Consider the following 144,179-nt stretch of genomic DNA (forward strand, 5'->3'; position numbering starts at 1 on the left):
ATTCAGCAATAAGCTGGCGCTCACTCTGGCACCTTAAAGTCGTGTTCGGTAAGGTCCTACCTCCACCAGGAATGCTTCCCCCTCCATTCTCCATTTCTCATCAGCGCCCGCACGCAGTCAACTCCAGCGCAGAACTCGCCGAGCAGGGCGGGCGACTCGTGCTCTCTCCGTACCGAGTCTGCCGGGGCGCTCTGGCCCCGCCGCGTGTCTGCGCCGTGCACCCCGGCGCCAGGCGGAGCGTGATGGGGCGCAACAGCTGCGGGCTGCCTGCGGCTCTCCCCGCCCCAGCCCAGCCCCCGCGCTGGTTGGGGGCGGCGCCCCCCGGTCCGGCTCCGGGTCCCGGCCGGGGGCGGGGAGGGGCCGAAGCAGGTAGCTCAGACGCTACCGGGGTGTTGCAGCGGGATGGGGAGCCTCGGGGCCCGCCGCCTCGTCCTGCTCGCCGCCTTCCTGGGGCTCTGCGGGGCGCACAGGGCGCTTGGAGGTAGGCGCCCCCAACTTCGCCACTTCCCCTCCCCGTCCCTTCCCCGGCCGGCCGCGCGCGGAGCCCGCTAGAGGCGGTGGGGAGCGGGGCGGAGGGTGCGGGCGGGAGCCCCCTGTGATCCGAGGGCCCCGGGAGACCCCGCGGCCCGGCCAGTCCCGCAGCGAGCGCGACTTGGACTCTCAGGCGGGGCCTTGGGAGCCGGGCAGCCCCGGGAGGAGACCGCTCGGCCCTGCGCAGTGGCTGCGTCGTCTCCGCGGAAAACTTCCGACTTCCCGCCCCGCGCGGCCCGGCCCCTCCGGTCCCGGCGAGTTCGCGAGCCCCGGGGGCGGGCCCTGCGCCTCGGGTCTGGGCTTTGGGGCCGGACTCTCGGCGGCACTCGGAGGAGTAGACGGAAGGCTTCCTGCTGTCCTGTCTTCTCAGGCTTTCCAGCCCTCCCCTACCCAGGCCCTTCCTTGACTGCTCGTGACCCTCAAGAGGCCTTGAACTGCTCGCCGAGTTTCTTTTGTGGGTGGCTGCCCTCTCGTTCCCTAAGTTCCCGCACATGTCCGCAGACATTTTCTGGACCCCGTTCGCTGGAGGTGCTTTACATTTCCTTGGCGGCTTTCAGAAGTCAAAGATGACTAGTAAAAGCACAGTGACTTTTGACATCATTGAGCTGGACACTGGGGCCTTCCACTGGGGCCTTCCCGCCCTCTCTAGCTCCTTGAAATTTAATTCAGTTTATAACAAAAGACATTCTTCAAGACTTGAGAACGCATTCTCAATCAAAGGCCTTACCAGTCTTTGTAGTCTTCGGATTAAGTTCGGAATGGTTCTTTACTTCACTTTGGGCGATTTCGCAAGGAGCTCTGGAGTGATGTACAGCACCCGGCCCTGTACTGGCGCACGCCTGGCTCTCACCCCTGTGCGGACCTGCTTCAAAGTTCCTCTGACACTGCGCAGTCACTTCTGCTGTTTGGGGCACTTGCGAGCTCCTTCCTCTTCATCTTCCTTCTTCCAGATTCTTTTTTCTGACTGCTTCCCGGCCTCTTCCTGCCTGGTGGGCAGGGAGCAACCGGAGGGTACAGGAGTCCAAGTGTGAGGCCACTGTGGCTATGGCTTTGGTGTATGGTTGAGAGGGAAGGTGCTGGCTGCAGGCCAGGGGGATCTGAGTGGGCAGTGAATGGTGTTGTGGGATAGGTGAGGTGGTGATGGTCACGGCCAGGGATCTGAGTGGTCCCTGTGGGGTGATGAGAAGCCTATGGCTTTGGAATTAGGTGGATTTGAGCTTTAATCTGGGTGTCATCACCTATTCTCAGAGTGACTTGGGGAAAATTACTTGTCTTGGTCTTGATGTTGCTTTTGTAAAACTGGGATGATAAATGCTTCTTCAGAATTCTTTACAAAGAATCCATTTGTAATGCAGGAGACACAGGGGTGGGGGCAGGGTTTTAATCCCTGGGTTGGAAAGATCACCTGGAGGAAGGCAGGGCAACTCACTCCAGTATTCTAGCCTGGAGAATCCCATGAACCTGTTGCAGGAAGGGGGACTCCTTCCAGGGCCGGAAAGTGGGCTCTTGTCTAACACTCGGAAATGAATTGTCTGAGGAGACACATCTGCTGACAAAGCAAGAGATTTTATTGGGAAAGGACACGTGGGTGGAGAGCAGTAGGGCAAGGGAACCCAGGAGAACTGCTCTGCCAGTCAGCAAGACTGTTCTGTGGCTTGCAGTCTTGGGTTTTATGGTGATGGAATTAATTTTCAGGTCGTCTTTAGCCAATCATCTGACTCAGAGTCCTTCCTGGTGGTGCATGCTTTGTTCAGCCAAGATGGATGCCAGAGAGGAGGATTCTGGGAGGTGATCAGACATGTGGTGTCTCCTTTTGACCTTTCCTGAACTCTCCCCATTGGTGGTGGCTTATTAGTTCTGTGTTCCTTACCAGGACCTCCTGTCCTAAAACAACTCATGCAAACGGTTACTATAGTGCCTGGCCAGGGTGGGCGGTTTCAGCCAGAGTGCTTCCCCTAACAGACTGAGGAGCTTGGTGGGCTACGGCCCATAGGGTCACAAAGAGTTGGACATGACTGAAGTGACTGGTCACGCACACAGGCAAGACCACCACACAGGCAAGACATGGCAGCCTGGAAACTACTGGATAAATGCTCATTTCCCTTCTCTCCTAGTAATGACTCTCCTGTCTCTTCATCTGTGCGATTAGCTTGGGCATGAGAAAGACCCAATAGGTTAGATATCCATTGAGAGGTACAGAATATGGATAGAGGAGATTTACTGAATGAAGCCCTGGAGAAGGAAATGGCAACCCACCCCAGTTTTCTTGCCTGGAAAATTCCATGAACAGAGGAGCCTGGCAGGCTACAGTCCACGGGGTCACAAAGAGCTGGACATGACTGAGTGACTGAGCATACATTGAGTGAAGAATTCTATAGCATATAATTTAACATATATACTGTTCTTCACCCTCTACTGTAGTTGTGTGACGAATATCGGATACTGAGGTCTCACCAAAAGCTGCTTTCAGGCACTTTGAAGAATATATTCTTGCTTAGCCAGATGTGTAATGTGAGTTTATCTTTCTTCCTTGGGTGATTCAGGCTGTTGTTTTGAAGAATCTAATTGAAGATGCCAACTGAAAAATGCACAATGTGAGAATTGCAAGTTAAGTTTTATATTTGGGGCAAAATGAGGAGACAGCATGGAGACGGCATTTCAGATAGCTCTGAGAAACTGCTCCAAAGAGGTAGTGGGGAAGGTCAGTATATACGTGATTTTGGTGAAGGTGGAGTGCATGTGTTCAAGCACCTATTTTCTACAGAAGATTTTTGCTAGTCACAAGGAGCAGTCGTCACCATGAAGCATTTTAGTGCTTTTCTAGATGTGAGGAGACTCAAGAAATGGGCTTATAAAATCGTCTCCTGAAAATATCTAACTATCTGAGGACCTTTTTCTCAGAGCACAGAATGCCTCAATTCTACTCTCTACCCTGAACTCCTTGCAGAGGGTGTTTTGTTGAAAATCAGCAGCTGCAGTAGCAACTGATTTAGTCCTTGTAGAGGTAGATGGCAAGTGTCAATTTATGGCTGACAAAGGCTTAGATAAATGCTGCTCTCAGTGTTTATATGACACAGGGTGTTATGTCCTCATGGAGTCTCATCACAGTAGGAAGTCACTTTTGTCTGGTAAGCAGATTGGGGATACTACAGATACTCCTGCTGAGGTAGTCACGTCTTAATTCATTCAACATGGATTATATTATTTTACATAGTGAGAGGGATTTTGCAGATGTTATCAAATTAGGGATTTTGAGGGTGGAGAGATTATCTTGAATTATCTCAACGGGCCCTAAAGGTGATCATAGGGGTGCCATAAGAGGAGGGCAGGAGGGTCAAAATCAAAGAAGGCGATGGTGTGATGGAAGCAGAGGTCAGAGTGGTATGATATCTGGTTGGGGCCACAAGCCAAGACATGTGATGGTCTCTAGAAGTTGGAAAAGGCAATGAGACAGAGTCTCCCCCAGAGCTTCCAGAAAGAATGCAGGCATTCAAACACTTTGACTTAGCTCAGTGAACTCCAGAACTCTTTAAGACAATCAATGTGTGTCATTTTAAGCCGTTAAATTAGTGGCAGTTTGTTAGCAGTTCAGTTGTGTCTGACTCTTTGTGACCCCATGGACTAAACAGTCCATGGAATTCTCCAGGCCAGAATACTGGAGTGGGTAGCCTTTTCCTTCTCCAGGGGATCTTCCCAACCCAGGGATCAAACCCAGGTCTCCCGAATTGCAGGCAGAGTCTTTACCAGCTGAGCCACCAGGGAAGCCCTAACAGCAGCAATAGGAAGTTTATAGAGGTAGTGTCTGAACTAGTAAGAGATCATATAAAGGGCTATTTAATTCTGTTTGTTTTTAAACTTTTTATAGTAGAGTATGCATGAGTGCTAAGTCATTTCAGTCATGTCCAGCTCTGTGACCCCATGGACTAGCCCTCCAGGCTCCTCTGTTCATGGGATTCTCCAGGCAAGACTACTGGAGTGAGTTGCCATGCCCTCCTCCAGGAGATCTTCCCACCCAGGGATCAAACCCATGTCTCTTATGTCTCCTGCATTGGCAGGCAGGTTCTTACCACTAGCCTCACCTGGGAAGCCCTTTATGTTAGAGTATAGCTGATTAACAGTGTTGTGATAGTTTCAGATGGACAGTAAAAGAACTCAGCCATATATATGTATGTATCCATTCTCCCCCAAACTCCCCTCCCATACAGCCTGCCATATATCATTGAGCAGAGTTCCGAGGGCCATTTGATTCTGATTGTCAGGAGAAGGCACGTGCCATCAGAGAGCAAGGGAGCTGGGAGCTTTAGAGAAGGTTCTGTCCATGAGCAGAGCGAGCCTGGCTCCAGCACTCACTGTAGAGCCTGTGGCTGGGCCTAGAGAGCTCCTAGACAGCGGGGGAGCAGACACAGAAATGTCTTCAGTGTCACTCAGGATAGGACATAAGCTCAGCGGTCACTAAGGAGGGAGCTGTCAGCTCAGCCCGAGGTGGCTGGGGCCCAGGATGACCACTACCTCAATTCTAGGGGTTTCTGTAGGAATCTACAACATCTACAGGATTAGCTCCCCCTGCAGTTGTGGGGGACACAATCTTTATGACCATTTTTAGCAGGCCTAGAGAACGCCCCATTGAGAGGGGGTATGGGCAGGGCAAGTGCTGGTTTTCTCTTGCAACCTGAACAGTGGGCATGGGGACCGATGTTTGGGGAATGAATGAAAGTTGAGAGGCTGGTGCGACATGTTCTGCAATAGCCAGGATTCCAGGACTGTGGATTGCTCCAGCTCTTCCTGGAAACCTAAGATTTCCATCCTCACAGTGGCCTTGGGCCTACTACTTGCTTCTCCGCCACCCTCCCAACTGTGTCAGCAACACATTTGGTATACAGATATGGAGCCAGGGGCCCGTCCCACCCTCCCAGCCTAGTGAACACCCGGTCAGCTGCCCTGCCTGCAGCCGTGGAGCAAATATCTATTCACTCATTGATTTTCTTTCTTAACTTAAATGTTAGTGGACCTGACCCTTGTGGGAGAGACTGTTGGAACTTTCCCTATTGGGATTTGCTTTCAGTGAATAAAGGAGGTTGGGCCTTCTAGGGCATGTTAGATATTTGTGCTAATTTTTTTCACATTTGTAAGCTTTCTTCTTTCTTAGAGTGCTGTGGATTAAGTTGTGCGCATGTGAGCTAAATTGCTTCAGTCGTATTAGACTGTGTGACTCTATGGACTGTAGTCTGCCAGACTCCTCTGTCCATGGGATTCTTCAGGCAAGAATACTGAAGTGGGTTGCCATGCCCTCCTCTAGGGGATCTTCCTGACTGATCGAATCAGCGTCTCTTGCATCTCCTGCATTGGCAGGCGGGTTCTTTATCACTAGCGCCACCTGGGGAGCTAGTGCATAAAGTTAGTGATCTCTTGAATAAATACTCGACATCAGTTTGATAAAGTATGGGCCGTCAATACCATGGTGAAACACTGTCAAGGCTCTTACGGATGCATTTGTGGGGTAAAATGTGGCTTTCCTTTCCAAGTGAAGTTATTCCACTCGAATGATACAGCATGAATAAGAGCTGTTTTATAACTTCAGCCCTTCTCTTAGGACTTCATCTTAGGAATCTGTATAATGCAAATATTCTAGCAGAGAAGTTTGCTTTGGTGGTTTTTTATTTTAATTTAAAAAATAAGTTTTTACACTTATGCCGTATCATCTATAGAACATTTTAGAAGAAACACAGTACATAAAAAGTTATGATATAAAGTTACCAAAAATACTGTATTATGAAAAGACAATTCTAATTTCAGTGAAAGCAAACAGTTCTGAAATCTTTCTTTAAAATACTTTCCTGGTTAATTTCCGTCCTATTCTTGTTTTGCCCTTGCATAGTCACCAGACTGATCTTTCTAAAACACAGAACTGATATGTCTTTTTCCAACTGAAAACCATAATGCTTCCTTACTATCTGCAGAATAAGGTTCAACCTTCTTATTATGGCTTGTAAGTCACCCACCCCTGTAAGTCAGGATCCAGGTGATCAGTCAGTTATTTGCTCCCTAAACGTGTATTGAGAATTTCCCGTCATATATACACAACAAAACAAAGGAAAACTAAAGCTCCTGTCTCAGGTTCCCTCACTTAATAACTGGCTACTCAACCAGAAATCTGGATTGCCCCCTTGGCCTCTCCCTTTTCCTCTCCTGACAGTCCTACTTTTTAAATATCTCTTTAACTTGCCTACCTCTCCCCTCTGTTTGCTTCCGCCCACCCTACCGTCCCCTTGAGTCCATTCTCTGCATTTCAGCCCGAGTCCTCTTCTAAATTGCAATCTGGTTATGTCGTGTCCCTATGTAACTCCTTTATGGCCCTCTTCGGATAGTCTAAACTCTTCAGCTTGGCTTCTAAGCCATCATTTACAGAGTGCCTAATGTGCCCTGCACTGCTGTGTACACGGTGGAGCTGTGATCAAGATCAACAAAGTCTCCTGGCCTCAGAGTCTTACCTTCTGTTTGGAGTGGTGTGGTGTTGGGACCGAATAATAACCCAGAAAACAAATAGAGAAGATAATCAGAGATTCAAGTAGGAGTCTTGAAGGGAGTAGTCAGGTACTGGGACTGGGTGTCTCCTTTTGTAAGCATGCATGTGTGTGTGCGTGTGTGTGTGTGTGTGTCGGGGGGGCTGTGCACATGGACTTTGAACTGAAAGTTCAGGGAAGGCCTCAGATGGATGCAGTGGTATTTGCCCCCTAACCCCTTGTGCCTCTGCAGCTTCTATCCTGGCTGCCCACTCCTTATACTGGCTCAGCCACACTGGGCTTCTGGTTCCTTGCAGTCTCCTCTCTTCTCTCTCTCCCCACTTTTCTTCTTTCCTCTTCCTTTCCTCCACCCCTCACCGGCTCTTCCTAGAAGCCAGTGCCTTGCCTGAAACACCTTTCCTCCGTCTACCCTCCTTGACAAGCCCCAGTGCTTCTGTTGTGGTCTGAATTTCCTGCTTAATAATCAGGCAACTGTAAATTGCTTGATATACAGTCTTTCTCAATCGCCATTGAATTCGCAGGACCAAACGGTCTGTGTGGACAGAATATGCACATGGGATGGGATATTTACATCTGCCAGGGAGAGACCTTAATGGATTGTTCCTTCTCTCATATCCCACTGGGCTCAAGCCAAGCTTCTGTTCTAGTACTTTCTACTATCACTTGGATACCCTCTTTTTTCTAAACAGTTTTCTCCTGTGATAGATTGGGAGTTCCTTTGTCTTATTAATTCTCCAACCAACCCCTCATAGTACCTGGCGCACAGGAAACGCCAAAAAACTTGAACGTAAAACCAAAATCAAACAAAAATCCAGGAAGATATAGTTTGAAAGAAGGAATGGAAACCAATTCTAAAGTAGGTAAAATGAATCATATAGTCACCTACCTGGGAGAAATTACAGAAACCTTCCACACAAAGTATTTTACCTCACGGCGAAACTTTACTTTCTATTCAAAACATTTTACCATTTATTTAAGGACACAAAATCAGGAAGATGCTCTGACTTGTTGGTTCAACTTGATTCGCTACCCTCCTGTAAAATACCCACACACACCTTTCCCTTCACTGCAAGTAGAGATTGCCTTTACTTTTCTCACAAGTAAAACCAGTTTTACTTGTGCTTTACTTGCTTTTTATTCTGATTTTGAGGCACTTACTAGGGACCACAAAAGTTAGGGTTGACTTGGAAGTATGTGGCTTCAGGCTGTCAGGCCAGAAGTTTGAAACCTGCTTCCTTATTTTTCCCTTGAGGCAATGGAAATTTCTAGCCACCAGCTGAGACTGGGATTGATTCAGTGCCAGAGGTGAAACATGGGAAAATATAGGGATGTTGTTTATTAAGGTTACTTAGTCATTCTCAGCAGTAGATTTTATGATTTAGAAAACATTTCCTGGTTTTGAAAACTTAACAATACACCCTCTAAGTCTGTCGAAAATTGGAGTGGGGGGTTTCAGTAACGGGAGAGCCAGAAGGATAAGCTTGTGGATTTGTAATTGCTTCTTTCAACTTTATGACTATGTCCCTATATTCTAGTTTTATTGAATTTAATTATTAATGGCTGTTTTTAATGAGGAAAAAAGATGCTTCCGCATATCTGAGAAAGTCTGAAAGAGATTCTGTTCATCTCTGTATCAACTTTGTACCTTGGTGAAAAAAAAAACAAACAAAATGCTGGCTTGGTGGTTGGTTATGCTTAGGTTTTGTCTTAGCTCTGCTTCAAATTAACTTTGACTTTACCTAAGTCCATAAGCTTCTTTAGGCCTGACTTGACTCAACTATAAAATGAAGGTTTATTGTTTAAGTTCAGTTTGGTTCAATAAATGATTGCCTGATACCTACCTAGCTTGGATTGGATTCCCTAGAGAGAGAGGCTTAGGAGAGGATTCTTGTGGGAATGAAGAATTGAGTGGGTGCTACCAGGAGAGAACTTTAAGGAAGTGATGGAAGCAGAGAGGGCAGGAAAAGAAACCAAGCAAAGATGTGGTCTCATCTCAGCTCTGGAATATGAAGAGCAAAACACCTCTTTCAGTCAGTCATTGGCTAGAGGTTGCCCTCCAGGACAGAGGGTATGATTTTACTTAAATTTCTGGATAACAGAGTTCATCAGCTGGGGGATGGATGTACCAACCTGTTAAAAGAGATCTAAATGGGGTACCAAAATTCTGTTATACCACCTGGGTGCCAGGTACTGTGCTAGGTATTGGAGAGAAGAAGGCAAAAGAGATGTAGTCCCTCATCATAGGAAACTCATGGACTGGTGCAGGAGATAGATGAATATCTATCCAGGCAAACACTAGGATAAACAAATGCACAGTGTTGTAGGAGCAAAGAGGAGAAGCAGGCTGGGTTACCTAGGAAGCCCACCTGGCCAGGCTGTTTGCTGCTACCTATCAGTCTTTATTCCAACCTCATGCTGTTCTGGCTCCATATAAACCAAATGATTAGATGTACTGCCCATAGTTTTACCTTGGGGAGAATTTTCCCACACTGGTGGTTTCATGGCCACGCCTAAGAGCAGCTGTAGTGCAGTGGGGATCCGTTTCCGGTCTGCGTGCCCATGATGATGCTGACTCAGCCGTGAACCAAGCTTCGGTGTTTGGTCCTTCCATCAGCTGGCAGTAAGGGGTTTCTCCCTTCTTGGGCAACCAGACTCACAAGCTGAGGAAAAGGTGCTGATGCAAGAAAGGTGATGACATCAAGTTCCAGGCCACCATGTCGTGCAGCTTGCTCAGGACTTCTGGTCCTGTCCATGCTCAATTCTGGATGTACCACTTCTGTCCCTTAAATCTCCGCTTCCACCATCCATCCATCATGGCAGTTCTGTCATGTGCGTCTCAGGCTGGGTCATCGCACTTTCTGTGCTTCTAGGATCTACCTTAGCTGTGAGTCCACATCATTTATAGCCGTCTGTGCCAGCAGGTTACATCCTGCATCCCTGGGGATGTGCCCCCAAAACTGCTATAAACTCTGCCTATTTAACTTTATATTCCTGCCCCCTTGATTAGGTATCCTTGGTCCCACGTGCGTTTCCTGGCTGCTGGCACTAACCTTCTGGATAGGTCCTGCAGCTCCTGTAGGGTCTAGTCATGTCTTCATACTAGAGTTATGTTGTGACTTAGGCTTTGTTTTGGGTCTAGTGGTCAGGATGAGAGATGGGGGTGTGTCTTCAGGGGTTACATGTTATTTGTGGGGAGAGGTCTCTGCATCCTCTTTCAGCAAAGGGAGGATCACTTTAATCGGGGAATGGGTCTTTTCTTCAGGATCAGAGTGTTGAGAGGGATCTAGGGACACAGAGTATTTCAGCATCAATCCAGATGTCCCCATCCCATAAGTCAAGTTTCCATTCTTTCCCAAACAAAGCCTTGGACTTGTCAGAGGCAGCCTGATATGATTGGAACTTGAACTTTGTTTGAAGCTGACAATGCCATTTTCTGGGTGAGAGTCTCAACTTCCCCTGCCCACCTGCTGTAGGAGATGAGAAAGACTTTATATGCTACAAGGGAAGCCCTTTGGCCTTCACACCTGCCTTGTAATTGTCAGCTAATCTCTCCTAGTTTTTCCTTATTTTTTCCAAAGCTTCATTCAAACTTATCAATAGACATCCAACTCCATTGTTCTCATTGCTACTGCTAAGTCTGCTAAGTCTCTTCACTCGTGTCTGACTCTGTGTGACCCCATAGAAGGCAGCCCACCAGGCTCCCCCGTCCCTGGGATTCTCCAGGCAAGAACACTGGAGTGGGTTGCCATTTCCTTCTCCAATGCATGAAAGAACAAAGTGAAAGTGAAGTTGCTCAGTCGTGTCCGACTTGTAGCAACCCCATGGACTGCAGCCTACCAGGCTCCTCCGTCCATGGGATTTTCCAGGCAAGAGTACTGGAGTGGGGTGCCATCGCCTTCTCCGTCTCATTGCTACTGCTTGCCCTATATTTCTCATAGGTTGATATTTCAGAGCTGGCTAGTGTGTTCCCTTTCACTATAACACCAGTTCACCATCAGTGACTTGGGATTAACCCCTTTAGAAGGGAAAGAAGCAGAATTGGGTAGATAGAGGAGCAGATTTGCAATTCAGTTTCAGTAGAAGACTCTGCCCTCTTGAGAGTTCTGAAGAGGGACTGATCTGTCAGAAGTGTCCTGAGTTGGAATAAGAGAACACAGCGTTTATACCCTCACGATAGATCTGTGGGCTACCCCAGGAAGCAGGTGTGGCCTTGGGTACGGCAGCTGTCTTCGGCAGGGTCTCTCCTGCAGGGAGATGGCAATATAAGTGTAACAGTCATTGTGTAATAAGTTTACTGACTTCTTTTTTTCCTACAGCATCTTTTTATGGTGAAAGCTACGTGGGGCTCAATATCATAGAAGTTTCCTCTGAGCTATCTCTTCAATTAAAATTTCAAACCAGCAAACCACAGGGATTACTTTTTCTTGCAGCTGGGGAAAATGACTACTGTATAGTAGAAATTCTATCAGGAAACTTACAGGTAAGATTTTTTTTAATCTTTAAAAATGTACAATGATTCAATTACTGGAGGGAAGAACAGTGAGAGAAAGAGAACAAAACACTTGATTATTGTTATTTCACTAGAATAAAATCAGATGCCACATGTAAGGGTTGAGATCTTCCCCAATTTTACAAGTATGTCGTAAATATTCCAACTCAAAACATTTTAATTTCAATATGTAGTCTGTAAGTGTGGGAAGGGCTTTGCATGTCCAGGTTTCTCTTTCTTTATCTTTGTGAATGGCCATATTTTCTGAATAAAACACTATGAGATGAGATTGCTTAATTATGATTGTTTGTCTTTCAGGTGAGAGTGAATTTGGGGACAGGTGAACTAGTGCGTCTTTCTGAGCAAAGACTTCGTGTGGATGACTTGGCTTGGCATTTAGTGGAACTGTACTATGTTAAGGATCATGTCTCTCTGGTTATTGACAAACATTATGAGATGACTGGCCGGATCACTGGTGGGATGCACAATTTGCACTTTCAGCATGGAATCTACATAGCGGGCCACGGTGGACTTGAAGTCTCATATCTCGATGGACAGCTCCCCAATTTCCGTGGCTGTATGGAGGATGTGGTGTTTAACCAGAGGGAAATCCTTTCCTCTCTTAGATCTTACCCTGGTTTTAAGAAAGTTTATGAGGTGTCACTAGGATGCAGTGATGAATTTTTTGCAGGGGAGGATGAAGCCATCAATTTCTTTAGCTCCAGATCCTATGTCACCTTCCCAGAGTGGAAGGTCCAGCGGGACGGGCTGTTGGAATTTGCTTTGCAGACTGGAACTCAACAAGCCTTGCTTTTATTTCAGTCAGGTAGGGAAGGAGATTTTGTTGCTTTGGAAATAGTTGAAGGTTTTTTGAAGGCTCATGTAGGAAGGGATAGGAGTGATACTCAGCTCTCTTCTTTTAGCTTGGTTAGTGACAACCAGTGGCACGATATTCAACTCAGATTCACTGAAAGATACCTGGGCCTGATGGTGGATGAACAAAGAGTAAGGGCAAACCTGCCATTGCAGAGCAAACTGTTTGTATCTGCAGGCCCTCTCTTCGTGGGAGGTCTTGATAGACACAAGGGAGAAGAAGTTAAGAGGTTAGGACTTGCCTCTGTGCCTGGGAAATCTGCTGGAGGAATCTCTTTTAAAGGGTGCTTGAGAGGCTTGGAAGCCAACTCAGAAAAGAGAGCATTAAAGGATGCCTTTGTTTCCAAAGATATATCTGCTGGGTGTAAAATGAAGGGCAGTGATAATGAAAACCCTTCTGCAACAACCATGGAGAAACTGCTGCTGGCAGAAGTTCCCCTTTCCACTGCTGACTCTGAGGCGGGCAAGCCTAGTCTTCAAGATGTGCGTAGCTATTTCTTGGTCCTGAATAACTTGGAGGTCCAAGAAGGTGGGCAAGCCTTACTGGAACAAAGGCATATGAAGGTGGATATGGAGCTGAAGGATTTGGGTATCCATCAGTCTCAGATACTCTTTAAAATAAAGGAGATGCCTGTTTATGGGTTCCTTCGATTAGATGTTTCCCCCGAGCAAGGACCGGAGAAGGTTTTCACTCTGTTGGATTTGGAGCAAGGGAACGTTTGGTATGTCCATGACGGTTCAGAAGAACCTAGGGATTATTTCACATTTTCAGTCTCTTCCAACAGCAAGAGGGAAGTGCCACTGTATCTGCAAGGACATGTTTCTTATGTGTTTAACATTGTTGTCATTCCAGTAAATGATCCCCCAAACCTTAAGCTCCCTGAAGGAAACTTGCTTCTCGTGTTTGAGAATTCTAAGAAACGACTGACTCCAAATATCATACATGTTTCAGACCCAGACACAGATTCCTTGAGTCTTAGTGTCTCAGTGCTTGGCAACTTCAATTCGGATGCTGGGTTTTTAGAAAACATCAATGATCCCGGGAGAGCCATTAATGGTTTCTCATATGGGGATTTAAGAGATGGCAACATTTTCTGCGTGCACAGGGGCCATCCAAACTCCCGGATCCTTCTGAGAGCAAATGATGGAGAGCTGGTTAGCAGTACGGTGGTGTTGCGGGTCATGGCTATTCCTTGGGACTTGACAGTGGCCAATCGGACCGGTGTGGTCGTACAGCAGGGTGGTTCAGTTCTGATTACTCAGAGCAACTTGTCGGTGGAGGTTAATGGTGAACGCCCTGAGGTGGACACCCGTTATGTTATCACTTATCCGCCTCGCTTTGGCCAAATTCAGCAGCAAGGGCCAGGTGGCGAGTGGAAACAAATCAGTACCTTTTCTCAGCGTTCTGTTGATCGGAGTCAGATCCGGTACTGTACTACATTCAAAGATTTGCAACTAGAAAATGTTATGGATCACTTTAAATTTAAAGTTGACATAGAAGGAAAAAGCAGCGAAGAGCTGGTGTTTCCTATTATGATACAGTGGCTAAAGTTTACCCTTCTGAAAAATGTTGCCCTTGAGATCAGTAAAATAAAGAGGCACGTATTGAATTCTGATCACTTACAGGCCGTGACAGAGGGAGTGGAAGTAGCTGAGCGGGAACTGCATTTTAAGTTACTGACCCCACCTAAGAAAGGAAAATTGCTACTTGGCACAGAAGTTCTACAGACAAACTCAGTCTTCAGCCAACAAAATATTACAGATGGTAAGATAAGTTATGAACCACAGGAGAGGCCCAGGGAACATTCACAAGATAGTTTCAGGTTCTTGATGGTTGCAAAACACACAGAATCAAAAGGTTATACTTTCAGAATCAACTTTAAAGCAGAGAGGAGGCACATTATTGTAACAAACAGAGGATTGCTTGTAAAAGAAGGAGAAGGGAAATTAATCACAAAGTCAGAATTATTTGCTCAAACCTTGGACAATCGGACTTTCCAATATACAGTCACCAAGAGTCCGCAACACGGGAAGCTGAAACTGATTCACTCTTCAGATTCTCCTGGAAATCAGGACAACATTACTGCCTTCATGGATCAAGACATCCTGGGTGAGCGGCTGATATATGAGCACGATGACTCTGAGACCCAGAGTGATGAATTCTTCCTTGTGGCCTCCACCGCAGGACCAGTCCAAGAGGGAGCGTTCAGGGATCTTGACATGGAGCATCTGTCTATGGACATCAAAGTCACCGTTTCTGTGGAGTTAAAGAATGACGAGAAACCAGTGCGCATGGTGGATAAGGTCTTTCACGTTGTGCGGAACGGCCAGCGCTTGTTGACCCTCTCAGATATCTGCTACCATGACCCTGACTCAGATTTTGACGATGGGCAGTTGCTCTACATCCGGCGGGGCATCCCAAATGGGGACTTGGTGCAAGCCAGTGACCCAACTCAGAAACTCTACCAGTTCAGGCAAGAGGACCTGCGGGAAGGACGCGTGCTCTTCAGGCACCGGGGTGCAGACTCAGCCCGCTTTGTGTTGTTCGTGACGGATGGTGTCCACTACACATCATCCTTCCTTGAGGTCAGCGTGTCAGACCCCTACATCCGTGTAGTCAACAACACGGGGCTGCTCGTACAGAGAGGCAAAGACAGCAGCCTGACGACAGCCAACCTCAGTGTCACCACAAACCAAGATGTCAGAACAGACCACGACGTCGAATTCCGTATTGTGCAGCTCCCAAAGCACGGCAGGGTGCTGGTCAGCAGCTCAGCGCCTGGCTCATTTTCCATGCATGACTTGAAGCAAGGGTGTGTGATTTACAGGCATGACGGTAGTGGCAGCTTCGATATGTTCAACCTAACGGTGCGAGTTAAAGATACACATTTATATGTGGGAGTCTACGTGCAGGTGGACTCAGAAAGCCACCAACATCACACGCGAATTCTGCACAGCAAGACTCTTGTGGTTGAAGAAGGAAAACCGGTAAAACTGAGCAGAGGAAGGCTTCAGGTAGGTGGTGGTCCTAGCTCCTAGCATTCTTCCCCTCTGGAACCACAGGGACAAATGATCTCTTTGTTTGCTTCTGAGAGCTATTTTTATGATGATTTCTCTCCTGGTATTTGGATGACTTTTTAAAAATGCAGATGCCATTGAGAAGAAAAGCCAGACGGTTCCATGATTTTGATACTGCTAATTGTTCTATTGGAAATGGAATATAACGAATCCTAAAATCCCTTCATTTTAAAGCTGTGTGCACATGATCACATGAGTATGCATATATGTTTATAATGTAGAATAACCTGAGGAGGAGGGAATGTATATATTATAGTCAATGAAGAGGTCATTACTTTTTTCATTTTTCGTGGCAACACTGCCAATATTTGATTTGATCTGAGTTACATTTGTAATGTGGTGAAGCAGGGCATAAAAGTGTAATTTAACTGACATAAAAAGGATTCCTAAAACAGATGAGGATACTATATTACACAGTTTATTTCTTTAGCTCTGAATGTGGCCTTATGTAGTTTCTTGAAATTGATGGATAAGTTGGCCCAGACCCGGGGAATGCCAGGGGTGAGACTTCACACCAGAAGCCGCCTGGTTTCCTGAGACTCCGACTTGAGAGCCTTTAGCAGCACAGCCCTGCTGATCAGTTAGGGGAGAATGAGTAATCTGTGCAGGGTATGTAAACTGATTTATGACAATTGGCCACAAAGGCAAGCTACTCTGAATCTACCCTCAGGACTGCAAATGAGTTTTCCTGCTTGCTAAATACAGCCAATAACATCAAGTAGAAATGAATTTGGACTTTTCTGGTGGGTGAGTGGTAAAGAATCTGCCTGAAGTATAGGAGACCTGGGTTCAATCCCTGGGTCGGGAAGATCCCCTGAAGGAGGGCATGGCAACCCACTCCAATATTTTTGCCTGGAGAATACCGTGGACAGAGGAGCCTGATGGTTACAGTCCATGGGGTTGCAAAGAGTCGGACACGACTGAGCGACTGAACAGTGGCAGCAGCAGAAATGAATTCAAATTAGAGCAATTTACTGAATAATGAGTTTTGACCAAGAGAATATGGAGCCCACCACCTTTTTTCTCAATTATTTTTCAGGATCTTAGAGAATTTAAGTTTCACCACAAGGGGGTGTACATAGTTCATGGACTATAAATCTGTCAGAAAGTTTTGAGATGAATTTTGCTGAATCAGTAAATTAAATGTATATTTAAAATGCTGAGCTAGTTTAAAAATAGACTTTCCTTTAAAGTCTTGCAATTTTAGTGCTTTAACTGCTACTTCTTCTACTACCTTGTCTAGATACCATTTTATTTCTTTCAGCTCTATTTTCTGAGTCCTAGGTTTCTTGCCACTGTGGACAATGTCTTGATAATACATTAGTAACTGTTCAAATGTTGCTTTGTCTTTGTGATCAGGACTGAAATTCGAAATATTAGCATGGTTACCAGAACAGACCCAGGCTTAAACTGTGTCTTAACCTGGATTATAACTTAAGCCATTTGTGAACATTAATAGAAAAAAATTTGGTTCATCAAGGGTCTTGACTCTTCCATAGATTAATGTTTTTCTTTTTGTATTTCTGTGTTGTTAATGTGCACTCAAGGCTGTGCACGAACACCCTGTTCCTTCAGAGGCAGTGTTCATTGTTAGAACTCCGCCAGTGCATGGATACCTTCGAAGGTCTTTACCGGAGGAGGGTAGCGTGGGTACAGAGGAGAAGTTCCCTTTGATGTTTACGCAGCAGGATGTTGATGATGGTTACATCCATTATGTACAGACAATACCTGACCAACAACAGGACCGTTTTATACTGGATGTTATGAGTGGCTTCCAAGCTGTGAGCAGACTTGAAATCCTGGTGGATATTGTCCCTAAACGTATTCCTCTGGCAGTACAAAATTTCACAGTCCAGGAAGGTGGCTCCAAGGCACTTCCAGAAGACTATTTCAGAATTCCAAGCAAGCATTTTGAGGGACTTGACTGTGAATTTGTTCTACTCAAACCACCGAAACATGGTTATGTTGAAAATTCTCATTTTCCAAGAGTAAAGCTGATGAAATTTACCAGGAAACAGGTAATAACTCTCAATTAATATATTTGGATTTGGATATGTTGGATAAGAAAAAAATTGGCTATTTATCACTTGGATTCACAGACTTTGGGAAGTGATGGGGCCTTACAAGATATCTGGTCCAACCTCCCAGCAGATGGGGAAGCCCTTCCATGATACCTCCATAGAGAGGTCATCTAGTCATTGCTTAAATATCCTCAGTGAGTTATTAGAGTGTTATTACTGTGATAGTTTGCTTCCTTACCATGAATAAAAGAATGATTTCCATATTTTAAAAAAAAATTTCAAAGTATCTTTCAGATCCCCATTATTTCCTTTATAAGCTCCTAGGAACACACTGTCTTCAGGATGGAAACCATGAGCAGTTATCTAGCATCTTTGGATATCTTTGTCCAGTTAGCTAAGAATGCATATTGCTGCTTCATTTTGCTTCTAAGGATTTCACCTCATCAAGTGACTTGAATCCATTTACTAAAAACTTACTCTGTTCAAGTTACTGTGTAAGGTTTCCATGATAAGTAGACATATTTTTTTGCCTTCAGGAATTGCTGTGGGGGAGTTAGGCACATGAACTTTAATATAAGCTGTACTCTTCTTGTCTTTCATGTAGCACTTTAACAATGATACTGTGGGTGTGCAGAATGGTCACATTTGACTCTAATTGAAGGCTTCTCAGAGGGAATAAAGTTTAAACTAGACTTTTAGGATAGAGAGAAGGAGCTGGGAGATAATAGAGATGGAGAGAGAAAGCAAAGAAATGCGAGCAAAAGGGGACTATATGGCAATGATGTGAAGGCATTGAAGTGAATGGTGTTCTAGGGGCCAAGGAATAGTTCACGAGGCTCCCAGATGGACAGAGTGTGCTGGAGGGTGCTTAGGGGCCAACTTTGGAGAGCCCTGAGGCACACGTCAAGAGGGTTAGACTCAATCAGGTGGTATTCAGAGCCATGGGGAGAAGTGGAGAGTGCTGAGGGTGGAAAAACTCGGTGCCTCTCAACTGGGGACCCAGGGGAGGTGATTCTTCACTGACTCCGTGCAACCATGTCTTAATCATAGCTTCCCTCCCAAAGGCTGGGCAAACCACCTAAGATAACCACCTGCTCTCATGTGAATGGAATTTTAATTCTCTTCACCCCATGTACTCCGGGTGAGAGACTGAGCACTAAATTTTGGTTCTGTCTTAACCAGTTCCTTACCGTCTGTGCCTTGTATTATGAGAAGTGTATATTTAAGCGTGGTTGGTTGACGTATGCATCACGTGTGTGTTCCCTACAGCATCCATGTTGCTGCGTAGCCTTGGTCACAGTCAAGATTATATGTTCCTGATCTTCAGGTGACCCTGTTGACTTAAAAAATAGTCACAATCTAAAAGTTGAGAGTTGTGTTTTATTTGGTGGAAGTTTTTGGGACTTCAAGCCCAGGAGACAGCATCTCAAGTGACCCTGAGAGAACTGCTCCAAGGAGGTGGGGGTAGGAATCAGGTTATAGAGACGTTTGCGACAAAGAGCAGGTAGTCTGAACATCAAAAGGTTATTGTTAATGAAGTAAAACCAGATTAACCAAGCTAAAGAATTTAGCACTTTTCTATTTATGGGATGATGAAAGAGCCTGGGCTCACTCGAATCATTCCTTTCACATACACCTCAGCTATCTGGAGCCAGTATCCTGCTTTCATATCCTGAGCTGCTCAGAGCTCACTGTGGGGAGTGGCTACAGCCTAATGGCTGCCAGGTTGTGGGTATTCTTCTCCTTCCTGAGTGCCTGTAAGGCTCAGGAATTCACATTTGGAGAGCCAGAACATCACTGTGACATCCTTTGTTTACTGATGTGACAGGAAATCCTCCATTTCTCAAGACCTTTACATTTTCCCTTCTTTTATGCCTTCTGAGGTCTCCAGGGTTTGCGACATGGTCATTTTCACTTATGGTGACACCTAACAACTCGTGGCTATCACCTTCAGTGACAGAGAAGGAGCGGTCTTGGCCATTTCTGCCCTTCATTCATTCAGTGAATAATTTTTGAGTGTCCATTATATGTCAGGTATGCTGGTTCTAAGCATTGAGTGTAAAGCAGTGAATTAACCCAGCAACAAGCCCTGCCCTTGTGGATCTTTTTTCCTGGTGGGGAAAGAAAGAGGCAGAGAGAGAGAATAAATAAAATAAATAAGTGACTTTATATAAATAAAATAATTGAATGAAATTAGTGCTATGGAGAAAAATAGAACAGGAAAGAGAGATAGGAAGTGCTGGGAACATCAGTGGTGTTTGTGTGTCTGTGTGTGCTGATGCTCAGCTTCAAATACAGTGGTTGGGGGCCTGAGGCAGCCTTGAGCAGACACCTGGAGGACGTGATGGATAGTGAGCTTGGTGGATATGGAGGAAGAGCATTCAGGCAGAGGGAAGAGCAAGTGAACAGCTCTGTGAGGGGAGCAGGAGGAGCTCAGTGTGTGGAGCTTCACACAAGGGTGGGGGGCCGTAGGTGAGATTTAGGGAGGTCCAGTATGGGAGGGCTTTTGACTTTATCTTTGACCCCTAGTGAGGTTCAGAACAATGTGGGAGGGAGAATGTGAACCGTTGTTATTTTTCTGTATGCTCAGTCATGTCCAACTCTTTGTGACCCCATGGACTGTAGCTCGCCAGGCTCCTCTGTCCACAGAACTTTCCAGGCAAGAATACTAGAGTGGGTTACCATTTCCTACTCCAGAGGATCTTCCCAACCCAGGGGTCAAAACAGGGGTCGCGTCTCTTACATCTCCTGCAATGGCAGGTGGATTATTTATCACTGAGCTACCTGGAAAGCCTGCTGTGAAGGGCGGAACTTAATATTACCTGAACATGACTGGTGACAGGGGACCAAATGCTTTTTGATCTTTTAACATTTTCTACGAGTTTATTAAGTACCTGAAAGTCAGCAGATGTTTTTCTAGCATTAGAACTAGGAATAGATACATTCCCACCAAACCCTCCTTGCCTTTAGATTAATACCTACTAACTGGCATTTTGGGCTTCCCAGCTGGCTCAGCTGGTAAAGAACCCACCTGCCAATGCAGGAAATGTAAGAGCTGCGAGTTTGATCTCTGGATTGGGAAGATCCCCTGGAGGAGAGCATGACAACCCACTGCAGTATTCTTGCCTGGAGAATCCCCATGGACAGAGGAACCTTCAGGCTACAGTCCAAGGGGTCGCAAAGAGGTGGACACGACTGAGGTGACAGCACGTGCACGTGCACACTGGCATTTTACGTGGTAATTTGAGAGAGTACCACTCCATTGAGGAAATGATGTATTTCTGCAGGAAGGATACAGAGAAGGTGATGTCTATTTAAATGCTATCTTCCTAAAGCATGTTAGGTTAGAATTTCTCCTGCCTTCTGATCAGTGCCATCTTCCACATTTTTTTTTTTTTTAATAGCTTAAAACAGTATGTTCCAGGAATATGTGGTCAGGCCTACGGTCTGGAATTCTCTTCCCATGGAACTCCAAAGAAACTTTCATGCACCTGTGTTCAAGTGACTACAACTTTCCCTTGAGACGGTTCGTGAACTTTTCAACTCTTGTCAGAGACACCTCTGAGAGATCAAAAGTCTTTGCTCAAAGGAAGTGCGCCATAGAACTGGAAAAAGTTGAACTGTTAAGAATGTTGGCTGTATTTTATCAAAACAAACACAACCCCAGAGACTTTTTGGAAGTTCAACTACTCCTGTTGGGCTTTGGAAGTTCTCTGCTGTTGTATTTTGGGGTCACAGGTTCACTGAAGCCAAGTTCCCATCTAGCTTTAAAATTCTCCTGGTGTCTGGTTTTGATCCATACTTCCATCAGAGTCTTAAAGACATGAAAGGCATTCTGAGTAAATCTGTGGCTATCACAAATCCAAGAGGAATAACTGATTCATTGGACAACCATTTCAGAATGAAAATTAGAAAGATGAAATCAACCAGGGATAAAAGTAAACATTTGCATTTTGGTTATTACAGTGAGAGAAATCTGGCTTGATAAAATAATTTATTTACAATGTATTTCATTATACTTTGTCCTCAGGAGCTTTTTAGTAGCTGTTAAGAGATGCACCAAAAAATGATTGTATTCTGCAGGAGGAGGAGGTAGCAGGTGTAACCTCACATACAAAGAGCAGTTAAGAGAATAATGCATACTTAGCTCAGAAAAGAGCAGTTTGGGGAAACTTAAAGAGTCTGAGCAGGCATGATGCACGCAATAGTTGCACTGGTCCACGTGTCCCCAAAGAGCAGAAATCCAACCAGTGGGTGCAAACTAAGAGCCCAAGCCCAATAATCTGAATTGTCCAACATTCTGAATTGTCTACAACTTCAAAAATTAGTCTGTCTAAATACACAAGCAGAGTCTGAATTTTAATGGGTGATCTGTTGGAAGAAAGGGAAGACTGTGTCACCTACAACACATTTTAGGGTTTGAAATAGCCTTTGAACTCAGGCCTTGTGAGAACCAGTCCAGCATTTTCTTTATTACCCCATGTTGCTCAATCACTCTGTTCATCCTTAAACTTACTTTTGGGATGCTGCAGTGCTTCATCAAAATTATGCCATGCATCAGAATTTGCGCTCTGATTGTCAGAATCACATTTTATGGGATGAACACATGCTTCTGTGTTTTAAAGAGATATAAAATATCAGGATTTCTCTTAGAGCATTTTTGTCATAGTTTTAAATTACATATCCAGTAGTGTGGTGAATTTTTTTGTTGGTTACAGGTAGAAAATGAATTGATTTCCTATGTGCATGATGGTAGCGAAGCACTTCTTGACAGTTTCATCATCTTTGCAAATAGCTCAGAGCTTGGAAAACAGAGTTTGCCCCAAACTCTTTTTGTGACTGTTGAATCAGTAAATGATGAGGCTCCAGTAATAACAGCCAATAAAATCCTCCAGGTAAGTGCTCCATGCTTTTGGATTTATCATAATAATACAGGGCTACCTGCTTGATTTTCTTTTGTATTATTTATGATGTTAATAAGATATATGACTATGTATGTATAGTTGACATATTCCAGCTGGTTTTAAATAAAGGTTAGTCATACCAGGACATTATGTTGATTTTGGCTTGTGCTGTTCTAAACCAGTCATCTAAAATGTTATTTTCTAAGTGACAAAGGATCTAGTCCACCAAGCTACAACTTGGTGCAACATACCCATAATATCTAGCTGGTAGTTGACACAAAGAGAAAAAGGATCTTTGGAGAGTGGTGTCCTGGCAGGTGACAGAGAGGGACAGGAAGAAAGCAAAGAGAACAACAAAGAAATAAGGAACAAGAAGCCTTTGACCTTGATTTATAAGATACTCCAGCACAAGCTGGATGATTATGCCGGCATACCCAGGAACCCACCAGGGGCTAATCGAAATAGAAAATTTTGCATTGTTAAAAATCGCTGGAGTTTTTGTTTTTATTTGCTCACAATAATTGGATCTGGGAATAGGCTTTTTAGTGCTTTTTTTTTTTTTTTAGTGCTTTTAATTCTATTACAGCTTGTTCGTTATGCAGCTTGTTCGTTATGTTCGTTAAGTGAAAAATTGATGATGGCGTTTTTAGACCTTTGGAACCCATTCCTTTATCTTCTAGTTAACTTCCCAGTCATTGCCCAGGTACCTGGGGATAATGTGTTCCAACCGGTCAACTGTGTGGGCCTCCCCCTCTGTTTTCAGCTTCCTTTCTCCCTCTCTCCAGACTTATTTTAGTACCTGTTGACCCACTCTCAGCAAAATGATTTGAGAAGTAGGCTGTGGGCTAGTGTGATGAACTGTAGGAGTCAATCGTTATTAAACACAGTTGTAAAAGTTTGCATTTATTACTGAGTAGAGTACTGTTCATCTTCCATGCTGGTGTCATTTTCACAGCCCTACAAAGGAACTGCTGTGATTAATACCCTTGTTATAGATGGGAGTGCTGAGGCTCTGAGCAGTCTCAAGGGAAGGTGTGGACTTGAAGCCGAGCATGCCCAAGCCTGACTGTCTCACCACTGTGCTCTGCCACTTCCCCTCTTACCCATGACTGACTCAAGCTCTCCCAGTGTGTCTTTGTGATCAAGGGCTGTCTTATTAGTGAAGAAAAATCTCCAGAGCTTTTCTTCCCCTTGTTCCTACTAAAGTGGACTTACAGGAATAAGTCTGAAGCAGGCGTATTGACACCTCCGTGTGCTCAGGAGCCTCGGCAGAGGATCTGAGCACTTTGCTGAGTGATGCTGAACTGCGGGGTGAGAAAGATCCAGGGGAGGGACCGAGGCTCTAGAAAGAGAAGAGCTAGAGTTGCCTGGGAGAGAGGAGGACCAAGGAATTAGGTAGTGAACTCTCAGGCTTCCTTATGGAAAGGAACTGAAGCCCCGCTGTGGGCTTGGCATTCAGTTCTGAGGTACCATCAATTGTAAGAGGCACTATCAACTTAATAATAGCTTTAGTATATTTAAATGTACTTGTCAATTTAAGATGTTCAGAACATTAAATTGTGAGGAGAAAAAAGTGTACCCTAGACTTTGTCTTCTCTTAAAATTAGGAAAATATAGTCTGCTGGGAACCTTGCTTGCTCAAGTGGTTTGCTCAAACCTCTTGCCCCATCCCTGATTCCAGTGTTTTTCTCAAAAAAATAATAATAATAGCTGGGAGCAGGGGGCCATTGCCTTTATTCCTGCCTGTCCCCCTTGATAGCCTGGATCCAGGCCAGGAAAGATGCAACTTCCCAGTTTTGAGTTGTGTAGTCATTTGACACTGGCTCTTTCTGAACTTATTTTTTATTTATCTAGTAAGAAACTCATTTCTGCCATGAAAGTTCTGGATTAAAGTTAGGAGACCAGAGTTGAAAGCTTGTAAACTGCCCAATTTAAGCAAAATTTCCCCGGGCCTCAGCTGAGCTTTCAAAGAATTGATGCTTTCAAAGTGTGGTGCTGGAGAAGACTCTTGAAAGTCCCTTGGACAGCAAGGAGATCAAACCAGTCAATCCTAAAGGAAATCAACCCTGAATATTCATTGGAAGGACTGATGCTGAAATTCCAATACTTTGGCCACCTGATGTGAAGAGCCGACGCATTGGAAAAGACCCTGATTCTGGGAAAGATAGAAGGCAAAAGGAGAAGGGGTCAGCAGAGAATGAGATGGTTAGATAGCATCAGCAACTCAATGGACATGAATTTAAGCAAACTCTGGGAAATAGAAAAGGACAGAGGAGCCTGGTGTGCTATAGTCCATGGTGTTGCAGAGAGTTGGACACAACTTAGCGATTGAACCATCTCTGGGCTTCACCTTCCTCAATAGCAAAACCATAAGCATGTTTCAGGGTGCGGTGTGTGAGTGTTTATGCATGTGTATGTTTTGCTTGATCATCTCGCAGTCCTGCCCAGCTCTAACATCTTGTGGTTTTTATGACTATAAACATTGTTTGACGCTCTCCGGGTGAAGCTGCACTTGGATGGATGAAGGGGCTATTGAGCTTCACATTTTCTGTTGGATGGAATCATTCCAGGCTAGACTGGGGGAACCTTTTCTCTGGGAAACATATGAATAGTTTTGGTTTTAAAGTCAGTGTGTCTAAAATCTGGAGGTGACTAGGTATGACGGTAAGACATATTAACTAGTCATGTACACATGTAGAAATCGTTTTGGTAGGATTTGCTTGATTATTTTAAAATGGAAGAAATTTCAGGAATTTGTTTCTGCAGTTGTAAATGGTGGTCATGGTGCTCTATCAATGAACATCTTTCTATATCAAGGTGTTTAGGCTTATTTGCCAAAAAATGATTTTTTTTGTTGTTGTTTAAATTGTGATGATTGTTAATAGAGGCTTTCTAGATTTCACTGATTACCAGTCATCTGGTGCAAAACATATTAATAGTGCCAGGACTCCTTAAGCATGGGTGTACTGCCTGCTCTGGAAGCCTAGCTGGACCCTGGTCACCCAACCTTCTAGACATGTTCCTCTCATAGATGCTTCCCTGACGACCCAGCCGAAGGAGCAGTGTGCCGTCCTCTGTCTCTTGACCCTGCTGTATTCTCCTTTGTAGTAAACAAATATTGTTTGTCTCCTCCCGTAAACGTAAGCTCCATTGGGAAGGGAATTTGCTGTCCCTTTCCTGTGGTGGCCTCAGTGTCTGGCACAGTCCCTGACAAGTAATAAGGGCAATAAATTTTGACTATCTAAGTGCTCCATGGAGCTTCTGTTGATTGGAGAAGACCTTGACAGTATGTGATAAACAGAGTGATGAACTGTGGTATGTTTTCACAGAGCACTTAAGGGGACAGAGCGCCATGGGGTCAGAGAATGATGAGCTTGCAGAGAGCATGGTGAGGGAAGGTCTTACCAAGGAAGGGACATTTGAGCGGAGCCCTCTGTGTCAGGGGTTCCCAAGCCCTCTACAGGTTTGTTGGTTAGCGGTTAGCAAGGACTCATAGAACTCAGCATAGAGTCAGATCATGGCTAAGATTTATTTCAGTGAGATATATGAAGCAAAATCTGCTCAGGGAAAAGGCACGTGGGGTGAAGTCCAGAGGAAAGGAGGTCAGGCTGTAAGAGTCCTCTCCCAGTGAAGTCACACAGGATGCACTCAGTTCTTCTAGCAGCAAATTGTGATGATGTGCAGGAAGTGCTGTCTGCCAGGGAAGATCATTAGATCCTGAGTACCCAAGATGTTTACTGGGGGCTGGAGCTCAATAAAAGCAGGCGCCCTCTACCTAGTATGTACCAAGTCCCAGATTCCCAGGAGGAAAGCAGGGGTCCAGCGCAAATTACATTGTTTGTGCTGTTTAGATACACACTCTTATTATTTTAGGAAAAGGTTTGTATCAGTACAGGAAACTGTTTAATAACGGAGTTCCCAGATGCCAGCCAAGTACCGATTTGCACACAGGACTTCCTAAGGAAAGGCAGTCTTAAGCCTACTTTTTCTGAATAAAAGCCAGAGTGAGTGGGCTCAGGTGGGGGAGAGAGAAACCATATGAATGTTAGGAGCACAAGCAAAGGATTCAGCTAGAGCAAAAGTTGTGAGTCTGTAGCAGGTCTGGAGTGTTTGAGAACATGAGAAGCTCAGAGTGACCGGAGCAGATGGAGGGAGGAGAGTGGTCAGCCATTAGGTTCCATGGTAAGAGCTGACTGCTGGGCATAAGGACCCTCTGTACTAGACCATTTAATTCCACTAGGCTTCAGAGGAGATGGGGAAGTGGGCCAGCATTTATTGAGCCCCTGCCAGGCTCCATTCTAGACGTATCACATGTGACTTCTCATTCATTGTGCTCACAGTCCTTGATGTACAATGAGGATTGCAGTAGATCTGGGCGCAGAAAGGTTAAGTTACTTGACCAGGGTCATACAGTTAGTAAGAGAGTGAGTTTTAAGCCCAGATGGTCTGAGCAGAGTCCACTCTGCTATCCATGATGTGAATGATCTGGTACAGTGTTTTAAAACTCCAGGTTTCAGACTGTTCAAAGTCTGTGAAATTAATTGAATGGAACAGGACCAACATTTTAAAAACAAATTAAATAGAATCAAATAGAACAGGTAGCATCAGAATGCACTGTGTGTAGCAAGGGCAGGATTGTTATATGAAACTTTTGCTTCATTTTAAACACACACACATACAAATACACATATATGTTCTAGGTTGTTGTGTAAAAAGTATCCCTCTCTTTGGGTGTTAAAGAACATTGTATGCCACTGATCTAGCAAATCTAAATGTTTTGATATAGGCAAATCACTTTTTAAAATTACTCTTCCTGTTCCTAGGAACACCTGACTTTTGACAGGTTGAGTCAAGTCTTAGAAGTTCATTTGTAGAAACTTCTGTCTAGCAGGGACCTGGAAGTGGATACTGGAGGGATGTAACAGAGTTAATTCAGCCTGTAACAACCCCCCACCCCACCCCACTGCCAGATACCCCTTCATCAGGGGTATGACATGCAAGAAGTCTCTGTGTTCAGGGGAGGGGGCATAGAATGTCACTGTAAGCTTTGAAGTCTCCCTGTGAACACTGTCATCATAGGCCTGCCTGCTGGTTCAGCCCTGCCTGCCCATTTGCTGCCCATCTGCCTGTACCGTCCAGCAAGAAAGGAGACAGGAATGGTCAGACTAGGTACATTGTCTGCAAACATGGCTGATTCACTTTAGGTACTGCTCTATAGCCCAGAGTCATGGTGAGGAGGGCATATACAGAAAAGGAAGAACATCATAAATTATAAAATTTTAAATATTAGGGGAAAAAGGGATGTAGACCAGAGTATATAATGGCAACCTTCCTTTTCTGTTATATATAGTATAATGTGAATGAAATTAGTTTAAAGATTTTAGAAGAAGGAAATCTTGAGCCCTAAAATTTTATGATATAATTATAATGTCTGCTATCAATCTCAGTATAATTTAGACCTGATGAAAAAGAGCCAAGAGGCAGCTAATTTTGAGAGCCTGTGTTGGCAGTTTATGACATCTAAGATATCCTTTATTTTTGCCCCTAATATTTTTTTTTATTGAAGTATGATCTCTCTAGCATATCCATGACAATGTGTAATAGCAATGACAAATGAACACAGAAAACTTCCTGGAAAAACTGTGTGTGTTGAACATATTGCAAAGTGTTCTCCAAAATTGACAACTTTTAATAAAATTAAAGAGGTGCCACATGTTAGGCTTGTTCACTTTCTGAAAATTAATATATAAAGTGTATGCATTTCATCAAAATAGTAAAGCTCTGGGAGTACTTTTTCCAACAAAATAATAATTTCCCCAGAGCTATGGTTACTAGTTACTTCTCTCTAGGGAAAATTTCAAATGTAGGGAATTATTTCAGGCAGTGATTTTTCTTTTCCTAGATTTCAGAGCATGGGAAGCAGTAATAATAACTATAATTTACATAATCATAAGAAAGGTAGTACTAAAAAATGTTCTAACCATTAAACAATTGCACTCATCTCCTGTGCTAGTAAGGTCATGCTTAAAATCTTGCATGCTAGGCTTCAGCATTATGCAAACCAAGAACTTCCAGATGTCCAAACTGGGTTTAGAAAAGATAGAGGAACCAGAGATCAAATTGCCAACATTTGCTGGATCATAGAGAAAGCAAGAATATTCCAGAAAAACATCTACCTCTGTTTAATCAACTACACTAAAGCCTATGACTGTGTGGATCATAAACTGTGGAAAGCTCTTAGAGAGATGGGAATACCAGACCATCTTACCTGTCTTCTGAGAAACTTGAATGCAGGTCGAGAAGCAGCAGTTAGGACCCTGAATGGAGCAACCGATTTGTTCAAGATTGAGAAAGGAGTACAACAAGGGCTGTCTGCTGTCACCCTGTTTGTTTAGCCTATACGCTGAGCACATCATGAGAAACGCTGGGCTGGATGAGTTACAAGCTGGAATCAAGATAGGCGGGAGAAACATCAACAACACCAGATACACGGATGATACCACTCTAATGGCAGAAAGCGAAGAACTAAAGAGCCTCTTGATGAGGGTGAAGGAGAGTGAAAGAGTTGGCTGAAAACTAAATACTTAAAAAAAAACTAAGATCTTGGCATCTGGCCCCATTCATGGCAAACAGAAGGGGAAAAGGTGGAAGTAGTGACAGATTTCCTTTTCTTGGGCTCTGAAATCACTGCGGATGTTGACTGCAGCCATGAAATCAGAAGACTATTGCTTCTTGGCAGGAAAGCTATGACACACCTAGACAGTGGGTTGAAAAGCAGAGACATTGCCGATAAATATCCATACAGTCAAGGCTGTGGTCTTCCCAGTAGTCATGTATGGTTGTGAGAGCTGGACCGTAAAGAAGGCAGAGCGCCAAAGAATTGATGCCTTCAAACTGTGGTGCTGGAGAAGACTCCTGAAAATCCTGTGGACAGCAAGGAGATCAAACCAGTCAATCTTAAGGGAAATCAACCCTGAATATTTGTTGGAAGGACTGATGCTGAAGCTGAAGCTCCAGTATTTTGGTCATCTGGTGTGAACAGCTGACTCATTGGAAAATTCCCTGATGCTGGGAAGGATTGATGGCAGAAGGAGAAGAGGCTGTCAGAGGATGAGATGGCTGGATGGCATCACCAATGCAATGGACGTGAACTTGGGCAAACTTTGGGAGATGGTGAGGGACAGGAAGGCCTGGTGTGCTGCAGTCCATGGGGTCGCAAAGAGTCGGACACGACTGAGCGACTGAGCAACAACAGTCCCTGATGCTTACATTGCCCTTATTCTGCTTCTAACGTTGTTCTAAGCATATTGTATTTATTTACTCATCGAATCTTCAACAACTCTATGGGATATGGTTTTTATTTTAAGGATGAGGAATCTGGGGCACAGAGAGACTGAGACATTTGCACATGATCAGAAATGGAAGAGCCCCTGGTAGACAGTAGTGACAGAGGTGAGGATGTAAGTTTTCACTTGTAACCGTGACGCTCTACTGTCTTCCTTCATGGTTATAGTTAAGAAGCCCAAGGACCTGAGAAAGTAGATAAAGTGAGTTTTACTGTTATTTCCATTTTCAAAAAGAGAAAGCTTCAGAAATGAAGTGAGTTGCCCAAAATAATCAAGTTAGACAGTGGCAGAATCTGGGACAAAAACAGTCCTAAATGTGAATTAATAAGGCCTCTGTATTATGAAGCATTCTTCAGAGAAAGAGAACCAATAGGGTGAGTGTGCGTGTGTATTTATTTGTTGGTTTATTATAAGGAATTGACTTACGTGATCATGGAGGCTTCCAAGTCCCAAGATCTATGGGCAAGGGGGCATGCTGCAGATGCAGGAGAGCCAATAGTGTGAAGTGAAGTGAAAGTCGCCGGGCCAGAATATGGGAGTGGGTAGCCTTTCCCTTCTCCAAGGGATCTTCCCAACCCAGGGATCAAACCCAGGTCTCCCACATTGCAGGTGGATTCTTTACCAGCTGAGCCACAAGGGAAGCCCAAGAATACTGGAATGGGTAGCCTATCCCTCCTCCAGCAGGTCTTGCTGACCCAGAAATCAAACTGGGGTCTCCTGCATTGCAGGCGGATTTTTTTACCAACTGAGCTATAAGGGAAGCCCCATGTAAAGGCTTTCCTGGTTCAAAGGCAGTCAGGCAGGAAAGAATACTCTTTACTCAGGGAAGTATCAGCCAGTTTGTCCCACTCAGGCCTTCAGCTGATTGGTGAGGCCCTCTCACCTGAGATGGGGCTTCCCTGGTGGCTCACACAGTAAAGAATCTGCATGCAATGCAGGAGATCTTGGTTCAATCCCTAGGTTGGGAAGATCTCCTGAAGAAGGGAATGGCTACCCACTCCAGTATTCTTGCCTGGAGAATTCCATGGACAGAGGAGCCTGGCAGGCTACAGTCCATGGGGTGACACAGAGTCAGAGGCGACTGAGTGATTAACACACACACACACCCCCCTGAGAGAGGGGAATCTGTGTTATTCAGCTCATTTAAATGTTTACCTCCTCCAAAAACATCCTCATAAAAACACGCGGAGTAGTATTTGACCAAATATCTGAGTACCCTGTGGCCCAGTCAAGTTGACATATAAAATTAACCATCGGAGTCTTCAGATTCTCTTGCTGTCTTTGACTTTATTTATTTATTTATTTATTTTATTGATTGGCTTTCTCCAAACTCCCGAAAACGCCGCAGGGACCGGACTGAGCGCGGGAGGCGGGGAGGGCGACCGGAGGAGGTGCGCCGCCTGTCTTTGACTTTAAGACAGCATTTTCTCAAGACCTTCAGACCATCCCACATGACCCTCTCATCTCACTCTCCTTACATCTCACTCTCCTTACTTATCATCGGAGCTTAGAGGAGGTGGCATGGAGAGTCATCTACAGTCTGTGTGGGAGAAGATAGCGGGCGGACAGGGTAGAACTGCTGAGGGCATCTCAGACTCTGGATGGGAGTTCAGAGGCAGGAATCTGAGCATTCACCACTCAGTCCCAGCATTCCAAGCACACTCCTTTCTCTTGAAATACTTTAAACAACATTGCTTTGAAGCGCATGACCAATCAGTGGTGGTACAGGAGGTCATTTCAGCATGACAAACTGGAGCTGGAATTTGATTAGACTGCGTGGGGTGAATCCTTTGCATTTTCCTCTGACGTATGTTCTCCTGAGTACTTTTGTACTCAGGCATGACCAGTGATTTTCATGCATGCTTGATAAAATGTATTGGTGTCCACAAGGGGGCTTCGTTTTTCTATTTTTCACTTTTTGCTTTCAATGATACTGTACATTTTGTTTTGTTGTTGTTGTTGATACCAAAAATAGAACTATTTGCTTGTTTCTGATAAGCACTTGCCATCACTGTAAAGATCTCTGAGAGCTATGGACAGTGGAGCAATGAAGGCAGCAAAGTCCAAAACGGTGACTTGGAGGCCTGAAGGCCTGGAAGGATCAAAGAGTGGGATAGTCCATTCACAAATATTTCACATCCCTCTTGAAACTCAAAACAAAGGCCTGGGTTTTTAAGTATTTGGATCATAATTTGGATATATTAGATCATTTTTCTAAATCTAACATCCTGTTTAAAAGTGAATTAAAAAAATACATCATTCCAGGTTCAAATGTTAATTTTTTCAGATATTTATTCCTTAAGCCATTGTTTATTGGGCTTTGGATCACACTGCAATCTGAATCAAGTTTGGAGACTTTGTTTTCTTGTCCCCGCCCATTTGAAGTTTCTGTTACCGAAGACTAGGCATTAAATCAGGTCTCATCAAAAGCAATGGGACTTTTAACTGAAGCAAATTTTGTTTGAGTGGAAATGGAGAACTGAGGTTACTAGCTCTTGTTTTGAGTGGCAGATTTTACATTGGTTTTGGAAGATGATATATTCTAGAGGCAAGAGGGGCAACAGTGTTTCACAGAATAGTAACTACAGTGGAAAACATGCTTCCTCCAGCTTTTGTGTGCACCACTGGAAAAAACGAGTATCTACGAGTCACAGGAAGAGAAATGGCAGTATATTTCCAAATCAAGTTCCTGAGGAAATGAAGATAAGATTCATATATGGATTTAAAAATGTAAAAAGTGCAAGACTAGGATGATTGGGCTTAGAATTTTGTTAGGCAGTCCAGCTTGTATATTTTATAGAAACTGTAGCCTTTTCATGGATTAACTGAAAGCCAAAACTTACAATTTGACATTAGGTTGATTAGTATTTCTGGTAGCTGTAAAAATTGATGTTCTTAGAGTTTGGGGCTGAAAAATCCTCTGTGGGCATATTCCAAATGCCAAGACATAGGAGCATCCATTGGCAACACAAACATTAAACAGACAAACTACGATCCCAAATTCTGGAGGAATGCTGTGGGATGAAACAGAATGTGCGGTGCATATTGTAGAATAGCCAATTCAGGTTATCAAAGGGGAAAGAGTGGGGCGGGGTAAATTAGAGTATGGGATTAACAGATACAAACTACTATACATATAATAGATAACGAGGATTTACTGCATAGCACACAGAACTATGTTCAATATCTTATAATAAGCTATAGTGGAAAATAATCTGAAAAAATACATACATATATATAACTGAATCACATTGCTGTATACCAGGAAGTAACACATTATTGTAAATCTCCTAGACTCCAATATTCTTTTTAAATTTGTGTGTGTGTGTGTGGGTGGGGGATTTTCCTTAGTAGTTGTCGCATGCAGACTTAGTTGACCCGTGGCATACGGGATCATGTCTCCAACCAGGGATCAAACCCTGTGTTGGAAGGTGATTAACCACTGGAACACCAGTTAAGTCCCTATACTCCAATTTTTTTTTTAAGTTAAAAAATAAAAAAGAATAGTGTCAAGAGTGATATTATACTCCAGGTGACTTTTAAGTAATATTTAAAAATCACATCCATTCTCAGAGCCAAATCTGATGAAGAAAGATGAGTAACATAAAGCTATTATTTATTGGATGGTTACTCTGTGCCAGGTAAAACTTGTTCTGAGTACTTTACATGCTTTATATCACTCATTATACATAATAATTCTATTATGCCTACTTCACTAATGAGGAAATTGAGGCACAGAGAAATTGAGAAATGTGCCCAAAGTTTCATAGCTAAAGTGGCATATCATTTCTGGTAGAAAAATGTAGAAATCCCGTGTAGTTTCTGATCTCCCTTTCTCAAATTCTGTTTAGTCATAGTTAATTTCACAAACTGCATTTTCTACTGAGGAGAACAGCCTGTTAGACCAGAGCAATTACCTCCTAAATAGTTTAGGATTGAATTTTTAAAGAGTTGGTAACAAGTGTAGAAGAGGATAAGGTTCTTGTCAGAGAGCAGAGAATGACACATAAGCTTAGAAATATGCACAGTATTTTTGTGGGAGGACTTTATAAATACAGAGAGAAATGTGAAAATCTATTTAGTGATAAAGCCGCCGCCTTTAGTGTTGGTGAAATGTCACATGACCATAGGATTAGAGAAACCCCAAGCAGCACGATTCCATGAGATGTAATGTGATGTCTCAGCAAGCACTTTAAACTCAGTGGCCCCAGTGGTAAAGGACCCACCCGCCAGTGCAGGAGACAGAAGAGACACGGGTTCAATCCCTGGGTCGGGAAGATCCCCTGGAGGAGGAAATAGCAACCCATTCCAGTGTTCTTGCCTGGAGAGTCCCATGGACAGAGGAGCCTGGCAGGCCACAGTCCATGGGGTCGCAAAGAGTCGGACACGACTGAAGTGACTTTTGGGGCTTTGGGGATTTCAAAACTGAACGCCTTCTCTTGCTGCCCAGATCTGCGCCTGCCGCAGCTACCCTCATTTCGGTTGATGGTGATTTGGTCCTTCTAGTTGCTGAGACCCAAACCAGGTCCTTTTCACCGTCTTCCTTCTTCTGCACCTTACTACACCTAGCTTGTTAGAAACTGTCGACAGCACCCAGAATTTCCCCGCTTCTTCCCTCCTCTCCAGTGCCCCCCACTCTCTTCTCTCTGCAGGATTATAGCACGCGTCTCCTAACTGTTGTCCTGCTTCTATCCTTGGCCTCCCACACTCTGTCCTTGACACAAGGCCACAGGGGTCTGTTACCACTAAGCTGGCCCAGGTTATGACTTACCGAAAGCCCCATGGTAATTCCTGGTTGCACTCAAGTGAAGCCCAGGTGGCCTTCAAGAGCCTGCAGGATTGACCTTGGCAGCCGTGTCGATGTGCCGCCTCCTACTCTTCAGCTTGCTAGTTCTGGCCCCGCCGCGCTGGCCTCTGCTGCTCCGCAGCCGGCCGAGGCTTGCCCGCAAGCAGGGCTGAGCTCTCTTCCTGGTTGTACTTCCCCACGTGTCCCCATGGATCCTCCCTCACCTCCTTCCAGTTCTCCTCAGATAAGTCTCCTATCTAACCTCTGAGCATCTCATGTTGCTTCATTTAAAATTTGTTTACAGTGCCTGTGACTCTCTAACAGACTGTGTCATTTATTTCTTCATTATTCCTAGCATTTCTTCCCTGTATCCCTTTATCCTCTGCTGTTGGAATGTATCCTCCATGAGGACCGGACTCTTTTGTATACTGATGTATTGCAAGCACCAGAACATTGCCTGGGATATAGCAGATGTTCAAAAAAGGATGATGTGTTGAATAATGTAAACAGATTTTAAATACAAATGGAAAAATAGAGACTGTTACTCAGAAACAACTGCAATAAGCACTCACCTGGGCTTCCCAGATGGCTCAAGTGGGAAAGAACCTGCCTGCCAATGCAGGAGATGCAGGCAGGAGACTTGGGTTTGATCCCTGGGTTGGGAAGATCCCCTGGAGAAGGAAATGGCAACCCACTCCAGTATTCTTGCCTGGAAAATCCTATGAACAGGGGAGCCTGGCAGACTACAGTCCATGGGGTCCTGTAGACTTGGACACAACCAAGCAACGGCACACGCACACAAGCAGAGTAAACATTGCAAGGCCATGGGGACTAGGTATTTGTTTCCCGGCAAGATGGATAGGATAAAGGAGAATTTTTAAAAAATGTATTGTTTGTGTTCTGCCCTCAAATATTTAAAAGTGAATGAAATCATTTGCTTCTTAAAGTAATGAATAGAAATCCTTAAGTCAATCCTATGGGGTAGTTTCTGTGATTATTTGAGATTCCATATGGAATGCTTAGCATATACCAGCCACACAGACAGCACTTAGTAACCATCAACTTTTATTGCTTTTGTACTTTACATAAATGCATATGCAGTTTCAATAATTAGTTTTGAATAATAACAATGAATCCTGTTTTTTTTTATTGAAATCTCATAAATTAAATAAACACTACAACATGCTCTGCATTTCATCTGGCGTTTAATTATATGTCTGTTTTGAATTAAGACTCATCATGGTTTAAAAACGTGAGTGAGTTGCTCTAGTTTTTTTTTCTTTTAAGTCTTTGTGCAAGGGGCCGGTGTCTCATAGCTATTCAGTTTACTGGTGTTATGTGATTGGAATTTGTGCTCACAAGATCTGTGATTCTTTTTAAGGTGTGGGTGAATTCTGTCGCTGAGATTACCCGTGATGAACTCTGTGCAGTGGATGGGGACTCCTCCCCACAGGACCTGGCCTACTTGGTCTCTCCACCCAGCAATGGACATTTGGCTCTCAAGTCCATTCCTGGCCGTAGCATTCAGAACTTCACCCAGGCTCAGATCAATGAGGGCCAGCTAGTGTTTGTACACAACGGTAGGTAACTGAGCAAAGCAATGTGAAACTAAAGTGCGTTTCAGTCAAAGGTTAACATGTAGTCACACCTAATAGCTGCTGACGGAAAACCACAAGCCATCTAAAAACCTTGCAGACTGTATAGTTTTTTTAAAAAGTGACACATTTTAGTAAGGCTAGTACATTTAAGCTTACATTTGAGTAAGGCCAATAATAGCAAACATCAGAGGGTACCTATAACTCATACTTGGCTTACTCACATTCTCATGTGAGGTGAAATATGTACATTTCAGATTCTTTTCCGTTATGGGTTATTGCAATATGGGTTATTGAATATAGTTCCCTATGCCATATAGTAAGTCCTTATTGTTTATCCATTATATATAAAATAGATAAATGTAAGCTTCTCAGAGATCTTTTTCCTGACCGCCCGCTGAAATCACATCTCTTCCATTTATCGCTATCACTTATTCTGGCTACCTTACGTTCTAGTATAGACTGATTCGTTCATTTGTGTGCTGTCTGTCTTCCCCACTAGAGTATAAGGGCTAGAAGAATAGGATCTTTCTTTTGTTTGCTCTTACATTCTCAGCACCTAATAACAGTGACTGGAACGTAGTAGGTGCTTAATAAAAATTTGTTGTAAGAATGAAATCCTATTGATACCTATTATGTGCCGGGTAATGTTCCAAATGCTGGAATACATTGGTGAACACAACAAATGCATTTATTAAATTAATGAATATAAGGATGAATGAATGGATATAACTGTAAATCTAAGAGACCCTGATATTAAAAGGCTTTGTTTTCTTCCCTCTGGTCATCAGTAAATCAATAAGCCACATCACCACTGTACATCTGCAGGAGGGGTGATCTAGCTGGCCTCTGTTTCCTGGCTGCCCTTGACAGTGGTCAGAGAGGGCAAGCTGCCCATTCTCAGCCACAGGAGGAAGTGGGGGGAGGAGGAGTGTGAGCCTGGGGTGCATGATGGTAAAGCTAAAAGCTGTATCTTTCCAGCCACTTTTAATTACCTTCTTTGAAAATAAAGAAAACAAAGATAAAAATCTGCTAAACTCAAAGGTAGTAATTTCCTGATTATCTCTGCAGTTAAGTACAAAGAATTCCCAGATAACCTGAAAAGCATTTACTATGTGACTGCTCTTATCTAGTGGTTCCAAACCTGTAGCCTGGGGACCTGTTGGGGGTTAGTTTTATTGCAATAAAATCGTAAATCTACCCACATGTGTAAAAGCGTTGTTTCTAGACTGAATGATCTTTTCCACATGTGTTTTATTTTTTAATTGTATGCAGTTGTTCTCATTAATATAAAAAAATTCATTTAAAGGGGCATTGAATTGATAGGATGTTTCTGCCAATTATGTGTGGTTTTGGTTACTAGATACTAAAAATCCAGGTATTATTAGGCAAGGGCCTAGAAGTTTTTTATCTCTATGAAAGGATTGTCATATGTTCAAAATAGTGAGACCTGCTTTAGAGACTTGCACAGAGAAAGTTTAGAATTTCTAAGACTAAGCAGTGTGCAGTGGGAAGGAGTTACTGATTGTCTGGCATGTGCTAGGCACTGCAGGAGATACAATGACAGGACCCATTTCATTTAATCAGCAAAAGTTTTCTGAGTGATTGGGAGTAAACGATCTCGTTATAGAGATGAAGAAACTGAGGCCCAGAAAGATATAACTGGTCCGACTCTAAAGCTGGGCTTTCTCTAGTAGCTGCCACCCATAGAAGGGCAGAGTAGTTTGAAGAGCTGAAGTTACTCTTTGCAGTGAAGGATTGAAATATAAATTAGCTCTTTGGATTGATTTGTTTGTCAACTACCAGGTCAATATTTGCTTTTGGCAAATAGAGAAAATAATTTCTCCTAAAAAAGCAGAAAGGAGAGTTAAAGTCAAGCTCTTTGGAGAGTCAATCCATCACATTTTCTAAATGGACCTGGAGGCAGTAATAGCCTTCAAAGTGGCAGGAGCCCAGCTGCAGATGAGCCACTTGCTGAAACCAGCTGGTTCTCCCTGCTACATCTGTCCCTCAGCAGCCCCAAACAAAGGCTTAGGTTTAGTTAGTCTCAGCATTTATATCTGCAAAGTGCTCCGCCATTAATCTAATTCATTATTCCACATAACAACCTAAGTAGGTCGATACAGCCAAGAAGTGGGGGGATAAATGATTTGAGGTTGCCCTTCTGAAAGTACTGTTAGGTCAGGAGAATCTAAGGTTATACAATAAAATCCACAGGTCACTTTCATGTTTCCCTCCCTCTGTCTCTTTGGTCATAATTTGTATGCTAGTCAGTGTACCTAGTACACTATTCTAGTATTCGTTTTGCTATAATTCCTTTGGATTCCATTTACATTTTGTTACCGAATTCATGAAATGTTCAAACTGCCTAATAGCAGAAAACATTTTCTCCATAGTTTCACATTTAATTAAATACAGCTTTCAAAGTGCTATTTCTAGTAAAAAGGAGCAAACAAACAAAAATAATATTTGGCTGTGCGCCTCTGTTCTAAATTAAGCAGACCCAGAATTCTTTTCCTCTGTTTTTTTTTTAAATATGGTGACTCCAGTGTATTGGAAAAAATGTTTAAAGGCTGTAACCTTTTATTTTGAGGAGTCAGAACTCTCTGGGTTTGCTTAAATAACAGAGACTTAAGAGAAGGTTAAGTCATCAACCGGCCTTTTATTAAATCATGTTATTAAGGGAGTACTTGTAGGTAATTGCAGATCCTGATCATGCCTCCTTTGTTCCTTGCCACATGTCCCTGAGGGCAACGAGGAGGGCATTTCTACCCATTACATGATGCAGAGACCTGTGGGCTGCACATTTACTCCTGGATGAACTATTTCAAAAGGCAAGGGGACTGTGATTGTCATGCTCTCTGCGTGATGATCTTGCCTGGTGTTTTGGGAATCAGACCGGTAAAGCACTCGGGGGAACAGGATCAATAGGGGGCCCGGCCCAACTTCTGTTTCACACATAAGTTAATTTATAACTTTGTTGATGTCACTGATCTCTTAACAGAAGTATGAGAGTAGAATTGTCTTCTTGCAGGAATTTAACAAAACTGGGGCTGAGTCTTTCTCCATTTTTTCTCTTTCCCCTCTTAGCAGGAAACAGAGATAGATGAATAATGGGAAAGTATTTGGGGGGAGGGGCTGTGTTATTTAATTCCCTCTAGTTTTGATTTTCATTATCATCAAGTGTTATCAATAGTTCAGAAACTGCTAAGGGATGCATGTGTGTGTGGCATCCTTGTATTACTTTTACTGGTATAAATTGACTCCAAGATAATAAAATACAGGTAATCAACATGTCTGAAATTTTTTTTTTTAATTTCTTGGAGGTGACATCTTTGCTTTCTTTTATTACTTTCAGGAGAGGATGAGGTGGGAATATGCATTTTAGACCTTTATTGGTATTCTTTTCATTTTGTATTTTGGCAGTATTTGATTTGATCTTGGTGACCGTAGTAACTAACTCTCCAATTGATAGGAGTAGCTTTGGAGGGAGATTAGGTGGGAGAGAAGGTGAAAGTGGGTGGCTTTTGCAAAATGACCAGACTGACCAGAGTGTAATTTCTTCTTTTGAAGGAGCAATGTCAGGAGGCTTTAATTTTCAGGTTACTGATGGTTTGAACTTTGCACCACGACAAATTTTTAGCATCACAGCTCGAGCTCTGATCATTAGCTTGGAAGTAAACAGAGGACTGAGCATCTTCCCAGGTAAGATTTTAACTTCATTGAGTGTTTGGGTTTAAGTGTTTTTCAATTAATAAATTGAAATATCATTTAATATAATATCTTTATAAATATAGAAAGTTCTACCTGCATGGTATAAAGTATTATCTTTTACTATAGAATGACTTTAACAACAGTTACAAAGTCCCAAAAAGGATTGTCTCTTTGCAGGAATTTAACAGAAGTAAGGCTGGGTATCCCCCACCCCGTCCCTCCTCTTTCCTGTTCCTCAGAAGAGGGCATGCTGGTGAAGGGCAATGGGGGAAGCAGTTTTTATGGTCCATGTACACTTTTTTCCTGTACTAGCCTTAAGTTCAGTTCAGTTCAGTCGCTCAGTCATGTCCAACTCTTTGCGACCCCATGAATCGCAGCACGCCAGGCCTCCCTGTCCATCACCAACTCCCGGAGTTCACTGAGACTCACGTCCATCGAGTCAGTGATGCCATCCAGCCATCTCATTCTCTGTCGTCCCGTTCTCCTCCTGCCCCCAATCCCTCCCAGCATCAGGGTCTTTTCCAATGAGTCAACTCTTCGCATGAGGTGGCCAAAGTCCTGGAGTTTCAGATTTAGCATCATTCCTTCCAAAGAAATCCCAGGGCTGATCTCCTTCAGAATGGACTGGTTGGATCTCCTTGCAGTCCAAGGGACTCTCAAGAGTCTTCTCCAACACCACAGTTCAAACGCATCAATTCTTCAGTGCTCAGCCTTCTTCACAGTCCAACTCTCACATCCATACATGACCACTGGAAAAACCATAGCCTTGACTAGACGGACCTTTGCTGGCAAAGTAATGTCTCTGCTTTTGAATATGCTATCTAGGTTGGTCATAACTTTCCTTCCAAGGAGTAAGCGTCTTTTAAATTTATGGCTGCAATCACCATCTGTAGTGATTTTGGAGCCTAAAAAAATACAGTCTGACACTGTTTCCACTGTTTCCCCATCTATTTCCCATGAAGTGATGGGACCAGATGCCATGATCTTCGTTTTCTGAATGTTGAGTTTTAAGCCAACTTTTTCACTCTCCTCTTTCACTTTCATCAAGAGGCTTTTTAATTCCTTTTCACTTTCTGCCATAAGGGTGGTGTCATCTGCATATCTGAGGTTATTGATATTTCTCCCAGCAATCTTGATTCCAGCTTGTGCTTCTTCCAGCCCAGCGTTTCTCATGATGTACTTTGCATAGAAGTTAAATAAGCAGGGTGACAATATACAGCCTTGACATACTCCTTTTCCTATTTGGAACCAGTCTGTTGTTCCATGTCCAGTTCTAACTGTTGCTTCCTGATCTGCATACAAATTTCTCAAGAGGCAGGTCAGGTGGTCTGGTATTCCCATCTCTTTCAGAATTTTCCACAGTTTATTGTGATCCACACAGTCAAAGGCTTTGGCATAGTCAATAAAGCAGAAAGAGATGTTTTTCTGGAACTCTCTTGCTTTTTCCATGATCCAGCATATGTTGGCAATTTGGTCTCTGTTCCTCTGCCTTTTCTAAAACCAGCTTGAACATCTGGAAGTTCATGGTTCACATATAGGATCCTTAAAGAAGCAGGAGAGCTTCTGTAATGAGTATCTAGATCTTGGGGTTTTCTTTTTTTTTTTTTTTTTAATATAAAAACCTTGTGTATCAGGGGACCAGCGGTTCTTACTTTGAGGCCCTGCAGCCTTTGAACTGGTTTTTGCCAAAAATTTCAGCTTGGCTGAGATGGAGAGATGTAAGTGAGCATCTCTGACTCAAAACCCTCACTGCAAGGATAGAACAAGGTTTTACCCAATGGCGAGGGTAATAAAAGAGGAGGAAAAAAATTTAAAGCTTGTTATTTCCCTCCAAAAGCGCTGAGGTAGATGGCACAGGAAATAATAACATTTTACATTACAATTTTAAAAAACCCTGTGTATTATAACTTGTTTAACTGATATACATTATCAGTAATGCTGCAGTCCATTGGATTGCAAAGAGTCAGACGTGAATTGGCGACTGAACAACAGCAGCAGTGTTATCAGTAAAATATAAACATTGATCATTTTAATAATATGGTCACTCCATGGTTACTCTAGCCAATTGTTCTCAACCATTGTGAAGCTTTAAAAAATACCAGTGTCTCAGCCTCACCAATTGAATGGGAATCTTTGGACTAGGTCCTGGCCACCATTTTGTTTTAAGTTTCAGGTGGTCCTGAAGTACAACCAGGACTGCGATCATGGGGCTAGTGGTGTACTAGTCTTTTAATCGTTATATCTGTGTGAGATAGGTGATGTATTCACAGCAAGTTGGCAGAATTTGTGGCTTAAAGAGATGATATACCTTGATTGTGCAACCAGGAAATAGATAAAGCTTGCTGCTGCTGGTAAGTCGCTTCAGTCCTGTCCACCTCTGTGCGACCCCATAGACGGCAGCCCACCAGGCTCCCGCAACCCTGGGATTCTCCAGGCAAGAACACTGGAGTGGGTTGCCATTTCCTTCTCCAATGTATGAAAGTGAGAAGTGAAAGTGAAGTCACTCAGTCGTGTCCAGCTCTTCTCGACCCCATGGACTGCAGCCTACCAGGCTCCTCCGTCCATGGGATTTTTCAGGCAAGAGTACTGGAGTGGGTTGCCATTGCCTTCTCCAAGATAAAGCTTACATACCTCTAAATAAACCTAGAGAAAAATCACTGTTCATAACTTTCAAAAAAAATTTTTTTTTTGAAATTTTTAGGTGCCTTAAGCATTTGAGCTCACAAAAAGAATCTTTATCAAAATCTAACTGAAGATATGTTAACCTGGATTCTTCTCTTCTAAAACCTTTTTATATTCCGTAATTTTTCTCTGAAAAGTGCAATGCTTCTATCCTTTTTCAAGGCAATTAGAGTGTCATTTGGTGTTTTAAAAAATAAGCAAACTGCTACACCCTAATATTTTGGAAAAAAAATACAGCCATCTATTAAAAAGAGGGTCTAAACTTAGAGTAAATCTGGTTGCTGCAAAAGATTAAATACCTTTCATCTATTCTCGCTAAACCCTGGTTTGTGACTGAAGACAGTTTTATTAGATTCAAGGGGAGTTATAGCCACTGTAGCTTAGAAAGTTTCAAGTTTCTGGCACCTGTTTTACTGAATATTAATTTAGCAAAAAAAACCATGTTAAAATATCTCTTGTCACCCTTGTGGAACTCTGCAAAACATAGAGTAACCGTGGACACAGCCCTGAGTAACCATCCCCTTTCCCTTTCCGACATGCACTGCATCTGCCCTACTCTGGCCTCCCTGCATCCTGTATCTAAGAACCCTCCGCCAGAACTTTACATTATCCTCAGATGCCAAAGTGAGTTGTTTCCTTTTCCAGCTCCCCCTAGCCTGTTAGGTCTGTTATTCTTGGTTCTCTGTCGTTCTCTATCCCCAGACCATGACTTATATCCAACTCCAGCCCCTGGTCAGTAGGAAGGAAGATGAATTTTCGTGTACGTTTCCATCAGTTGATTCTTAACATTTGATCTGAGCTTGGGTGGGTGTGGAATGAGAATGAGGGAGTCATAGATTTTAGAGATGGGATGGACATTATGGGTCCCTTGGTCCAGTTGTTCTTGGCATTCTTCCTACCCTAATGTCCCCAAGTAGCAGTGGCCCCTCTGTTCTGCATCAGAATTCCTGGATGTGGGCTGTGGTTCTGAAGACCACACGGCCTCATCCTCTCTCCAGAGGCATAGTTGAGTCTTGCTCAGCCTGGCTCTGCTGCAGCCTCCTGAGGATATTGGTCCCTGATGCTGTGTAAAGCTGCAGGGGTGATGATGACAGATGCCTGATGCTGAGAGCAGGCCTTGAGTGACCTCTGCCTCCTCCATCTATTAGCCAGCCCTTTGGCGGGGGAAGGAGTTGGGGGACTCTCTGTGTCCCACCTCTGGTGTGGCTCCAGGTGTCAGCTGTCAGCTACTGTAGCTCTTGTCAGACTCAAGTTGACCTATATGTTTTGAAATATTGGAGACGGTTTATTCCTTTTTATAGAGCTATGGACTTCATAGAACTGTAATAGGAGAAAATCTATTTCTATTATAGGACAGTATCAATAGATACTATTGATACCTGTGTTTTTATAGTGTTTTGTATCTTTTTAATCTACTGAACTGGGTTGTTATAAAGATTTAAGCAAAATAATGTGTTTAAAAGCAAATTTTGATCATCTTTATTTGGCACATAAGTAACTGAGACGTGGGCAGGTTCAAAGTCAGGTAACTGATAGGAATCGTAAGCCTCGAGACGAAGCGCTGACACGACCCCCAAACCTTGTGCTCGGATCACAGTATCTGTTCTTTCTGTGTGTGCCTGTGTTCCAGGACTGCCTCTATATTAGAATATCAGCTCCCTGAGAATAAGACCATCATGGTGGCTGCTTCGTTTGTCCCCTTCTTAATGTTATTGATGGATTGATACACACAACCAGGAAAAGGTGCAGAGCAATTTAATAAGCGGCAGTGCTTATGTGGAAATGTTGTATGTTTTACTCTCTTGGATTATTAAAATATTATAGCCCAGCATTAGTCAATTTTTTTTTTTCAATCACTCCCACTGAGCTCATACCAATTGGCTTTTCATCATCACCCCAGCAGACTTGGGCCATGCTGTTCTGCCTCCTTTGTATACTGCCTTAAAAAGCGGCCCTGGCTTGAGACTTGTGAGAATTTGTAGGGTAAGCCAAAATAGTTATAAAAATACTTACTGAGTGAATGTTTGAAGGTTAGTTATAATTTGTGTTGTTGTTACTGTTTAGTTGTTAAGTCGTATCCGACTATTTTGTGACCCCATGGACTGTAGCCTGCCAGGCTCCTCTGTCCATGAGATTCTCCAGGCAAGAATACTGGAGTGGGTTGCCATTTCCTTCTCCAAGGATCTTCCTGACCCAGGGATCAAACTGGCATCTCCTGCATTGCAGGCAGATTTTTTACCACTGAGTCACCTGGGAAGCCCAGTTATAATTTGTATGCCCTGCCAAATTTGAAAAGTCAATCTTTAACTCAATTATTTTAAAATAGGAAGAGCTGTAGTTCTAAACAGACGTTTTGGTTGTCAACTAAGAAAGTAAACTTAATGTATATTTTCTTTATTATTTTGTATATAAGTATCAGTTCAGTTCAGTTGCTCAGTCATGTCCGACTCTCTGTGACCCCATGAATCTCAGCACGCCAAATACACATACATATATAGGTGTGTGTATACTTATACATGTATTCTATTTCTTTCAGAAAAAATTGTTCCCCAGAAAGGAATTTTGTAACCAGTTTTTCACCTTGAATGCCACCATTGAATGTGTTTATATTTAGTTTTAGCATGTTGGAACATACTGTGGCCTTAGGTTCTAGTCTTTCTGTGTATCTAAGTTAAACCTGGCTCTTTTACAAAGAGTGTAGAGGGGGGTGTTGACCTTGAGAGTTTTGTCAAACTGGTTTGGAATATAAGCTTGCACAGACCTAGAGTTAAGTAACTGAGCAGTGAAGGATATTCATAGCAAACTGTGTGACCTCAGTCCCCTTGGGGTTTGGTTATCTATGGAGGGAATCATGTCTCACCAATGGGCCATCTGTCCTGCATGATGGGAATTGAGGGAGAGAAGAAAGCAGAAGGAAGTCACAGCATGTTGCTAAAGGGTTTGGAGCAGAGATTTATAAAATCTTTTAGTCAGATGGTCTTGAAACACTGAATTGAATATTGTAAGACTTAGTGGGAGATAACCAAGAGCTTTAAGAAAAGACTGTCAGTCCTCAAGGCAAAAATTAAAGACTTAACTCGTTGGGGAAATAAGAGATTTACACTCAGGAGTATAGTAATCATGCAAAATATATTATCCTAAGTGTCCAGTGATGGTGCAGCCTGGTGAACTCCTTGAGTTTGGGGGAGGAAAATTTCCCATAGGCAACAATGGGGAGGGAGGTCTTGTTGGCCAGATGGGTCTTAAGCTGCCTCTGCAGAGTGAGCAGCATTGTGATGGTGGGAACAGAGAGGGGAGAGGTTACCAGTGAGGACAGCATGATGCAGAGGCAAAGCCCAGGGAGGAGGCAGGCTGTGTCTGGAAGGTGGAGAGCTGCATCTATCAGATTTCCTGAATCAGTCATCACATTTCCTAACTCAGGGGTCATTTTAACTGAGCTCAAAGTATTGGATTGGCCAAAAAGTTCATTTCGGTTGTAGCATCTTACAGAAAAACCGAAATGAACATTTTTGCCAACTCAATAGTATGATATAGGCAATATAGTGAGTGCCAACTTTCTAATAATACTGACTTCAGAGTCAGTGAGATCTACATTTAACCATTAGGTAAGGTGCTTAACCTTATCATCCCTTCTTAGCGATGAGGAAAAAAATACATACATCTTAGGAGTTATCATGACATCTACATGAAAAGGCAGGACTGGGTCTGTGCTGTTTCCTGGTATATCTCCGTTCCTTATTAGAGGGCTTGTCGCATACACAACATGTCCGTTGAAGGAATGCACAAGACCTCCTAGCCCAAGGGGCCATGAAACTCTTGCTGTTATGGTGGTGGTTGATTTTCATGAAGCAAACATCATAGGATATGAGTATGTTTGAGAACTGTTATACTTAAAAGAAGGGCAAAAAGAAATCTTTACTCCAAGACTTAGAGTCTTCAACATGCCAACTTGCTTTTGAAATCGCCATGAGGTACATGTAGAGTGGGAGCTTGCCAAACAGATATGGTTACAGTGCCCTTTTATTACCACACTCCTGGTAGGGCAGTTCTTCTATAGAATATAAATTTAGGTGGGACTTTAGTGAAATCTTGCCCAAATTGAGTGCTTGAAGCTAACTGATGAAAATATCAATGCTTGGATGAAAGAAGGTGGGATTGGGGGAAAGTGATGTTTGGCTCTTGGTGAATTGGGCTGCGTGGTCAGAGATGCTCATCAGGCATTTGCAGCAGGGAGCCAGCTAGTCTTGCTGACTGAGCATGCTCTGGGTGACTGCTGACTAGGAACTGGACACCCTCCTGGGTTAGGAAGCTGGACGAGGGAATGAGGGATTAATATATTCTGGCTGAGCAAGAAGTACTCTTGACCTGGGACATCTCTGGTGGGCCCTCTACCCAAAAAGACTTTTTGAAATTGACCTGTCTGGTGATCCAGAGGCTAAGACTCTGCCCTTCCAGTGCAGGAGGCTCAGGTTCAGTCCCTGGTCAGGGAACTAGATCCCACATGCTTCAACTAAAGATAAATAAAACGTTTTTTTTTTTTTTTTTAAAGAGCCCTCCCACCAACACCCCCTTCATCTGCCAAAGATAATCCTTGAGGTGAAGGGATAAATGAAAAGATAAGAGTCTGATTTCATTAAGGAAATAATTAAGAAAGCACAGTGTTAAAAGTTCAAAAGCAAAATTGAAGATGAGAAGAAGTTGGATGTTGGGGTGCCAGAGACTGCACACAAAAGAGATATAATCCACCTGACAAGAGGGGGGACCCTCGCTTGACAGGTAATAGAGAATGGGCCTCAGTTATGACTTCATGTAACATTGACTGAATGTACAGAATAATTCTTCTTGGCCTCCCCAGGATGACCTCATTGCCTGGGTCCCCAGTTCCAGAAGCTAAAAGGTAGCAGTGACTTTCAGCAGCAAGAACTATAGCAATACAGGAGGCAATTAAAGCATACTTGTGTGTGTGTGTACCAAGGCAGTCCTGACTTTGGGGCAGAACTGTGTTCCTGAGGCTTATATTTCCAGGTACTTCTGCCTCCTCTCAGGGGCCCCAGGGCCTAGTGCCTATCCCCAGAAAACTCAGATATTTTATTTTACTTTATTATGTTTATCTTGTCTTGTTTTATTGTATCTTATTTTAGTCTTTTGTTTGGTAGCTTTATAAAGGTATAATTGACAAAAATTGTAAGATATCTGAAATATATAATGTGATGATTTGGTGTATGTGTACACTGTGAAAGGATCCTTCCCAAATCAAGCTAATGAATACATTCATCTCTTCCTATGTTTACTTTTTTCTTTTCACTTTTACTCCCTTAGCAAGTATCGATTGTACAATGAAGTGTTATTTACTATAATCACCATGCTGTACAGTAGATCTTCAGACCTTATTTATCTTATAACTGAAAGTTTGTACCCTTTTACCAAACTCTCCCCCATTTCCTTCACCCCCAGCCCCTGGCAACCACTTTCCAATCTCTGTTTCTGAGTTTGACTTAAAAAAAATTCCACATATAAGTGATACCATTCAGTATTTGTCTTTGTCTGGCTTGTTTCACATTAGCCTAATGCCCTCTGGCTTCATCCATAATGACAGGATTTCCTTCTTTTTTAAGGCTAAATACTATTCCAGAGTGTGTGTGTGTGTGTGTGTGTGTGTGTGTGTTCACTGTGTAGCTCAGTTGGTAAAGAATCCTCCTGCAACGTAAGAGACCCAGGTTTGATTCCTGGGTCAGGAAGATCCCCTGGAGAAGGGATAGGCTACCCACTCCAGTGTTCTTGGGCTTCCTTGGTGACTCAGATAGGTCCTCCTATTTAAGTCCACGCACATATGGACACCTTATCTTTGACAAAGGAGGCAAGAATATACAATGGATTAAAAACAATCTCTTTAACAAGTGGTGCTGGGAAAACTGGTCAACCACTTGTAAAAGAATGAAACTAGAACACTTTCTAACACCATACACAAAAATAAACTCAAAATGGATTAAAGATCTCAATGTAAGACCAGAAACCATAAAACTCCTAGAGGAGAACATAGGCAAAACACTCTCCGACATACATCACAGCAGGATCCTCTATGACCCACCTCCCAGAATATTGGAAATAAAAGCAAAAATAAACAAATGGGACCTAATTAAACTTAAAAGCTTCTGCACAACAAAGGAAACTATTAGCAAGGTGAAAAGGCAGCCTTCAGAATGGGAGAAAATAATAGCAAATGAAGCAACTGACAAACAACTAATCTCAAAAATATACAAGCAACTCCTACAGCTCAACTCCAGAAAAATAAATGACCCAATCAAAAAATGGGCCAAAGAACTAAATAGACATTTCTCCAAAGAAGACATACAGATGGCTAACAAACACATGAAAAGATGCTCAACATCACTCATTATCAGAGAAATGCAAATCAAAACCACTATGAGGTACCATTTCACGCCAGTCAGAATGGCTGCGATCCAAAAGTCTACAAGCAATAAATGCTGGAGAGGGTGTGGAGAAAAGGGAACCCTCTTACACTGTTGGTGGGAATGCAAACTAGTACAGCCACCATGGAGAACAGTGTGGAGATTCCTTAAAAAACTGGAAATAGAACTGCCTTATGATCCAGCAATCCCACTGCTGGGCATACACACTGAGGAAACCAGAAGGGAAAGAGATATGTGTACCCCAATGTTCATCGCAGCACTGTTTATAATAGCCAGGACATGGAAGCAACCTAGATGTCCATCAGCAGATGAATGGATAAGAAAGCCGTGGTACATATACACAATGGAGTATTACTCAGCCATTAAAAAGAATACATTTGAATCAGTTCTAATGAGGTGGATGAAACTGGAGCCTATTATACAGAGTGAAGTAAGCCAGAAAGAAAAACACCAATACAGTATACTAATGTATATATATGGAATTTAGAAAGATGGTAACAATAACCCTGTGTACGAGACAGCAAAAGAGACACTGATGTATAGATCAGTCTTATGGACTCTGTGGGAGAGGGAGAGGGTGGGGAGATTTGGGAGAATGGCATTGAAACATGTATAATATCATGTATGAAACGAGTCGCCAGTCCAGGTTCGATGCACGATACTGGATGCTTGGGGCTGGTGCACTGGGACGACCCAGAGGGAGGGTATGGGGAGGGAGGAGGGAGGAGGGTTCAGGATGGGGAACACAGGTATACCTGTGGCAGATTCATTTCCATATTTGGCAAAACTAATACAATATTGTAAAGTTTAAAAATAAAATAAATAAATAAATAAATAAAATGAGTTAAAGATTGACTTTTCAAATTAGGCAGGGCATACAAATTATAACTGGGCTTCCCTGGTGACTCAGATAATAAAGAATCCACTTGCAATATGGGAGACCTGAGTTGAATCCTTGGGTTGGGAAGATCCCTTGGAGGAAAGCGTGGCAACCTACTCCAGCATTCTTGCCTGGAGAATCCCCATGGACAGAGGAGCCTGGTGGGCTACAGTCCATAAGGTCGCAGAGTCAGACATGACTGAGCAACTAAGAACAGCACAGTGTATGTGTATGTGTGTGTGTGTATATATATACATATATATGTATATATATGTATGTGTGTATATATGTATGTATGTGTATATATATCACATTTTACAACATTTTTTTGATCTATTCATCCACTGATTGACATTTAAGTTGTCTCTATACCTTGACTATTTTGAATGATGCTGCAACAAACATGGGAGTACAGATTTTCCTTTGAGATAATGAATTTGTTTCCTTTGAATGCATACCCAGAGGTGGGATTTCTGGATCATATGGTAGTTCTACTTTTAATTTCTTAAGGAAACTCTGTACTGTTTTCCATGGTGACTGCATCAATTTACATTCCCATCAGCTGTGCACAAGGGTTCTGTTCTCTTTTCTGCACATCCCTCACTAGCATTTGTTACTTCATGTCTTTTTGTTAATGGGCATCCTGACAGGTATGAGGTGATATCTTATTGTGGTTTTGACTTGCATTTCCCTGATGGTTAGCATTGATGAACACCTTTCCGTGTACCTGTTGCCTATTTGTAAGTCTTCTTGGGAAAAATGTCTATTTAAGTCATTTGCCCATTTTAAAATTGGGTTATTTGGGGATTTTCCTACTAAGTTGTATAGATCCTTGTATATTTTGGATATTAACCCTTTATCAGAGATGTGGTTTGCAAGTATTTTCTCCCATTCCACAGGTTGCCTTTTCATCTTGTTGATGGTTTCCTTTGCTGAGTGGAGGAAATTTTGTTTATTTTTTGTTTTGTTGTCTGCTATTTTAAAGGGAACCTTAGTTAATTAAAGGCTCGGAACATTGCTTGCATGTTTGAAAATCTTACTGAAAGCTGGTTTTCCCCATGTATTAGCTATAGTCAAGGTCTTGCCTTTAAGTGCCTAACATGGTTTAAATACTGCAGTTAGTGGCCCTCACTCTCCAGGGCTATAATGGCTGAGTAATGAAAGCACAGTGGATGTCACTTAGGAGGCTTAGTTAAACAATTTATCAAGTGCCTACTCCAAGAGCTAGTGCAAGGCCCCTGTGCAAGACCTGATGCTAAGGCCCTTTAGCGAGGGCTAAAACAGAAGAGAGAAGGTGAAATTCTGGGCCAGGTGGACTGCATAAATCTCTCTCAGATCTGCCATCCTATCAGGTTGGGATTACTCCCTAATCCCGTGCAAAGTGAAGGGATATGTACTTCAGCCCTGTATTCCTCAAGCTGTGGTCCTTCTGGTCTGTAAAGTGATAAGAATGGAAAGTGAAAGGAGGTGTTTAGAAAATTTTATAGCAATTTGACGTTGTTGCAGTGTTTTATTGTGTTTTATAAAATTATTGGCCCACAGTGGATTTAGGGGGAAACACTGATCCTTCAGTATGGAGCATGTGAGAAGCACTGCTCTAACCTGCATGTCCCCCAGTCTCTCTGGCCATTGATTATCAGTGAGGTCACATTGGCACACTGACCTCTCACACTGGTTCTTCTTCCCATGATATCCACACAGGCTCTTCCCTCCCCATGTTATCCATGCAGCATGCATGTCTGGGGGTCCTCTGGGACCTCTCACATTTGTTCCAGAGCCAGCCTCTCCCTCAGGTGTCCACAGATGGACACTCCATGGAGCACCTACAGCCGCCATCAGGCCAGGATGGGCCTATTCTCCCGGGGAGGGGGCTGTCTCCTGTTCTCTCCATGCACAACGTTGACTCCCCCTTCCTGTGCCCAGAGCTGAGCTGGGTGCCACTCACCTGGCCATGCCTTCTTTCTCTTGAGATCAGTTAGACACACAGGACTGTGGGGGCTGAGGGGGTCTTTTCGTGGGATTTTCCTTTCATCTCCAGCCCTAGTAGCAAAGCACATCCACAAACAGATGCCTCATGGATCACTAGCTCCTCATAGCCCAATTTCAAGTTAAAGTTAGCCAGTCTCCTGTACATAACTACGCGTTTTCCAGTTCCCAGGGGTCTTTAAAAGTCATTAACCATAGCCTTCATATGCTCTACATGCATGTTTTCATCTTCACTTAGGTTCCGTGAAGCCCCTTTCATCTCGTGACCTGCGAGCTGTGACCAACGATGTGGACAGTGCAGGAAACAGAACTATAACCTTTACCGTCATACGTTCCCCTAGACTCGGGAGGCTGCTACGTGTCAATTCTGACAACAGCACGGAGGACGTTTCCGTGTTTACGCAGAATCTGGTGAGTCCTGATGTACTTCTGGGCAGCTGGACCAGGCTCGGTGTCTGTGCAAAGCGAGCCCCTCGCTGCTCGTCCTCATCCTGTTAAAGTCAAGCAGAGGTGCCCCTTTGCCCAGGCAGGTACTCATTCCAGCTGTGCTGGTCTTAAAACTGGACACTTTGTGGTGAACACAGGATAAAACACAACTGGCGGAAAACACCAAGCAAATTCAAACCTCGTGTCTAATAAATAAGAGGGGATCCTTTTATCACTAAAGATGAATTTAAAGGGAACCCAAAGCAGAGTTACAAGAGTAAATCCTGCAGGATATGTCTGTGTACATTTATGCTTAATATATGAACTGATATACATAATTTCACATATTACAGTTGTATGTATGCATGTAAATATGTATGTGTATAAAGTGTGTGTGTGTGTTTAATATGCACCCAGAGCCATCTGTTTGCAACTTCTCACCACCAGCATCTACGTACGTGCCTTTTTATTTAAATGTATAAGCCTTCAAGTCATTTGATTTTTTTTTTTTTTTTTTACTTTTGCACCCTAGGAATCTGACTGCTTATGTGTGATTTCATTTTCTAAAAATCTTTGTTTCCAAATTGTCTTCTTGAAAATAACTGTTGCACATCATTCAACTTTCTTTTTCCATTCTTAAACAATGGGAACAGGGATATGGTAGCTGATCTGGCTGTAGCTTTACATGACTAAGGAATAAAAAAGTCTTGTCAAGTTTAGAGGAAATAGCCAGAGTGAACCACAAATCTGCCTTTAACTGTTGAGCCATTTTTCTCCAGTGTGATGTAGCAGAATTGAATTTAGCTTTTGCTTTGCAATTGCCTTTGTCTGGGATGCATTGAAGGGAACAGATCATAAGGTTAGCAGAAGTTCTGAAAGGGACATTGAAAAGAGGAGGTATAAATTCTCTAGTTCACAGTTGTACTCTGGAGGAAGGAAAAAAGAAATTAAGGATGAAAACTACATTGTGAGGGGGAACTTTTAATGCGCCCAAAGGCATAAAAACTTGCCTAGTTTTTTTTTTTTTTTGCTAGTATTTTGAATACTAGCAAGAATGATGACAGTCCTATTAAGATGCCTTGACTCTAGCCCTAGTTCTTTAAAAAATTATTTTTTGATGGTGATCATTTCAAGCTTTAATTTCCACTGCTTTCGTTGCAAATATATAATAATTTAGATTGGAGTGCGTGCATGCTCAGTCATGTCCAACTTTTTTGCAACCGCATGGACTGTAGCCCACCAGGCTCCTCTGTCCATGGAATTTTCCAGGCAAGAATACTGGAGTGGGTTGCCATTCCCTTTTCCTGGGGATCTTCCCGGGGATCAAACCCAGATCTCCTGCATTGAGGAGATTCTTTACTGTCTGAGCCACCAGGGAAGCCCAGAAGGCCAACTAGTAGGGCAGAAAAAGTCTTGATGGATTATTATCATCAGTGGCAGCTATTTGTATCATCAGTGGCAGGTATTTGTCTGTGGGTGATGTGTTACCATGGGGCTCAGGGCTGGAAAGCACCTGCACAGTGGTGTTGGAATGAGGGGTGTTAGACCCAGCTGGTGGTCCTCGTGGAGGCAGGGGCAGGCTGCAGTGTGGAAGCACAGCCTGGGCAACGTCACAAGTCAGGTGTGGTCAGAGAGAAAGGTGTGTTCTCCTTCTTGAATGGACCAGGAGAACATCCCTCTTCTCCACACAGCCCTTTCCTCTGTGCATGCATGGGTGAGCATGCACCCAACATGCCAGTGTGGCCTTGCCCAGTGCTTTGAATCAGAGGACAATGGGGAGACCCTTCTGTTGTGTACCAGGCATCAGGCCTTTATGCAGGTAACTCCCGGTTGGGATGATTCCTATTTCCCCAAAACAGCATCTAAGATACTTTTAGAGTCTGTGGGAATTCAGCACAGCAGCCCATACTCCCTGTCTTTGGTATAAGAGTGTGGACAGAGCATATATGTAAGAATCAGGTACCTTCTTGCTGCTCCTTGAGCCACTACTGACCACTTATGACTGAGGACACAGCCTTGGCCTCTGAAGTGGGAAGACCTGGATTAACTGTGAGTTATAATGTATCTTTTAATCCTTAGTTTCCTCATCTGTAAAATGGGGGGAAATAGTAGTAATGACAGTTGAAACCATTTTGAACATTCCCTATGTCCCAGGATGCCATTAGAATGGCAGCTTTCTCAGCTTTCTGCTGAGTTGTGTTATTGTTCAGTTGCTCAGTCTTGTCTGACTCTGCAACCCCTCTTTGTGGCTGCAGCACACCAGGCCTCCCTAACCTTTACTATCTCCCAGAGTGTGCTTAAATTCATGTCCATTGAGTCAATGATGCTATCTAACCATCTCATTCTCTGTCGCTCCCTTCTCCTTTTGCCTTCAATCTTTCCCAGCATCAGAGTCTTTTCCAGTGAGTTGGCTCTTTGCATCAGGTGCCCAAACAAAGAATTGCAGCTTCAGCTTCAGCAACAATCCTTCCAATGAATATTCAGGGTTGATTTCCTTTAGGATTGACTGGTTTGGTCTCCTTGCTGTCCAAGGGACTCTCAAGAGTCTTCTCCAGCACCACAATTTGAAAGCATCAATTCTTTGGCACTCAGCTTTCTTTATGGTCGAACTCTCACATCTGTATGTGACTACTGGAAAAACCATAGCTTTGACTAGATGGACCTTTGTCTGCAAAGTGAAGTCTCTGCTTTTTAATATGCTATCTTGGTTTGTCATAGCTATTCTTCGGAGGAACAAGCGTCTTTTAATTTCAAGACTGCAGTCGCTGTCCGCAGTGATTTTGGAGCTCAAGAAAATAAAATCTGTCAATGCTTCCCCTTTTCCCCCTTCTATTTGCCATGAAGTAATGGGACTGTCTGCCTTGACTTAGGTCTTTTGAATGTTGAGTTTCAAGCTAGCTTTTTCACTTTCCTCTTTCACCCTCATCAAGAAGCTCTTTAGTTCCTCTTCACTTTCTGCCATAAGAGTGGTATCACCTGCATATCTGAGGTTGTTGATATTTCTCCTGGCAATCTTGATTCCAGCTTATGATTTATCCAGCCTGGCATTTTGTATGATGTACTCTGCATAGAAGTTAAATAATCAGGGTGATAACATAAAGCCTTGACATACTCCTTTTCCAATTTTGAACCAATCCGTTGTTTCATATCCAGTTCTAATTGTTGCTTCTTGACCCACATACAGGTTTCTCAGGAGGCAGGTAAGGTGGTCTGGTACTCTCATCTCTTTTAGAGTTTTCCACAGTCTGTTGTGATCCTCACAGTTAAAGGCTTTAGCATAGTCAATGAAGAAGTAGATGTTTTTCTGGAATTCCCTTGCTTTCTCCATGATCCCACAAGTGTTGGCAATTTGATCCGTGGTTCTTGTGCCTTTTCTAAACCCAGCTTGTATATCTGGATATTCTTGGTTCACATACTGCTGAAGCCTAGCTTGAAGGATTTTGAGCATTACTTCCTAGCATGTGAAATGAGCACAACTGTGTGGTAGTTTGAACATTCTTTGGCATTGTCCTTCTTTGGGATTGGAATGAAAGCTGAACTTTTCTAGTCCTGTGGCCACTGCTGAGTTTTCCAAATTTGCTGACATATTGAGTGCAGCAGTTTCACAGATTTCTTTTATATTACTAATTATATTGCTTTGCAGGCTGGGATCCTAAAGCACAGGGAAGTTAAGCCACTTGCCCGCAGCTACGCAGTTCACAAGTGTCAGAGTCAGGATTGGAACTCAGGGTCTCGATTATAGGTCATGCTCCTATCTGCTAGTCCATACTTTCCTCTTAGAGTTTATAATGAATTAACACAAGAAAGTAAATACAAAATGTTTAGCACACTGCTCCACATGTAGCAGATGCTAAATAAATAGTAGCTAAGGCTGTTGTGATTATCCTTTTGTCCTTGAAAATGCGAGAAGTTCTTTCCTCTGGTAGCCAAAGGACTACTTTCATGGGGCAGGCCATTTTCTGGGACACTGGAGTTGGCTGCTACATCTCCCCTAATGGGCTGTGGTGATTCCATGAATGGAAATGAGGCCGTGAGAGGAAAGTGGCGTTTGCTTCATCCTGTCACCCACTCACTGATTCCCTTTGTGGAAGAGTCCCTGGTGTTCTGGAACACATTTCCCTGAGCGATGACAAGAAGAGGAGGCTGGGGACCATGTCAGGGGCTTCCTGTCTGGATCCAGCAGCACTGCATCCTTGGGCAGAGCACAGGCTGGAGGCAGACTGAGGCCTGAGGGTGGGGCAGCGCCAAGGATCCCACCCCAGAGGGTCAGGGCAAGGAGGACCCGGTGGAAGGCCTCACCAGAGAAGCTGGGAGCGGCTGAACAAACCTGGTGTTTTTTGCAGGATGTGTTTGGCTAAGTTTCTAAGCTTCTGTGAATAAATTTCATCAAAATACCCTGACTCCCCTTCCGCTTCTTTAGTCACAAAGAGCATCAGTACTTATGGGGGAGAGGAGAATGTGCAAAGGAAACTCTGCAAGAATATAAACCCAACTGCTAACTCTGGCTCTTTCAGTGTGTGTGGGTTTTTTGAGTTTTTATATAACACGTGCTTATTGTAAAAATAAAATTAGGAAACATTAGAGCAGAACATTAATATTGAGATATGTATGGCGGAGTCCCTTTGCTGTCCCCCTGAAGCTATCACAACATTGTTAACCAGTTATACTCCAATATAAAATAAAAAGCTAAAAAAATATAAAAATAAAAAAGGTCCTGACATCAAAACAAAGAAAATTAGTACTGAAAAAGAGTAGAGCATCATCAAAAAATCCACTGCAATTGGTGTTTAGGTGAAGGCGTTCCAATTCTGTTTAGCTTGTGTGTTCAAAAATGCACATTTTGATTTGTGACTTGGGAAGAGAAGGAAACTTACTGTTTACCTCCCTGACTTTCTTCTTTTCAGATCCTGTCTTCTTCTTCACATGCAAATAGATTATGAATCCCTTCATAAAATCAATAGTTTTATGGGCTCTGTCATACAGGACCTTGGTCAAATTCTCAGCCATTTTATGATGGTTCAGTTTCCTCCCCAGCAGCTCCAGAAAAAGTAAAAAAGAGGGTGGGATAGGTTTTGGAGGTAGCGACTATGGTTAAAACCTTTTCCCTGAAATTATTGAACAAGGACCTTAACTGAACACTTATTGTGTGCTTTGATTAGTCCTCTTCAATCTGGTTGGTGAGAAGAGATGTTACAGAGGAAACAATTTTCATTATAAAAGGAGCTCAGAGCTGTTCAGCCACGTTCATGTAATATAACGGCTTCAGTTGCCTTTTGACTTTTTAGATTAGTTTTTTCTAATTTCAAGAGTTAGTCTAGCCCATAACCTGCTAAGGGTCCAATGCGGAGAGGGCTTCAGACAGGTGGTGGCTGAGTCTTTTTTCACACCTTTACCTTAAAGGATAAATTCTTTCCAGCTCTCTACCACTCAGCTAGGGGAGGCAGAAACACTGTATCATTTGCATGTAAAACCTATACCCTGTCTGGCTTTTGATAGATAAACAAAAATGACCATTTAAATTAATGGCTCTGGATGGTTACAGCTAATGAAAGAAATCAAGACATTTCTTGCTTAATATCACCCTTTGGAAGAGTAATTGTGGGGAAAACATTTGTTAGTTAATAGCTCAAAATACTTTCTTATCCTGGAATAAATTAATGATTTTCAAACCATACCATATCAACCTACCAAGATAAACAGTAACATTCTTGTTTTTCACCTGCGTAATTTTACAACTGCCCAAGAGCAAATAGCTAAACCACAAAAATTTGTGCTGAAAATCTTACATCCTGAAGAATTAAACATACAAATACACAGAGAAGGTGAATCATCAAATTTTAAAATGAAATAAAACCTTTCTACAAACGTAGAGAAATTATTGTTCATTTCAAAGAATGTACAAAGTAAGAATTGAATTCTCTAAAGAATTCTCTTACTAGTAGAGCACAAGGCTAATTGAGTGATTTTCATTCCAGTGCTTGTTTAGATAATTTGAAATCATTAAAAAGCAAAGTGTTCTGGTTTTGAGGTTTATGACGCCTGGCCTTTTTTCTTTTCCATAAAGCCCAGTAATTGCGTTTCAGCCATTATGCTGTTATGGGTAGATCATCCATCTTCATCTCTGCCTGCTGCTTCAGCACAGATACAGGATTCCAGGTCCACATTTAGAAAATGATACAATCGATTCTGGGTTATGAGTTTTGTCTAATAACCCCTTCTAGACTCTGAAATCAGCGTGTACATTTTAAGACATTGTGAACGCATTTCCCATAGGAGAGAAGCTAATTTATTATAACTTAATGGAGACTGTAATGGGATGGTTAAACTTTGGCTCTTTTATTTTCTGTGCAGGGAAGGATAAGCTTCTTTGTGTTAGTGATCACTCTTGCCCCACCCTGACCCCTGCTTTCTTGGGGTCTGTTCAGTGACAAGCTTAATGGCAACTAGACTCAGTAGACATTTTGAACATTTTCCAGTTTCTTGTTTTAGCAATTTTGATTTGGCCCTTGCAGTTCACTGAATTATGTGCTAGCATATTTTTGCATGCATGGAAATTATTGTATTGCATTGTCATTTAGCCACCTATTCATTGTTCAAACTTGAAGCTGGCTTTGAATAACCAAAAAAGCAGAGAGAACTAATTCCCATTTCAGTGAGCATGGTTGAGCTTTTCTCCTTTTATTAACTTCCTAAAGCTGCTGTAATAAATGACCTCAGACTTGGTGGCTTAAAACAGCAGAAATTTACTGTCTCATAGTTCTGGAGGCCAGAAGTTGGAACTCCATTTCACTGGACTGAAGTCAAGGCAATGGCAGGGCTATGCTCTCTCTGGAGGCACTAGGGGAGAACTTCTTCCACTCCTGTCTTCCTGCTCCTGGTGGCTGCCAGCCTTTCCTGGTATGTGGCCGCATCTCTCTAATTTCTGTCTTCGTGGTCACATTGCCTTCTCCTCTTCTGTCTGTATCTTTTAGCCCTCTGCATCCCTCTTATTCATGTGATTGCAGTTCGAGCCCACCTGAATAATCCAGGATACCCTTCCCGTCTTAGGAAGATTGACTTAGTCACATCTGCAAAGTCTTTGCCATAGAAGGTAACACTCACAGGTTCAAGAGATTTGGCCCTGATATTTTTGGTGGGTGTTTTTAGCCTAGTATGTTCATATAGAATAAAAGCGAGGTGTCCCATACGATCTCACTTGGTAGTTTTATTAAAGGACTCCATGCTTGTAATGGTATAAGGCCCATGAAAATCTACGTCTGTGCGTGTGTGCTGAGTCACTTCAGCCATGTCTGGCTCTGCAGCCCCATGGACCGTAGCCCACCAGGCTCCTCTGTCCATGGGATTTCCCAGGCTGGAGTGGGTTGCCATGCCCTTCTCCAGAGGATCTTCCCAACCCAGGGATCAAACCCAAGTCTCTTACATCTCCTGCATTGGTAGGTGGGTTCTTTACCACAAGTGCCATCTGGGAAGCCCAAATCTGTGTCTGAAAGTGTTAGTCGCTCAGTTGTGTCCAACTATTTGTGACTGCATGGACTGTAGCCCATCAGGCTCCTCTGTCCAAAGAATTCTCCAGGCAAGAATACTGAAGTGGGTAGCCATTCCCTTCTCCAGAAAAAAAGAGTCTGCTTTTTTTTAAAAGAAGCAAGTCTGCTTCCATATAAATGTGGATTTGGACCTCTCTGTCAGGTAGGGCTGTAGATGGATATATTGCTAGGCTCCCATGAAGAGCTTTTTGTTGTAATATTTTTATGTAGAGTATAGAGGAGCATGGATAATTGTTTGGGCCTGGTTTTCAGTTGCCCATTTCTAGCTGGAGATTTCCAGATATCACCATTTAGGAACTTAAGTTTCCTAAAATGCCTCTTCTATCCATTTCCAGTAAGGAGAGTCATGCCTGGGACTTACACATGCCTGATACCTGGGCACCCTCTAAGCTGGTTCATCCTGAGCTGCCCCAGACTTCTGACCTCTTCTGGGAACCTTTGAACAGCTATGCCCAACTAGCTGTTCACTGCAGGCATGTTGGTCCCAGTCCTGGTGGCAACAAGAAAGGGCTCACAAAAAGGAGTCATTTCTCTGAGATCATCCTTCAGGAGCACAGGAGCTTGTTGTTTTCCCAGTCTTAGCCTTTAGGACTTTTTATTAACCTACATGGAACCTTGGAGATTTAATCTTTTTGAACTGTTTGGATTCCTGTAGTCTCCTTTCCTTACAAATATCTGCCCAAGATAGAGATTTTTTGGTGAGATTACTGACTGTGTCCTAGACAGGCCAGACCAAAATGGCACTTGTCTGCCCTAATCATACCTACCAATTCACTTTCAACATTCCTGAATTCCTTAGGGTTAGAGAGCCTAACTTGTGAATTTCTGGCTTACTATAGTGCCACTGAGCTTTCTGGGCTTCCCGAGTGGTACTAGTGGTAAAGAACCCACCTGACAATGCAGGAGAGGAAAGAGATGGGGTTTGATCCCTGAATCAGGAAATCCCCTGGAGGGGGAAATGGCAACCCCCACTCCAGTATTCTTGCCTGGAGACTCCTGTGTACAGAGGAGCCTGCCGGGCTTCAGTCCATGGGATCTCAGAGTCAGACATGACCGAAGTGACTTAGCACACACTGAGCTTTCCACACATAGGTACAATGAACTCTGGAGTCACACAAGACTGAATTAAAAACTGAGTTCTTATACCTGTTGGCTAGTGAATTATTTAAATTTTCTGAGCCTCAGTTTTTTTTTTAATCTGTCAAATGAATATAACAATCCCTCCTAAAACAAAAATAAAATGAGTTACATATGAGCCAAACAGAATGCCTGGCATATATTTAGGGCACAATTAAAGTTAGGTACTGTCAATGTGTTTTTACTAAATAAATGGGTAAGATGTCTTGGATTGCCTTATTTCTACTGCTTCATGATATAAATGTACACTTTATAATTAAAATTTGTAAAACACTTTGTAAGTAGTGTATCTGTTTGTTAAACAAATATTTACTGAATCACCAAGTGTAGAATGGTGCATGCTTGCGTGCCAAGTCTCTTCAGTTGTGTCCGACTCTTAGCAACTCCACGGACTGTAGCCCACCAAGATCCTCTGTCCATGGGATTCTCCAGGCAAGAATACTGGAGTGGCTTGCCATTTCCTCCTCCAGGGGATCTTCCCGACTCAAGGGCTGAACCCATGTCTCCTATGTTTTCTGCATCAGCAGGTTCAATCTTTACCACTACCACCACCTGGGAAGCCCATAGAATGGTGAGCTAATGTTTATTTACAAAGCAACGGAAAGTAAGCTTCCAAAATATGTGCCAGAATTCCAGCCTACAATTTCCTTTGTTTTATGAGAAAATATTTATTTATTTAGGCATATTTTAGAACTTTCTGATTGCTTAATATTCTCATGCCATGATTCACTATAAAAAATGAATATAGCCTTCCATCTGTAAGGAATTGTTTAGTTAGGGCTTAGATCCTTTCTTGAAAGCCCTAGAAATGCCCAAAGCCCGCCATTTTGAACATTGATATGGCAAAAGACCAATTAGGTCAAATGCATATCTGCAAGTCAGATATGATTCTGTATTTTAATGCATAAATGGATGCTCAGTGAGATTAAATGACTTGCATAAAAGACACAGAGCTGGCAGTTGGTAATATTTATATTTGACTTTGGGTCTGATCAATCTGGCTTCCCCGGTGGCTCAGTGTAAAGAATCTTCCTGCCAATGCAGGAGACACAGGAGATTCCTGGGTCAGGAAGATCCCCTGGAGAAGGGAATGGCAACCCACTCCAATATTCTTACCTGGGAAATCCCATGGACAGAGGAGCCTGGTGGGCTATACTCCATGGGGTTGCAGAGTCAGACACAACTGAGTAACTAAGCACCTCACAGCGGCTGATCAATCCAGGGTTCATATTTTACTACATTCCTGTGGTTCCATTTTTATATTAGTGAACATCCTTTTCCTTCTTGGAGGAAGAGAGTTGATGGTTCAAGTAGTTGGGGGCAAAAAGTTGCCAGTAATATGGCTCTAAAGAAAGAGCTCTTATCTATAAGCCTGGACATCTGGGTTCTGGCCCCCGCTCTGCTCCCAGCTAGCCCTGTCACTGCGGGGAGGGAGAGGAGTTACTGAAATTCCAACTTCTTTGAGCATCTCAGGAGCCTCTCAGCTGCAAACTTTAACTCATCACACAAAAACCAATAGAATCCCTAGCCTTCTTACAGCCAAATCTGTCTCTTTGGTCTCTGATAAATGTTTTTCTTTGTGGTTCTGTAGGAATCAAGGCTATGAGATCCAGAATGTTTAGATTTCAGAGATCCAAAGGGTATTATCCTAGTGTCCCTTCTAGTAAAAGCACTACTCTGAGAAGGTCTAGGATTTGGAGCCACATATCCACCCATTCGGAGAGGAATACAACCTCAGTAAAGTCCTAGAGAAATGGACCAGTTTGGAGGTGGGGTGCATGCTGGGATAGTCTACAACCTCTTGTTGATTTCAGAGTGCCAAGGCACATGCCCCATTCTACATAAACGGAGTCATCAGAGAAAAGGCACTGTTGATCCCTTCTTGAAGCTGATATAGTAAAACAGCCCAGGATTTACTTTTTTAAATTGTTATATTAGCTTTTTATTTTGAAATAATTTCAGACTCAGAAAAAATCACAATACAGAATTCTCTTATACTGTTCATCCACATTCACCAAATGTTAGCATTTAACTGCCTTTTAACTGCCTTTATCATTCTCCCTATACACACACACACACACACACACACTTTTGATATTTTGAGAGTTTTGAGAACCAGTTACAGACATGATGCCCCCCTTACCACTATATTTAGTAACATATTTGTATTTATTTACCTCTATATTTAGTACATTTATTTTTAGCTCTGTATAGTTCCTAAAAACAAGAGGCCATTCTCTTATATAACCACAGTTTAATTTTCAACAACATGAAATGAACAGTAATGCTGTTTTATAATCTATAGACCTTACTCAGATTTGACAAGTTGTTTCAGTGAATGTGCTCTATGGCAGAGGGGAAAACCCACAGCACAAAACATAGCAAATAGGTGTCAGGAGCCTTTAGTCGCCTTTAATCTGGATCCATTCCACAGTCATGCTGACTTTTGTGACCTTGCTGTTTTCTGTGGCCAACAGGCCAGTTATTTGTAGGAAGTCCCTCAGTTTGGTTTTATCTGATGTTTCCTCTTGTCTGGGGCAAGAGCGCCACAAGAGAAGCCGGGTTCTTCCCAGAGTGTCCTGCCCGGCGCCCGCTTTGCCCTGTCCCTGACGATATTTTCTTTCATCACTTGGTCAGGTGCTGTTTTTCAGGTTTCTCAACTGTGAAGGGAAAATTAGTAAGTGTCTATGAGGAGATGCTTTGGAACCATCTAAATATCCTGTTTCTCATCATAATTTAGCTCACTAGTTTCAGCAGTCATTTTAGGATTCTTACCTGAAGCGTTTATTACTAGTTGGTTGCCAGATGGTGAGTTTTCTTTTCTCTTTTAAAATAACGGTGCCTGTAATTTATTTTTGGCTGTGTTGGGGCTTCATTGCTGTGTGGGCTTTCTCTAGTTGCGGCAGGCGGGGCTGCTCTCTAGTTGTGGAGCACGGGCTTCTCACTGCGGTGGCTTCCCTTGCTGCAGCGCATGGGCTCTAAGGTGCGCAGGCTTCAGTAGCTGGGACGCTTGGGCTTCGTAGTTGGGCTCAAGGGCTCTAGAGCACAGGCTCAGTAGTTGTGGCGCATGGGCTTAGTTGTTCCGTAGCATGTGGAATGTTCCGGGATCAGGGACGGAACCTGTGTCTCCTGCATTGGCAGGCGGATTCTTTACTAATGAGCCACCAGGGAAACCCTGACTTTTCTGATTTTCTATTTTTCTTTCTATATTGAAATTATACACCATTCAGTTTCTAATGACATACCAGAAAGATTGTAAAAGAGAAAATATCTGGGCTAATCTAAATCCATAGGGAACAAAAACACCCCTTTCCCCTCCCCTTAATCCCAGAGCCCAGGTACTTTGCTAAGTGGCTTATCTGTCTATATTTAACACAGTGGAAATATGCAGAGCTGTTGGAAGTTGTTCCTAAGGCTGCTTTCTATTTGAGATAACAAGTAATTCCTAATCTTCTCTGAGAACCTTCTCTCCTCAGGTTGACCCTGCACTTTTTCTCATAAGGTCTTGATCTTATTCTTCCTTTCCTGGCCCTCTCTCAGCATGCACACACACACAGGCACTCTCACAAATACACCAACTCACACACACACACCCCTTAGAACCTGACTTTTAAAGCTGGTGAAGCCAAAGTTGTTTTCTAAACATCACCTCAACCCTCTTATCCTCTTTCAAGGCATGACTGGCAAGTTGACATTCCACAGGTGCCCTCACTTCCTTTGACTTCTAGCTCAGCCCTTTCAGTTACCTGTTCTCGGGTCTTGGAAGCTCACACACTCAAGATGAATCTAATTCCATTCTCTCTCTCTCTCCAGTGTAAAATGTCACTTTTTTATCTACAATTTCTTACTCTTAAAATGCCTTTCAAAAACAGAACTCAGAACAGACCTCTCCTACATTAGGCACCTGAAATACGGAACTATGTTTAAGACTCTTTGCCAGTTACTTCTTTCAGAAGATTTCTGACCTTCATGTCTATTCTTCCCATCTATGAAAACCATTCTTTCCTTGGGAAAATCATTTTCCTTACAATAGACATCAAAAGATCTTAGATTATTCTAACAATTTGTTATATGTTTTTTAGGGAAGCTGACTTTCACTCATACCAAAGAAACAGTGGCCATGAATGACCCATATCCACAAAAACCTTCCTCCTGGTTAATAGTCTGTTAATTTTCATATTAAGAAACTGGATCTTGTTTGCCTTATAATATTATACTTCTCAAGCAGAATGGAAACATTTCAGAAACCATCCTCTGGTCTAAAATCCATGGCACAGTCACCTACTTCTAGGAGGAGGAATATATTGATAACTAACCTTTTGTCATAAATCTTAAACTAGGAATAGAAATGGTAGATCTACTAAATAAAACTGACTTATTCCCCAGGAACTAATAGGGTATTCAGTTACTAGTTAGTAGCAGAAATTACTATCTTTGGAGAAAGTCCAATTTCTCATGAGTCACCTTGTTTTTTTAATTAGGAAATGTTGAGAGATGATATTTTCTTCTCCCTACTTAAAATCCCCAAGTGACAGCACTTACTTGCTTTATCCTTGAATAGGATGAGAAACAAAAAAATCCTCATCAGCAGTTTTGGCCACTCTGGGAACACAGATCTTTTATTCCATGAAATTCACTAGCCAAAAGCCTTTCTGGTTCTAGATACACCCACTGTCATGAGCAGAGAGTCAAAGCAATGCATTACCACACCTCTGTTAATTAATACATTACAGTCATTCTTACACATCTGTAGGATTTTAGTTCCAGGACCATCCCTCCCTATATCCCCCACCACTGCTGCTAAGTCACTTCAGTCGTATCCGACTCTGTGCGACCCCATAAATGGCAGCCTACCAGGCTCCCCCGTCCCTGGGATTCTCCAGGCAAGAACACTGGAGTGGGTTGCCATTTCCTTCTCCAATGCAGGAAAGTGAAAAGTCAAAGTGAAGTCGCTCAGTTGTATGCAACTCTTAGCGACCCCATGGACTGCAGCCTACCAGGCTCCTCCACCCATGGGATTTTCCAGGCAAGAGTACTGGAGTGGGGTGCCATTGCCTTCTCCGATCCCCCACCACTGCAGATACTAAAATCTAAGAATGCTCAAGTGCCATATATAAAATGGAATTGTATTTGCATATAACCTGCACATATTCTTCTATATACTTTAAATCATTTCTAGATTACTTACAATACTTAATACAATATAAATGCCTTATAAATCATGGCCAGTATGTAACACATAACAATTTTGACTTTTGGAACTCTATGGAATTTTTTTTCCAAATGTTTTTGATCCATGGTTGGTTGAATCTTTGGGTGTGGAACCCACGGATATGGAAGACCATATTTCCAAATACTGACTGTTGAAAATTTCTCTGTAAATTATATGATAGTTTATCCTCAGAACTTTTGACATGGACAGTCAAGTACTTTGGCAGAACCTACCTGTAAGTTCAGATATTGTAATAGATAGCAGGTCAGAAAAAGATGTGACCTCTAGGAATTCAGGGTTGAATATTTTATCTCTAGCCTTCCCTTCTTGGTTATAGTCACTGTTGTTGGAGGAAGGGCTGCTCGCATGGTATTTTCATGGTAAACCCATGAAAATAATGAGTTTAGGCAGTTGTATCAACAAGATACTGGGTTGGGACCATCTCCATCAATTGATATAAAAAGGACCTTGATAGTGTTATGTGACAGCCTGGATGGGAGGGGAGTTTGGAAGAGAATGGATACGTGTATATGTATGATTGAGTTTGCTGTCCACCGGAAACTATCACAACATTGATAATTGGCTGTACTCCAATATAAAATAAAAAGCTTTTCAAAAAAAGGACAGTGATAGGTCACAGACATTAAGGACTTCAGTTAAATCTTGAAAACTGTCTCAAGCAAGATGGGAAAACTTAAAAATCAGTAGGAGTTATACTTGCAAGAGAATGATATACACCATATATTAAAATTCATGAATTAATGATGATTCTCAAGCAAATAAAACAAAACCAGTGGTCAGTGTTTGGAGATTGGAGCCAAGGGACTCATTCTTCTGAAAATGATATTACAAGGAAAAGAATAAAACACTTATCCTGTTTGTCTTGCCTGTACTGTATATCAGTGCAGCCAACTAGCTGATAAGAGAAAGTTTTTTATAGAAGAATTCCAAATAAGAATGAAGAAGGAATGATGAATAATATCAGTGTTTTGTCACTGTGAAAATAATGTGCTTAGTTTCTCAGTTGTGTCTGACTCTTTTTGACCCCATGGATTGTGTAGCCTGCCAGGCTCCTCTGTCCATGGGATTCCCCATACAAGAATACTGGAGTGGGTAGCCATTCCCTTCGCCTGAGGTTCTTCCTGACCTAGGGATCGAACCTGAGTCTCCTGCATTGCGGGTGGATTCTTTACAGTCTGAGCCACTGGGGAAACCCATGAAAATAATGAGTTTAGGCAGGTGCATCAATGAGCACGTAAAACTGTTAGTTGATAGACTTATGGGGAGCTTAAAGATAGTTGGATCAGTCTGGCAACACTTGAAGCCACCTATCAATTTTAACATATCCAAAAGAGAAGAAGCCCGACATTATTTTGCCTTGTGATGCAATGCAAGAGGAAATATACATGTAAAACATTCTTACTGCAAAATTGAACCTGATTCTTATTAAAGCTCTAGATATAACTGCAAATACGTAAGAACTATAGGTACCAGAGGACCATATTAAATGATGCCATATGGGTGGTAACTGAATATTTGAAAAAAAAAATCTTTTACTAATACTTACTAGAGCATTTACAGATGAAATTACTTGATGTCTGTGTTTTGCTTCAAAATAATCTGTTGGGCAGAAAAGTAGGAATACATATGAAGCAAGATTGGTTGGGAGTTGGTAGTTATGATGCTGACATGGAAGTAAAGGTTCATTATAAACTTGCTATAATATAGATAGCACAGGCATCAGTCATCTCAAAATCAATGTGCTTTTCTTTCTCTTTTGGTAATAGAATCACCTAGGTTTGACAAATATGTTACCACACTTTTAACGTTCCTAAATTTGCATGGAAATGTGTAATACTCTGAGGATGAATAAACCCTGAAAAAACATATATCTCTTCCAATTGGGATATATGTTTATTCTCATATGATCCCTGAAATCAGGGGCTGATTTTTCTTAATGTCTGGCCAGGTGAGTGAACAGCTGATATTATACCAGCATATGGACTGGGAAAACATGGGCTGGACCGCGGAAGACTCTTTCACGTTCACAGTGTCCTCCCCGCCAGCAGCTCTAGGCCCTGAGGAGTTTCATATAACTATTTCGTATGAAATTAACGAACCCGGTCGGCAGAGTCGTCTGCTTGCAAATACAGGTAATTCCACCTTATCCTACTGATAAAGTCAATACCTTATCTCCACTTATTAGAACAGGGACATTTGGGGAATAAATCTTTCCCTTTTTAATCATCAATGCCATGATATCAATCTTTGAAATAAAACTTTTATGTCTATGAAATGTGTTATTTCTTTATGTATGCTTTTTCTCTGGGCCTCTGCTTTTTCCTCTCCTGAGCCTTAATAGTTTCAGTGGGGAAAGAATGGAAAATTAGCTTTCAAGAATTCCTATTTGTACTTCCAAATGGGGACTTCACCATGCCCACGACTGAAAACTGTTGATGGAAAATGAACATAACAAAAAGGGTAAATTCTTGAAAAGAAAGAGATACTGAAAGCTATACCTGTTTCTATGGTAAGAGAAAGTCCGGTAGTGGGAAAGTTAGGAGATGGACTTGTTATAAATGAATCTCAAGGTTTAAAACTCTCTTACTTGAAATACTGACTTCATAGTGTGGGCGTGTGTATTTAAAATTAATTTTTTTAGTATGCCTTGGGTAGCAATGCTAATTCAGATACTAAGGTGTTTTGGATCATCCACTGGGACAGGCAAATGTGAGATCATTTGAAAGTTCTAATGAAATGCCACTTTGTTCTTTACATGTGTTTTTAACAGGAGCTGTTGTCAAGGAGGGAGACAAAGTTCTCATTGACCAATCTAAGTTAGATGCGTCCAATCTCTTACTTAAATTGCCCAAATCTCAGCGTTCTTTATACGAAATTTGGTTCCAAGTTACATCTCTTCCTCACCATGGAACTCTTATGGTTGGAGAGAGAAATATTACCAAGAGAAAACCCAATTTCTCTCAATATATAATTAATACATTTGGAGTCACATACCTTCACGATGACTCTGAATCACTGGCTGATAACTTTACCTTTGCTGTTTGGCCCAATGAAAAGAGCAAGTCCACCATGAAGCCAGAGGCCGACTTTCATGAAGAGATGTTTAACATCACCATCACTCCTATAAATGACCAAGCACCGGAATTAAAGACAAAAGGGCTTCGACTGCAAGTTCTGCAGGGCAATAGGTTCGTTTTAGGACCTGAAAACCTAAAAGTGGAAGATCTAGATAGTCCTCCAGAAGAGATCAGGTATGTGGTCATCCATGATCCTAATAATGGCTTTTTGGCAATGGCGCACCATCCGCGTATACCCGTTCACCACTTCACACAAGCCGACATTGATAACTCTCAGGTGTGGTTCATACACGATGGAAGCCCATCCTCTGGGGCGTTTTACTTCAGTGTCAGCGATGGCCAACACCGCCCACTCTATAAGCTCTTCCACCTGGATGTCATCCCCGTCTCCATCACCCTTGTGAACCTCACTGACCTTCTTCTTCCACAAGGCCAGACAAGTGTCACCATCACTGGCACTCACCTGTCAGCAGTGACCAATGGGAGGAGCCCCCACGTCACTTACAAGGTTATGCGGCCCCTCCAGCATGGTCATCTGTTCATTGAAGACCAGGAGGTCGTCAGTTTTGGACAGGAAGATCTGAATTTAGGAAAGCTCTCTTACCACATGACAAACCTCACTGCCTCAGAGGACCAGCTACAGTTCTCACTGTTTACCTCAGAAAGCAACCTGACAGGACAAACACTGGGCATCAGAGTGCAGCCGTTACTGCGGGTGTCGTCAGGCCTGACAGTTGCCAACAGAGTGGCCCATCAGCTGACAAGAAAGGACCTTGATGCTACTGAGCTTGCTAACAGGACTAACAGTGATCCCACATTTGAAGTGACAGAACCCCCTGTCCACAGCAGACTTGTACGAAGAGCAGGCTGGGACACTGCCTTGGAAGATGCTACTCTGTTCACTCAGAGGGATATTGACCAAGGACTGCTGATTCTTGAGCCTCATGCCAATCTAACGGGCCCCAACAGCCTCAGTGACTCTTTCACGTTTCTGCTCAGGGCAGACCACGTCCAACCAGCGACAGGGTGTCTCCCCTTCACCATAGTGCCACCTGACCCCTTTTTTTCGCAGACTTTTACCCCCAATGTTTCCTTCTTAGTCACTGATAACCTTGTGACTATCGGTGTCTCTCAGGAAAAGCCTGTGGTTTCCTCAGAACCCACAACACAGACAGGAACTCTGGGGAAGCTGACCCAGACCAGATGGCCGGAAGCAGCTCCCTGGGGACGACACAGTGGTGAAGAGCCCACTCTGGATGTCATGGCTTCTCCCACCAGAGTCACTTGGTCACCAGATGCCACCAGAGCCAGCCCTGGGGCCCCCACCCAGACCAGGGAGAGCAGTCACCCTCTGATGGTCATCATGCCACTGTCAGTGGTGCTCTTCCTGCTAATAGTAACCGTGGTGGCCTCATGTGTCTGGCTGCTGGGCCGGAAGGCAGAGAAGGCAACACCTCTTATTAAGCCCCAGATCAACCTAGAACCCACAACCGCAGGTCCTAGGCCAGAGAGGAGCCCAACGGTTCCCACCGTCACAGTGACGCCTCTCCCAAGAAGCTCTGGCAGTGCTCCAGTCAGTCTTTTCAGGGCCCCACCATGTGAACGCATGGAGAAGTCTCCAGCTTCCGAGCCAGCAGAAAGATGTGCTCCATGGGAGACATGGATGAATTTGGATCCTGACATGGTCAAGCTCTGCAGACAAACCAACCCAGCACTAAAGCACAAGCAGTACTGGGTGTAGACTCAGGGCGCTCGTTCCTCACTGACCGCCTGCTGTGTGCCAGGTCCTGGGATACCAAGGCAGAGAAATGCTGGTTGGATCAACCGAGAAAAGCCTGGCTCTGCCACCCCTTGGTGCTCAGTTTCAGCTCCATGGTTAGATGCTGGCAGGTGCTCACTGTAACTTTTGTGCAACACTCACCTTAGGGGGTGTCCACAAGTTTTGTTTGCCTTCTTCTAGACCCAGTGCTCTGAGTGTGCTTAAGATTTTGTCACTGTTTACATGACAGAACGTGCTGACCTGACTGCAGATTAACACAGAAGCTATAGTTAGTGGAGGAAGGCTTTGAATGTTTTTCCTTGAAGATTCACTCTCTGAGTGAGTCAGTGAGGAAGTGAAGGAACTGTGTCAGCAAGTAGAAGAGGGAATTGATCGTATCTGTGAGTTTGTTTCTGGTGTTTTTCTGTAATGACTTTTCCTCCTTGGAGTCTCCAGCTTTGATTTCCTAATGCAGGAAATGCCTTGGTGCTCTAGATAGTGGGACAGTCTGGCCCCTTTTGAAGGTATTCATTGAACACATTATGTTTAATCAAGAGGCCTTGTCTATTCTGATTTGTAACATCAAACCTGTTGTACAAACATTATTTGAAGCCCTAAGGAATAGGTCTAATGCTTTTGTGATGCCTCAATTTGGCTTAACTTTACAATGAATTGAAATAATGGCAAATTTGTATTTGACTTGCCTAGTTGAGCCTACAATTGGCCAACCCAGCTTCAGTTTCCACAGCTATAAAATGGATACATCAATACTTCTATTAGTTAGAAATGCTTTGGGTAGCAAATCATCAGACATCTGCTATGAGTGGGATTTAGGTTGGGGACTGGCGAACTTGTTCTGTGCAGGGCCATATTGTAAAAATATTTTGGTTTTGTGGATCACATATGGGTGTTTATTTTTATTTTTTAACAACCTTTTAAAACTGTAAGAACAATTCTTAGTTCTTGGATGTGACCCACAGACTGTAGTGTGCCGATTGTTGGTTTAGCTAAGCAATAAAAATTTTGAATTATTTCAACTAACAGGCAGCCTAAGGTGGATATTCCAAGGCCAGTTCAGCAGTCCAAAGACAACATCGAGGACTGAAGCTCTTTTGTTCTTTCTACTTTACCTTCCTCAAGCTATTGGCATTTCAGCCTTTTATTTAGTTCCTTGTGGCTGTGAGATAGCTGCTGAAGCTCCAAGTAATATAGCCCCACTCAAAGGCAAAAATCCTAGTGGGTGAAAAGGAGAGATGGCCGAAAGACTTTTTCTAGAGAGGATCTTATTTATTGTTATTTATTGATATTTTTTAAAATCTTGAGGCCTTCCCAAGCATTTCCCCCACTTTTATCTCTTATTGTCTAGAACCGAGCTACATGTTTCCCATCCCTTGACCAACCACTGGCAAAGGGAAAGGGGATTTGCATGATTGGCGTCTCTTCCGGAGCTGGGACAGGATTCTGCCAGCTCAGAGATCAGTGAATCCAGGAGTTCTCTGGTAGTCTAGTGGTAAGGATTCAGTGCGTTCACTGCAATGGCCCTAGTTCAGTCCCTGGTTGGGGTAACTGAGATTCCACAAGCCATTCAGCAGGGCCGAAAAAATTTTAAGAAAAGATCAATGAATCAGCCCACCATGTAATTACAGAGGGCTGGGAAATGGCCATAAGACAGGCAATGAATAAAATCTACTAAAAAAGTTTTCAAGTATTGAAATATTGAAATACTTGGGAAATGAAGATTTTGAGTTTTCAAATTGGTATCTAATATCTCCTTTTCATATTTTAATGATTTTCTTAAAGCCAGTGTTTCTAGGGTGGGGGGAGGAATTTCTTCCTAAGAGACATTTGGCAATATCAGGAAACATTTTTGGATTTTACAGCTGGTGCTGATGGCATCTAGCGAGCATAGGCCAAGGATGCTGCTAAATATCCAACGTTGTACAAGAATTTTCTGGCCTCAAAAGTCAGTAATGCCAAGTTGAGAACCCTGGTTAAAGTCATAAATGTGGAGTTCTCCTTTATATCCAGTGAAGGATTAATAGATCCATTACCAAGTCTAGGCAAAAACTGTATTCTAAAAATGGAATGGAAGGGTAAAAATTCCATAGTGTGTTTGAAATTGTGATAGGCTAAAGGCAAACATGAACATTTTTAAAGAGAATATTAAAAACCAAACAAAACTTGACCAGACTCATTTCTTTATAATCTTTTGTCTAAGGAAAAAAGCTTCCTTGTACTAACAGGTGGAACACATCAGGAGAAAAAGAGAAAAGGGGGGAGGGGGGAGGATATTTACAAAGGTAAAGATGAGGTCAGAGTGTCCCCAAAAGTCTGATGCCCCTAAAGTGTTCCGTATAGAAAAGGCTTTTTCCTTACCTTCTCCCTTTTCTGCTCTTCTAGGTTGCTTTTCTCTCCCAACCCAATTTTAACTGTTCTTGTGGAAGCAGATTTCACAAACTACAGAATAAATGGAAGTATAGCATATGTAGGGGCTTCCCTTGTAGCTCAGTTGGTGAAGAATCTGCCTGCAATGCAGGAGACCTGGGTTCGATTCCTGGGTTGGGAAGATTCCCTGGAGAAGGAAATGGCAACCCACTCCAGTATTCTTGCCTGGAGAATCCCATGGACAGAGGAGCCTGGCTGGCTATGGTCCATGGGGTCTCAAGAGTTGGACACAACTTAGCAACTAAACCACCACCACCATAGCATATGTAGGCCTAGAGACAACTACCCTGTCTTAGATCCTTAGATGTATGCCACAGACAGCTTTTGCCACCATCCCTGGCCATGGACAACTGCTGCTGAACTAGGCTTCTCTTTGTTGTTGTTGTTCAGACACTAAGTCATGTCCACCTCTTTGTGACCCCATGTACTGCAGCACACCAGGCTCCTCTTTCCTCCACTGTCTCCCAGAGTTTGTTCATATTCATGTCCACTGAGTCAGAGATGCTATCTAATCATTTCATCCTCTACTAGATTTCTCTGCTCTTCTCCCAAAAGTGATTCTCTCCTGCAGTTTCTGGATTCCTGAATTTTATATTTGTACTTGATCCCTTTAGAAAAAAGGAGGAATGAGAGTCATAATCCAAGGTTGGTTTGATCACTGTACAACATAGGATTGTTCTTAGGTCTGTTCTAAGTAGTCAGACACTCAGCAGAAGCAGAATGGCAATGTGTGCTTGAGTTTGTACATAGAAAGAGAAGGCCAAGGAGCATCTTTGCATACAGTAAGTGAGCCTTTGCTCTCCTTTGACTGGGAAGGAGAATACCTGTTCTTTGTGGAAGAGCTGGACATACTTGGCTCTATGACTATGTTGGCCTTTTCCTTGCTTCAGCCATAAAGTCTCTGGAGCTAGGACTACCAGCCAAACCAAACAAAAAAGCCTGATTTCCCTCCTCTTTTTCCTGTTAACTCTGCAACTCCAAACAAACTTGGTGTCCATTTTGGAATAAGACACACACAACTGCTTTAAAATGATAATTCATATTGTTTGTGAGTGTGCCTGCTAGAATACGAACATCCGTGTGAGATCCAGATGTCAAGACTCAGTCATAAATCAAGTAATTCAAATAGAGCTTGGAAAGATTTCTTCCAGAGGATCTGGAGTATTCTACCGATTTGCATATGGGTTCAATTAAAAGGAAACAATGTCTATCATTTGGTGCTGGCTCAAATCAAACATGAAATGAAACATTTTGGCAAAGCCTTGTTTAGTATTAAATCAGTCCGAAAAGGTTTCTCCCATATGCAGTACTATAACTGCATAGTCTCAATTCTGTCATGATGAATTCAATGCTTCTTAACAAGTGACTGGGCTTCCCTGGTGGCTCAGATGGTAAATAATCCGCCTGCAATGCAGGAGACCTAAGTTTGATCCCTGGGTTGGGAGATCCCCTGGAGAAAGGAATGGCTACCCACTCCAGTGTTCTGGCCTGGAGAAGTCCATGGGCAAAGGAGCCTGGCAGGCTACAGTCCTTGGGATTGCAAAGAGTCGGAAGCGACTGAGCAACTTTCACTTTCATTTTAACAAGTGACTGGTGATTTAATAAGTGGATACTAAGGGTTAGTATCAGAAGAGTGGCTAATTTTGCTTAAGAGAAGGTATATTTTCTCTGAGGTGGACTGGGAGTGGAGGGTCTAATATTTTTCCTTACCTGGAGGCTTTGGCAGATTCTAACCTTTCAGAAAAGTGAAAGTGTTAGTCACTCAATCGCGTCCAACTTTTTGCAACCCCATTGTCTGTAGCCCACCAGGCTCCTCTGTCCATGGAATCTTCCAGGCAAAAATACTGAAATGGGTTCCATTTCTTCTTCCAGGGAGTCTTCCTGACCCAGGGATTGAACCCACATCTCCTGCATAGTAGGCAGATTCGTTACCATCTGAGTCACCAGGGAAGCCAGTCGTGCTCAAACAGCATCAAGAGATGCTGTTCAAACACTTGGGAGTACTTCCTTAGAGTCATGCATTAATTAAGTGGAGATGACACTGTTTGTTTAGATTTCTGAAGCTGAAGTAGACACATTTGGAGGGTGGATGGTAGGTAATGGGAGGAAATGGACCATATCAGATGACATGCCCTGAATTTGGGAATGGGGCATGCACTACACACCTCCTGCATCTTTCAGAGGCATTGTAATTAATAATGAGGTTTGCTTTTGAGAGGGTAACAAGCAGGAAGGCCAGGGGTCTCCAAGCAGAGGAAATAGGCTGCAAGTGTCAGACTTTTTTTTTTTTCTCTCTCTCTTACGCAGCAGGAGGAAACAAACAAGTGTTAGATTTTTTCCCCTTCTCTATACAAATTTAAAAAGAGGTTTCTCTTAAAATTCTGTGTTGCCATGACGACACCTGGCTCCACCTGAACTTAACTTTTCTCAAGCCTTGAGGAGCTAACCAAAGCATTTTTCTTATGGAAAAGTTTGTCTTAAGCTATGTTAATGTACTATGCATTTACCCTAGACTTGGGCTTCAAATCAGTTCTGCCTAAAACTCAGAACTGGCTTGACAAACCAGTATGTTTAACTCATGCATTGTTCTAATCTATGTTAATGAAACTATATATTTGCTTGGAAATCTGCCTTTCTTCAAGATTCACGTCAATCGTTTTATGGCCAGGATGACTTACCTGGTGCCAATGTTATCTCAAAATGCATGTTGTGGGTGAAGGGCCTGGTGCCATTCTCTGAGTTTTGAGACATTTCCTTTCTCTAATTTGCAGACTGCTAGTAGCTATATAACATCCGGCTAAAAACTAGCGGGGGCGGAGGACACTCTTTCTGCCCTCTTCTGATGTCTATGTCAGAAGCTTTCTTTAACTCTTTAATACTTTAATAAAACTTTATTACACAAAAGCTCTGAGCCATCAAGCCTTGTCACTGGCCCTGTGTTGAATTGTTCTCCTCTGGAGGCCAAGAATCCCGGTGTCTTTGTGGTTCAGCAACAACCTTTCATTTTGGAGACTTGTGGGAATAAAAGTGGGCATGGAGCCCACTGTGTGGCATGTTGGATGACAGGGACTTTGCCAGGCTGCTCAAGAACACCACTGGATATTTCATTGGGACCTGGAAGAGGCTGCCTTCTCAGAGTGATCTGCAAACATTTATTAGGCACCTACTGTATGTGAGATGCTAAATGCTAGATACTGCTTCTAGATATTGAAGATGAAAAGATTTTGTCCTAAAAGGAAATTTTTGGTCTGTTTCCTCTATTGGCTCTGCCAGAATCACACAAGGAATGCTAGGAGAAAAAAGGGTACAGAAAAGAAGGGCAAAGAGAAACAAGAGGTGAGGACAGGATCTTATGCTTTCATTTGAAGCCCTCTTAGGCAATTCATGGGGTCGCAAAGACTCGGACATGACTGAGCAGCTGAACTGAACTGAACTAGGTAAGTGCTGCACACCCAGTGGGGCAGCAAGAATTATGGAGCTTGCTGGCACCAACCTCCACACTTCTCATTGTGGTTGGCATCAGCCTCCAACCTTGCATCACTGCCCCTCAGGGTGCCCCACTCATGTTCTCACAGGACTAGTGACATAGCAAGGGGGTTTAACAATAGACTTTGGATTTGTTTTGGATCCTGGCCCTCTGCTCCCAAGCAGTGTGGCTTTGAGTAACTTATTCAGTCTCTCTGAACTTCAGTTTCCTCAGCCAAAAAATGGGGATGATATTAGCACCTATTTCTCTGGGTTTTGTTAGGATTTAATGATATAATCACCTGATGTTAATATCCTCATCATCATATGTGAGCAGTATCTTCAATGCATCAGGCACTATACTAAGTGCTACTGAATCTTCTTGCCTAGGGTTTTAATGCATATTTAAAGAATTAACACATTAAGCCACTTGAGTAAACCAGAGGCTCATATTCTACCCAAAGCAGTGCAGTACTGGCAGTGGAATTCCAGGTGGGTGATCTAAGGATAGATGAGGTGTTTTTAAGAGCTTCCAAATGCTCATACTCTACCTGACAGTTCAGTTCAGTTCAGTGGTTCAGTCATGTCCAACTCTTTGCGACTCCATGGACTGCAGCACGCCAGGCCTCCCTGTCCATCACTAACTCCTGGAGTTTACTCAAACTCATGTCCATTGAGTCGGTGATGTCATCCAACCATCTCATCCTCTGTCATCCCCTTCTCCTCTCAACCTTCAATCTTTCCCAGCATCAGGGTCTTTTCAAATGAGTCAGTTCTTTGCATCAGGTGGCCAAAGTATTGGACTTTCAGTTTCAGCATCAGTCCTTCCAATGAATATTCAGGATTGATTTCCTTTAGGATGGACTGGGTGGATCTCCTTGCAGTCCAAGGGACTGACAGACAGGGCTTTTTCCTTCATCCTTACACAGAGCCTTGGCAAGAAAAATGGATGAAGGAAAAGCACATCAAGAACACTCACAAGGGGCAGACTTGAGTTTGGAGGTATTGATGTTTCTCTCTCTTGTAAGGGATGGTGGGTTGCTGATAAAATACCCTGCACTGTTCTCTGTCTATCCAAGTAGCATCAAATCCTTACATCAACCAACCTCTTGATTTTGAACACCTATCTTCTCTTCTTCCTCCCAACCCAGTATTTCCAGGTATTCATGAGCCAGTAATTTTCTTAAGTCCAAAACTGCAAAGGACTGACACTCAAAAAAACTAATATCCTTTTATAGCCAAAAAAAAAAAAAGTGCTGTTTACTATCACCATAATTTCATTTCTCAAGTAAGGAAGAAATCTTATATTAAAGAATCTTATGGAAAAAAAATAAGCAGCTTCATGAAAAATTCTCTCCTTTGTCCAGATTTGACCTGGGCCTGGAAACATCTTAGCACACACCAGGGTCAGGAACCCCCTTGCAGAGGCCTTGCTTATGGGTGTGTGGTCAGAGCTGAGGGAGAGGCAGGGACAGGGGAATTCAGTTCCTTGATGTCGGTGTTTCTTATGGGGATGTCAGGAGTACCTGGTTGTGTGTGTGTGTGTGTGTCTGTGTGTGTCTCTGTGTGTGTGTGTGTATTGCCAGGGTGGGAGTTGGGGTGAGGGTAGTTTGCTACTTTAGAGTCCAGACAAGGCCAGCTTCCTGGCCATGGGCAGCCAGTGCAGTCACACAACGTCCACTCTCAGAAGAACCCTGGGTTTGGCTTAATGCTCTGCTGTCACCATCTGGAAATTCTAATAATTTTTGAATAAAGACTCCACATTTTCATGTTTCACTGGACCTTAAAAGTTCTGTAGCTGATTCTGAGACGTCACAGAACTTAGTTGATGGTTGCATCAGACATCTCGTAAGCACTGTTCTCAACTTGTTTACAGCTAAAAATGAGCGTATGGTGTGCCCGGTACCTTCTACCCTCGGTCTCCACAGCATGCCTGTGGGAACTTAGGCTTGCACAACCCAGAAGGAGGGAGAGTTACTTCTCCACAGAATGGCCCTTGGCCATTGGCCAAGTGGAGCTGACAAAAAAGCACTTCCTCCATTCATCTCAGGGGTAAACAGCTATAAAATGCATTGTGAGGCTTCTCAGAATGTCCTGAAGGTTTTACACTGACATGGATACTTCTGGTCCTGTTTATTAGCCCTGTCCGTCTCACAGAGGACCCTTTGCTTTGGAGGAATCCTAGGCTAAGATGATAGTTCACATTGTCCTTGTACTGTGTGCCCCAGGACCGTGGACTCTCAGGGTCTTGGCTCTTGCACAACCCTTAGGCACACAGTTATGCTCTGGGTTACTTGCCTCCAGGATCTGTTTCCCAAAGGACCCGGGTCTGCTGGGACACTGCTGTGTGCCTGCAAGCGGGAGCCAGGAGGCCTTGTGCTGTTGGGAGACTTGGCTATTTTGGCCTCATGCTGAGAAGCTAGGCTTTCCCCAAACCACCTTCTAGTTGAAAATCCCCTCACTCTAGACTACAGTTTCTCTGCTGGTTGTATTAGATCTCAGAAACAATAAATTATCCACCACAACTTTTAGCAAGACCAAGATTTAGTGCATTTTTTAATATTTGAAAAAAACTCCTCTGCATTTCATTTCAGCATTGCAGGTCTTCACATAGCACAGACTACACTGGCACTTTTTAAAAAATTAAAGCTTTATTGAGATATTATTTACATACCATACAATTCACTCAAATTATACAATTCAGTAGTTCCTAGTATATTCACAGAGCTATGCAGCCATTAGTACAATCAACTTTAGAATATTTTCATCACTTGAAAAAGAAACCCTGTGCCCATTAGCAATCACTTTTCACTTATCCCCAAATCCCCCAGCCCTAATATATTTTCTGTCTATATGGATTTGCCTGTTCTAGACATTTCATTTAAATAGAATCATACAGTATTTGAGCCTTTGAGATTGGCATCTTTCACTTAGCATAATATTTTCAAGGTGCATCATGTTGTAGCATGTATCAGTTCCTTTCTATGGCTGTCTATGTTTCGGTGTATGAATGTGTGTGTGTGTTAGTTGCTCAATCGTGTCTGACTCTACTGACTGTAGCCTGCCAGGCTTCTCTGTTCATGGGATTCTCCAGCAAGAATACTGGAGTGGTTTGCTGTTTCCCTTCTCCAGAGGATCTTCCCCACCCAGGGATCAAACCCTGGTCTGTATTGCAGGCAAATTCTTCACCATTTGAGCTATTTATCCATGCATCAGTTAATGGACATTTGGGTTGTTCCCACCTCTTTTTTGGCTATTGTAAAAAATAATGCTTTGAATATTTATGAATCTGTTTGTGTTGATATGTTTTCATTTCTCTTGAAATGAAAGTAGAATTGCTAGGTAACATGGTAATTCGATGTTTAATCTTCTGAGAAACTGCTATACTTTTCCAAAGTGGCTACTACATTTTACATTCCTGCTAGCAATGTGTGAGAGTTCAAATTTTTCTACATCCTCACCAATACTTATTATTTCCCTTTATGATTTTAGCCATCACACTGGGTGCGAAGTGGTTATCTCATTGTCGTTTTGATTTGCATTTCCCTAATGACTAATGATACTGAACATCTTTTCATTTACTCATTGGCCATTTGTCTGTCTTCTTTAGAGAAATATCTACTCAGATCCTTTGTTAATGGCATTTTATTTTTATTCTTGTGTTGTAAGAGATATTTATATATTATGGTAGTAATCCTTATCAGACATGTGATATACAAAATTTTTCTCCCTTTCTGTGGACTGTCTTTTCACTTTTTTGGTGGTGTCCTATGAAACAAAATGTTTTAATTTTGATGATATCTAAAAAATTTATTATTTCTTCTGTTGCTTGTACTTATGGTGCAGAATCTAAGTAGACATTTCCTAGTTCAAAGTCATGAGGATTTATGCTTGTGCTTTCTTGTAAGAGTTTTATAGTTTTAGGTCTTAAAATTAGATCTTTGACTCATTTTGAGTTCGTTTTTATACATAGTATATATGGTGTGAAGTGTAGGTCCAACTTCATTCTACACTGAATGTATACTTATCTTAGCACCACGTGTTGAAGAGACTTTTAGCTCCCCATTTAATTGTCTATACTCCATTTTCAAAAGTGAGTTGATTGTAAGAGATTATTTCTGTCTTTTCAATACTATTCTATTGATTTTTATATCTACCATTATGCCAGTTCCACCCTGTCTTGATTACTATAGCTTTATAGTAAGTTTTGAAATTAGGAAGTGAGGTCTCAAACTTTATTCTTTTTCAAGACTGGTTTGCCTATTTTGAGCTCCTTAATTTTCATATGAACTTTAAAATCAGTTTTTTAATTTCTTCAAAGAAGGCAGAAAAGATTTTGATACATGTCTCATTGAATCTGTAGATAAATTTGACAGTACCAGGTAAGTAGAAACTTTTCTTCTCCCCTGACCTATTCACTCTGAGTGTACTTCAGCTCTGCAGGGATTGAAACCATAAAAGCCAGAGGAAGCACAGATAAGAGAGCAGACAGACCCTTTACTTCCTTGACTTCAGACCCACAGCATCAGAGGGGGAGAAGCCACAATTTAAAGGCAAATTTGAAATTTCAACTATTATGTAAGACTAGACACATTTGGAAGCAAATCTGAAATTATGATTTATGACTTGAAGTGACCCTAGAATTGTGTGTATTACTCAAGAGTGACCAGAGAATTCTTAAGGACTTTCCATGCTCTGGCATAAAAATCAGCAGACATGGCCCCACAGAGCTGATTGAAGGGGACAGTGAAAGACAAAAATGAAATTGTTTTCTGCTGACACTCTGTGTACTGCTTGTTCAATACAGTGTTTGCCTGAGAAGCATGCATTTTTATTTGTTAGAATCACGCCTTGACCACAGGGCTGAGTGCCAGAAGCTGCTGAGTTTTATTTCAAATTCAGTTTCACTCTAATAATGCCCTATCTATATACTATTTCTTCCCAGGGGCCTTGTCTGACCACTCCATTTTTATGGACTCAGTCACCACAGTGGACCTATGTCCTTCTTTCTGGCCACTGGGCATTGGAACCTCCTTCCTATGTCTGGGAAACCTCTGATGTTAGGAAGTAGAACCCCACCGAGGGATAGAAGCCAAAATGTCAGGTGCTGAAGTCCCCCCCTGTGGTGGTTGTGCAAGTGTAGCCCAGCAATGGGAGGAGTTGGGTTGCCTGGACTTCATTGTGGTGACAGATGGTGGTAGCGGAAGCCACATCTGTTTCTAGAGGCGGCAGTGAGCGAGGAAAGGGCCTGGTGTTATAGTGTGGGTGGTAGAGCCTGCAGAGCCTGTGCCCTGAGGGGGCCGTGGAGTCTGTTGGCCAGTTCTGCTATGTGGGCTTGGCAGCAGATCCTGGCTCTGTAGCTATGCCTGGTTCTCTGGTGCTCCTGGGCATCCACTGAGCTTCTCAGTCATCTTTTTTCTTTTCTATTTTTTTGGAAGTAATTATAGATTTACAAAAAGCTCCAGACATAGTAGAGAGTGTCCTCAGGTACTCTCACCCAGCTTCTCCTAAGGTTAATATCTTTATATAACTACGATACTTCTGTCAAAACTAAGGAACTACCATTGGTATAACACTATTATCCAAATGACAGACTTTATTTCACCAGCTTTCCCACTAAGGTTCCTTTTTTCTTACAGGATCCAGTTCAGGAGACCACTTTCCTTTTGGTTGTCATGTCTCCTGGGTCTCCTTTCATCTGTGACAATTTCTTAATAGTCTTTCCTTGTTTTCTAAGAGAACCTGTCAGTTGTTTTGTAAAATGTTTCTCAAGTTGAATTTATCTGATGTTTTCTCGCTATTTGATTGGAATTATGGATTTGGGGGAAGAACTGCATGGAGGTGAAGTGTCTCTTCCCTTCAAGTGTTGAATATTAGGGCGTACTTGATATCCACATGACTTACCACTGGTATATTAACTTTGATCAGCTAGTTAAAGTGCTGATAGATTTCTCCACTGTGAAGCTACTATTTTTCCTTTTTCATACTTTTTTTTAGAAGGGAGTCCCTAAGTCCAGCTCACACTTAGAGATAGGGAAGTTGAGTTCCATCTGCTAGAGAAGGCTCGTGTTCATATATTATTTGCAATTCTTCTGTAAGAAAGGTTTGTCCTTTCTCCTCTATGTATGTATGTATATATGCCTATAGACATTTATCTATCTATCCAATTCTCATTCTAGCACAAGAAAAGGGCATTTGTTAGTAAAAATTCAGAGAGAAAGTTTAGAACCCAATGGCAGGAAAAATAACCAGCATCAAAGGTCTAGAGAAATATAAACTGAGACAAGAGACCACATGGAGGAAACAAGAGAGATGATCTCTATGAACCTGCTCTATTTCCTTGGCAGTGGACTGGTGCCTGCTACAAGGGTCTTAGTTTTCATTTCCTCATGGCTTCAACTAGCCAGAGCCTCCATATAGCCTGAGCCTCTCCTGTATCCCCAGACTACATGACTGTTGCATCAGGTCATAATGTCATCTGACTACAATCCAGGGCCACCTGGCTCAAATTCTCAAGAGAAAGGAGCTTTCTCAGTCTAACTTATACAGTCATTCTTCCTAAGTCAGGTATCCACTAGAATTCAGTTAGCTGTGACTAGCAGTAGGGTAGAATTACTTGCAAAGAGTCAGACACGACTGAGTGACTGAACTGAACTGAACTGAGAATTACTTGGCAAAAAAAAAATGCCAGTATGATGAGCTGGCATTGCAAAATACTCCTACTGCACTTTCTTTGGCTCTTATTGGAGTAAGCATTCTACTACTAAAATAACATATTAAAAAGCAGAGACATTACTTTGCCAACAAAGGTCCGTATAGACAAAGTTATGGTTTTTCCAATAGTCATGTATGGATGCGAGAGTTGGATCATAAAGAAGGCTGAGCACTGAAGAATTGATGCTTTCAAATTGTAGTGCTGAAGAAGACGTTTGAGAGCCTCTTGGACAGCAAGGAGATCAAACCAATCAATCCTAACAGAATTCAACCCTGAATATTCATTGGAAGGACTGATGCTGAAGCTGAAGCTCCAGTACTTTGGCCACATGATGTGAAGAGCTGAAGGTCTTTTCAATGGAAAAGACCCTGATGCTGGGAAAGACTGAAGACAAAAGAAGGAGGGGGTGATAGAGGAAGAGATGGTTGGATGGCATCATCAACTCAATGGACATGAGTTTTGAGCAAACTCCAGGAGATAGTAAAGGACAGGGAAGCCTGGCGTGCTGCAGTCCGTGGTGTAGCAAAGAGTCAGGCACGACTTAGTGACTGAACAACAACAACTAAAATAACATCCAGAGTTGCATTCATTTCAAAGTCTACATGTGGGCTCTTCTGCTTACCAAACAGTGCTCTTCAATGATAATATTTATTCTCGAATATTTTGGAATATCCACCTAAAATTTTCTTGAACAGATAACATTTAGCTGCTCTGGAAGCCTTGGTGGGGGCTTTCATGTCACCTTCTCAGCCTCTCCATCCTCTCCCCAGTAGCTGCCAAGATCCCCTTCAGAATATGGCTTAAGGGATGTAGACCAGATAAATGACTTACTTCTCTGGGACTCAGTTTTCATGTTGAAGAATGAAAAGTCACCGCTTTCATATATCATTCTCCTCTATGAAACTATACTGAGGGGCCCTGGGAAATTCAGAGTTCCTGCCTTGAAAAACATCATAACGATGAATTTAGTAATAAAACCTTCAAGGTCCCAGAAGGCACACCCAAACTGGGTCACTGAGAAGCAGTTAACAACGGACTCTACAGAGATGTGAACAGGGTTCTGAAAAAAGAAGTATGGCTCCGTACGCCCAGGACCTGCCACCACAGGTAGCCATCGCAACCCCTCAGGCCGGAAGGACAAAGGAAAGAGTGGTTCCTAGAGTTGGAGAGAGAGGTTCCCTGGCTGTGAGAAGCAGCCAACCTCAGAGAATGGAAGGGAGAAACCTGGGGGGTGGTGGAGGGGGCGGTGCGGACACACACTTATCCCTGCCTCCTCCCTTCTGACCTCCTGCCAGTTGACTGCCATCCACTGAACCCAATAGGAAACCAGAGGGCCAGGTTGCCTTTGATTTAGTCCATAGACAGCAACCTTCCCGGACAGACAGCAGGGTGGAGAGGGTGGGGAAATGGCTCTACAGAAACACAAGGAAGGTACAAGACAGATGGCATGTAGCCCAACCAGGCCTAGAACCCCAGTACCAGACTTGTATCATCAAGCTCTTAAAACACTCTGATTTCTCATTTTCTCCTGTTACCCTAGGTTGGCTGCTCCAAGGTTTGTTTCGTGTTACAGATGAAGGAGCAGCTTAGCTTTGCAAACTGTGAGGGCCCCACTTTGGCCTGCATTTTACAGTCCAGTCATGAAAGACCTTGGCCTTCATGCCTGCTTTTCTTGCATTTCCTCCAGCTCCAGAGGCCAGAAAACTATCTTATGGCCCCTCCATCCTGTTCTCTGATGGACTTGCTTCTAGATGAAGTGCTTTGCTGAGAAACCCTTCCTTATGAGAACACCGGAAAGCCCCCAATAATTGTGTGTGTGTGTGTGTGTGTGTGTGTGCAATGGAAAAACAAGCCTCAAATTGCTTTCTGAGTAAGTGAGGTCTGCATTCTTCCTGGAAAGAGTTTTCTTCTCTGAGGCTGCTATTGCCACGGTCAATTGAGAACTAGGAAGCTGCTTGCAGAAACCTTCGCCTGTGCTTTGGAATGTAATTGAAAACAACTGTTCTGTTTCTACTGAAATGTGTAGGGAGTTGGAACCAACACTGGCAGCTAGTCCAGGAGTGGGTGGGGGAAGAATGGTTTGGAGGAGGGGAAGGGAAAATAGTGGTTGGGTTGGGGTAGGGAAAAAAAAATTTTTTTTATTGGTGAAAAGAAGGGAAAATAATTGGAGGTTTCCATGTAGAACAAATTTCCGTCTGACCCGCCCTGATGGCAAAGTAGGCTATGGATGAGAGAAGCTGGTTGAACTTTTTAGACTAACAGTCTCAGAGGCAGGCAGTAAGAAAGCGAATCCAGCACAGAAACCTTCCTTTCTTTATTTCCATCCACATTTTAAAAAAAGAGAAGTGGAGGCTAGTTCACACTGCCATGGGGATATTAATAGTTTATAGAAGATAAGGAGAGACCCTCCCAGCCTTAGAAGGAAAATTCCCATTACCTTTCCAGGTATCTGTCTGACTTCAACGAGGAAGGTTGAACACTCATCCCATCATGCCCTTTGCCTTTTGTTTCCTGCAGACTCCATATTCTCTGGCCTTAGCTTTTTTTTCCCCACAAGTCAGAATTTTATTCCTAAACAAATGGCCCATACCAAATGCAGATGAGGGCGGAATCTTTGCCGGCTAGGTCCCCACATGGACAGTTCCTCCCTGAGCAGTGTCTCCTCCAGCCCTGAAAGAGTGGAGGCTGGGATTCCTTCAGGAGATCTGACACATTCTTCCATTACTTGAAGAATCCAGAGAATCTGGGGGCTAAGCTCAAAAGGCAGAGCTCTTACATGCCTTCCTTAGGAGAGAGAGAACATTTTCTCTGTGGTACTGAGTGAGGTGAGAGTTGTTCACATTCAGAAGCATTAAAAAGGACCTTTGAGGTGAAGTTACTTCCTTGAGCTTTTATGTTTGTAAGCCTAGGAATGAATGAGAACTGATCTGAAGTCTTTCATGCTAACCATTTTGGCTGAGAGCCTGGGCCTCTGAGGAATCAACAATGGGCTGGGTCACAGATAGATTTTTGTGGGGACGTCTCCCCTTTTTCTCATCTCCCATAAGATTCCACAGTTCCAATTAATCCCCAAATGTTAACATTCTTGTTATTGTGCAGTTTTATGACAGGCATGTGATAACTAACATTTGCAACAGTGCTGGGCACATAGCAAGTACTTCATGAATGTCTTACATGTCTTAACTTGTTTAATTATCATACTCTATGAAGTTTGTGCTTCCCAGGAGGCTCAGTGGTAAAGAATCTGCCTGCCAATGCAGGAGACTCAGGAGACATGGGTTCGATCCCCAGATCAGGAAGGTCCCCTGGAGAAGGAATTGGCAACCCACTCTAGTATTCTTGCCTGGAAAATCCCGTGAACAGAGGAGCCTGGCAGGCTACAGTCCATAGAGTCACAAACAGTCAGACATGACCGAGCACTAGCATAATGAACTACATATTCCAATAGTATCTCATTTTTCTCCTTTGTAAAGTATAAAGAGACTAATTTGCTCAAGGTCATGTAACTAATGAGTACTTATAAGGATGTTGAGATGTACTGCTCAGCTCCCTCTTCAGAGGTGAAGGACTCGCACCTCCAGCTGCTGAGAGTGTGGCTGCAGACAGCCCTTAGCTGTCAGCCCTTTTTGGGAAAGGCCTTTGCTGAAGAGAACCATCAAGCCTGGGGCCATACTTGCTTCTTCGGGCAGCCTGTATCCAGTGATTGATTAACAGAGGAAGACAAAGGTAATCCCCACCCCCAGTTCATCTCAGGATAATGCTGAAGGTCCATCTCAGTTTCAGAAGCCTGAAAGGTTGACTCAGGCCTTCACTGAGATTACACTGCAGCTTAACTTCTCCCTTAACCCAGTCCTACTTATTTCCTTTTCCTTCCATAGTGGTTGATTCCAGGAACACTCCCTAATAACTCTCTAGCATTCTAAAACCCTTGACTCAGAGTCTGCTTCCTGGAGAACCCACACCATGACAGTATGAGAGCCACAATTTGAACTTGGGCCATCTAGCTCCATTGGCCATGTTCTTAGCTAATGCATTCCCCCATCCCTGCACATGTTTTAATGATATGAATAGAGATCTGTTGCCCACCTTGTTAGAAATAAGGGCCTCTACTGTTTTTCAATGAGCTTCTAAAAGTTTGAGTTCAATGACTCTTGGGCCCTTGAGAACTGAGCCTTGTAAATGACAGCAAGCAGGGCAGGCCCTGGAAGAAGGTTAGAAGCCACCACAGCTTTCTCCCTCAGGGCTTTCTCTGTGTGGAATCTTTGGTGAAAATCTCAGTGATCATCCATGTACCATCCTCACAAGCTTTGTGGAATTATGTCTTTGGATGTAGGCATAGCTCTGGACATGCAACCCCACTTCATCTTCTATAGATGAGGATGCTGAAGTGTAGAAGAGCAGAGGGTTCCCTCCGCTAACCAGTGGCAGAAATGGCTCTGGAACACTGCGCCTGGAGTGTCACTCAAGGGCTCTTTCTACCGCTCTGCTCTTCCACTTTGAGATTTCGTAAAGCATTTCCAACATGATGAATGTGGCAGAGACAGTTGATGCACAGTGCGTATTCCCTGTGTCCCTCTAACACTTTCCAGCTTCCTCTGTAGTTAGGTTGGAATCACGAGACCATTTGGCTTGAACTGTGAGTAGAAGTGGAGGAGGAGCCTCATCCAAGCTAGTGAGTTCAGGTCAGTGTCCCTTTTCCATTCTTCATGTGCTCACAAAGGAGAACTCAGAGATCAGCTGGAACATATGGCAAAGCTGCAAGGCAGAGGACGGCCTTCCAACTTACATGAGACTTCATCTGAGCATGAAATAAGCCACAGCTCTCTGAAGCCACTGAGATTTCAAAAGTTTGCCTTTGAGATGCAAGTATCCACTACCAACTCAACAGGCTTCTATTTCTGGACCAGCTTGCTGGAACAAGACATAAGGAGCAAGATTTGGAAACAGCAGGCCTCCATGTGGGAGAAGTCAATAGGAATGCGATACTCATCACTTGGACACCTCTTTCTTAACTCAGAGGCAGAGGCTTGAGAGAAGGCAGGAATTTCAAAGTTGAGGAAAGAAGACCAGTTGCTACTTGAGTGTACCTTCCTACTCTAGGAAATCAAGTTTCCAAGGATATAGCGAAGGCTGTTAGGTAGCTCTGGTGTGTTCTTTCTTGATTCTCTTTCTACAACCAGGGTGGGGTTGTGGCCACATTGCCTTTTCAAGCCTGAGCCCAGCTGCATCCCCTCTCACAAGTGACCTCGGAACTAGGAGGAGGAACTGAGCCAATGAGACTTCCCTATGAAACCTCTTCTTCAGACCCCAGTTCATGCCCCACCTGCAGTGGGCCTCTCAGGACCCAGCTCTGAACTGAGAATTCACATCCCTTTCCCTTGGTGGGCACAACTGTGATTCCAAACAAACCCCTCTCTGCCAGGCAGTTGGTTCTGCAGCAATAACTGGGTGGCCATTGGCTCTAGGACCTCAAATTGAAACATGGATTGCTGGCCCCAGTGTTGAATTCTGGCCAGCTGGCCTTGGTGGTTTTGGGTGTCCTGCCACTGAGCCCGTACACCCACGGTGGTGAAGTTCACTGATGGAGAGCTGCGTTGCCTGTGCCTTTCTCCCTCCAGAGATGGCATTTTATTTCAGAGTGACTGCCCCATAGATGATCACAGTCACACATTCCAGTGTCAGCAGGTGCAAGACCAGACTTTCATATCCTCACCTCATGTAGCTTTTGATAAGATTTACTATTTAAAGTCACAGTTAGTGGTTTCATTGCATGCAGACTCTTCTCAGAGAACAGGATGTGATACAGCTGGACGGTGATTGTGTGGTTGTTGATCATACAGATTAAGTGAGAAATCCCTGTAACTGGGTTGACCTCTTCCATTTTCATTAATAATGACAGTCTTCACTAGGTTCTAGTAGATATAATAATTAGCAAATAAAGAATTAGAAGATCCAGCAAATGCCCAACATTTTATGCATAAAACCAAGGAGTTATTGTCACAAATACTTTATTTTCCTGATGTTTATCTTTTTGAAAAATCTGTTTCAACTGTAAAGATTAAAGTAATACAACAGAAAGAAATGGTCATTTTCTAGTCCTAAATCTCTAACAGGTAAGTGAACAATTTGACATATATTCTTCCATGTTTTTATGCTAACATATCCACAGGGCATGGCAATCCATTCCAATATTCTTGCCTAGAGAAACCCATGGACTGAGGAGCCTGGCGGGCTGCAGTTCATAGGATCACAGAGAATCAGATAGAGGACTGAAATGACTTAGCATGCATGCATGCACACAAATCCACATATTTAAGAAAATGTAAATGGGATCATGCATGCACACATGCTAAGTTGCTTCAGTTGTGTCTGATTCTTTGCAACCCTATGCACTGTAGCCCACCTGCAGGGCTCCTCTGTCCATGGAATTCTGGCAAGAATACTGGAGTGGGTTGCCATGCCCCCCTCTAGGGGATCTTCCTGACCCAGGGATCAAACCTTTGTCTCTTATGTCTCCTGCATTGGCAGGAGGGTTCTTTACAACTAGTGCCATCTGGGAAGCCCAAATGGGATCATACTATACATATATATTACTCTGTAACTTTAATTTTTATTTCATTTTAAGGTATTGGGACATTTTTCCATGTCAGTGGGATCTACCTCATTAAAAAAAAAAAAATTGCAGTGTATAAATATGTGGGTGGACAATGACATACTTAACTCTCCATTGATAGGACTCAGTTCAGTTCAGTCGCTAGGTCGTGTCTGACTCTTTGTGACCCCATGAATCGCAGCACGCCAGGTCTCCCTGTCCATCACCAACTCCTGGAGTTCACTGAGACTCACGTCCATCGAGTCAGTGATGCCATCCAGCCATCTCATCTTCTGTCCTCCCCTTTTCATCCTGCCCTCATTCGCTCCCAGCATCAGAGTCTTTTCCAATGAGTCAACTCTTCACATGAGGTGGCCAAAGTACTGGAGTTTCAGTTTTAGCATCATTCCTTCCAAAGAAATCCCAGGACTGATCTCCTTCAGAATGGACTGATTGGATCTCCTTGCAGTCCAAGGGACTCCCAAGAGGCTTCTCCAAAACCACAGTTCAAAAGCATCAATTCTTTGGCACTCAGCCTTCTTCACAGTCCAACTCTCAACATCCATACATGACCACAGGAAAAACCATAGCCTTGACTAGATGAACCTTTGTTGGCAAAGTAATGTCTGCTTTTGAATATGCTATCTAGGTTGGTCATAACTTTCCTGCCAAGGAGTAAGCGTCTTTTAATTTCATGGCTGCAGTCACCATCTGCAGTGATTTTGGAGCCCAAAAAAATAAAGTCTGACACTGTTTCCACTGTTTCCCCATCTATTTGCCATGAAGTGATGGGACCGGATGCCATGATCTTCCTTTTCGGAATGTTGAGCTTTAAGCCAACTTTTTCACTCTCCACTTTCACTTTCATCAAGAGGCTTTTGAGTTCCTCTTCACTTTCTGCCATACGGGTGGTGTCATCTGCATATCTGAGGTTATTGATATTTCTCCCGGAAATCTTGATTCCAGCTTGTGTTTCTTCCAGTCCAGCGTTTCTCATGATGTACTCTGCATAGAAGTTAAATAAGCAGGGTGACAATATACAGCCTTGACGTACTCCTTTTCCTATTTGGAACCAATCTGTTGTTCCATGTCCAGTTCTAACTGTTGCTTCCTGACCTGCATACAAATTTCTCAAGAAGCAGATCAGGTGTTTTGGTATTCCCATCTCTTTCAGAATTTTCCACAGTTTATTGTGATCCACACAGTCAAAGGCTATGGCATAGTCAAGAAAGCAGAAATAGATGTTTTTCTGGAACTCTCTTGCTTTTTCCATGATCCAGCGGATGTTGGCAATTTGATCTCTGGTTCCTCTGCCTTTTCTAAAACCAGCTTGAACATCAGGAAGTTCACGGTTCAGATATTGCTAAAGCCTGGCTTGGAGAATTTTGAGCATTACTTTACTAGCGTGTGAGATGAGTGCAATTGTGCGGTAGTTTGAGCATTCTTTGGCATTGCCTTTCTTTGGGATTGGGATGAAAACTGACCTTTTCCAGTCCTGTGGCCACTGCTGAGTTTTCCAAATTTGCTGGCATATTGAGTGCAGCACTTTCACAGCATCATCTTTTAGGATTTGAAACAGCTCAGCTGGAATTCCATCACCTCCAGTAGCTTTGTTCGTAGTGATGCTTTCTAAGGCCCACTTGATTCCAGGATGTCTGACTCTAGGTCAGTGATCACACCATCGTGATTATCTGGGTCATGAAGATCTTTTTTGTACAGTTCTTCTGTGTATTCTTGCCATCGCTTCTTAATATCTTCTGCTTCTGTTAGGTCCATACCATTTCTGTCCTTTATCGAGCCCATCTTTGCATGAAATGTTCCCTTGGTATCTCTCATTTTCTTGAAGAGATCTCTAGTCTTTCCCATTCTGTTGTTTTCCTCTATTTCTTTGCATTGATCGCTGAAGAAGGCTTTCTTATCTCTCCTTGCTATTCTTTGGAACTCTGCATTCAGATGTTTATATCTTTCCTTTGCTCCTTTGCTTTTTGCTTCTCTTGTTTTCACAGCTATTTGTAAAACCTCCGCAGACAGCCATTTTGCCTTTTTGCATTTGTTTTCCATGGGGATGATCTTGATTCCTGTCTCCTGTACAATGTCACGAACCTCATTCCATAGTTCATCAGGCGCTCTATCTATCAGATCTAGGCCCTTAAATCTATTTCTCACTTCCACTGTATAATCATAAGGGATTTGATTTAGGTCATACCTGAATGGTCTAGTGGTTTTCCCTACTTTCTTCAATTTCAGTCTGAATTTGGCAATAAGGAGTTCATGATCTGAGCTACAGTCAGCTCCTGGTCTTGTTTTTGCTGACTGTATAGAGCTTCTCCACCTTTGGCTGCAAAGAATATAATCAATCTGATTTTGGTGTTGACCATCTGGTGATGTCCATGTGTAGAGTCTTCTCTTGTGTTGTTGGAAGAGGGTGTTTGTTATGATCAGTACATTTACTTATAGCCATTCATCTTTTATTATGACCAATACTACAATAAGCATCTTTATACAGTATATCTTTGTACATCTGTCCTATAATTTCTTTAGGATAAACCACTAGAATTAGAAATATTAGCTCAAAGGCATGTACAAGAAATCTTTCAAATTGTTAATAGATTATTTTCTAGAAATGTTGCAGCAGTTTATACTACTAGAAAGTAGAATGAGAGTACCCATTTTTGCCATACCTTTGGACGCTGAATATTACCACTCCAATTGCTCTGAAAGGTTTAAATAAATCTTCAATCTTGCTTTAAAAAATTTGCATTTCTCTGTTTATTATTGAATTTAAGCAGTTTCTTTTCAGATAGTGGTAATCATTTGTATTTTATCTAACTGAGTGCTTAATTTTTGCCCATTTTTCTTTTGCTTATGTTTTATAACATAGATAAAAGTTCTATATATTTTATAGATCTTAAACCTTTGTGATATACATTGAAAATATTTTATAATACATTTTATTAGTTTCTCATATTGAAAGACTTGATTTAAAATTTTATGTACTTCTGTAAAAGCAAAAGTCACAAAATTAATTTTCTGCTTTAATGTTTCTGGCTCTGTGACATGCTTACAAAAGCCCTTTCTACCTCAAAAGTATAAAAGTTTTCTACATTTCCTTCAAGTACTTCTAAATGTAAAAACAAAAGAACTTATGAATATTCTCTCATCATATAAAAAATATTTCTCCAAAATGGAGTTAACATATTTCTTTACCCAGTATATAACCATCATTTCAATGCTACATAATGAAATGTGAAACATTGAAATACTCCAGTTATTTTAAAATTCATCTGTAGGTTTTAAATATAAAAACAAATTATATGTGTGTGGATTTTAACTTAGACCCTATATTCTGTTTCATTGGTCTCTTTTTCCATACTTAATTCAAACCCAGAGTGTTTTCATTGCTGTGGCTTTAAAGTATGTCTTGATATTTAGAAGGACAGATTTCCACTCATTAATTTTTTTTGTGTATTTATTCTTTCAAATGAAAGTTAGAATCAATGTAACTGATTTTAACTTTTTGATTCTTTCAAACTGCTATTAGAACTTTATTAGAATTGTGTAAATTTATAAATTAATTTAAAAGGAATTGAAATTTATATGAGATTGAATCTTCCTAAACAGAAATGCAATATTCAGTTCAGTTCAGTTCAGTCACTCAGTTGTGTCCAACTCTTTGCAACCCCATGAACCGCAGCACGCCAGGCCTCCCTGTCCATCACCAACTCCTGGAGTCCACCCAAACCCATGTCCATTACAATATAGAAATCCATTTATTTAAATCCTTCCTGTTTTTCAGTAAAGTTTTTTCTTATGGACATCTTAGGAAAATATAAATATTTAGTAATTCCTAAATTATTTCTGCTATATTAATAATTGTTTGATATTTAAATATTATCTTGCTATATGATTGTCTTACTAAACTCTCTGTTATTAGTTCTAGTTGTTTTTGAGGTATAATTGTATTACAAACAATGACCACTTGTCTCTTCTTTCCTTATATTTCAACTTGTCTTATTGAATTTGTTAGAACCTTCACAAAAATGTATAATATAAATGATCATATTTACCTTATTTCTGATGGAATGTACAACACTAAAAGTAGTTCCTGTTAAGTATGTGTTATCTGTTGACAAAATGTTGTCAAATAAGGAAACTTCCTTCTATATCTGGTTTTAAAAATTCATTATATTTATGTATATGCAACTGCTCAGTCAGTAAAGAGTCTGCCTGCAATACAGGAGATCCGGGTTGATTCCTGGGTCAGAAAGATCCCCTGGAGAAGGAAATGGCAACCATGCCAGTATTCTTGTCTGGAGAATCCCATGGACAGAGGAGCAGTCTGTGGGATCACAAGAGTCGGACACGACTTAGCAACTAAATACCAATTAAGTACACAGCCCACACATGTATATTTTACCAAGAATAGATGTTTAATTTCACTGACTGTCTTTTGACATTTATCCAGATAATTATATAGTTTTTTCATTCAATATAAAATACAATGAATTCTATTAATTGATTTTCCAAAATTCCTGGGATGAGTTAATTGATTAAGATGTATTTTTAAAATATATTACTGTATTCCATTTCTCATATAATATTTAGAATATTTGCCTGTACATTTTTAAGTGAGACTTAATCTATACTTTTCTTTATCGTGTGCCATTTTTGTCAGATTTTGAATATGTGTTATTCTGCCTTCATAGATGGCTTTGCAAATGACTTTTTCCTTTTAAAATGAATTTTAAAGATTACTCTGGGTCACATCCCAGAAACAAAGTGAGAATACTTTTTATTGAGCATGTAGCCCCTCTATATTAACAAATTAGTGCTTCCCAGGCGGCACTAGTGGTAAAGAACCCGCCTGCCAATGCAGGAGACATAAGAGACTCGGTTCAGTCTCTGGGTCAGGAAGATCCCCTGAAGGAGGGTGTGGCGACCCATTCCAGTATTCTTGCTTGGAGGATCCCATGGACAGTGGAGCCTGGCAAGCTGCAGTCCATAGGGTGGCAAAGAGTCAGACACAACTGAAGTGACTTAGCATGCATGCATATAACATATTACCCCCAAACTTTAGTGGCTTAAGACAACAAACATTTATTTCCTCACAACTGTTATGAGTCAGGAACTCAGGAGCGGCTTAGCTAGATGGTTCTGGATCATGATCCCTCATGACATTATAATTAAGATGCTGACTTGACTGGAGCTGGAGAGTAAGACTGTTAGCTGGAGCCTCAGTTCCTTGCCATGAGCTTCTCCACAGAAGCCACTTGAGTATCCTCATGACATAGCAGTTGGCTTTTCCCGAGGTAAGTGATCTAAGAGAGACAGAAGCAATATCTTTTATGACCTAGCTTGATAAATTATACACTACCACTTCTGACATATTCTACTGGTCACATAGACAAATCCTGATAATTACACAAGGATGTAATTACAAAAAGACAGGACTCATTGGGAAACTATTTGGAGTCCAGATACCATATTCCATCTCTTGTCTATGTTTTGGTCATCCTTTTTGATACCCAGTGGTGTTAAAATTGTACCACTGTGGATACTAATTGTAACTAAAACTTTGTAAGTAAGATCAGATCTCATCTTTAGTAACAGGGGTAAATATGATACCACTCTAATGGCAGAAAGCAAAGAGGAACTAAAGAGCCTCTTGATGAGGGTGAAAGAGGAGAGTGAAAAAGCTAGCTTAAAGCTCAACATTAAAAAAACTAGGATCAGGGTACTCTTTCTACCCCCTTCTGATGCCTATGTCAGAAGCTTTCTCTATCTCCTTTATACTTTAATAAAACTTTATTACACAAAAGCTCCGAGCGATCAAGCCTCGTCTCTGGCCCCGGATTGAATTCTTCTCCTCCGGGGGCCAAGAATCCCGGTGTATTTGCGTGATTCAACAACAACCTTTCATCTTGGGGGCTCGTCCGGGATCCTTCAGGACAAGGTAAGGAAGCTTGGAGCTTTAGTTCTTTGTTCTCTTAGCGAACACGTTTTCTGCCATGCTTTACTAACTCTACCGTGTGCTTGTGTCAATGAATGGCATGCCCTGCGTGAAGCAAGTAAGGGGCCCTGCTCTGCGGTTCCACGGTGATCTCATACAGCTTATGGCAGAAACCTGTCGGGGCGTTATACCGACCTGCCAATGCCAAGAGGCACCCAATGTCTCCTTCGGGAACCGACCAGAAATGGGCAAAGCGTGTGGACCGAACTCTCCTTTCTCGGTCAAACTTTTCGGTCTCTTTGACCATTTCATAACTCCTTGGGAATTATAAGTACTAACCTAATCTATCAGATCATAGACTTTCAAGGGACTTGTGATCTATACTGTTACTGTGTACTGTGGCTTAGGTCCCAAACTTGGATTGGTAGTCAAGAAAGTGTCTAGCCTCGCTAGGAATCGAAAGTTCGTAAGCTAGATGGAGCTCTAGCTCCCAGAACATCTCTGAGGTTAAAGATTACTCAGATTGGGACTGCGATGGTTTTTTTTCTTTGGTAACACCGGCTCTTAGTGGATCAGAGGAGGCTGTTATACTGGTGTGGTGATGCTTGGAAAGACCATCTCAGTTTTATGTTCATGTCGGTCTTATTGTAGTCAGGAAATACTCAGGGTCGTGCACAGGCACTCAGGTGACGAATGTTTCCTACAGCGGTCTTAGCTTGGGAGGCATTCCGGAAGGTTACTCTGATTCACCCCGGGTGACATCAGAGGCAAACAAGGTTAAGGGTGAAGAGCTGGACGTCAAGTAGGGATGCTATCAAGTCTACCCCTGGTACATCCCCACCCCATCTCGGTGGTAGAACCGGGAGGGACGAGTACGGGGCCTGCGTCGGTAAGGGACAGACTAAGTCCGACCAGGAAGGAAAAGCTTTTGGTGTACCGTCTGTCTACACCCCCCATCTAGAGCAGGGAGGGACGCCTCCGGTAGAAAAATGGCCTTGGTCGCTTTTTTTCTCTCGTACAGATGGGAGCTAACAATTCCAGCCTCACTCCTTTGAACTGTATCCTGAAAAACTGGGATAGATTTGATCCCCAGGGCTTAAAAAAGACACACCTGGTCTTCCTATGTGATACTGCATGGCCACGGTATCCATTGGAGGATGGCGAACGGTGGCCAGTTGGAGGGTCTCTTAAGTATAATACTGTTCTACAATTAGACCGGTTCTGTAAGGAACAAGGGAAATGGGTAGAAGTAGCATATGTGTTGCCCTTTTTCTCTCTGCGAAATATGCCAGACTTAATGTCCTAAGGGTATAGATTTGGGCGTGAAATCTTCAGCTCCCTCCTGTCCTCTTACTTTGCTCCCGTACCGGGGACTCCAAAATGGGATTCAAACTGCCCACATGGAGGTCCAAATAACTCCTGTCTCAGTACGACCTCAGACTACTCTGGTTTCAGTAGAAACTCAGACCATCGAAGTAAGAGATGAGATGGAGGACAGGAGACAAAGAGAAGAGGAAAAACAGGTTTCTCCACAATCTATCCCTGGGATCATATGCGCAGAGCAGCCAGAGAGACTGAGGAACAGCCACACAAGCTGTTGCCTCTTTATGAAACACCCACCGAGAGAAATAGTCTGTGAGTTAATAAGCCTTTCTCTTATTAAGAAATACAAAGAATCAAGGAGGATCTGGGAGACTATTTAGAGGACCCAGAAAAATATATTAGAGCCTTTAAAGGTGTTACTCTGCTTTATGACCTCACTTGGAAGGATGTGATGTATATCTTGGGACAAACGCTGACTCCTGAGTCAAAGACTCGAGTTTTGGGAAAAGCGGTTGCTTATGGAGATGAGTGGCTTGGTAATGAATCAGTAGGGAAGAGGGAGAACGAGATAGCGGCCCTCCCCACTGAGAATCAGGCGGTCCCAACTATAGAACCAGACTGGGACTACAACACAGCTAAAGGAAGATGGGATCAGAGTCATTTTGTTAGATGTATTCTTGAGGGACTTAGGCAGGCGCGTTCTAAGCCTTTAAACTATGGCAAATTGGCAGATATAGAACAGGAGGAGAAAGAAGCTCCTGGTAAATTCCTAGATAGACTGAGAGAAGGCCTTTGCAGATTCACTGAGATTGATCCCGAAAGTGAAGAGGGAAAAGTGATCTTAAAGGATAGATTTCTCACTCAGTCGGCTCCAGATATCCACCGTAAGCTATTAAAACAGGCGTATGGACCAAATCAGTCTTTAGATACTCTGTTACAACTGGCTCAGACAGTCTATTATGGTAGGGAATATGAGGAAAAGAAAGAAAGGCAAAAAAAGACAAAGGAAAAGGCGGAAGCCTTCGACATGGCTATGAAAAACGTTCTTAAACAGCCTGAGAAAAATGCCCAGAGGGGCCCAGGTGAAAAGGGATGGGCTTGCTACTGCTGTGGAAAGGAGGGGCACCTCAAGCGAGATTGCCCTCAGGCATCTAAGCCGCCCCCGGCTCCATGTCCAGTCTGCAAAGGACCACACTGGAAGAGAGACTGCCCCCAGAGGCGTAGGTCTCCGGGGTCGGACTCTCAAGACAATCAGGACTGAAGGTGCCCGGGGGTCCCCACACAAGCTCCCATCCTAATTACACCTGAGGAACCCCGGGTATTAATAGTTGTGGGGGGCCAATCCGTCGATTTCCTTTTAGATACTGGGGCAACTTTTTCTGTGCTTACTGAAGCCCCTGGCCCACTTTCTTCCTGATCTGCTTCCATAATGGGACTGTCTGGACGAGCCAAAAGGTATTATTTCAGTTATTCTTTATCTTGCAACTGGGATTCTGTGCTGTTTTAACATGAGTTTCTGATCGTGCCAGAATCTCCCTCACCCCTTTTGGGAAGGGATATACTGAGCAAGGTCCTGTGGGCTGATGGAAAATCTGTGGGTCGAGCACAAAATGCTATTCCTGTAGTTGTTAAGCTCAAAGACCCACACATATTTCCACATAAGAAGCAGTATCTACTGAAACCTGAAGTTAAGGAAGGGTTAAAACCCATCATCGAAAATTTAAAGGAGCAGGGACTATTAATTCCCTGTAACAGTCCTTGCAACACTCCTATTTTGGGTATAAAGAAATCGAATGGTAAATGGAGACTAGTTCAAGATTTACGAATAATAAATGAGGCTGTAGTTCCTTTACACCCCGTGGTGCCTAATCCTTATACTCTATTGTCTGAAATTCCTGAACCGGCCAAATATTTCTCAGTAATTGATTTAAAGGATGCCTTCTATTCAGGGCCTTTGGCGGAAGAAAGTCAATTCCTATTTGCCTTTGAAGACCCTACGCAGCCAGCTTCTCAGTTAACCTGGACAGTTTTGCCCCAGGGACTTCGTGACAGTCCTCACTTATTCGGACAAAGTTTGTCACGGGATCTACAAAATTTTAATAGCTCTGAAGCAGTGGTGTTACAATATGTAGATGATATTTTGCTCTGTGCTGAGACAGAGGAAGCTTGTTCGCGAGCCTCAGAAGATTTCTTAAACTTTCTGGCAGGCTGTGGTTACAAGGCATCAAGAGAAAAGGCTCAGCTTTGTCAACAATCCGTTAGATAACTGGGCCTAATTATATCAGAAAGGACTAGGGCCATAGGCCCTGAGAGAATTAAACCTATACTAAATCACCCCCTACCTATGACTTTAAGACATTGAGAGGATTTTTGGGAATCACAGGTTACTGTCACATTTGGATTCCGGGTTACGGGGAACTTGCTCGGCCTCTATACAAACTTATAGCTGAAACTCAGCAGGCCCAAACCGACAAACTGGTTTGGTCTCCAGAAACTCAAAAGGCTTTTAAGGTTCTTCAGACTGCTCTCCTGCAAGCTCCAGCTCTGAGCTTGCCCACAGGGTCAGAATTTAATTTGTTTGTCACTGAAAGAAAAGGTGTGGCATTGCGAGTTTTGACACAACCCCGAGGGCCTCACCAGCAACCTATTGCTTATCTAAGCAGAGAATTAGATGTAGTTTCACGTGGGTGGCCCCACTGCCTAAGAGTAATTGGGGCAGCGGCTTTATTAGCACCTGAAGCTTTAAAAATAATTAATGGATGAAACCTTACTGTACTGACTTCTCATGATGTGAGTGGAATCTTAAATTCTAAGGTTAATATTTGGATGACAGACAGTAGGCTTCTTAAGTATCAGTCATTGTTGTTAGAAGGACCAGAAGCTAAGCTTAAAGTTTGTGGAAATTTAAATCCTGGCACTTTCCTTCCTGAGAAGGAAAATGAAACACCTGATCACGATTGTTCTCAATTCCTAACTTTGAACTATGCAGCTTGGGAGGATCTAAAGGATACCCCATTAGACAATCCTGACATGGAAATATTTACAGATGGCAGTTCTTTTGTTCAGGATGGAAACCGTAAAGCAGGTTACGCCATGGTGACTGCTGAACAGGTTTTGGAAGCAAAATCTCTCCCCCAGGGAACCAGTGCTCAGTTAGCGGAGCTTGTGGCCCTGACCCGAGCTCTAGAATTAAGCAAAGGGCAGCAGATGGGCCTGATAATCTATGTAAGTCTACTTCTGCTGACTCCAAATATCCTGAGTCTGCCGTTGGATCCTCAAGACAATGTCCTCCTGTCCTGGGCTCACTCTTATGCTGCATTCCACAATTGGTCTAACTGCTGGGTCTGCGGAGAGCTCCCCTCTTCATCAGTGGAAGGCTTCCTGTGGTGGACATCCCCACTTCAAGAAAAAGACTTTCTCCAAGTCTGTGAATATACCTTCGACAACAATCACATGCGATGCCTCTTCTTCATCTGATGACATCTACCAACCCTAAAATGGACTGGTGCAACTTTGTACTTTAACTATGGACATAATGTGACTTTTAATTTTGATTTCGATTGTTTTGTTTTTGCTGTTTGCTCCCTGCATCTGTAATTGTATAACTGGGTTTGTTTCTAGCCGCATGAAAGCTTTTAAGTTACAAATGGTTGCTCAAACTCCTGCTACTGCTGTAGCTTCCTCCAGCTACTATTTGGGGCCCCTGGATCAGATATCCTCAATATGAGGATTAGGAGAATATGTTGCCTCACCAATTTAGGGACAATGCCCCTTGTCAGCTCGGAAGCAGTTATGGAACGAGAACGATGCCCCTTTTCCCTAGGCAACATAATTCTCCTAAAAGAAAAGGGGGGAATGAGAGTCATTTCCTAGGCAGGTTGATAGGAAATCTAGGGGTCCCCAAGGAGAGAGGGGTCTGGAATTCTCAAAGAGGAAGAAAGGACAAACTTTTTTTCTTTCTCCACATTCCTTAGGATTATATAACAATAATGTATCCTGCCTGAGGACAGTCTCTGTATTAAGGACAGTCTTTGGATTAAACCTTCTGGCTAATTCTGTTATCTTAAAATGTAAATTATGGGAGTAGGTCTGATGAGGTCTTTACAACCTCCAGACATTCTTTGGATTCATTAGAGAGTATATAACTTCATTGTCAACACTAGCAAGCGGGTACTCTTTCTACCCCCTTCTGATGCCTATGTCAGAAGCTTTCTCTATCTCCTTTATACTTTAGTAAAACTTTATTACAAAAAAAAAAAAAAAAAACTAGGATCATAACATCCAGTCCCATACCTTCAAGGCAAATGGGGGAAAAGTGGAAGCAGTGACAGATTGTCTCTTTTTGGGCTCCAAAATCACTGCAGATATGACTGTAGCCGTGAAATTAGAAGACACTTGCTCCTCAGAAGAAAAGCTATGACAGACCTAGGTAGCATATTAAAAAGCAGAGACAGTACTTTGCCAACAAATGTCTGTATAGTGAAAGCTATGGTCGTTCCAGTAGTCATGTACAGATGTGAGAATAGGACCATAAAGAAGGCTGAGCACCAAAGAATTGATGTCAAACCATGGTGCTGGAGAAGACCCTTGAGAGTCTCTTGGACAGCAAGGAAATCAAACCAGTCAATCCTAAAGGAAATCAACCCTGAATATTCACTGGAAGGACTGATGATGAAGCTGAAGCTGAAGCTCCAATAGTTTGGCCACCTGATGTGAAGAGCTGACTCATTGTAACAGACCTTGATGCTGGGAAATAGTGAAGGCAAAAGGAGAAGAAGGTGGCAGAGGATGAGATGGTTGGATAACATCACCGATTTAACGGACATGAAGTTGGGCAAAATCTGGGAGATAGTGAGGGACAGGAAGGCCTGGTGTACTGCAGTCCATGGGGTTGCAAAGAGTCAACACAACTTCAATTCAGTTCAGTTCAGTCACTCAGTCGTGTCTGACTCTTTGAGACCCCATGAACCACAGCACACCAGGCCTCCCTGTCTATCACCAACTCCCGGAGTCCACCCAAACCCATGTCCATTGAGTCAGTGATGCCATCCAACCATCTCATCCTCTGTTGTCCCCTTCTCCTCCCACCCTCAATCTTTCCCAGCATTAGGGTCTTTTCAAATGAGTCAGCTCTTTGCATCAGGTGGCCAAAGTATTGGAGTTTCAGCTTCAACATCAGTCCTTCCAATGAACACCCAGGACTGATCTCCTTTAGAATGGACTGGTTGGATCTCCTTGCAGTCCAAGAGACTCTCAAGAGTCTTCTCCAACACCACAGTTCAAAAGCATCAATTCTTCAGTGCTCAGCTTTCTTTATAGTCCAACTCTCACATCCATACAAGACTACTAGAAAAACCATAGCCTTGACTAGACGGACCTTTGTGGACAAAGTAATGTCTCTGCTTTTGAATATGCTATCTAGGTTGGTCATAACTTTCCTGCCAAGGAGTAAGTGTCTTTTAATTTCATGGCTGCAGTCACCATCTGCAGTGATTTTGGAGCCCAGAAAAATAAAGTCAGCCACTGTTTCCACTGTTTCCCCTGTTTCCCCATCTATTTCCCATGAAGTGATGGGACCAGATGCCATGATCTTCATTTTCTGAATGTTGAGCTTTAAGCCAACTTTTTCACTCTCCTCTTTCACTTTCATCAAGAGGCTGTTTAGTTCTTCCTCACTTTCTGCCATAAGGGTGGTGTCATCTGCATATCTGAGGTTATTGATATTTCTCCCAGCAATCTTGATTCCAGCTTGTGCTTCCTCCAGCCCAGCGTTTCTCATGATGTACTCTGCATAGAAGTTAAATAAGCAGGGTGACAATACACAGCCTTGACGTACTCCTTTTCCTATTTGGAACCAGTCTGTTGTTCCATGTTAAGTTCTAACTGTTGCTTCCTGACCTGCATACAGGTTTTTCAAGAGCCAGGTCAGCTGGTCTGGTATTCCCATCTCTTTCAGAATTTCCCACAGTTTATTGTGATCCACACAGTCAAAGGCTTTGGCAGAAACAGATGTTTTTCTGGAACTCTCTTGCGTTTTCAATGATCCAGCAGATGTTGGCAATTTGGTCTCTGGTTCCTCTGCCTTTTCTAAAATCAGCTTGAACATCTGGAAGTTTATGGTTCATGTATTGCTGAAGCCTTGCTTGGAGAATTTTGAGCATTACTTTACTAGCGTGTGAGATGAGTGCAATTGTGCAGTAGTTTGAGCATTCTTTGGCATTGTCTTTCTTTGGGATTGGAATGAAAATTGACCTTTTCCAGTCCTGTGTCCACTGCTGAGTTTTCCAAATTTGCTGGCATATTGAGTGCAGCACTTTCACAGCATCATCTTTTAGGATTTGAAATAGCTCAACTGGAATTCCATCACCTCCACTAGCTTTGTTCTTAGCTTACTGAATAACAGCAACAATATGCATGTGTTCAATCCTGGTGATGAGAGACAAATTTCTACTTGACAAATATGGATTGCTGGTTGTGAATATGACAATTCTAGTACTTTTTAATGACCCTCATCTTCTGTCCAGAAGTTACTTGAAAATATTGTTTGGAAAGGGTGATGTGTCTGTTAAGAATTTCCCCCAGATTCTTCTCTACTACCACATTTTGCTTTAAAAAGAATAAAGAGTTAAATATAAAACTGGGTACTTCAGGGGTGGGACAGCTAAGGTTAGATATATATAAAACTTGTCCATTTTGGAAAAATTGCCTTGTGTACATCCTCATTCAGAACACAGAAAGAAAAGAAGCATTTACTCTAATGGCATGACTTCTGAGGCCAAGTCATAAAAGGCATTGTTACTTCTCTGTCTTGGATCACTGGAGAAGGCAACTGCTATATCACTAGTCTGTGTGTGTGTGTGTGTGTGTGTGGTTGGGAGGAAATTTCTTCAGGGTGAGGGGAAAGTGTCATGCTATTTTAGTTGAACTTGGCATTTAGTCCCATCTTCTTTCCTCTCTCCACTAAAAATATCACAGAATTAGAAAAACATTGTTTATTTTATTTTTTCAATAGTAAAAGATGCTTATCAGTTTTCACAATCAATAGTCAGACAAAAAATAAAAGATAATTGCACTTGCAAGCCATATGGAAACATGATCAACTTAACAATATAAAATAATTACATACAATTTTGGGGGTTAAGTAGAGTGATGCATTAAGTGGAAGTGCATACATGCACATGTTCTCATCTGCCCAGCCAGTTGATGCTTTTTGGTTGGTGCTTGTAATCCTTTTATAGTTAAGGTAATTATTGATATGTATGATCCTATTACCATTTTCTTAATTGTTGTGGGTGTATTTTGTGTAGGTCTTTTCCTTCTCTTGTGTTTTCTGCCTAGGGAAGTTCCTTTAGATTTGTTGTAAAGCTGGTTTGGTGGTGCTGAATTCTCTTTTGCTTGTCTAGAAAGCTTTTACGATTTCTCCATCAAATCTGAAGAAGGGTCTTGGTGGGTAGAGCATTCTTGGTTGTGGGTTCTTCCCTTTCATCACTTTAAATATATCATGCCATTCTCTTCTGGCTTGTAGAGTTTCTGTTGAAAAATCAACTGAAAACCTTATGGGAGTCCTCTTGTGATTTGTCATTTTTTCTCTTGTTGATTTTAATATTTTATCTTTGTCTTTAATCTTCATCATTTTGATTAGTATGTGTCTTGGTGTGTTCCTCCTTGGGTTTATCCTATCTGGGACTTTCTGTGCTTCCTGGAGTTGGTTGACTATTTCCTTTCCCATGTTAGAGAAGTTTTCAGCTATTATTTCTTCAAATATATTCTTGGGTCCCTTCTCTCTCTCTTCTTTGGGGCCCTCTGTAATGTGAATGCTGGTGCATTCAATGTTGTCCCAGATGTCTCTTAGGCTGTCTTCATTTTTTTCATTTTACCCCCCTACATTCTGTTTTGCAGCAGTGATTTCCACCATTCTGTCCTCCAGGTCACTTTTTTGTCCTTCTGCATCAATTATTCTGCTTTTGATTCCTTCTAGTGTATTGTTCATCTCTGTTTGTTTCTTCTTTAGTTCCTCTAGATCTTTGGTAAACATTTATTGCATATTTTCAATCATTGCCTCCATTCTTTTTCTGAGATCTTGGATTATCTTTGCTATCATTATTCTAAATTTTTTTTCTAGAATGTTGCCTATCTCCATCCACTTCATTTTGGTTGTTTTTCCAGAGTTTTATCTTGTCCCTTCATCTGGGACAAAACCCTCTGCTTTTTCATCCTGATAAACTTTCTGTGATGTGGTTTTGGTTTTAGCCACTGCAGGATTGTGGTTCTCCTTCTTCCCATTTTCCATAGATAGATAGATAGAGATATAGCTATATTCCACTTACAAATAACCTCTCTAAGTCTGTGTCTATATAGATCCCTGTATTAGCTTGTTTGCCTGAACTGACATAAAAGATAGTTTTTAAATTAAGTTTTTATTCATTTATTTTTAATGGTACAGAGAAACTTTATCTTCTTCAAATTCTTTGGTCAAATACCTTATTCCTCCAACCATCCTATTCAGTTATTAGTCCAATAATGCAGGAATTTTTCCCACTTTGTCTACATTCTGAGAAGCATCTCTGAATTATTCTTGCATTGTGGAATGTATCCTATTTTATCTTTTTTTATCTCATCTGGAAGCTACTTTTTTTCTCTCATTTCCCTACTTTACCAATTTTGTTTTTACATCTACGTTTTCAACCTTTTTTAAAACACTATATTTGAACATTAAATCAGGAATGGAAGAAAGGTGGAAATTTGTGAAAGGGAGGCTTCAAAGAAGATCTACTGGGTAAGAAGAACTGAGATACAAGTGAAGTTTTCCTATTTTACTAAAATGTCTCCAGTCATGACAAAGGTCCTTTTCAGCTCAATTACTTTTATTCTATAATCTATGTCTGCCTTTGATGCAAAACCATTTTTTCTTGTAAAAGCTTATAAGTAGAGCAGATTAAGAAATATATGTCACTTTAATTGACAAACAATATAGAGTTTAGATTCTCACATACTGTTCTTACCCCAACTCCACACTGCCTTTCACTGTGACGCCTGGAGTTGGAAGAGGGAACTATTCCCCACAACTCCCAACAATCTGCAGAACATAGTTTAAAAATCATTGGACTAAATAGGCTCTGAGCCCTTGCTCTGAAGTTCTGTGTGTCCATAATTCTCCTTACCTTTCTTCTCCCACTATTTAAATCATACTCAAAGCCCAGTCTACATCTCTGACCTCACCTAAATATATTTGTATCACCCTCTGTGTTCTTGCCCATGTTGTTCCTGCTTTGTCAACTTCCCTCCCCACCTTTTTTGGTCGTGAAGAAGTGTAGAATTTTAAGGCAATAAACTGTATTCTAGTTTGACTGGAGCATGGGACTTCTGAAGGAAAACAGTAAGAAAACTGGGTACGGATCATAGAAATAGTAACTGTCTGAGGTATTGTAGGTGTCTAGCCACTTAGGTCTAGAATAAGAGAATTACACAATATCAACCGACTTATATGACCTCACAGCTCCTTTCCCGTCTAGCATTCCTGACTTCTATGATCAGAGTTGTTTCTGGTCTGGCAGCAGGGGATGGAGTGAACTGGAGCAGGCAGGACCACAGGCACGGACATCATGTTCCATTCCCTGGTCTGTTAGTTCCGTAAATTAAAAGCCATAAAAAAGCAATATCCACCGAAGCATCTTTCTTTTGCCCCTCCTGTGACATGTCTAAGTGGGTCTTCCATTTCTCCACAGGATTGGGAAATCTGAAATCACCTTCAGTCAGCACTTCAATTGGCAGATGGTGTTTTGAACTCCTGGCTTCTCTTGGAATTTCCCTCACAATCTCCATTTCTCTATCCCTGTTTTTTGTTTAAACATTCATGTAGCATTCTGAACTCATTAAAAACATTCCACATCCACAATTTCATTTTATAACAACTTAGTAATGGAAGAAATTATCTTCATTTTACAAATGAGGAAACTCAGTGCCTGGCAGGTTAAATAACTTGGTAAGATCACTAATATTAGTGGCAGAACCATAACAGAAAAGTGATGAACTGGGAGCTAAGAGACCAGTATGACAAGTGTATGCTCATACTGTTAACACGATTTAGTGGGAACAGCTCCCTTCTTGCCACCATGCCCACTGCCAAGTTAGACCTAATCATCTCCGTGATGTCATGAACATCATTGACAATCTAGTCAATGTGAAAATCTCCACACAAAAGAAAATGCTTTAGACTAATCATCTTTGCTTTTCAAGATGTGGATTTGTGGGACACTCAACATTGTGGATGGCTTAAGAGTTGGCACAATTAGGACAAAGTAGGTTTTCAAAGTTGGTTGGAGGCAAATAGGCCCATGGAATATGGTAACCAGATTTTGCACATCTAAAATACATTCCTATTTAAGAAAGAGAAACTTTCTAAATCAGCTCATAGCAGTACAAGATGGAAATAAAAGTCTTATGCCAAAACTCCAGCCACCACAAAATCTGTTCAGTTCTCTCAGAGTCAGATTGGCAATGTGTCAGAACATGCCTCTCATCCCTGCCCAAAGGCTGGAATCCACCATTTCACAGGCAGAACTCTGGCACCTTTCAGAAGCTCAGTGTTTAGAGGGGAGAAGATACAGTGGGCTGGGGGGCTCCATGAGTACTGGGAGAGGGCGTGGGACCTGGTTACTATGTTCAGAGGCACCGCTGATGTCAAACCCTCACCTCCCTCCTGCTCAGACTGGAGCAAGCACACAGAAAACTCCCTTTTGCAGCTGTGCAAACTGTTCCTGTTGAACTGCAACACACCCACTGCCCCCTACAGTCATTCCAAATCCACAGTTTCATTGGCCATATTCAGAGGGAAATTAAAAAAACCTGTCTATTTACCAGTTGGCCCTTTTTCAATCAGATGAAATTAAAATGAAGCCTGAAGTGTTTTAAATGAAATGCTCTTCCAGTTTATGCTCTGGAGTTTCCATGCTTCTTCCTCCTCTGCCTGATTAGGGCAAGCTGGCCAGCTGAGGGCTTTTCTTCCAGTGTCTCCTAAGGAACATTCTGAAAAGTTGGCTATAGGGCTGCATTTCTGTCTAATATGCATCTGCTTCAGGCTTCATTCTACCTTCCCTGGTGGAATGTGGGACGTTAGGATTGGATTCTAAAGGCTGGCCCTGTAGAGGGAAGAGGGGCGGGGACAAAATTACTCAGATTTGCCACAGATCTTATGAGAGCCCATTGTCCCCACTGGTCCTGCAATACACAGTCTTCCCAGCTCCGTGTCCTACCCCAGTCTGTGGGGAAGAAGGTTACTTTCCTTTGTGGAAATAAATGATGAGATCTGCCCCTTTCAATGGAAGCTCAGGTGGGAAGGGGTAAAACATCTCTTCCAAATCCCTGTAAACTGTACTTCTAAGAGTTTGACATCAAAAGTGGTGTTAGAATTAAGAGGTACAAACAACTGCGTAAATATGAATAAGCTACAAGCATATGTTATACAGCACAGGGATTATAGTTAATATTTTATAATAACTATCAAAGGACTGTAGGCTTTCCTGGTGGCTCAGAGGGTAAAGAATCTGCCTGCAATGCGGGAGACCTGCATTTGATCCCCAGGTTGGGAAGATCCCCTGGAGGAGCGAATGGTAACCCAGTCCAGTATTCTTGCCTGGAGAATCCCCATGGACAGAGGTGCCTGGTGGGCTACAGTCCATGGGGTCACAAAGAGTTGGACACAGCTGAGCAACTAAGCACAGCACAGCATAAATGGAGTGTAAACTTTAAAAATTATGAGTCACTATGTTGTACACCTGAAACTTACATAATGTACTTCAGTAAACAAACTCATAGAGAAAGATAGAAATTTATATTACTACAGGGAGGTGGGGGTTGGATAATTGCATGAAGGTGGTCGAAATGTACAAAATGCCAGATATAAGATAAAGAAGCATTAGGGATGTAATGTACAACACGATAAATACAATTAACACGGCTGCATATTATATATTGAAAGTTATTATGAGAGTAAATCATTAGAATTCTCACCACAAGAAATGTTTTTCTGTTTTTTAAATTTTATATCTGTATGAGTGATGGATGTTTGTTAATCTTATTGTCATCATTTTATGATGCACGTAAGTCAAATCATTATGCTATACACCTCAAACTTATACAGTGCTGTAGGTCAGTTATATCTCAAAACCAGAAGAAAAAAAGTGAAAATAAAATACTACTAAATGAAGATAAATGAGTAAATACATAAATAGATGGTCAAATTTTTTAAAAGTTGTTTTAGAGGTTTGGGGACAGAGGGAACATGGACCTCTTTTGTTACCTCTATCCCAAGTGCAATGCAAATCCCAGTGGTTCTTGGATATGTATTGGAGTCATCTCTGGAGCTTTCTAGAAATATAATTGTCATGCAATGAGCCCAAATATTCTAATTCAGTAGCGAGGGCACTGCAGCATCTCAGCCCTTATGTAGTTTATAAGGTTTTACAGTGATTCTCCTGCAGATGGTTTCATATATTTGCCAGTTTTCTCATCTGAAATGTGTATCAAAACCACCCTAAGGGTGGAATTCTAAAATCACTGGGAAAAAATTCTAAGTGGAAATCCGTAGCACACGGGTAAGGAGACAGCCAGTTTAAAATGACTGGAGGATATAAAAGTAGGAAGATTTATAGGATACAGCAATAAATGCCCCATTTGTAGACAAATGGAGTAAGGCTGTTTTTTCTAGAAAGACTACCTTGGCCAGCAGCAATAGTCACTAAAATTAATTGTGCTCTAGCTGCAGAGGTAGTACCTAGCTGAGGGTGGAAAGAATAGAAAGTCTCATCCTTGGAGGTTGGCTTGTTTGTAGTTGTTTAATCACTGAGTCATGTCTGACTCTTTGCGACCCCATGGACTATACCCACTCAGCTCTTCTGTCCATGGGATTTCCCAGGCAAGAATACTGGAGTGGGTTGACATTTCTTTTTCCAACATATCTTCCCAAACCAGGGATCGAAACTACATCTCCTGCATTGGCAGGTGGATTCTTTATCACTGAACCACCAGAGAAGTCCCAGAGGTTGGGTAATATTAGACTCATCCATCCTCAAGGAGAAGGGATACATGTGGATAATCACCACATGCCTCAGGGAAAAAACATAGGTCAGTTATCTTCAAAATTTTGAGCTCCCATTTCTAGTGGTTTTAGATATCTTGAATATGTTCTGTTTATCAAGACTTCTTTTTTTTTTTTTTTAACAAGTAATGCTGAGGTGTTTTTTTTTTTTTTTTAATTTTATTGATTTACAATGTTGTTAGTCTCAAATGTACAATAAAGTGATTCAGGTAAACATATACATATATTCATGCTTTTTCAGATTCTTTTCTCATATAGATTTTTACACAATATTGAGTAGAGTTCCCTACACTATACAGTAAGTCCTTGTTGATTGCCTATTATATAACAGTAATGTGTGTATGTTAATTCCAAACTCCTAATTTATCCCGCACTCCACATTTCCCCTTTGGTAACCATGAGTTGGTTTTCAAAATCTGTGAGTCTGTCTCCATTTTGTAAAAGTTCATTTATCAGTATCAGTTCAGTTCAGTCTCTCAGTCATGTCCGACTCTTTGCAACCCCATGAACCTCAGCACACCAGGCTTCCCTGTCCATCACCAACTCCGGGAGTCCACCCAAACCCATGTCCATTGAGTCAGTGATGCCATCCAACCATCTCATCCTCTGTTGTCCCCTTCTTTTCCCACCCTCAATCTTTCCCAGCATCAGGGTCTTTTCAAATGAGTTAGCTCTTCACATCAGGTGGCCAAAGTATTAGAGTTTCAGCTTCAGCATCAGTCCTTCCAATGAATATTCAAGACTGATCTCCTTTAGGATGGACTGGTTGGATCTCCTTGCAGTCCAAGGGACTCTCAAGAGGCTTCTCAACACCACAGTTCAAAAGCATCAATTCTTCGGTGCTCAGCTTTCTTTATAGTCCAACTCTCACATCCATACATGACCACTGGAAAAACCATAGCCTTGACTAGGTGGACCTTTGTTGACAAAGTAATGTCTCTGCTTTTCAATATGCTGTCTAGGTTGATCATAACTTTCCTTCCAAGGAGAAAGCGTCTTTTAATTTCATGGCTGCAATTACCATCTGCAGTGATTTTGGAGCCCAGAAAAATAAAGTCAGCCACTGTTTCCACTGTTTTCCCATTTGTTTGCCGTGAAGTGATGGGACCGGATGCCATGATCTTCGTTTTCTGAATGTTTGAGCTTTAAGCCAGCTCTTCCTCTCTCCTCTTTCACTTTCATCAAGAGGCTCTTTAGTTCTTTTTCGCTTTCTGCCATAAGGGTGGTGTCATCTGCATATCTGAGGTTATTGATATTTCTCTTGGCAATCTTAATTCCAGCTTGTGCTTCTTCCAGCCCAGCGTTTCTCATGATGTACTCTGCATAGAAGTTAAATAAGCAGGGTGACAATATACAGCCTTGAAGTACTCCTTTTCCTATTTGGAACCAGTCTGTTGTTCCATGTGCAGTTCTAACTGTTGCTTCCTGACCTGCATACAGGTTTCTCAAGAGGCATCTGTTTTAAAATGAGATTCCACAAATGAATGGAAATATCATATGGCGTTTGTCTTTCTCTGTCCGACTTACTTCACTTAGTATGATACTCTCTAGGTCCATCCATGTTGCTGCAAATGGCATTATTTTGTTCTTTTTCATGGCTAATAGTTCATTATTAAGACTTTCATTTTATTCTTTCACTAAATATTATTGACCACACCGATATGCCAGTCATTCACTCAGTGCTAGATTCTGGAGGGCAATGATATTGCCGTCAGAACTTTTTTTCTCTGATCCTTTCTCTTCTTGCCTTATTGTTACTTGATCTTAGCTTTTCATTTAGACTTTTTCTACATGGTAGAGAAGTTGACTTCTGCTGCCCTTGATTTACACCCTTCTGCTTAGAAACTCCAAGAAAAGGGAGCTTCTTTCTTTCAGCATCTGTCACTCTTAGGGAAATATTTGGAATGGCTCTGCTCGTGTCACATACCCAACCATGGCAGATGATGTTTTCATTGGAGAGATGATGATCACATCAATACATTCATTCTTCATTCTAGATAAGCATCTTACAACATAGTTGATACTCCTTCTACCAAGTGAGAGAAGGGGACAGGGATTGGTGGGGGTTCCTATATTTCCCTTTCTTCTATTTGGGTGGGGACTGTCATGGTTCCAACCAACAGAGTACTTTAGAAATGGTGACATGGAACTCTTGAGGACAGGACATCAAAAGAATATCAAAAAGACGTCAGAAACACTTTATGGTTGGCATCCACGCTCTCTCTCTTGGGATACTCATCTTTTGATCCCAGCCTCCATGTTGTGAGGAAGCCCAGGTCACATGGAGATGCAACATCAGCATCAACATGCAGAGATGTTTGTGAGTCTGCACCTGATTTCAGCCCTAGACTTCAGTTCTTCCGGCTGTGACCCCAAAGACTGTGTAACAGAGATGAGCCATCCTGCTCTGCCCTGTCTAAATTCCTGACCCACAGCACCCATGAGCTATAATAGATCATTACTTATGTTTTAAGTCACAAAGTCTTGAAAATTTGTTGTGCAGCAAAAGGTGCTTCCCTGGTAGTTCAGTTGGTAAAGAATCTGCCTGCAATGCAGGAGACCTGGGTTTCATCCCGGGGTCAGGAAAATCCCCTGGAGAAGGAAATGACTACCCACTCCGGTATTCTCACCTGGAGAATTTCGTGGACAGAGGAACCTGGTGGGCTATGGTCCATGGGGCTGCAAAAGTTGGACATGACTTAGTGACTAAATCACCACCACCATACGACTGATAAGTAAATAGTTGTCCATTGAGCTGATCTCTGTTGCCTGGCGATTGGAACATTATGATTAGGGGAGCAGATGTGTTACTAAAGAGGAAGAGATGTGAAAGGTTGCTGGGTAGACAAGATGAATAGATACCACCACTCAGTATGATCATTCTAGGATAAGTTAATTTCCCATGAGTGTATAAGTATACATGTATATAAACAATTGAAGCCAGAGTCATTATTATAAACAGCAAATGGAAAAGGATCCTGATTTTACTAATTCTATTTGCTACACCATGAGCAGTCTAGTATTATCCAGGTAACATATGTCTGTTTTCTCTGATTTATTACTTAGGCAATGATTCTCAATTCAGTAAAGCTTAAGACCAAAATTTCAGAAGTGTTACAAAGAAGATTTTGGGTACAAGTTAAAGTTCCACCTTGTAAGTTGGGAGACTGAGTTTGAAAGCTGGTTTAAGAAACAGGTTCTACAGTGGCGTTTAAGAAGAGACCACACTCTGGGTGGGATGGGGGATCACTTTCAAGAAAGAACGCTTGTTTTCCAGCACAGCTTCCCTCTACCTGCTTTGCTCTGAGCAATTCAGGAGTTTGTCCATTTGTCTTCTCAGTTCAGTTTAGTTCAGTCGCTCAGTCGTGTTTGACTCTTCGCGACACCATGAATCGCAGCACGCCAGGCCTCCCTGTCCATCACCAACTCCCGGAATTCACTCAGACGAATGTCCACTGAGTCAATGATGCCATCCAGCCATCTCATCCTCTGTCGTCCCCTTCTCCTCCTGCCCTCAATCCCTCCCAGCATCAGAGTCTTTTCCAATGAGTCAACTCTTCGCATGAGGTGGCCAAAGTACTGGAGTTTCAGCTTCAGCATCATTCCCTCCAAAGAAATCCCAGGGCTGATCTCCTTCAGAATGGACTGGTTGGATCTCTTTGCAGTCCAAGGGACTCTCAAGAGGCTTCTCCAACACCACAGTGCAAAAGCATCAATTCTTCGGTGCTCAGCCTTCTTCACAGTCCAACTCTCACATCCATACATGACCACAGGAAAAACCATAGCCTTGACTAACGACCCTTTGTTGTCAAAGTAATGTCTCTGCCTTTGAATATGCTATCTAGGTTGGTCATAACTTTCCTGCCAAGGAGTAAGCGTCTTTTAATTTCATGGCTGCAGTCACCATCTGCAGTCATTTTGGAGCCCCAAAAAATAAAGTCTGACACTGTTTCCATGTTTCCCCATCTATTTCCCATGAAGTGATGGGACCAGATGCCATGATCTTCATTTTCTGAATGTTGAGCTTTAAGCCAACTTTTTCACTCTCCTCTTTCACTTTCATCAAGAGGCTTTTTAGTTCCTCTTCACTTTCTGTCATAAGGGTGGTATCATCTGCATATCTGAGGTTGTTGATATTTCTCCCGGAAATCTTGATTCCAGCTTGTGTTTCTTCCAGTCCAGCATTTCTCATGATGTACTCTGCATATAAATTAAATAAACAGGGTGACAATATACAGCCTTGACGTACTCCTTTTCCTATTTGGAACCAGTCTGTTGTTCCATGTCCAGTTCTAACTGTTGCTTCCTGACCTGCATACAGATTTCTCAAGAGGCAGGTCTGGTGGTCTGGTATTCTCATCTCTTTCAGAATTTCCCACAGTTTATTGTGATCCACACAGTCAAAGGCTTTGGCATAGTCAAGAAAGCAGAAAGAGATGTTTTTCTGGAACTCTCTTGCTTTTTCCATGATCCAGCGGAAGTCGGCAATTTGATCTCTGGTTCCTCTGCCTTTTCTAAAACCAGCTTGAACATCTGGAAGTTCAGCGTTCACATATTGCTAAAGCCTGGCTTGGAGAATTTTGAGCATTACTTTACTAGCATGTGAGATGAGTGCAATTGTGTGGTAGTTTGAGCATTCTTTGGCATTGCCTTTCTTTGGGATTGGAATGAAAACTGACCTTTTCCAGTCCTGTGGCCACTGCTGAGTTTTCCAAATTTGCTGGCATATTGAGTGCAACACTTTCACAGCATCATCTTTCAGGATTTGGAATAGCTCAACTGGAATTCCATCACCTCCACTAGCTTTCTTCGTAGTGATGCTTTCTAAGGCCCACTTGACTTCACATTCCAGGATGTCTGGCTCAAGGTCAGTGATCACACCATCATGATTATCTGGGTCATGAAGATCTTTTTTGTACAGTTCTTCTGTGTATTCTTGCCATCTCTTCTTAATATCTTCTGCTTCTGTTAGGTCCATACTATTTCTGTCCTTTATCGAGCCCATCTTTGCATGAAATATTCCCTTGGTATCTCTAATATTCTTGAAGAGATCTCTAGTCTTTCCCATTCTGTTGTTTTCCTCTATTTCTTTGCATTGATCACCGAAGAAGGCTTTCTTATGTCTTCTTGCTATTCTTTGGAACTCTGCATTCAGATGCTTATATCTTTCCTTTGCTCCTTGGCTTTTTGCTTCTCTTCTTTTCATAGCTATTTGTAAGGCCTCCTCAGACAGCCATTTTGCTTTTTTGCATTTCTTTTCCATGGGGATGGTCTTGATCCCTGTCTCCTGTACAGTGTCACAAACCTCATTCCGTAGTTCATCAAGCACTCTATCTATCAGATCTAGGCCCTTAAATCTATTTCTCACTGCCATTGTATAATCATAAGGGATTTGATTTAGGTCATACCTGAATGGTCTAGTGGTTTTCCCTACTTTCTTCAATTTCAGTCTGAATTTGGCAATAAGGAGTTCATGGTTTGAGCCACAGTCAGCTCCTGGTCTTGTTTTTGCTGACTGTATAGAGCTTCTCCATCTTTGGCTGCAAAGAATATAATCAATCTGATTTTGGTGTTGACCATCTGGTGATGTCCATGTATAGAGTTTTCTGTTGTGTTGTTGGAAGAGGGTGTTTGCTATGACCAGTACATTTTCTTGGCAAAACTCTATTAGTCTTTGCCCTGCTTCATTCCATATTCCAAGGCCAAATTTGCCTGTTACTCCAGGTGTTTCTTGACTTCCTACTTTTGCATTCCAGTCTTCTCAAGGTCATGGTTAATTTGTATAACTGAAAACAGAACCTTAATTCCTCACTAGCAAAAGAAAGTATACTCTCTGGAAGCTAGAAGATTGTTTTTTTCAGTTTTACTTTTTTTTTTTTTTTTACAGTGAGTTAGCCAGAGTATATTCTCAAGGTTTATTGTGTGTAATTATTTTTTATAGACTTTTGATTTTAAAAAAACTTTTTTCCTTAATATATTTATTTTATTGAAGTATAGTTAACTTACAATGTTCCAGGTACACAGCAAGGTGATTCAGTTAAACAAATGGGCTTCACTGGTAGATCAGCTGGTAAAGAATCCACCTACAATAGAGGAGACCGTAGTTCGATTCGTGGGTCAGGAAGATCCCCTGGAGGAGGGCATAGCAACCCCCTCCAGTATTCTTGCCTAGAGAATTCCATGGACAGAGGAGCTCAGCAGGCTATAGTCCATGGGGTTGCAAAAAGAATAGTTGACTTATTAATGTTTCAGGTGCACAGCAAGGTGATTCAGTTATACATATACACACATATTACTTTTCCGATTATTTTCCATTATAGGTTATTACAAGATATTGACTATAGTTCTCTGGGCTGTTCAGTAAACTTTTATTGCTTGTTGCTTATTTTTTTCAAATTAGAAATTGTATAGACTTCTGATTAAAAAAAAAACAAACTCCAGTTTTGAAAACTCAAAACACAGAGGGGAAATCATAAATAAAGCAATATCTAAAATACGCTCTTTCTCACAGAAAGAGAAAAAATTTTACTCTGCAGTGAGTTTAAATGAGAGCCAGAGGCCAAGAGACTGGGTTCAGGATTAGGGACTAAGATATGACATTAAAACACCTGCATCAAGGCTCATCTTTAAAGGAAAAACAAAACAACAGACATTTTGATGTTATGTCTCTGAGAAAGGCAGGCTTTGGGGAAGAAGAAAAAGGTGAAGTTCGTTGGCCCCCAGCTCTCTATCATGGGGCTCACAGAATGAAATGCATGCTCAGGCTCTACTACCTTTCAGAGAGTGACTGCCAGTGAAGGAGGGCACATTTTGCCCTGTCCCTCCCCGAAGTAAAGTTTTTTCATCTAAATCCACATGGTAACTGATGAGATTCAGTCCATCTCAGAATTCAGCAGGACTGGATCTGCTTTCTGAACTTATGAGTGTTGAATTATGTGAATATTGGGGAAGATTTTGTTTAAATTCTAGATTTAAAAAAAATGATGGTAATGTCATGTGAGTGTATGTTCCTCGGTTCTTTGTCTCGTCACAACAAAGATTTGGAGCGACGGACATTAAAGCCCTCGGTGCGTCACAGCTCTTGGGTCTTGGACAAACCGTGCTACAGCTCTTAGGCAAATCAGTGTTACAGCTCTATTTTATTTAGAAGATAGCAGGAGAGAGAGAGAGAGAGAGAAAGGGAGAAAGAGAGAGAGGGAGAGAGAGAGAGTGCGCGGGTGCACGCATGCACGTGGGGCAGAGAGTCGGAGAGAAAGCGCTTCGGCTCCTCCTTTTATATGTTTTTTCCTCCACCTGGGCCTGCCCTATGCAAATTGGGCTTAGCCAGGAGTGCTGTTTGTTCTGCCTGAAGTCTTCACTCTGGTCCTCGGACCTTCCTTGTCTTTTAGCCACCGCCATTTTGAACTCCTTTTCCCTATTCTACCTACCTAACAGTAACATTTACATAACAAAAAAATCTACCATTTTAACCATCTTAAGTATACATTTTAATGACATTAATGCTGAACATTCACACTATCATGTAACCATCACTGCCATCCTTCTCCAGAAATTTCTCACCTTTTCAAATGGAAATTCTATACTCATTAAACAAAAATTGCCCACCCCCCTCCCCCAAGGCCTTGGTAATTAGCAGTCCACTTCCTGTCTCTTGGAATTTGACTATTTCAGGCATCCTGTATAAGTGGAATACAATATTTGTCCTTTTGACAGACTTATTTCACTTCGCATATACAAGTTAAAGCATATGTCAGAATTTCCTTCTTTTTAAAGGCTGAATAATATCCATGGGATGTATAAACCACATTTGGTGAGTTTTTTTAAGGGGAGGGATTATTTTCTCTACTGATAATCTTCAGGATAGCCTTCCTGGTCTATCTTTTCAACATTAAACATTAGTTTAAACATGAGTTTTTTTCTTCTATGTTTTATCATCATATCCGGTGTAGAGGAAGAAAATTTGCTGCCCTCAAATATGTCTTATTTCCATGAGGATTAATTTAGCCTGATTATTTTTTGGACTCAAAAGCCTCAGGAAAAACCTTTGACTTTCCCCCTAACTGCCTAAAAAATGTAGATAGAAGACCTGTTCCTGGGAGGGAACTATCACCATAGATAACTATAGTATGAACTAGGCGTGCAGACAGGGAGGAACCTAGCAAAGTCTGTTTGTAAAAGCTCCTTTCTGTATCCCATTGTCTCTGCCTGGCTTGACAAACATTTGTTTTGTAAACGTTTGCTTTTTCATCTCCACATAAATTGTCTTGCTCCCCTTTGAAGTCCCAAATGCCTACCCTTAGCATGCTCTTTTGCCCTGAGCTGAAGATTGAATTTAAGGTGAGGGCTTCAGCCATTTTGGTAAACGACTCAGTTTTTCTGGGTTTCTGCCGTGTCTGTGTTATTAAATTTTTGTTTGATGTTCTCTTTTCAATCTGGTTGTGTCAATTTAATTCTTAGGCCTGTCAGAAGAACCTAGAAGGATGGAGGGTAATTTCTTTCTCCTCCATAATGATATCCGTTTACTCCTTACCTCACTTTTTTCCTTTGTCCCTTCCTCCCTCCCTTCCTTTCTTCCTTTCTCCCTGCCTTCTCTCTCTTCTTTGCAGTAGCTGCTGCTACTGCTGCTAAGTCACTTCAGTTGTGTCCGACTCAGTGCGACCCCATAGACGGAAGCCCACCAGGCTCCTCCATCCCTGGGATTCTCCAGGCAAGAACACTGGAGTGAATTGCCATTTCCTTCCCCAATGCAGGAAAGTGAAAAGTGAAAGTGAAGTCGCTCAGTTGTGCCCGACTTGTAGCGACCCCATGGACCGCAGCCCACCAGGCTCCTCCGTCCATGGGATTTTCCAGGCAAGAGTACTGGAGCAGGTGATACATATTGCTTGTATCATAACACTTATATAATGTTGGTGGTGGTACTGTGCTCAGTCGTGTCTCTTTGTGACCCCATGACCTGTAGCCCACTAAGCTCTTCTGTCCATGGAATTTCCCAGGCAAGAATACTGGAATGGGTTGGAATGGTTTGCCATTTCCTACTGGGAACCTAAAAATTTTACTGATGTGGCCCTCCCTAGAATCTGCAAAGGATTTATCTCACATTCTCTAGAGTGTGTGTGTCTCACCAAGGCCTCCAATGAACTAAGCAGCCACTGTGCTCCTCTAGTCTGATTAATATGATTCCATCAACAGAGTAGACCAAATGGAGTTCAGTGGGACATCCAGGTTTTTCCAGACTGTATTTTTATGAGAGAGTGAGAGAGTTCACACAGACCTAGGGAAAGACAGTAGACACATACTATTGTATATTCCACATAAATGTGAAGCATCTAACCTTTTCTGATCAAAAAGAATGTCTAACTCCATCCCATGAGCCTGAAAACACACTCATCTGCTCTAACTGTAGATGTCACAGTAGCTGCAGCTGGGGCTACTACTTAGTTGAGTTTGCACTAGGCCACCGCCTGCTTCAGTGTCTGTCTGGTTTCTGCAGGGGAAGACTCGTGCATTACCTGGAGATATGATGACCATTATTGCTGCAAAGGGTGAAATACAAAGGTGATAAGAGAAAGTTTATTGATTTGGGAGCACTTCTCCAGGATACACCCAAAATAAACCAGAGAAGGTCCTGGAAATTGTTGACCTAATGAAGTGAAGTAAAAAGGTCAGAGATTGCTGTGGGAAGCAGAGGAAGGGGAAGCAAAACTTTCAGAGAAGGAAGTTTGTGGATATGCTATGTAAAGCTGGAAAGCCCAATTATGTTATGACTTAATTCTATCTATTGGTTTGGTGGCAGGAAGGGAGTAGAGGCAGATTCAGGGGTAAGGGAATTGCATAATGTCTTATGAGAGAAAAACATCTGAGTTTTCTTGTCTATCATAAGTAAATACTTCAAAACAGAGCACCTTGATCTAACTTCAGGAACAGCTTATTTCAGGAAAAATCCTTCCCCAGAAGCCTCTTCTGAAATAAATGTCGATCCTTGACCTTCATCTTGTTGTAGCCAAGCATTCAGGCAAACAAACTCACTCAGAAGGACAATACAGATAGTGGAGTGCAGTTTATTACATTGGCGGGCCCAAGGCAGAGTCTCCTCTTAGCCAAGGACCCCGACCAATTTTTGAAAACCTTATATACCCTAAGTGTACGTGCCCAAACCCACCTCCCCAAGTCCCCTGAAACTAGTCTCAACAAAGGAAAAGAAACATACAAAGTTAACCCGTGATTCATATGACAATTATCAATAGGCCTGTGGTCATACCCCAATAAGCATAATAGAATTTATGATTCTATTCGGTTACACAGATAATTAGGGTATCGTTTTAGGCAACGGAGAGTCTAGGTACAAGCCATGGGGTCTTCCATCTGGGGGGTCTGGTTTTCCAGTTGGTATGTTATTTCCATAGATCCTGGGCATATAGCTCAAAGCCCACAGTCCGGCCCAAGATGGAGTCCTGCTTTCAATGGAGCCTGTTCTGTCTGTTTCCTCCTTCAGTCTCACTGGGGAAGCAGAACCCTTTGGTAGGCAAGTCATCATTGAATGATGTTTGTTAGATTCCTACCGTGTTCTCAGTCATTCCACTCAGCATAAAAAGAGAAAAAAGAAAATCTTACAGATTTCTAAATACATCTTCAAAGAAACATAAATAACTTTTGTCACAATTGCTAATATTTAGACTGAGCTTTGAAGTAGTAATCCCACTGCTATTAGAAGGTCAAAGAATTTGTTTTGTTCATGAAGGGCATTGCTTAGCCTTAGCAAAATTTTCAAATAATCTGAGGTTTCTACTAGTAGGTACTCTTGAGCAGGCCAAAGACTTTGATCAAATATACACTGGCCAGCATTGGGCCCTGGGAGAAAGTCTGGAATACCAGTCTCAATTCCTCTAGCTTCTTGCAAAACTAGGGAGTGAGTGTAGAACTGTTTCCTAGGGACTTTCAAGGAGCCAGATGTCAAGTCCAGGAATTCCTTCCTCTCCTTGCACTAATTTTATTGTTCTCTGATGCAGCCTATTGCTACACCATCCCTCACTCTGAAGCACAGTGGCCCGCCTGGCAACTTGGGATGGGGAAGGAGACAGTGTCCTCTGGGGTACCTGCTGGTACCTCGGCCATTCCAGGAGACAGTGACCACACCAAGGAGACCTGGGAGTGCCTCTTTCTTCTAAGCATATCACAGTTCTTTACCTGGTGGATTTGTTCCAAGTGGGGAAAGAGTTCTGGAGTCATGAATATTCATTTTCTACAAAACTGTCATTTGACCATATTGTTGTGCCTGCTTTTGACCGAATGAAGTTTGACCCATTGCTTTTAGCTGGATATGTTTCTCCTAATAACTTGGACCCCTTTCCCTTTGGCCTTCCCACTGTCTAATTATATGAAAACATAGAAGAAATAACTATTCAAGTCATCCAAAAATATTAAGACAAAGATCTCTCTATCTCTACTCCTGTCCTCACCCACCTCATTTCCAGTACTGTTACTCAGAACATTCTTGATGCCTAGTAGGTAAGGTACTTTATGAAAATATCCAAAGTCTAGCCCTAAAGTCATTGCAAGTAAAGGAATTGAGAAGAGAATGAAGAAGAAAATAACCACATCGGCTATTTCAGTATTTGTAAGAATCTTTGAATAAAATGAGTAAATACATGTAAAGCATTTAAATAGTATTTATTGCATGCCTACTATATACTAGAAACTGTTCTACTTATTATTTTACATATTGCTACTATGGCAACTGCCATGTTATCATTTCCTCTATAAGCATATTAAAATCTACCAGGTAATGGGCTGTGCTTGTTATTCAGTTAATTATAGCATAACTGATTTCACATACTTGGATGCCAACTTGATAGGTTGTTGCTGCCTATTGTGTAAAAAATAAACTAGAAAGTTGCTTATGACTTATTTACGTGTGTTTAGAAAGTATGTGAATGGTTAGCTACAGTACTCATTTCTTAGAATTTTATAATTTTGTGAAAGGAATGCATTACTTACTGTCTCAGAGGTATTTGGGGCCTGAGGCTAGCACCCATCTCCCAGAGGGCTTAAATTATAAGATAAAGCCACTTTTGTCAGAGCAACTGTGTGGGAGGGTCTGAAGGTAGAACCAAGAAACTGGATAGACCTGCCTGAGATCTACCACCTATAAGCCATGGGATCGTGGCCATGTTTCTTGAACTCTGAGATTTCATTTATTCATCTATGAAAGGGACTTGGAAATACTTACTGCAGTATTACTATGAGGATAGAGTATGAAAACTGTATGTAAAATATACAATAAATAGAAGATATCTTTACTGTTATTTATGTTATTATTAGCTGAGATTCCCTGAAGTACTTGCAGGAAAGAATTATTTTCTAGTAAACTAGTCCTTTTCTGCATCTCTAATTCCTCGTCCATAAAATGTGAATAATTATGGTATCTAGTCCAATGGCTTTTGTGAGGATTAAAAGAATTAATACGTGTAAACCCCTTAGAATAGTGTTTGGCATATGGTAAGCCTTATTAAGTTCATGCAATTTCAATTTACACTTTAACCAAATATAAAGATATAAACTACTTTTCCTCCAAAGGGATGTTTGATTTAGTCAAAAATATTATATCATTTCCCCCTCATTAACTGCAGACTTCTCTCTGTAAAAGGCCTTTTCTTATTAACTGGAAGAGACAAAGTAAGCTGGTTTTGTTAAAAAAAAAAAAAAAAAAAGAAGTGCCAGGCTTGGCTAGTAAGTAGTGGAGGGTGGTTCCAATGTGGCCTTGGAGAAGCCATGCTCAGACTTTCAGTTTTCTCATCTGAAAGATGGAAATAACATCCTCTCCAAACTACCTGAACACCTCCTCCGGTGATTTAAAGATCATATGAGATGAAAGAGATTCTTGCCCCCTTGCCTCTTGTGATATTGCTAGTGTTAATGAATAACGCTTGGCTTCTCCCAGTCCACATGATTGACTGCTAGACTTCTTCCTTGGCTATTGGGTTGGATGTAAATGAGGTAGCTATCTGACGGTGCTCCTGGGATTCACTAAGGATGCTAACTCTGAGGAACAGTGTTCCAGCCACCGAAATTTAACATTTAAAATACTTCAGCAAATACCACTGAAGAAGACTTAATCACTTCATACAGAAACACTGGACACTGAAGGTTAATGATGTGAAGGATTTTAGAAATAGTGTCTATTATGGGCAGAATTATGTCTCTCTAAATTCATATGTTTAAAAAAATAAATAAATAAATTCATATGTTGATGTGTTAACCCCTAATGCTTCAAATGAAGTCATTAGATCAGATCAGATCAGTCGCTCAGTTGTGTCCAACTCTTTGAGACCCCGTGAATCGCAGCACGCCAGGCCTCCCTGTCCATCACCAACTCCTAGAGGTTACTCAAACTCATGTCCATCGAGTCACTGATGCCATCCAGCCATCTCATCCTCTGTCATCCCTTTCTCCTCTTGCCCCCAATCCCTCTCACATCAGAGTCTTTTCCAATGAGTCAACTCTTCACATGAGGTGGCCAGAGTACTGGAATTTCAGCTTTAGCATCATTCCTTCCAAATAACACCCAGGGCTGATCTCCTTCAGAATGGACGGTTGGATCTCCTTGCAGTCCAAGGGACTCTCAAGAGGCTTCTCCAACACCACAGTTCAAAAGCATCAATTCTTTGGCACTCAGCCTTCTTCACAGTCCAACTCTCACATCCATACATGACCACAGGAAAAACCATAGCCTTGACTAGCGGACCTTTGTTGGCAAAGTAATGTCTCTGCTTTTCAATATGCTATCTAGGTTGGTCATAACTTTCCTGCCAAGGAGTAAGCATCTTTTAATTTCATGGCTGCAGTCACCATCTGCAGTGATTGTGGAGCCCCAAAAAATAAAGTCTGACACTGTTTCCACTGTTTCCCCATCTATTTCCCATGAAGTGATGGGACCGGATGCCATGATCTTCCTTTTCGGAATGTTAAGCTTTAAGCCAACTTTTTCACTCTCCACTTTCACTTTCATCAAGAGGCTTTTTAGTTCCTCTTCACTTTCTGTCATAAGGGTGGTGTCATCTGCATATCTGAGGTTATTGATATTTCTCCCGGCAATCTTGATTCCAGCTTGTGTTTCTTCCAGTCCAGCGTTTCTCATGATGTACTCTGCATAGACGTTAAATAAGCAGGGTGACAATATACAGCCTTGATGTACTCCTTTTCCTATTTGGAACCAGTCTGTTGTTCCATGTCCAGTTCTAACTGTTGCTTCCTGACCTGCATACAAATTTCTCAAGAAGCAGATCAGGTGGTCTGGTATTCCCATCTATTTCAGAATTTCCCACAGTTTATTGTGATCCACACAGTCAAAGGCTTTGGCATAGTCAAGAAAGCAGAAATAGATGTTTTTCTGGAACTCTCTTGCTTTTCCCATGATCCAGCGGATGTTGGCAATTTGATCTCTGGTTCCTCTGCCTTTTCTAAAACTAGCTTGAACATCAGGAAGTTCACGGTTCACATATTGCTGAAGCTTGGCTTGGAGAATTTTGAGCATTACTTTACTAGCATGTGAGATGAGTGCAATTGTGTGGTAGTTTGAGCATTCTTTGTTATTGCCTTTCTTTGGGATTGGAATGAAAACTGACCTTTCCCAGTCCTGTGGCCACTGCTGAGTTTTCCAAATTTGCTGGCATATTGAGTGCAGCACTTTCACAGCATCATCTTTCAGGATTTGGAATAGCTCAACTGGAATTCCATCACCTCCACTAGCTTTGTTCGTAGTGATGCTTTCTAAGGCCCACTTGACTTCACATTCCAGGATGTCTGGCTCTAGGTTAGTGATCACACCATTGTGATTATCTTGGTTGTGAAGATCTTTTTTGTACAGTTCTTCTGTGTATTCTTTCCATCTCTTCTTAATATCTTCTGCTTCTGTTAGGTCCATACCATTTCTGTCCTTTATCGAGCCCATCTTTGCATGCAATGTTCCCGTGGTATCTCTAATATTCTTGAAGAGATCTCTAGTCTTTCCCATTCTGTTGTTTTCCTCTATTTCTTTGCACTGATTGCTGAAGAAGGCTTTCTTATCTCTTCTTGCTATTCTTTGGAACTCTACATTCAGATGCTTATATCTTTCCTTTGCTCCTTTGCTTTTTGCTTCTCTTCTTTTCACAGCTATTTGTGAATAAGGCCTCCCCAGACAGCCATTTTGCTTTTTTGCATTTCTTTTCCATGGGGATGATCTTGATCCCTGTCTCCTGTACAATGTCACGAACCTCATTCCATAGTTCATCAGGCACTCTATCTATCAGATCTAGACCCTTAAATCTATTTCTCACTTCTACTGTATAATCATAAGGGATTTGATTTAGGTCACACCTGAATGGTCTAGTGGTTTTCCCTACTTTCTTCAATTTCAGTCTGAATTTGGCAATAATGAGTTCATGGTCTGAGCCACAGTCAGCTCCCAGTCTTGTTTTTGCTGACTGTATAGAGCTTCTCCATCTTTGGCTGCAAAGAATATAATCAATCTGATTTCAATGTTGACCATCTGGTGATGTCCATGTATAGAGTCTTCTCTTGTGTTGTTGGAAGAGGATGTTTGTTATGACCAGTGTGTTTTCTTGGCAAAACTCTTTTAGTCTTTGCCCTGCTTCATTCCGTAATCCAAGGCCAAATTTGCCTGTTACTCCAGGTGTTTCTTGACTTCCTACTTTTGCATTCCAGTCCCCTATAATGAAAAGGACATATTTTTGGGGTGTTAGTTCTAAAAGGTCTTGTAGGTCTTCATAGAACCGTTCAACTTCAGCTTCTTCAGTGTTACTGGTCGGGGCATAGACTTGGATTACTGTGATAGTGAATGGTTTGCCTTGGAAATGAACAGAGATCATTCTGTCGTTTTTGAGATTGTATCCAAGTACTGCATTTTGGACTCTTTTGTTGACCATGATGGCTACTCCATTTCTTCTGAGGGATTCCTGCCTGCAGTAGTAGATATAATGGTCGTCTGAGTAAAATTCACCCATTCTAGTCCATTTCAGTTCGCTGATTCCTAGAATGTCAACATTCACTCTTGACATCTCTTGTTTGACCACTTCCAATTTGCCTTGATTCATGGACCTGACATTCCAGGTTCCTATGCAATATTGCTCTTTACAGCATCGGACCTTGCTTCTATCACCAGTCACATCCACAGCTGGGTATTCTTTTTGCTTTGGCTCCATCCCTTCATTCTTTCTGGAGTTATTTCTCCACTGATCTCCAGTAGCATATTGGGCACCTACTGATCTGGGGAGTTTCTCTTTCAGTATCCTATCATTTTGCCTTTTCATACTGTTCATGGGGTTCTCAAGGCAAGAATACTGAAGTGGTTTGCCATTCCCTTCTCCAGTGGACCACATTCTGTCAGATCTCTCCACCATGACCCGCCCATCTTGTGTTGCCCCACGGGCATGGCTTAGTTTCATTGAGTTAGACAAGGCTGTGGTCCTAGTGTGATTAGATTGACTAGTTTTCTGTGAGTATGGTTTCAGTGTGTTTGCCCTCTGATGCCCTCTTGCATCGGCCCTAATCCAGCATGTCCTTCTAAGAAGAGGACTTCCTTGGTGGCTCGGATGGTTAAGCATCTGTCTACAATGTGGGAGACCCGGGTTCAATCCCTGGGTCAGGAAGATCCCCTGGAGAAGGAAATGGCAATCCACTCCAGTACTATTGCCTGGAAAATCCCATGGACAGAGGAGAAGAGGAAACGAGCACACAGATGTGCACAAGGAAGACAATGTGAAGACACAGCTGTTTAGACATCGGGGTGTGCCCAGGATTGCTGGCAACACCAGAAGCTAGAGAGAGGCAAGGAAGGTGCTTCCTTTTAGGGCCTTCAGAGAAAGACTGATCCTGTTGACACCTTGATTTTGGATTTTTAGCATCTAGAACACTGAGCGATTGCATTTATATTGTTTTGTTGTTCTTCAGTTGCTGAGTTGTGTCCAACTCTTTGCAACCCCATGGACTGCAGCATGCCAGCCCTCCCTGTCCATCACCATCTCCCAGAGCCTGCTCAAACTCATGTCCATTGAGTCGGTGATGCTGTTCAACTATCTTGTCCTTGGTCATCCCCTTCTCCTCCTGCCTTCAATCTTTCCCAGCATCTGGATCTTTTCTAATGAGTTGGCGCTTCATATCCGGTGATCAAAGTATCGGAGCTTCAGTTCAGCATATTGTTTAACCTACCCATTTTGTGATGCTTTGTTCTGGTAGCCCTAGGCAGATGATCACAGCCTTCTAGGCAGCTCTAAGTCTGTGGAGCCTGGAGCCTGAGGGAGGGAGTGAGGATTAAGGAGGAGACAGGGTCCACTCTCCTTTTCTTCAACCATTGCAACTCTTTGTTTATCAATATTAGTTACTGAACTTCCAAGAAGAGTTTTGTTTCTACTAAAAAATTGTAGTAAAAAAGAAGTTTGGAAATTACTGCTCTAGTGTAAGAGGCCCTGTCAGTATTCCAGCCCATGAGTCCTTCACTGTTCTTCTCTGCCAGGCTCTCTGGGTGCTTTCATCCCAACAGCCTGAAACTGGACCATTGGTTGAAGGCAGCCCTCAAGCTGATGCCAGGGTTTTCTTCACCTGCACATAGAAAATTGGAACAAGGGAGGCCTGTAACCAGTGACTGAGCTACGGGGGTATAAATACTGCAGCTCCCTCATGCCTGATCAGGACAACTCTGAGGTGGGACCTACACTGTCTCCAGAGCTTCCCTGTGGGACTTGGCCTGCACCTTACCCTTCTAGGCCTTCTACCTTTTTATCTGCTTCTTTCCCTTCTTTCCTAGAGGAAAAGGAAAGGTGGCCAAAGTATTAGAGCTTCAGCTTCAGCATCAGTCCTTCCAATGAATATTCAGGAATGATTTCCTTTAGGACTGACTGGTTGGATCTCCTTGCTGTCCAAGGGACTCTCAAGAGTCTTCTCCAGCACCCACAGTTCAAAAGCATCAATTCTTCAGCACACAGCCTTTTTTATTGTCCAGCTCTCACATCCATACATGACTACTGGAAAAACCATAGCTTTGACTAGACGGACCTTTGTCGGCAAAGTAACGTCTTTGCTTTTTAATATGCTGTCTAGGTTTGTCATTGCTTTTCTCCTAAGGAGCAACCATCTTTTAATTTCATGGCTGTATTCATGGTCCCCAGTAATTTTGGAACCCAAGAAAATAAAGTCTGTCATTGTTTCCATTGTTTCCCCATCTATTTGCCATGAAGTGATGGGACAGGATGCCATGATCTTAACTTTTTGAATGTTGAATTTTAAGCCCAGCTTTTTCACTCTTCTCTTTCACCTTCTTCAGAAGCTCTCTAATTCCTCTTCACTTTCTGTCATAAGGGTGGTGTCATCTGCATATCTGAGGTTATTGATATTTCTCCCAGCAATCTTGATTCCAGCTTGTGCTCATCCAGCTTGACATTTTGCATGATACACTCTTCATATAAGTTAAATAAACAGGATGACAGTGTATAGCCTTGACCCACTCCTTTCCCAATTTTGAACCATCCATTGTTCCATGTCTGATTCTAATTGTTGTTTCTTGACCTGCATAGAGGTTTCTCAGGAGGCAGGGATGTGGTCTGGTATTCCCATCTCTTGAAGAATTTTCCACAGTTTGTTGTGATCTACACAGTCAAATTCTTTTTATAATTTTGAAATGTAGTTTTGTGGTTTTTGAGTCTAGTAATAAAAATAGGGACTAATTTAAATTGTTCTTTTAATTTAACTTTTCAGCAATTTATTTCTTATTGTATTTTGTAAAAAAACTGACTTTCTCTTCTGCTATTGTTTAGTCACCAAATTGTGTCTGACTCTTTGCGACCCCATAAACTGCAGCACACCAGGTTTCCCTGTCCTTAACTATCTCCGTGAGCTTGCTCAAACTCATATCCATTGAATCAGTGATGCCATCCAACCATCTCATTCTCTATCGCCTCCTTCTTCTCTTGCCCTCAATCTTTCCCAGCATCAGGGTCTTTTCCAATGAGTCAGTTCTTTGTTCTTCACATCAGTTGGCAAAATGTTGGAGCTTCAGCTTCAACATCTGTCCTACCAATGAATATTCAGAGTTGACAGGTTTGATCTCCTTGCAGTCCATGGGACTCTTAATAGTCTGCTCAAATACCACAGTTCAAAAGCATCAATTCTTGTGCGCTCAGTCTTCTTTACAGTCCAGCTCTCACATTAGTACACGACTACTGGAAAAACCATAGCTTTGACTATATGAACCTTTGTTGGCAAAGTAATGTCTCTGCTTTTTAATATGCTATCCAGGTTGCTCATAGCTTTTCTTCTAAGGAGCAAGCATCTTTTAATTTCGTGCCTGCAGTCACAGTCCACAGCAATTTTGGAGTCCAAGAAAGTGAAATCCATCACTGTTTCCCTTTTTTCCCATCTATTTGCCATGAAATGATGGAACTGGGTGCCGTGATCTTAGTTTTTTGAATGTTGAGTTTTAAGCCAGCTTTTTTACTCCCCTCTTTCACCTTCATCAAGAGGCTTTTTAGTTCCTCTTCACTTTCTGCCATTAATGTGCTATCATCTAGATATCTGAGGTTGTTGATATTTCTCCTAGCAATCTTTATTCCAGCTTGAGTTTCATCCAGCCCAGCATTTTACATGATGTATTCTGCATATAAGTTAAATAAGCAGGGTGACAATATACAGCTTTGACATTCTTCTTTACCAATTTGGAACCAGTCCATTATTCCACGTCCGGTTCTAATTGTTGCTTCTTGTTCTGCATACAGGTTTCTCAGGAGCCAGGTAAGGTCGTCTGGTATTTGCATCTCTTTAAGAATATTCCACAATTTGTTGTGATCCATACAGTCAAAGGCTTTAGCGTAATCAATGAAGCAGAAGTAGATCTCTTTTTGAATTGCCTTGCTTTTTCTATGGAGAAGGCAATGCAAACCCACTCCAGGACTCTTGCCTGGAAAATCCCATGGACGGAGGAGCCTGGTAGGCTGCAGTCCATGGGGTCACAAAGAGTCACACATGACTGAGTGACTTAACTTTCACTTTTCACTTGCATGCATTGGAGAAGGAAATGGCAACCCACTCCAGTGTTCTTGCCTGGAGAATCCCAGGGATGGGGGAGCCTGGTGGGCTGGTGTCTATGGGGTCACACAGAGTCGGACATGACTGAAGCGACTTAGCAGCAGCAGCAGCTTTTTCTGTAATCCAACAGATGTTGGCAATTTGATCTCTGGTTCCTCTGCCTTTTCTAAATCCAGCTTGTACATCTGGAATTTCTCAATTCACATACTGCTGAAGCCTAGCTTGAAGAATTTTTAGTATAATCTTGCTAGCATGTGAAATGAGTACAATTGTAGGGTAATTTGAACATTCTTTGGCATTGCCTTTCTATGGGATTGGAATGAAAACTGACTTTTTTGACTCCTGTGGCCACTGCTGAGTTTTCCAAGTTTGCTGGTATATTGAGTGCAGCACTTTAACAGCATCATCTTTTAGGATTTGAAATAGCTCAGCTGGAATTCCATCACCTCCATTAGCTTTATTTGTGGTAATGCTTCCTAAGGCCCATTTGATTTCACACTCAGGATGTCTGGCTCTAGGTGAGTGACCACACCTAAAATCATCCCCAGTATGGAGGCCTTAAAAATAACTGAGAAAAGAAGAGACGTGAAAGGCAGAGGAGGAAGGGAAAGATATACCCAACTGAATGCACTGTTCCAGAGAATAGCAAGGAGAGATAAGAAAGCCTTCTTAAGTGAACGATGAAAAGAAATAGAGCAAAACAATAGGATGGGAAAGACTAGAGATCTCTTCAAGAAAATGAGAGATACCAAGGGAATATTTCATGCAAAGATGGCAAGGACAGAAATGGCAAGGACCTAACAGAAGCAGAAGAGGTGGCAAGAATACATTGAAGAACTGTACAAAAAATGTCTTAATGACCTGGATAGCCATGATGGTGTGATCACTCACCTAGAGTCAGACTTACTCTGGATTGGAGGCAAAAAAAAAAAAAAAAAAAAGCTGGTTCCAAATCCTAGATGCTTTGAAAAGTACTATGCTGATCACAATGCTAATATTTGGGGTTGTTATGGGCCCTCCACTCTGGCTTTTCTAGTCTCCCCTAAGTGATGAGAGTGGGGAGCTTGGCCTACAGCTGCTCAGGACCTTCCTGGGGTGTATGGGGGAGAGTTGAGGGGTAGGGGGAGTCGGGTCCTCAGACATGTCATCTTCCCCAAGGGCAAATCTTCACCATTCCTCTTTCCAGTCATACCCCAATGCCTTACCATTTCCACCTTCTCTCTTTCCCTTCACTAAAGGATTTTCAAAGTTTATTTTAACTTTTTGTTCTCTTTCTTTGGTCGGTTTTTTTGAGAGTGCATGCCCCCCACATATTTCACATGGCCTGCATTTTTATGAATCCAAGAATAAATGCATTTTTGGCCAACTACTAAGAAATATTTTTAGACACATAGGGCTATATTTTTGTCTTTTGCAGAGTATAATTTGAAGCAGATTCAGTTGCATGCAGATCTCTTAATTCTGAACCCCATTTCAGATGTCCTATTGACATTCTACATCCCTTGAGAAATATGTTAATGCTTTAATGAAAACTCATCTGTTATGAGGAGAAGGAAATGGCAACCCACTCCAGTGTTCTTGCCTGGAGAATCCCATGGATGGAGAAGCCTGGTAGGCTGCAGTCCATGGGGTCGCACAGAGTCGGACACGACTGAAGCAACTTAGCAGCAGCATCTGTTATGAAGTATCTTAGTTTAGAGGGATGAGCCATTCAAAGAATAAGGAGATGGGGTTTTGCTTGTACCTTCAAACTGTTTTGGCTCAGCTGCCATTTGACTTTTGCTTTGCTGAGAAGAAGGGATTTTGCTATGGAGATGTTTAGCAAGCAAGTAGAAGAGATGATGGAGGGTGGTCAGTTCAGTCAGTTCAGTTCAGTCACTCAGTTGTGTCCAACTCTTTGTGGCCCTGTGGACAGCAGCACGCCAGGCTTCCCTATCCATAACCAACTCCTAGAGCTTACTCAAATTCATGTCCATAGAATTGGTGATGCCATCCAACAATCTCATCCTCTGTCATCCCCTTCTCCTCCCGCCATCAATCTTTCCCAGCATCAGGGTCTTTTCCAGTGAGTCAGTTCTTCGCATCAGGTGGCCAAAGTATTGGAGTTTCAGCTTCAGCATCAGTCCTTCCAATGAACACCCAGGACTGATCTCCTTTAGAACGGACTGGTTGGATCTCCTTGCAGTCCAAGAGACTCTCAAGAGTCTTCTCCAACACCACAGTTCAAAAGCATCAATTCTTCATTGCTCAGCTTTCTTTATAGTCCAACTCTCACATCCATACACGACTACTAGAAAAACCATAGCCTTGACTAGACAGAACTTTGTTAGCAAAATAATGTCTCTGCTTTTTAATATGCTGTCTAGGTTGGTCATAGCTTTTCTTCCAAGGAGGGTGGTCAGAGTCGTGCTAAGTTTCAAAGCCCAGAGAGACCAGGGGGGTGGGAATCGGGAGGCAGATGAAACCTTGTGCAAACTAATCACTGTTGTTCCCCACCCGCCCCCCACCCCCACCACTCAGAGTGCCATGATGGAGCAAGAACAGGTCCAGGAGAATTTGTGTGATAGAAAGACAGAAACCTACCAATCTGTCTCAATAATGGAATCTCCCACTTGTCAACAGATCTGGAAATAGCCTCTGTCATCATCTTGTAGCCTCTGTCATCATCTTGTACAAACTATATAGCTGTGCTCAAAGGCTCCATTTGGTTCTAACCTGGCTTTCTATAATTATCATCTAATTAGATGTCAAAAAGTTCTTTGAACAAGTGATTGAATGAATGGAATTGAGACCAAGCAAAGGTTAAGTACCTTGTCCAAGATGACAGAGTTCAAAATATATCAGACTTATCTCTATACAGTCCAGCAGGCCTGCTGTCGGTACCAACAAAGAATAAGCATGCTCTTGTTGTGAACCAGACTTGGCACTGGTTTTCTCCTGGCTAGCTAAGGGTTAAACAAAATGTCCCAGCTGGATTTGACTGGCTTTAGAAGCAGGAATTCTATGCATTTTAAATCAAGAGGTCCTGGGTCCCAACAGCTGGAAAGTTTCTTGCGGCTGGAAGGGCCAAATCTGAGTGAACATTCTGTATTATCTTATTTCACCTTAGAAAGTAGAAGCTAGGTTATGGAGGGTTGGCCATGGTTGAAATTTTTTTTCATTTCTACTATGATCAGAGCCAAGTGGGCATATTTACCATTTTCCCAGTAAAATAAAGAGCAAAGTTTGCCGCCCCCCCCCCCCCCCGCCACCAACAATCTTCCAAGTGTTCCAGATTTAAGCATCTATTAGAATCAAAATCAAGGAAATATCAACAGCATTCTGTGGCTAAAAACCCATCTTACTTTTTCTGAAAACATCATTCAGAGTTTGGGAATAACTCCAGAGAGAATAAAAGACATGTAACTAGGATGCTCGTCTGTCAGTATCTGACTGGCAAAAGACTAGCCTGGAAAAGAGACCATGAGCTTCGCCTCACAGATGGGCAGTGCGAACAATGAACAAAAGCTGTGATGCAGCACAACAAGCCCGGCTGCTGTCAGAAGACTTGGGGCAGGTGATGTGCCTGCTCGAGCTTTGTTTTCTTCATATGAAAATGATCGTAACAATACTTCTCACAGAACTGCTGTGATGAGGGTGATTAGGAGAAGGCATTTGGGCAGGCTAAGTCGCTTTAGTCGTGTCTGATTCTGTGTGATCCTGGGGACTGTAACCTGCCAGGCTCCTCTGTCCGTGGGATTCTCCAGGAAAGAATACTGGAGTGAGTTGCCATGCCTTCCTCCAGGGAATCTTCCAGACTCAGGGATCAAGTCTGTTATGTCTCCTGCATTGGCAGATGGGTTCTTTAACTTGGAACCACCTGAGAAGACCTATTAGGAGAATAGTTTTATGTTAATAATAACAGCTCAAATTTTTCTGTGTATGTGCTCAATTGTGTGTGACTCTTTGCAACCCCATAGACTATAGCCACCAGGCTCCTCTGTCCATGGGATTCTCCAGGCAAGAATACTGGAATGGGTTGCCATGCCCTCCGCCAGAGGATCTTCCTGACCCAGGGATTGAACGTCTGTCTCCTGTGTCTCTTACATTGCAGGTGGATTCTTTACCCACTGAACCATCAGAGAAGTCCACTAGCACTTACTATATGCTAAGGCATTTTTCTGAGTATTTTTTCTTCAATACTGACTTATCTCAGAAGCAACTTGGGCAAATTTTTATTCTTTCTTAAGAATAAACCTCTGAAAATTAATTTTACTTACCTCAGAATTGTTGCAAAGATTAAATAAGTCAATCTAGGAACATACTTACTCAGGTATACAACCCATGGTAAGTCCTCAAAGAGTGTTAGCTATTCGGATCCATTATGTTATACGGCCTAGTGGTAATTAACAATATAATATTGAGTCCCCATGAATATTGCCTGCATGAGGAGGGAGAAGAAGTGGACAATTAGGATTTTGGTGGCTGTGAGAAGTTTCCATTTTGTACCTCCATATAGACTCTCCTCCTTGCTCTGTTCCCAGGGAGGATAAGATATATGGGCTACATCAAGAGCCCATATATCTCACCCTCTGACTTCTGGTTAGCTCAGCTGATGCAGAGCCTGAGCAAAGAAGGAGGAGGGTGGGAGGAGAGTGAGGTCAAGGCATTCATTCCCTGCTTCTTCCCTGTAGGGTTCCTGTGGGCCATCTGGCTGCAGTCCTTGCTATGACCCTCTTCACACAGCTTTTGCTCTGGGGCTCTACATGGGACTTCCTCCCTTAGCCCCTTCAGGCCAAAGGATAGTAAGTGCCCTTTGTAGCTAGCTGACAGCACTTCGCTATCACTTGTGGTTTCCCTGTATTCTGCTCAACTTTGGAAACAGTCCCCTTATCACACTCTTCTTGAATTGCCCAAGCAAGGCCCATATCGTCTTCCTGGGTACTGTCTCTTGTGTTCACGCCTTTCCTGGGCTAACATCCAATACAGGTAGCAAACACTTTCTTCAGAGGAACAAGTTCAATCATTTCCAAATTGGTCCCCCTGGTGTGTTTCTTTTACACATCTGTACTTATTCTACTCCTTTCCCATCTCACTCACATGGGAGGATTGTGACCCTGTTCAGATTTTCTACACAAGGCAGTGGAAGGACAGGGCTTGAGGACTCTGGAGTGTGGGTAAAAGGGTGCTGGATGAATTGGGGTTAAACAGTTTAAGAATGAGGCCAGGAAGGTGCTAGTAGACTGGAAGAAGATTAAAGAGATCCAGAGACTAATGATCTGCACGAGGCTGACGTTCAGGTGATCAGGGAGTGAAGAGAAGAGATAGCTGAAAATATAAGAAGTTCTGTCTGAGGGTGAGATAGTAGGTTAACAGGGTTAAAACAATTATAAGAAATGACAAGAGCCACAGTGTGTGGTGGGATTATGTGGACTAAGTGGAACAAATGTGTCAGCCACCGTATTTGAGGAGTTCCAGGAAATGGACGGCAAGGTGAAGGATGAGTTGCCCATGTGGTCACTTGAAATCAACAAGGATGAGGTCACTAACACCAGACTGGTGCTGGAAGGACAATGAGCTACGTGCTGAAGATGTCAGTGAAACCTGGGAGGGAACCAGGGGGTTAATCAGTTCAGTTCAGTTCAGTCGCTCAGTCGTGTCCGACTCTTTGTGACCCCAATAGATGACAGCAATAGAAGGGACAGCTATGTGGCACAACGTCTCGAAGGAGTAACTCCAGGGCAGTTATTCCCATTTGTGAATGTCAATGCCTCTAGACCCTAAGGAAGATTTATGGGAGAATAAACAACCCCCTGTATAATTTGACTCATAGCAGAAAATAGATGGCACACTTACTAATATTTTGGGTAAAACATTTTAGGACAGTGGGAAATTAGAGTAAGAGATGAAGGATTCCCACTTGGAGAGGAAAGAGATCATGACAAACATGTTTATTTAAATGCTGACCTAAATCTCTAAAAATCTCAAACATTCTTTCCCATAATTTTACCTTCCCAATAGAAATGTTTTCATACTCATTTTTTAGCATTTGTGTAATATGTTCTTCCTTTAAATACTGTAGTTTTGCAAGAATTTCCTGGTTTAACAATAAATAAGTCCCGCAAAGTTACACAATCCATTTCTCATAGTTTGCTTGAAAAATGAGAAGAAAAAGAACAAAAGGTCTAGGATATGAAATTAGTTTCCACTTGATTTACTGTAAAATACAATTTTCCATTTCATTTGGTGTTTTATCTCTAGAATCAATTTTAAACTTTTTGCAAAGGAAAGACTGAAAATAAGAGGAATATTTAAACAATACAAATACATTTCTTGAGGCCAACAGAATTCTTCATGGTCACTTTTGGTCTCTAGCTGTTCAACTTTTGCTTCTCTTTTTAGAGAGAAGCCGAAGTTTACTTTAGTTTTGCACTTAGAGAGGGCAGGATCCTATTTCAGGCTATATGGCACGTTGCCTATTTCCCCCGCCATCCACTTTCTCTTCTTTTTCATTTCCCTGGATTTATCACCAGACTACGACCACCCAGAATAGAGGTAGTATTTCCCAGCCTTGGTTGGCTTGACCACATACCTGTTTCAGCCCATTTGATGTATTTGAATCCGTTGATGAATAAAGTTCACTGTTCAGGTTGCTATGAGTTCCACAGAATTTGCCTTGATGGATAGGAGCATAGAAATTAGCATCTTTTTCTGCACACATCAGGTGTATCATGTGGGAGCATTGCCTAACCTCTTGCTGTTGTTGTTGTTTAGTTGCTAGGTCATATCCAACTCTTTTGCAACCCCATGGACTGTGGCCACCAGGCTCCTCTGTTCATGGGGTTTCCCAGGCAAGAATACTGGAGTAGGTTTCCATTTCTATCTTCAGGGGATCTTCCCCGTCTGGGGAATCAAACCCACATCTCCTGCATTGCAGGTAAATTCTTTACTGCTGAGCCACCAGGCATGTCCTAACTTTGCTGCAATCTGTAAAATGAGAATAATATATCCACCTCATGGGGTGATTGTGAAGATAGGGGGAAAAATGATACTAAAAAACAGTATTTAACTGGGCACTTCCCATGTGTCAGGATCTAGGTACATGAATTCTGTATCACACATTTAATAAACGCCAGCACAAGGCTCCCAGCCTCCTACCCACACTGTGCTGCCCTAGACTCCCAAACAAGTCTACATGCATCGCGGCCCCAGGGCTCTTCCCCGCAGCACACGGGTCAGAATTCACAGGGACTTTAGTCTCATGGGACAATCTGAGTGAAAACAACACTTCTGTGTTCAAAATAGTTCCTTTCCTACCCTTGACCCTGATATATTGTAGTTAAGCCAAATAACATGAGTCACCCCAAATTGTTCTTGTCTCTCATGCAAAGGAAGGAGGGAAGAAAATGTGCCAGATATTCCTTGCAATTTTGTTTAAGTTCCCTGGATATGTCTAGGCATGTCTGAACCCTAGGGTGAACAGTTTCCAGTTGAGACCTATTCACCCTCTCCCCACCCCACCCCTGCAGCAAACACTGTGCAAATCACTCCCCAAAATGCAGGGTTGGGATACTAATATCTCTTGACATGTTACTGCGGTACAGTTGTCACCTTTTGGGGCAAGAGGGTCTCTGAGCTCAGGAGATTGTTTCCCCCCAACATGTGGGCTGGAATTCAAAGACAGACAGTCAAGAATCACATCAAAAGACTAAGAGCTGCTACCCTCAGCAATGTGGGCCCAGGTCATTTCACCCTGTGGGTCAGATCCAGATCCAACATTATTATTGAGAAGCTGATAAAACCAGCGGGATGTGTCAGTAATCATTACATAACAGCTTTCCTAGTGGCTGAGTGGTAAAGAATTCACCTGCCAGTGCAGGAGATGAAAGTTTAACCCCTGGGTGGGGAAGGTCCCCTGGAGAAGGAAATGGCAACCCACTCCTGTGTTCTTGCCTGGAGAATCCCCATGGACAGAGGAGCCTGGTGAGCTACAGTCCAAGTGGTTGCAAATAGTTGGACATGACTTAGCAACTTAAACAAAAACTGCCAAAGAGCAGATGACTTACATTCTGATCTGTCTTGGTGGTGACTGGAGACAGCTCAGCTTTTATGGGATGGTTTTGTCCCCACAAGATGCCCTGGGCCTACTAGCTTGAATACCAAATCCTGGCCCAGAGACCCACAAAACCCAAAGCAGGGGGAGAGGTGCGGCTGTACTGCTGGCCTTTTCCTGCAGTGCTGCTGCGGAGGGCTGCCAGTGGGACGGTGGGCATGCAAACTGGCCCTGGCCGCTCAGTCTGCCAGGGATCATCGGCCAAGTCTAGGTTTTCAGAAGGAAGCCTGGGGTACTTGGCGGCACACAGGGTCACTTGGGGTGTCAGGAGAAAGGGCTAAAGAGAGATTTAACAATTTTGTGAGGAAGCAAATGAAGCTTCTATTAGAAGACATTCTTTGATCAGTATTTTAGTTTTCTGCCAGTTTAAAATGTGCGACTATATGGTGTTTTGTGTAAGTGTGCTGTATGTGTGTGTAGTGTAGAGTGTGTATGTGTGTGTGTGTGTGTGTGACTATATGTGTCTGGGAGCCTGTATACAGAACAGTGCATTTCCACCCTCTACCCCTGGGGAAAGCTTCTATGAAAGCTTTTTTCATAAAAAAGCTTTTTTTTTTTTTTTCACAGCTTCTATGAAACTAACCTTACAGGGACCTTTTGCAATGGGTGTTCTGAGACAACCACTATTTCAAATATTTGGGTCAGAACACACTTTCTGAATCAGATAACAGGACATGCGTTCTTGGTGTTTAATGTCATGTGTTATTAAGATGTTTCATCAACTACCCAGTTTTCTCTAAAATACTCATCAGTGCCCCGTCCCCAGTCTCCAAAAGCATCATTTAAAGTTTATCAGAAAACACATTTTTACCCTCCTCAAAATGTTTTTATTGAAGTTTCCTCATGCTTTCAACTTTGATTCTGGAAACACTGTCCTTTTCTCTGTTTGCCACAAATGTCGTGAAATGATATATTTTTTTTAAAAAAGTGGGATTAGGGTTGGGGAGGTTGGAACACCAAGAAAAAATGGAGAGGAGGACTAGACTTCAAAAATATATTAAACATATACACTACCATATGTAATATAGGCAGTCAGTGGGAACTTGCTGTGTGACTCAGGGAACTCAAACTGGGCTCTGTGACAACCTAGAGGGGTGGGATGGGGATGGATGGGACATATATACCTATGGCTAATACATGTTGATGTGTGGTGGAAACCAACACAATATTGTAAATTATCCTTCAATTAAAAATAAATTTCTTAAAAAAGAAAAAAACATATATATATATATAAATATATATATATAAACATTTCTGCTTTGCAACTGTTAGATATGGAGTTTAACTAAAAAGCCACCTCTAACTCTGTAGTGCTGATCCTCAGCATAAGGCAATTAGGTGGTTGTTCTCACCAGATAGTTTGTAACCATAAAATAGCAGCCTTAGAATTGTCCATATTCATTTGCTACTCAAAGTGAAGTTCAAGACCTGGAAGCCCTGTCAACAATTGGGGGCTTCTTAGGAATGCATCTAGAATCAACATAGCTGGGAGAAATGTCAATAACCTCATATATGTAGATGACACCACCCTTATGGCAGAAAGTGAAGATGAACTAAAGAGCCTCTTGATGAAAGTGAAAGAAGAGAGTGAAAAAGCTGCCTTAAAACTTAACATTCAAAAAACTAAGGTTATGACATCTGGTCCCATCACTTCATGGCAAAGAGATGGAGAAATGATGGAAACAGTGAGAAGCTTTATTTTGGGGGGCTCCGAAGTCACTGCAGATGGTGACTTGCAGCCATGAAATTAGAAGATGCTTGCTCCTTGGAAGAAAAGCTATGACAAACCTAGACAGCATATTAAAGAGCAGAGTCATTACTTTACAATACTCATGAAACTATGAGCCATGCCATGTAGGGCCATCCAAGACAGACGGGTCATGGTGGAGAGTTCTGACAAAACATGCTCCACTGGAGAAGGGAATGGCAAGTCATTTCAATATTCTTGCCTTGAGAACCCCGTGAACAGCATGAAAAGGCAAAAAAGACATGATACTGAAAGATGAACTCCCCAGGTCGGTAGGTGCCCAATATTCTATTGGAGAAAAGTAGAGAAATAACACCAGAAGGAACGAAGAGATGGAGCCAAAGTGAAAACAACACCCAGTTGTGGATGTGACTGTGATGGAAGTAAAGTTTGATGCTATAAAGAAAAATATTGCATAGGAATTTGGAATGTTAGGTCCATGAATCAAGGTAAATTAGAAGTGGTCAAACAGGAGATGGTAAGTGGTCAAACAGGAGATGGCAAGTGGTCAAACAGAAGACAGCAAAAGTGAACATTGATATTTTAGGAATCAGTGAACTAAAATGGACCGGAATGGGTGAATTTAACTCAGATGACCATTATATCTACTGCTGTGGGCAAGAATCCCTGAGAAGAAATGGAGTAGCAATCATAATCAACAAAAGAGTCTGAAATGAAGTACTTGGATGCAATCTCAAAAATGACAGGATGATCTCTGTTCATTTCCAAGGCAAACCATTTAATATCACAGTAATCCAAGTCTATGCCCCAACCAGTAATGCTGAAGAGGCTGAAGTTGAACAGTTCTATGAGGACCCATAAGACCTTCTAGAACTAACACCTAAAAAAGATGTCCTTTTCATTATAGGGGACTGGAATGCAAAATTAGGAAGTAAAGAGATACCTGGAGTAACAGGCAAATTTGGCCTTGGAGTACAAAATGAAGCAAAGCAAAGGCTAACAGAGTTTTGCGAACAGAATGCACTGATCATAGCAAACACCCTCTTCCAACAACACAAGAGAAGACTCTACACATGGACATCACCAGATGGTCAATACCAAAATCAGATTGATTATATTCTTTGCAGTCAAAGATGGAAAAGCTCTATACAGTCAGCAAAAACAAAACCGGGAGTTGACTGTAGCTCAGATCATGAACCCCTTATTGCAAAATTCAGATTTAAATTAAAGAAAGTAGGGAAAACTAACAGACCATTCAGGTATGACCAAATCAAATCTCTTACGATTATACAGTGAAAGTGAAAAGTAGATTCAAGGGATTAGATCTGATAGAGTGCCTGAAGAACTACGGACGGTGGTTAATGACATTGTACAGGAGGCAGTGATCAAGATCATCCCCAAGAGAAAGAAATGCAAAGAGGTGAAAGGGATGTCTGAGGAGGCCTTGCAAATAGTTGAGAAAAGAAGAAAAGTGAAAGGCAAAGGAGAAAAGGAAAGCTATATCCATTTGAATGCAAAGTTCCAAAGAATAGCCAGGAGAGATAAGAAAGCCTTCCTTAGTGATCAATGCAAAGAAATACAGGAAAACAATAGAATGGGAAAGATCTCTTCAAGAAAATTAGTGATATCAAGGGAACATTTCATGCAAAGATGGGCACAATAAAGGACGGAAATGGTATGGACCTAAGAGAAGCAGAAGATATTAAGAAGAGGTGGCAAGAATACACAGGAGAACTGTACAAAAAAGATCTTCACAACCCAGATAACCACGATGGTGTGATCACTCACCTAGAGACAGACATCCTGGAATGTGAAGTCAAGAGGGACTTAGGAAGCATAACTATGAACAAAGCTAGTGGAGATGATGGAATTCCAGTTGAGCTATTTCAAATCCTAAAAGATGATGCTGTGAAAGTGCTGCACTCAATATGCGAGACAATTTGGAAAACCCCAGCAGTGGCCACAGGACTGGAAAAGGTAAGTTTTCGTTGCAGTCCCAAAGAAAGGCAATGCCAAAGAATGCTCAAACTACCACACAATTGCACTCGTCTCACACGCTAGCAAAGTAATGCTCAAAATTCTCCAAGCAAGGCTTCAACAATATGTGAACCATGAACTTTCAGATGTTCAAGCTGGATTTAGAAAAGGCAGAGGAACCAGAGATCAAATTGCCAACATCCGCTGGATCCTTGAAAAAGCAAGAGAGTTCCATAAAAACATCCATTTCTGCTTTATTGACTATGTCAAAGCCTTTGACTATGTGGATCACAACAAACTGTGGAAAATTCTTAAACAGATACGAACACCAGACCACCTGACCTGCCTTCTGAGAAATCTGTATGCAGGTCAATAAGCAACACTTAGCAATGCATATAATTAACTTATATGCATAGTATATCAAGCGAAATGCTGGGCTGGATGAAGCACAAGCTGGAATTAAGATTGCCAGAAGAAATATCAATAACCTCAGATATGCAGATGACACCACCCTTAGGGCAGAACACAAAGAAGAACTAAAGAGCCTCTTGATAAAAGTGAAAGAGGAGAGGGAAAAAGTTAGCTTAAAACTCAACATTCAGAAAACTAAGATCATGGCATCTGGTCCCATCACTTCATGGCAAATAGATGGGAAAGCAATGGAAATACTGACAGACTTTATTTTTCTGGGCTCCAAAATCACTGCAGATGGTGACTGCAGCCATGAAATTAAAAGATGCTTCCTTCTTGGAAGAAAAGCTATGACCAACCTAGAAAGCATATTCAAAATCAGAGACATTACTTTGTTAACAAAGGTCCATCTAGTCAAGGCTATGGTTTTTCCAGTAGTCATGTATGGATGTAAGAGTTGGACTATAAAGAAAGTTGAGCACTGAAGAACTGATGGTTTTGAACTGTGGTATTGGAGAAGACTCTTGAGAGTCCCTTGGACAGCAAGGAGATCCAACCAGTCAATCCTAAAGGAAATCAGTCCTGAATATTCATTGGAAGGACTGATGTTCAAGCTGAAACTCCAATATTTTTGCCACCTGATGTGAAGAACTGACTCATTTGAAAAGACCCTGATGCTAGGAAAGATTGAAGGCAGGAGGAGAAGGGGACGACAGAGGATGAGATGGTTGGATGGCATCACCGACTCAATGGACATGAGTTTGAGCAAGCTCCCAGAGTTAGTGATGGACTGAGAAACCTGGTGTGGTGCAGTCTACGGCATCGCAAAGAGTCGGACATGACTGAGCTACTGAACTGAACTGAACTGACATTACTTTGCTGAAAAAGGTCCATCTAGCCAAAGCTATCGGAGAAGGCAATGGCACCCCACTCCAGTACATCTTGCCTGGAAAAGCCCATGGACGGAGGAGCCTGGTAGGCTGCAGTCCATGGGGTCGCTGAGGGTCGGACATGACTGAGTGACTTCACTTTCACTTTTCACTTTCATGCATTGGAGAAGGAAATGGCAACCCACTCCAGTGTTCTTGCCTGGAGAATCCCAGGGATGGGGGAGCCTGGTGGGCTACTGTCTATGGGGTCACACAGAGTCGGACACGACTGAAGTGACTTAGCAGCAGCAGCAGCAGCAGCCAAAGCTATGGTTTTGCCAGTAGTCATGTATGGATGTGAGAGTTGGACCTTAAAGAAGGCTGAGTGCTGAATAATTGATGCTTTTGAACTGTGGTGTTGGAGGAGACTCTTGAGAGTTCCTTAGACTG

At 42.4% G+C, this 144,179-nt stretch overlaps 1 protein-coding gene and 1 long non-coding RNA gene across 2 annotated transcripts; one reads left to right on the forward strand and one right to left on the reverse strand.

The window, feature by feature from the left end:
• The first annotated feature begins 244 nt into the window (after window positions 1-244).
• On the forward strand, window positions 245-76,377 carry LOC109574931 (chondroitin sulfate proteoglycan 4-like). The gene is made up of 10 exons (XM_070774685.1): window positions 245-481; window positions 11,369-11,532; window positions 11,860-15,429; window positions 17,040-17,510; window positions 22,232-22,408; window positions 35,931-36,129; window positions 39,718-39,849; window positions 52,076-52,248; window positions 68,126-68,309; window positions 68,948-76,377. Exons 1-10 carry the CDS (start codon window positions 403-405, stop codon window positions 70,993-70,995), a joined length of 7,197 nt encoding a protein of 2,398 aa, XP_070630786.1. The 5' UTR covers window positions 245-402; the 3' UTR covers window positions 70,996-76,377.
• Window positions 76,378-94,099: 17,722 nt separating this feature from the next.
• On the reverse strand, window positions 94,100-137,607 carry LOC139178004 (uncharacterized). The gene is made up of 4 exons (XR_011562427.1): window positions 137,244-137,607; window positions 134,981-135,092; window positions 116,606-116,682; window positions 94,100-95,548 (listed from the first exon to the last, which is right to left on the reverse strand). It is a non-coding gene; the product is annotated as an uncharacterized lncRNA (long non-coding RNA).
• Window positions 137,608-144,179: the final 6,572 nt, after the last annotated feature.

Source organism: Bos indicus, chromosome 20 (assembly GCF_029378745.1).
Source record: "Bos indicus isolate NIAB-ARS_2022 breed Sahiwal x Tharparkar chromosome 20, NIAB-ARS_B.indTharparkar_mat_pri_1.0, whole genome shotgun sequence".
Classification (NCBI taxonomy): domain Eukaryota; kingdom Metazoa; phylum Chordata; class Mammalia; order Artiodactyla; family Bovidae; genus Bos; species Bos indicus.

What these genes read in the sequence shown, in the direction of transcription:
- LOC109574931 (XM_070774685.1), top strand. Translation starts at nt 403, where the DNA reads ATGGGGAGCCTCGGGGCCCGCCGCCTCGTCCTGCTCGCCGCCTTCCTG. An exon ending in TTCTATCAGGAAACTTACAG is followed by an intron (nt 11,533 to 11,859) that starts GTAAGATTTTTT and finishes TTTGTCTTTCAG; the next exon opens with GTGAGAGTGAATTTGGGGAC. An exon ending in AGGACTGAGCATCTTCCCAG is followed by an intron (nt 39,850 to 52,075) that starts GTAAGATTTTAA and finishes ATCTTCACTTAG; the next exon opens with GTTCCGTGAAGCCCCTTTCA.